Here is a 121,896-nt window from a genome sequence, read left to right on the forward strand (position 1 = left end):
ATTCAACTCAGAGTCTGTGCAGCTTCTGCGTCAACTTAACACAGAAGTCTAAACCGCCTATTACTCTTCTGGTGGGGAGTTAGGATTCAAATAGGAACATCTGGGGCTGTTACCCTTCAGAAACTCTTATGAAGGGTGTTTGATAATGACCAGATACTTGCCTTTCCTATTTTTCCAATGATGGTAACCCATTTGAAACTCTGTTGTACCATTCTTTGGAAAAGGAAGACCTCCCTCTACACCCTATTTAAACCCCAACTCCCTACTAGTCTCTTAGAACTGAAAAAGCTACTTGAATTAAGACTTATAGAGTTTCTACAAGTCTGGTTGTAGTCCTTCTTTTCAGCTGTGTTTTGTTTTGGATATACGATGACCTGGATGTCTAAGAACCTTCACAAACACGTGACACTGTTACATTACATTTTATGGCCTTGACTCTCAAGGTGCGCAGGGACAGCATATGAACCACATACTAACCAGTGTACCTCAGTGGTTGATTTTAATACGTTTTTTTTTTTTTTTTGACTCAACCATCCCAAACACTGCTGTGTAGTTGCTGGTATGACTGAAGTTCTTGATCTACTGATGGAGTTATTTCAGACCAACTGTACAATTTAAATTCAGGCTCGCATTTCACTCAGCACCTCAGCCAAGAGCTGTGATCAACAGCTGCTCCGCTGCCAGGGTAAAACATATGAAGATCAAATGCATCACAAACACACCCACACTGGAGGTGTTGCATATACAGTAGAAACATTCTTACCTAATCCTATGAGCGTTCCTGTCACCCACATAATCTCCGATACCAATGAAGCCAGTGACAGAGCGGCTGTCGGTACCTTTCCATATTTGATCTGGAAAGGATCCATCATGGTCACATATTTATTGTTCCTCATTGGCTCGGCAAAGAAGAGTCCACCTCGGTAAAGAAAGAAAGAAATCAGACGATTTATTTGGTGAATGTAATGTATGTACATCTGTCATTTGAATGTAGTGGTCGTGGTTATTTTATATGTAGGCCTACTAATTTGGACTTTCCTCATGAAACTGTTTTGCAAAAGTGGTAAGCCATCAGATGCAGCTGTCACTATAATGATACACTCATTACATACAGTATATGCTGTAAATGTAATTTTTCAAAGTAATTTGCCACACAGTTCTAAAATAGTAGGTTACTTTATAATTATTTGGATTCTGCAGTGTAAAGTATTCAGTCTTGGCTTTGAATCGTACGTATGTTAGTGTGCATTCAGTAGGTTTTAAGAGGATAAAGCTTATTTCTTTCTCATGTGATATTCATTGGTTTTGCTCTCCTAATAAGGAAAAATGTGTAATCTGTTCATGTAACAACAGAAGTCCTTCAGTCTGATCTCAGTCTTGACCTTTAAAATTAAATTAGATTTTGTTAAGATTAAGATTTTAGCAAAACAAAAAAAAAAAAAAAAAAAAAAAGGCCTGACTAGTATATTATGAATGGTAACCATCTATCTATTATATAGATATTGCTACTTATTGTCCTGAGGATAGCAGGGTACACCGTGTACAGGTTGCTAGAGCTACTCTAGCAAGCATAGTAAGCACAACATAAGATGAGGAAGTCAATCCTCTGGGTTTCTTCTTCATTTTATCCATCCGGTGTTGTGAGCTGTCAACATCATGGGCCCCAGACTGTGCTTCTACAGTATACTCTCTCAAGTTCCAGTGAAAATTAAACCTCTGACCTTGGAGTGCTCATGGGGCTCTACCTGTTTCCCCAGCACTCATCTTACCTATGATGAAGCACAAAGTTGCTGTGATTGGCATGACAGCCCAGATCAGTCCCATGGAGGGGTTGTATACCGCCTCTGCCGTGCCCACGATGAATCCTCCTCCTACCCATGTAGCTGTACACACACACACACACACACACACACACACACACACACACACACACACACAGATTGACATGCATGCACGGGAAGCTAGGTCGCTACTACCCGTCTGCAACCCGATAGCAAGAACCATCCCTTCTACTGTAACTTTAATTAGGAATTAAATTTGAATAGGCATTAACTGTAAATTTAATGAACACTTGTTTTAAAATATCCCTGACATGCACGCAACAAAACATTAATCTCCTCCGACGTTTGTACGTTTGTATCTTACTCGGCATAACCATACCGCCTTCCTGCCTTTCGAAAAGCAGTCTGTACTCTCCTCCCACCCGTTAATGTCTAGCAATTTCTAAATATACATATATTAAAATAAAACTCGGGTTTCCGCGATTTGTGGACACAGGTCACGTTTCATCTTATTTTATTTTGTATAGATCTATATATTTTCAGATTTAAGAAACGAGATATCATTTTAACGTTAAATAATCCGAAACGCAACTGAAATCCCCAATTCATCACAATCACAAGACAGAAGCAAAGGTTTTTGATTTGTTTTAGTTTTTGTTGTTGTAGTTGGTTTGTCATAATTTCCAGACGTCCTCTCGTCCTTTTGCCCGTTCCCTTGCCGCAGCTACTCGCCTGTCATGGTGAAAATGCCGACCGCCAGATTGATGCCTCGGTTGCCCAGCAGAGCCATTTCCGTCTTATCCCCCTGGCCCTTCTTGGCTTCCCTCTTAGACTTGAAGGATGCCCAGATGCCGATCCCGAGGACCAGCAAGTAGAACAGCATCATGACGGAAACTCCGGGGATGTTGAGAGCCATGGTGGAGCCGCAGGATTCCGACTGAAGGACTGAGCGTCTGTGGGGCCGCCTGCATGACACAGTAACATATCCCTCCCTGCTGCTGCATGCACACGGTCATGGATGAAATGCACTGAAACCCAGTGGAGACGCCTGGTACTGCAAACTGCAGTCAAGGTGGAAGACAGTCATGATTCAAAATGGGACAGGCTTTTTGATTTGTACTATTTGTACTATTAGATGTTCTGCTTTGTCTCGGTTGGAGGTGCAAATAGTTTTTGTTTCATACAGTTCAATATATACAGAGAAATATATCTTTGTTTTTCCACTACTGCAGTTTGATCGTTAGTTCATTCAAAATATGGTTTAGCTTTTATTCTGAAATACTTGGATGCGCAATCCTGAGACAGTAACTGTCTGTAACTGATTCCTTTTGTCCGCAGATTACTCTGACTCAACCAGAGTCCTGCTGACTTTCCCATGATACAAAGCAACAAACTGGGGGCCTCTTCACTGTAACAATAGCTTTATGTGTCTTTACAGTGTTTCTGGGCATCCTGTTGAGCATAGGTCATCTGCAGTATGACCTGAACGCATCATATTGAAGATTTCTCACAGCTCCAGTTGATCCTTTGAATTGTCATGTAGACAACCTCCTCACTACTTATCAGAACAGTATGAGTGCTGAGTATGAGAGAAATTTGATGCTTTTGGCTGATTTACTGTATTTTAATAATAACAAAAAATAATATATCAATTTTTATGGCACTTTTCTAAGTACCCAAAGAATCTTTACATGATTGTAAACATAAAAGGAGAAGTACATGGACAGAACAAGACAAATACAAAACAGAGAACACAACTGGAGTGGATGAGGGTGGACAGGGAATGGTCAGATGTTAAAGGTGATCTTGAAGAGGTGAAATTTGAGTTTGCTTTTGAATGAAGTGATTGTGTCAGAGTTGCAGATGTTGAGGGGCAGGAATTTCATAGGGTTGGGGCGGTGATAGCGAAGCTCTGTCATTTTAACTATTCACAGATATACCACATTTCTTTCATATCAACTGCAAATTGTTCACAAAAATATTCCCACATACCTCATTGTGGGTTTGGGTCTGCAAATTATTTTGACTATGTGCTTATTAGAAAATGACCATTTCGTCCCATTTACTTTTAAAACTGGAACAGTCTTTAATTTTCCCAGTGATCTTGTTGTCATCTGCACTGATTCATTGCTGGATGTATATTCCCAGGTGTATATTTAGTCTACAATGTAATGTATGCTCTGTGTAATTTTCTTACACAACATGTCAGCAAGGCAGAGAGATGGGCAGCTGTTACTTTATGATCTTTGGATGATAAAGTTTAGTTTTGATCTTTATTTAATCAGTAAAGCCTCTGACCACACTGACATGATAGCTGGCCACTGAAACTTTACTGTTCCAGTTATGATTTGTTGCTCAAGGGCACCTCAGCGGGGCCACCTGTGGATTTAGTGTCTGTGTCACCACAGGAAGCAACATTTGACGATCCAGTCATCAAACACTATTGCTGACACCTTCAGTACTTAACCAGTGGGGCACCACACTAAGCCTGCTGTCACATTCTTCAGATTAAGTCTTTGTGATTACGAATCAGCATCCCAGCAGATGCTTTTTAATGCCATTTAAGTCATTTAATCATGACTGTTGTTTGTGGCTTGTGGTTTTGCACTATTAGACATTGTAGGTTAGCATACACAAAACACTTCTCACTGAATCATGCCTTGTGCCTTTGCTGATAATTAATTTAGAAATCTTGGATTTGTCTAAAAATAATAACTAAATGTTATTGTCTTTTCTGTTACTCGTGTGTTGGCTTATTACGACCATCAAGCCTGTGTTTTTCCACTCTTGTGCACAATGCAAATGAAAAAAAGAGTCACTTGCTGAAACATTTTCTGTTGTCACATGAAAGGACAAAAAGGGACAGCCACAAGATTGCAGTCTGCCTGTATGTATTCATTTAGATGCATGTTTTTTAATGTATTATGTCAATCTGCTTTGTTATACAGTATTATAAGTCATGAAAAAAGTCCTTGCTAAAACACTTTCAGTTTCCTCATTGGTTCATTTTGATTGGAGGGTATGGGCACATAGTAAGAAGCAGTTAAGAATTCGCAAACTAGGGAATCTTAAAACTTGATTCTGATCAAGCATGATTCTAATGCATTTGTTGATGTATTTTTGATTGAATCACCAGTTTCCAAAACGACATTTCCCCTGATTTTATTATTATTCTTTTTTCCATCGCTGCATTATTATTGTCTCTGTCCTTGTGAGTAAAATCTGTTTACTGCCCCTTTAAAAAGAAGCCAATTTACTGGACAGTCACCCAAACATATAGAACTGAGATAAAGGCTGCTGCAATATATTGATGTCAGTCCTTCATGCAAATCTTCACTCCCTGCATGTTCACAAACACAGCATGGTTCATCTACGCCAACAGAGAACATTCAGCCCATTAGGGCCTCATTCAAAGCAGGCAGCTGAGCTCTATGGAGATAAGAAGCTGAGCTCTGCAGCAATAATCAGCATCCCACAAAGCACCTCTATGCATACTTTCACACACAGACCTGATGCAGTTACACACACACCTGCAATTACCCTGCAATTTTTACTGACACTCAGACACAAGACCTTTGGCTCTGAAAGAACATGTAAAGTTTTTTAGGACTTTAAAGGAATACTTTTTGGTGGATTGAAGTTGGCAGGTAAGATAATGGTGAAAATGTATTATTTGATTCTTGAACTTTATAAACCTTAAACAGAAGATACAACCAAGTTTAACTTACTTTAAATATTGACTTTCTAAAGATGTAAATCATGAGAGAAACATAAATGGAGTTGTTTGTTTGAACTGATAATTTGTCTGAAAACTGTATGGACCTGTATTTACTGCATTTTCTCAAATCATAACATACTGTAGCTTTGTTATTTTGTTAAATACATTGCATAGCTAATACACTTTGCATTGCCTGCCCAGTGCCAGCTACAAACAGACAAAACTCTCTAACAGGTAGCTGAAGAAGACAGAACATCACGCAGTTGACTGCAGGAAAGCAAACTAGAGCTAAAGTAAAATAGAGACAGCTTTTGTTTTTCTAAATGTAGATAAATGTGTATTGAGGTTTTACGATAAACAATTTATTTGTCATGTATACTATTTAAAACAACAACAAAAAACATTTTGTCTCCACACTTTAATCAATGTCTTTTGTGATGCCCTATCATTTTTGCAATACCAAAAAGCAAAATGGAAGGCATGATGGCAGAATTGAGTTGGATAGTTGAGAGGCGTCAAACCTAATGGTCATCTGTCTGCATTCAGAGCAATAATACATCAAGGTCGCAGTTAGGATATGAAAACGTGTGTGGTGCTTGTGTGGGGCTAATATTTGTTCTGGTTTTTCACCCTAGAGTAATGTGGATATTACAACCTACTTTACTCACAACATCAGCAAGGGGACAAACTTCAAAGGGGCATCAGAGTCAATCTAAACAGCTGAACACATAAATAGGCCACTGTGTTGCCTTTTTTATGGCTGACAGCTGCACAGTGACAACAACTGTCCCAGTCAACGTCACCAGCAACAGCACCACACCTGCAGCTGTCCAGGTAGCCACTGTGATCGACTGGTTGACCTTTACCATTGGGTTGCCTGCCATCGGCCTGGCTATTTACACCCTAAAGAATCTGTACAAAGGTTTGTCCTCACCTGCTGAGATCAAAAATGTATGTTTTGCAGAAAACACAATCAATGTGTCACATGATGGGGTCTCTGTACTTCCATTTGCTATTGAAAGTGTTGTTGTTTGAGAGTAAAAAGTTCAGCCAAAGGTTTTACATAGACATGTAAATGACCAAAGTGCTGCTGTGTGGCTTGAGAAACTGTACCAGTTTCTACTGTACCAGTACTAATTGTACTGGCACTAGGGTGCCAGTACAATTAGTAGTTTAGTTTTGGTAACACATACATGTGGCAATCCTGCGTTCTCTGTCCAGGTGATAGTAAAGTTCCAGTGCACGTCATGTTTCTCCTGATTTCTGACATCATCAGTTTCTTTGGTCGTCCTCGTGTGGATAAGGGCATGGAGAGGGGATCTGTCTTCTCTTCCAATCCTACCGACTTCATCTTCTATTTTGGTGTGGTCTCCAACATCACCCTCATGCTGCTCATTGCACAGGAACGCCATCTCCTGGTGGCCTACCCACAGTGTCTGGGGTGCTGCAGCATGATAAGGAGGTCTCCTGCAGTGGCCCTGGTGGTGTGGGCCACTCCATTTGGGATCCTGGCCCTCGCTGTGCTACAGTACAACATGTGGTTTGCCGTGTCTCTGCTTGCTCCTTTCCCCTTCCTCCTCTTCTTTGCTGTAGACGCCTGGAGAGCCTTGATTTGTTCCCGGTCCAATCCTCCAAACCCAGAGAGGAGGAGGACGGCGTGGGGAATTGGTGCTATCCTGGCCAACTACACTCTCCTCTATTCCCCCTTCATCCTTAGCATCCTCCTGAAGGCTCTGTGCTGTGATGTGACGGTGGGCTACCTGGGACTGGTGTCTCATCTGCTGCTGTACCTGAGCCCTCTGGTTGACCCCTTCCTCTACATATTTATGACCAAAGGGCTGAAAGAAGTGCTGCAGGCATTGCCCTGCTGTCAGAACCGAAATCTGAAAGAGAACACAAGACTTGCAGTGACTACTGTGGCAGAGACTGTGGAGACAAGACTTTAAGGAGGACAGCTGGTTTTCAAAACACATTTAGATCCAAGTTAGTCTAGTTCGGACCACTGATTATCATTATAGCTTATGGTCAGGACATTACTTTGTGTCTGCAGTTTGGCTCCATCTTATGTACTGATGGCGCAATGACATCCAGTGGTGGAGTCAGCATTACTGATTGGCTTCAAGTCTGCTGATAATCCACACACTTGTCTGATCAGCAGCTACTTAAACTCAGCTGTTGTGGTTGCAAGTCTCTTTTAATCGCTCTGAGTTGCTCTTTATGTCCAAGTTCTCAAAAAGGTAAAGTGACTTCTTCTCTGGTTTTCATGCCACACTGCACTTATGTATGGGTTTATAATCTACCTATTTTGGTGTCATTAATACATTTTTAAAAAGTCCCATCTCTAGAAAATCTCTTTTTCTGTAAAATCATGTCTAGAATCTCATATACTTAAAGCACAGCTTCACTTTAAAAACTTAAATCAAATCTAAGTGTGTAACAATTAATATTGCCATGGGAAAATTTGCCATTAAAGTTCATGTATGTGTTTTGTCATTTCACACCATGTTTAGACCCTTCACTATATCCTGACTCTCATTTGTTGCATGGGTTTATGTTCTTAGTTTCATCTGGTTGGATGAGTGAAAGCAACTGGACAAAAAGTCACAAGCCAACTGATACTGTTGTACCAGCATAGACTGTAGTTAACACTGTAAATAAACAGCTACCATTTGGAGTCACAATGGTGTGATTTGCTTCTGTTATACACTATCCCTTGTGGATATGTATCTTAAAGTACTTCACTTGGTGAGATCAAAATAACAAATGAAATGTTGGAGGTGGACCAAACATTTTAGTAAAATTATAATTTAGAATGTAGAATCAGGCTTGCTCTGGAGGTTGCAGGCTGGTTTTTGTGAAGCGTCTTGAGACGATTTGTATTGTTATTGGCGCTATATAAATAAAACTGAATTGAATTTAAAACCCAAAGAAATTACATTGTCTGCTGTATTTGTAGTGTGGGAAAAGGGAGGTTTTAATGACCCTTTTACAATGGGAATTAAAACACAAATTTATGTTTGGCAGGTATTTAGTATGGACAAATGATTTTTATTTAGTTGTCCTCCTTGCTCTGTTTGGACACAACAGGATATTTGCTATAAAGTCAGCAGCTTCTCTGCAACATCCAGTAACTTTGGTTTTATACTGCTCCTCCTTCCTCCACCTTGGTAGGATTGACTATGGCAGCAAAAGCCGCTGTTAATGGGCCTCTGCCCAATCACCCAGGACCAAATGAAGAGAACCTGCAGTCTCGTGCAAACTGTGATGTTACAAGCTCTGTACAGCATAATCCAGGCACAAGCCAGAACCCAGGATCTTCATCTCGTCACCAGCCTCCTTGTTATGACCGACCTGTCTTCAACGTTCATGCTCCACCCCCGCCCCCTTTTCTCCAATACCAGTGGCCCATGCCATTCTTCTATAACCCATTTGCTGGCTTCCCAAGCGTGGGTGAGTGAAGGGGTTTTTTTTGTGCGTGTTTTTTTTTTTTTTTTTTTTTTTTTTCTTCTTCAATTCAATAAGAATGGTAAAATGTGCTCATAATATTGTCTAGTTTGTCTTTAGTTGAAAAACATGCAATGGTCTTAATGTTTATTTAAACTTGGGTGTCAAAATTATAAGACTATTGTATTTTCTTACATTCTGCGTTTCAGGCTATGGTATGGTCATGCCCCCTTTCCCTCCACCCCCCTACATCGAAGCTCCAGCATACATTCTACCCAACCCTCACATCCTACCAGTGGATTACAGACGCATGCTCCAACCACAGGTTCACGCACCTGCAGCGCCATCCCAGAATCCAAACCAGGCCCACAGGATGCGCCTGCCTCGTTCTTTCCCTGTAACAGAAACCGTGAATTCTGGAGTCCAAACTGAACCCACACAGAGACTGGTTATAATGGGAGATAATGGCTATAATGAGGGATGCCCACTTAACTCAGATTCTGGGCAGGGAACTGCCTCAGATACTCCATCCTCAAGCTGCAGCTCCCAAAGGCGAGCCTCAACTGAGGGTGAGAAAGATCCATTACCCCACAATAATGCAAAATATGCCCAGGTTAGCTGGCCCTGTGCAAATATTAAAGTTACACATGGCTTTAAAATCCTACATCCTAAAGGGATAAATGCTGTTCAGTCAACTGTAAGTGCAACCCAAGAAAACCAAAATGAGCATAAAGACAATATAGGTCAGGAGCCACCTCTTATCCACTATTGGAGAAATGGACACTGCAATATGTCAACAGTGAGTTCTCCAGAAAGTGGGGCTCCTTTCTGCAGCTCTCCTCAAAAAGAGGATGAGGTCGTCAAAGAGAGATGCATCTCTGTTCCTGACATCCTAAAGAGTTGGGGAAGTGGCAAACCACAGAGGGCTGCACTGCTGAATTCACTCAATGCATCACATAAGCTTTCTGGAGATGAGCAAGAAAAAGGCAATGAGATGAATCTGCAAGAAGACCCAGAGATCATTCCTTATCAAATTGCTTTAAATAACTGTCAAATGAATGAGTCAGTTTGGTCTGTGGAATCACTAGCCCCCTATATACCCACTAAGGAGTGGCTGCTGAAGAATGGCATGTTTGAGCCCGAGGTATTTGACATGGCAGTGGAAATGGAAAATGTTCAGATGTCGATTGAAATCGACAACCTTGTTGAAGGTAAGGAAAGGAGGAGAGCTCGTAGGTTTTCTTCTTCTGATTCTCAAGTACTACACAGCTCACTCATTTTCAGGACCCCAGCTGAGAAGTTAAGTCCTCCAAAGAAGCCAGAAATGGAGACTGAAACCGATGTGTCTGAAAAGAAGGGACCGGAGCAGGACAAGATGATGGCTTCCACAGAAAAATCCCAAAGAAAAGACCTATTGGCTTCTCCTCTTCCCTTGAGTAAAAATTTATCTCCCCTCACTGAGGAGGATTTTGATGAAAATGGGTCTTCTGAACCCAAGGCTAATCAAGGCCCAAACCAGGAAACCATTACCATAAATGACATTTTCCAAAAAAGAACAGACACAGAGGTGGAGGAGGGAGCAGTTGACAATGAGGTGCGAAAAGAGGAACTCTATGTTCCAGTGGCTGACCAGATGATGCCTGAATTATCACCATCAAAGGGACATTTAGTTGACTGTGGTGTCCAGTGCTCAGAGTTCAAGTGTCCGTGTGGGGAGGTGAAGGATTGCATGGAACAAAACAAAAGGCATCCTTCTAAATGTCCAGGTAGGCTGCACTTGGCTTTATCAATGTTTTGTCTTATTTGTGCAAATATGAGTGCTTAAACTTGTCTTGTAGATATGAAGAAGGCAAACACGCAGAAACATTTGAAGAGGAATGGTTTCTGGAGGAATAAAGCTCAAGGTAATGCATTTATACAGAGACCTGGGATCCGTTGCACAAAACCAGGATAAGGGATTAAGCCGGGATATGTCGGTTATCCTGAATGAACTTATCCATGATCCGGTCACACGAAAGCAGGATAGGGGAAAGGAATGTTATGACATAAGTTACCATGGAGATTTATTCTGTGGACCAGGCTAAGTTCCAGGATCTATTTAATCTGGCCCCTTATCTCAGTGAGCAGTCATCACAAATGGAAACCAGTATTTATTCCACTGCCCACTACACATTCAACTAGACCGTGTGTGTAGTAAATTTCAGCTGTTCCGTAGGCAGAGTAGGCCTATAACTACGTTTTTCGGAGATGTTTAACGATTTGGATTGTGACGTTTCAGGGGAGTAGTGAGTTTATTTGTGCGATAGGCTACTTTGCCACAGTGTTTCCTTTCGTTTTAATTTGATCTTTTACCTCTTCATAGGCCTACCTATGGAGGAAAATAAGCCTGGACGCTCTTGTTTTGGATTCATTGAGCCCAGGCTTAGTCATTTATTCTGGATATCTGAAACCTACTTTTGTGCAGCGACCCCTGATCCAGTCATTGTTAGTGGATTTGTGTATTGAAAAATGACCCCAGTTATGTAGGTGTGGAACATCACGTGGCAGCACAAGAATAGGCTATGTGTACATTTTTTTTGTAACCGATTAAGACTTTGGAAGAAAATTATACGTTTGCAATAATGCAGGGCCCCATCACTCATTGTGAGGATCTCACTGAAACTTTTTTCAGGGTCTTTTTAACAATGTTTCTATCGGCAGACAAAAATGGCAGCCAGCAGGAAGTCTACTGCGGACAAGCTGGTAAACTTGTGAAATCAAAAGGTAAGTCAGATTGATGTGGATTGTCTGGATGGTGAACACTTGTCACATGGTGCAGGTTGCTGATGAAATGGTAGCTGGCTTATTTCATCCTGTGGTGTAAAGCAATTTAATTATAGAATGCATCACTTCCGTGTTGGATTTCTCAAGTCCATTCTTCTCATACCTACATGGTGGCAACTTGACATGTTTCCTTAAGTGCTCTTTTCTTCTCTTTTTTCTTTCTTTTTTCTATGTTTTTGTGTAATCCCCAGGAGGAAATGGAAAGAACCTGAGAAGCTGAACAGACTCCACTCTATCCTTGGTTTTAAATCTAATTAAAATTAAATTTCTATTTTTCAATAAATTTTCTGTATAATATCAAAAGTAATGTGACTTTTGTGTGTTCAACACTGGAGATGTTGAATGGTGACAAATTAAAGAAAAGGCCAGTCTGTGATTAGCTGCCACTTGTATATTGTTTGCATAAACTACAGTACTCAAAATGAAAGTAACCCCTTTATCAGAGCCACAGTCAAACTCCTCCAGGATGGCACGTCAATACCATTTGCCCCACAATGCCATTGCCAAGTTTGCTTATTCTGGGAGACGGACAGTTACTCTAGGAGAATCGTACAGGGCTGCAGAACGTACACAACCCTTCAGCAAGACCGGTATTTGCTCCTTTATGCAAGGAGGAAAAGCATGAGGACTGCCAGAGTCCCACAAAATTACTTCCATGCCAGGCCACTGGCATCCAGTGCTTTTCAGAAGACAGCAGGATCACCCTGAACATATGTGACTGATATGAAAGGATGTGGAGAAGACTTCCAGAATGTTCTGCTCCCTGCAACATCTTTCAGCATGACTGGTTTAATGGTGGGTCAGTGATGGTCTGGGGAGGCATAGCTATGGAGGGACAGACCCCTATCTCAACATTGTAAGGCATGCATACAAGCACATGGGGGACCGTTTGGAGTATGACTGAGCTGCTGTCAATTTGGATTGTGGGGGTGTCCATTCAATGTACATATCCAGCATGATTTAACAAGAGTGTGTGTGTGAGAGAGAAATTGTCACCTTCAAATATATGTTGTCAAAATTTTGCAAATTGTCTTTTTAAAAAGGCTATATATGTATACACAGTCAAAATGACGGAGACAACATCAGGGGACACAATGATTCAGGTTTCATAACTGTTTTGGTAATATCTGTTTAAAATCTCATCCGTTTCATAAAGCACACCTTCTGGTATTATAATAATCATTGCATTCAGAATTATGTTGAAACATTGGAGAACTCACATGTGTGAAATTAAGTTTGTTTTCTGTGTGAACTATTCCTCAGTTCTGTTTGTGTGCTATATTGTGAGTCATTCTTGTTAAAATTGAAAACAGTCAAATTGATAAAGCAGTGACTGCTTGTTTAGGTCAAATTGTGATTTGAATTAACCAGGTGGCACTTAACCCGACAATGCCTTATTCAAAACAATTTAAAATCCTCCTTAAATACAAGACCCCTAAAGGCTTGGTGCCATCCGACTTCATAGCACCACTGTCACCCCAATAGATTACTTGGCTCTGTGCATTGCAGGCTTACTTGTGGGTCCTTGAGTATGAAGAAGTAAAACGGGCGGTAGAGTCTTCAGCTAACATGCCCCTCTCCTGTGATCTAGGCTGCTAGAGGACTTCCATTGATGCACTGAATAGCTGTCTTTCTCATACCAAGCATCTATCCTCTAATTTCTTGGGTAATTTCTTAACTCTTACTACTAATCATTTATCTGCTAAACTATTGTTTAGCAACAGTATTACCGGTTATTAGCTGTGGGTCATCCTCCATATCCCTTTCATCTTCTCCATCTTCTTGTGAGTATGTCTGGCCTAGAGTTGCGTGTTTCTGTCCCATGGAGTTCTATACTACTCATCTGTGGTCCTGGTCTCAATTGAGACCACAGATCTCGATCTGTCTAATCTTCATGGCCCGCAGTTAACTACTCCTACCAGAATGCATCATTCTCCAACCTGCCCATGGTATTGCAATTATTATAACAGCTATCTCACCTGTAATATAACTGTTGTTGTATGCCATTATGCTCTTGTTTATATTCATTTTTAGCCTCCCATGCAACATATCTTGTACTCTTATTTGTATCATAATTCATTTCTACATGTACGCTTTAGTCACATGTATGTGACAGATGTATGTTTATCTTGTTGCTTCGCTGATCTGAAATTATTCAAAATCCACAGGATGCACAAGATTTACAACTAGAGACATTATAAAAATAACAAGCAAACATGTTAGATGCATCCATAAAACACTTTATATAATGCCAAAGTGTGGCAATAACCGAAGCCCACTGTCCCTCATTAAGTACGTCAAAAAAAATCTGTCATTTTAGATAAATACAATGCTGGTGCATATCTAAGTGTCCGTTTTTCTTATAATTTTAGCATAATTTAATTATTTAGCACTATAAAAACAGGAAATTACATCATAATAGACAGGTGCAAGTGACAGTTATGAAAACTGCTCTGTGAAGCTGTCCTGAATGCACCTGCACACTCTTTCGATTTGTGTTGAGAGTAGGAATGCCAAATTACTGTCTGTCTGAAACTCACAAAATGAGTAGTTCTGCTGTGAACTGTTCTAACTGACCTCAGGGATCTCAGGATCTTTGCAGTTTTTTTCAAGTAAAATTTTGGTAACACTTTATATTAAGGTACACATATTCTCCATTAATTAGGTGCTTACTAATATGCATATAAGTAGCATACTAGCCCTTTATTAGTATTTATTAAGCACGTATTAACACCTTATTCTACATAGCCTTATTCTACCTCTATTATGCCATGAATTAAGCTTTTTCCCGATATCACCTCCTAATAATTGCTTATTAACTGTAAATTAATGCATTGTTGTTTCTGAATAATGATGTGAATAACCAGTGGGTTATTGGGGCCTTGTAGCACAAGAATAGTAATTACTCCTTTATCACTCTGAATTAGTATAGTCTATTCCTGTGGAATGCAATGCAAAACTACAAGCGGTAATATTACCCTAATAACTATAAATGAATTATTTTTAACTCAAAATATGTTCCCTATTCTAAAGTGGGGTCTTGTTCATATTTAATTCACAAGTAGTTGGATCCTTATTAACCCTCATTTGTTCCCTATACTAAAGTTGCAGACTCTTCACATTTAGTTTCGTCATTATAGCAGACAACTAGCAGTTAGTAGACAGTCAGTTAGTACAAGTACATTTATTGTAAACTGTAAACAGTCACGCCATACATTCATCTTAACAAAAATAAATGCAAAGACTCAGGTCAATGCAAAACATCCTGTAAACAGCAGACAACAGTTTAAAAAGGAGAAAAAAAATTAAGTCTGCCTTTCTGCAGCCATTAAGGCTAAATGTAATCAATTGTAAACCGAGTCCTGAGTCCAAATTGAAGACCAGTCAAACAACAAAACAACTGGTAGGATTAGCTTGACATTTCCTAAATGTTTTTAAACCAAGCCTTTTCTTTAACTGTTTTTAAACAACCTCTTAATACATTATTAGCAAAGGGAGGAGTGTTCCCTTGGGATTTCATATCCTCGATCACGGTTTGTTTTTCCGAGGTGATGTTACGCGCGCATTTCCTGGCAAAGGCCAAGAGGGTCTCCACTGCAGGGTCAAATTTCAAGGATGCAAATTTTTCTGGGTCCACATATTTCAATTCTGCAATCGGTGCTGTCATCTTAATGGTGCCTCTACCCACAGCATTGATGCAGAAAGCTTCAGACATCGTTCGGACCCAGGAAAAAGTTTTCAGAACTTTTTTGTATCGCTGGATGACCTCTGCTGGCCCTTTGACTGACCCACAAGAAAAGAAAAGAAAAAACAGCATGAGGGATTAAGACAGTCCACGGCTAATGCAGATAAAGTTGCATTGATGACAACAATCTATCAAGCATACTCTATGTTTTGTTCGGAATAATACCCAAGGCATTGTATTTTCTTTTCATGGGCAGGAAGCTCAAGTAAACACAATCTCAGCTCTCATATGAGATTGCCCAGGGTGAGCCTGAGTTGCAGGTGAGGGTGTGAGTGCTCTAGTGTGATGACGCTTGGAATGTCTTAGGAGTCTTGAAGTGACATCACTGTCTGACGACTCACTAATATTTGGGGAGGATGGGGGGTGATCACCTTCCATGTCACTGGGGCTCACGTCATCTTCCGAAGTAAAGGCTTTTTGTTGTGCTTTCATAAAGAATAGGACAGAAAAGACGTTGATCAGCTTGTGTTGAGAGACATTAGGTCACAATATTCCTCATAACTCAATTGTGTAAGAAAATTGTAAATTTCTCCAAAATCCCCCCCCCAACATTGGAAGCACAGTACAGACATCACTTCAGTGTAATGTTTATTTGAATATAACCAATAAAACACCAGAAAACATGAGGCCATTACCTGATCCGAGGCTGCTACAGCTGGGTGCCTGACTTCCAATATCTTCAGAACCAGAACCAGAACAACACATATTAATTTAAGATTCACAATGTTTACATTAAGATAGCTCATCAAGTATTGTAGGTTCTACACAGAACAAACAGACCATTGCCAGACCATTGCCTACCTGGCTTATGCAGTTACTTTCTCTGGTAACTAGTTACTTTTATAGTGGAGTAATTCAGTTACTAACTCAGTTCTTTTTTGGGAGAAGTAACTAGTAATTATAACTAATTACTTTTTTAAAGTAACGTGCCCAACACTCCTATGGAGTACTTGAAATAATCACATTTCTGATTATTCGTTTAAAAAGTAATGACGTTACTACTCGAATTACTGCTGCAAACATGGATGCATTTCATCTACAGGTAAGTGGGCTTACACTTTGAAATAACGCAGCCATCAAAGAAAAATTTAACATTACAACCATACTACTATATTATCTTACAACTAATACATTGACTGGGCTTTGTTTGACCGGCCCTCTTCTGTTATTGGTTTAACTTAAAGCAAGGAGAAGTGAGGCCTGAATAGCCTATTGGTAGATTTTTCTGCATGTCTTCTACATATATGCCCATTCTTCTGAGGAGTCTGAAGATACAGTATAGTCAAATGATTTTTTGACTTTTATGTCTTACTTAACGGTTCCTGCAAGTTGCATTGAGATCAAGTTGCATTGAGATCACATTTTGTAGCCAAGGCTATTGACCTGAATGCCATATTGGCATGTGTGCAAATAAAAAAATTGCAGTTACAAATCAAGAGACTTAGGCAATTAAAGAAACGGACTTGAATATACAGTACAATGCTGAGTCAGAGACATTTCTGTGGTTGATCTATTACAGATTTGCTCAAGGTCTTCGTCTACCACAAGTGGACATGATGCAAAAGGGGATTACTCAGAGCTCTGCAACACTGACAAAACTTGCTGACAAGCTGCGGAGAGTTTGCAAAGCTGCAAAGAAGAAGAAGAAGAGGCAAACAGACTATTGGAAGAAGAGGGGAACTTGTTCTGATAGATGAGAGCAAATTTGGTCATAAAAGGAAGGAACGCTATGCAGACCACACAGACCACTCAAATATTGCTACACTGATCTGTCTAACAAGTATTGACCTGTATGATGTCATTACATACCAAAAATGATGATCGATTAGGCATGATTATTTGAATTCCAGTACAACAGAGGATGGGCAAGCAACAGGAGTTCCTGGGTTTTTTGGAATGCTGGGCATTAAGGAGGTCAGGAGAAGACCCGTGTTCAAGATAGTTCCTCACCGTTCAGCTAATCATCTCCTCCCCCTAATAAAAAAGCACGTTCGACAGGGAAGCTCCATCATTTCAGATGGATGGAGATCATATCATCGTCTTCAGGATGAAGGTTACAATCATCTGACTGTTAACCACCAAGAATGTTTTGTTGACCCTATGACAGGTGCACACACACAAAATATCGAGCAACTATGGGGCATTTGCAAATCAACTTTATGGAGATTCAGAGACTACCGTACACACAATTTATTGATAGATCCCTTAGATGTAATTGAGTGGACTTACTGGCATGGAAACCAACACAGATATGGACCACTGGGCATGCTTTTGCATGACATTTGAAAATAATATCCTGTGTGAAATGAAGTAACAAATTTGGGTCTTATTTTCATGATCCAGTGCCTGAAATGTAGTATTGTTCAGTAATGAATGTGTAATGGAAGTCCTACACATCTTACGTGTATGTGTGACACTACCTCTCTAAAATGCCTTTGTATAATTTTATTAGTTAGCTAATCAGCTGTAGAATGTACTTCTGTTGTATTTAGCATTACTCGAATTTTACAGCCTTTTATTGATACTTTTTTTTCTTTTTTTTTTTTGTAGTTGGGTTGTATAGATGAAGTAAAGACTGAGCTGTAGTAAATGCCTTTTTGAATATTGTGAACAAATACTAAACCTGTCAGTTGTTTGTTTTTTTGACTGGGCTGGGCACTGGCTTCAATTTGGACTCATGTGTTTCCTCAGTGCTGCGCTTACTGTCACTGACATAATTATGTTGTCCTTGAACACACATTTGCATTGACCTGAGTCTTTGCATTTATTTTTGTTAAGATGAATATATGGCGTGACTGTTTACAGTTTACAATAAATGTACTTGTACTAACTGACTGTCTACTAACTGTTAGTTGTCTGCTATAATGACGAAACTAAAGGTGAAGAGTCTGCAACTTTAGTATAGGGAACAAATGAGGGTTAATAAGGATCCAACTACTTGTGAATTAAATATGAACAAGACCCCACTTTAGAATAGGGAACATATTTTGAGTTAAAAATGATTCATTTATAGTTATTAGGGTAATATTACTGCTTGTAGTTTTGCATTGCATTCCACAGGAATAGACGATACTAATTCAGAGTGATAAAGGAATAATTACTATTCTTGTGCTACTGCCCCTTTACAAGGCCCCAATTACCCATTGCTTATTTACATCATTATTCAGAAACAACAATGCATTAATTTGCAGTTAATAAGCAATAATTAGGAGGTAATATCAGGAAAAAGCTTAATTCATGGCATAATAGAGGTAGAATAAGGTGTTAATACGTGCTTAATAAATATTAATAAAGGGCTAGTATGCTACTTATATGCATATTAGTAAGCACCTAGTTAATAATATGTGTACCTTAATATAAAGTGTTACCAAATTTTTGTAAATTTGTAAATGAAACAATGTAGTTAACTGGTAAGCTAAAACAGTACTCCAGTGTAAACTCTGACAGCAATCTGGAGTTAGGAAATCTGACTGCATAACAGTATATTATCTAAACATGAATCAAAATGTCCAGAATTCAGCGCATTCACATATTAAGCCAGGAATAACATTTTTTGTATGCAACTGCTATTTTAGATTACCAATAAATTAAGACATAATTGAAATTCTATCGCGAGTTTAGTGGTGTAAATATTAGTGTAGCTGCTGTAGAAACTAAATTTAGTTGTATTTAAAGGGGAACTTTGTTTTCTTTTTTTTATTGGACAATACAATACAGACAATACAGATATGAACAACAAAGATATGAACAATGTGTATGTTTGTGCGTGGATATGCGTGTGAGACCTATCACGGTGTTACCTTTGATAATTTGTATGTTTACCAGTAAATAGTTAATATGATAATAAAGGAATAATAATAATAAATACATTGTTATTTATATTATAGTAAGGATATATAAAGAATATATGAAGTAAAAGTAATTTAAAAAAGAAAGTAATAATGATAATAAATAAAACAGACAAAACAAACCCGCACCCTCCCCGCACCCTCAGGCCAACAAAATAAAACATGACCCCGATGGGAGGCGGGGGACTTCCCATCGGGGTCATGTTTTATATTGTTTTGTTTGTTTGTTTTTTTTTGTTGTTGTTTTTTTGGTAGTTACTGTTGTTGCAGGGTGTGTGTGATGCATTAAAAACAAGATGGAGGTTGCCATGTTTGCTTGATTGCAATTTCTTCTTTTTTTTTTTTTTGTTTTGTTTTGTTTTTTTTTTGTTGTTGTTGTTGTTTTTTCCCTTCCTGTTGATGTTAAATGGCAGCCCAACGCCTGCTAGGGCATTGCCATTTTGAAGTGACATCACTGAACATGTCATGGGGTTGGTAAGATTCTTCAGCTGCTGAAGAGAGTGAAGCATTTCTGATGAAAATAAACGGAAAGACACATCGAGTCCGTTTTAAATTCAATTCGTTCAAACCGTTGTGGCGCGGGAAGGGGGCCATGAGTGGAAGAAGCAGTGGAGCTGGTGGTTTGGTCTGGTCAGTCTGTGATCATAAAATATTTTTCACACTTCTCAAACAGAAGAGACAAGATGACTTGGGCACGATAACGGAATTGAGAATAATATCAGTGCATTATAATTATAGGGGCCACATCTGTTTATTTCTCTGTCTCTTAGTATCTTCAGGTCTCCACGAGTGGCAGTAGAGCGTTTTTCTATACAGGTGCAGGTAATCTGGGGACGCATGGGGTGGAGGATCATGCGTTTTTTACCGCTCACTCAATCGCTCGCTCTTTTGTTTTCCAGCATCACTTTATTAGTTAATTTTTGCATCAGTTCAGTCATGTTTTTGTATTAATCATTTTTGCTTATTAAATGGGAGCCTCACCCGAACATGGACCAGAGCCTGGTCAGTTGTTTTGTTGAGCACATCAAAATGTCTCCAACTTCCATGCAGAGGGACTACAGGAGGACAGGATAGTCGCTATGTAAGTAAAAACCGTACCTCGCCTGGAGGCTTGGAGGTGGAAACCCAATCTTACCTGGAGACTTGGAGCTTCTTGGACAGCATCTTTGCAGCAAATTCATCATCGTCACCCTGAAAGGAAGCAAAACTTGGACCTGGAGGTCCAGTTTGTACACTCACCTGTACAGATGCTTGTCGCTTGTTTGGAACAGCATTGCGCTGATACAGCAGTTGGCCACTTTGATGCTGATGATTTTCGTGCAAGACTTTATTCCTTGTGATGACTTGTGCATTCCTGGAAACTGGATGAAAGGAGATTGTGTGACTGTGATTGTGTTGTGTGGACAAAGGTGCGCAGGCTGTGCACATGCAGCCCTCCAACATAGCGTAGTACTCTGTTGAAGCGTTTTCTCTTTAAAGCGTCAATACGCTCTTGTTGAAAATGAATAAAATACCATGTGTTAATGTTGAAACTAATTCAAATGTGAGAAGTGATGTCTCAGAGAAAAGAACAAGTAAACCTACACTTAAAGGAATCATGATAGCGATTGAACGACTCCAGAAGGAAAGGAAAGACCATTTTGCAAAGGCAAGCAAATTAAAGACAAAAATCAAAGGTCTCTTGGTGTCTAAAGAAAATGTCTCTGCTGTTTAAAATAAACTAAATAGGTTCAAACAACTATGTAAAAAGGCCTCTGAGCTCCACAACACATTGCTCACTCAGTTTTCTCTCCCAGAAGAGGACCAGGAAAGGCAGGAAACATGGTTTCAGGCCAAAAGGTCTAACAATGATGTGTTTGTTGAAGAAATATCAACATGGTTGAAAAAGAATGAAATCTTGCATAATGATGATGTCGACAAAAATGATGCTGATCAAAATGATGAGGATAAGGCTGCTGAACAAAATGATGAAGGTGATGATGATAAAGATGATGTTGACAAAAATGCAAAGTCTGAGTGTCAAGATGACATTAATCCTGAAGACAGTGTGTCTAATGTGCTAAGTAAAAGGTCAAGCAAGAGTAGCCATCCTAGATCAGCCATGTCTACTACTTCATCTACACGTTTAAAGGCAAAAGCTGAAAAAGCAGCTTTAATGGAGAAAGCTGCTCTGCAAAGGAGACATGAACTTGGGACACAAGAGGAAAAACTCAGACAGGAAAGTGACAAACAGAGGAAAATGAAAGAGCAGCTGGACATTGATGCACAAATTGCTGCTGCTGGAAGGCAGTGATGTTGGAGGAAGGTCCAGTTCAAATGGAATGAGCAAGATGTGCGACCAAAGGTGAACGTGCAAACACAACCACAGGTCCAAATCCAACATGGCACCTCAAAAGGAATGGATAGGACACTGAGGTCACAGTGGCAACCAAACACTGAAACGTTCTATCCAATCACATTAAAGCACCAACCTCAAAATGTTCTCACAACCTCTGCTGCTCCATCCCTCAGGTCAGTGGCTGCACAGGAACAACATCTGCACAGGTTTCAAAACATTCACCAGGGCAAAATACAACTGAGCACGATGTCATTTGTGGAATCACACAAAGGCAAAATGAAATCACCATAATGCTTGCACAACAACAAATGTCAGCTTCTCCGCCACAAAGAGAAATAACAATTTTTGATGGTAAACTATTGCAATGTACTACATTTATGAGGACTTTTGAACATTGTGTTGAAGAGAGGACCAGCAGTTATGAAGACTGTATTTCTTAGAGCGGTACACCAGGGAGCAGCCCAGAGATCTGGTGAGAAGCTGTCTTCATATGTCACCACAACAAGGTAATCAAAGAGCAAAGGACCTGTTGAAAGAACATTTTGGCAACGAATATCAGATAGCAACAGCCTACATGGACAATATATTTGCTTGGCCTGTTGTTAAGGCAGAAGATGTTCCTGCGCTGAATGAATTTGCTCTGTTCCTTAGAGGATGTTGCAACACTATGGCTGAAATACAGTACATGGAGGAGTTGAATATCCCATCAAACATGAGGAATATCATCATGAAGTGGCCATACAAACTAAGGGAAAGATGGAGGTCTGTAGCCTGTGGCGTTCAAGAACAACAATGCTACAGAGCCACATTTCCGGATCTGGTGAACTTTCTGGAGAATCAAGTCAAGATCTTGTCTCATCCACTCTTTGGTGATATTTCAGATCCACACCCAAGTGCACAAACAAAGCCTGTCACCAGGAGCAAGCTGGTAACCAGGAAACACATCAAAGGAAGCAGCTTTGCAACAACCATTGCAGCTACCAACCACAATGCACCTCCCAAGCCCACAGTGTACAAGATGCAAAAGCAGCCCAGAACATCTAAAGAGCTGTCAGCATTTACAGTCTTTTCTGTAAAAACATAACTATTATCCAAATGCTCAAAACTGAAGAAAATTCCTCAAAGGGAGAAAGTTGAGTTCCTGAGAGGTAAAGGAATCTGTTTCGGATGTTTAAAGGTTGGTCACATGAGCAAGGAATGCAGAAGTCATTTGTCATGTGATGAATGCAATCTAAATCACCCAACTATTCTGCATCACGATAAAAACAAAGGCAGCATACCTCAAGAAACATCAGTGAGTAGTGCACTCGTCTCCCTGCAAGCAGGTGGTTATACAGGGGCCGGAGACCAAGACTGTACTCTTTCCATCATTCCTGTACAGTTGAAGTCTGTGAAAGGAGACAAGGTTCTACAGACCTATGCCTTCTTAGACCCTGGAAGCACAGGCACGGGCACAAAGACTAAATAATGGTTGTCAGAGAAGCTGCTTGACCGTATATGCCAATAGGATATCCATCATCAGACTGGAGGAGCTGTTGGTCTCTCAGTATAACCAGAATTTCAGTGAGAAAATCATGGAGGAAAGCAGGAGCTGTCAAGGGAGGATCTGAGATTCATGGACATCATGGAGAAGTCTGTTTGCATACAGGATGGTCACTATTGCATGGACTTGCCGTTTAAAGTGGATGACATCACCATGCCAAACAATAGGTGCATAGTTGAACAACCCATTCAAAATCTCAAGAGGAAGTTTGAAAGGCATAAGATCTATCACAAGGAGTACACAGTGTTTCTCACTGAGATGACAGTGGATATGCAGAGGTGGTTCCTCAAGACCAGTTGGAAGGCAGAGAGGGCAGAGTGTGGTATCTCCCTCATCATGGAGTCAAATAGTTTGTCCTCAGTGTAGTCGCCTATGCTCACCGCCCCCGTGGCATCAGTGCCATTTGAGCACACTTTCTCTTCAGAACCGTTAGCCAGAGCATCAGGACTGTTCTCTATTTCTGGGGCAGTTTATGAATTGGACTATTTAATCAAATTGTAAAATATTGTTTTTACATCCAGGAGAAAAGCAATAATGACCTCCCTTTCTCTCCTGAAGTCTGGTTGCTCCTCTGTGTCCATCTTTCAGGGTCTTTAGCTATATCTGTTGTTTCACTATATTTAAGGACCATTGTCTTTCAATATGAGACTAAAACCATCTTTCTTCCACTATCTGTTTTTTACTATACATCTTTCTCTAGCTCGCTCTCTTCTCTCTTGCACTGTTTACTGCTATGGGAGTCACCAAGCTAATCAATCCAATGACACCACGGGGTATAGAGGGTATGCATTGATGTCACTGCTGCCCGGGGCCACGCCCCTCAGCTGTAACTATGCCAAAACAACAACATCACCAGCCCTCGAAACTTAACCTAACCATTGGCTGTATTTTTCAGTTTTACTAACTATTCACTCAAAGCCATGGTCAATTTTACATCAGGGCACATTTCTCTTTCTTTTAATAGAAAATAGTGACAGTAGCAAATTAGGCCACGCATATATTATGTTGTTGCTTTGTGATGATTGGTGACGTTTTACAAAAAAATAGGGGCTGTATGCCCATCTAACCTACCTACAGAGAAATGGGTGAACAAGCCCACTGAGTGGCCGGAGATGTCATACCCTGACATTTACTCGTACCACATTGAATCGCTGGGTAATATATGACATCTGTCATCAATTCATGATAATTCAATAATGTTAAATTAATGAATCATGACAAAAATACAGCATGAAGCTTAGCTATCCCTAACCTGTTTGTTAAAAAACAAAAAACAAACAAACAAAAAAAAACACTTTACCTTACCCACTGTCATTTCAGTTCAGCATCGAAATTCACTACTTTGACTTTATAACAGGAATTTGGAGTGTTTAGGCTTAGCCTCAACTTTATTGATCCCTTTGGGATGACTCCCTCAGGGAAATTGTATTTCCAGCAGCTATATACAAAATAGAAATAAGAGCATTAAATAATGTACAATAAACGATAAAGTCTTAACAGATTAAATTACAAATAACAACTAACAAACAATAACAAATCACAAATATGGCACAGTGGGTGGGTGACTACCACTACTCCTTCCCTTCTGTCCTCTGTGGCCTATTTCCTCCTCCCCCCAAGTGAGGAGTTGTAGGACCAGGCTTGAGGAACAAAGGAGTTCCTGAGTCTATGAGCCCTGCACTTTGGAAGGAGCAGTCTCTCACTGAACAGGCTCCTCTCGTTGCTGATGACGGTGTGCAGAGGGTGGCTGGTATTGTCCATAATGTCCAGCAGGTTGTCCAGTGTCCCCATTTGTGCCACCGTCACCACAGAGTCCAGCTTTGTGCCAACTACCGAGCTGGCCCGCCTGATCAGTTTATCCAGTATGGATGAGTCTTTCTTGGATTCCACCGCGTAGAAGAAGTCACTTGCAACCACAGACTGGTAAAACATCCACAGCAGTTTGCTGCAGATGTTGAAAGACCAAGTCTCTTTAGGAAGTACAACCTACTTTATGCATTACAGGTGGTTGGTGTGTGTTGTCCAGTCCAGTTTATTGTCCAGCCACAGCCCTAGGTATTTGTATGATTTCACTGCCTCCACCTCAGCCCTCCCAAAGGTGGTAAGCTGTAGGTGGTTAGTGTGGCATCATTCAGCAAAGTCCCCCACCAGACGCCAACACTTCTCCTCACTGTCCTCCCTAATGCATCCAATGATGGCTGCATCATCGGCGTACTTCTGGTTGTGACACAGCTCAGAGTTGTAACAGTAGTCCAAGGTGTACAGGGTGAAGAGGAGAGGGGCCAGCACCTGGTTGGCCCTTATGCTGCTGACCACAGTTTCAGACGTGGTGTCCTTCAGCCTGACGTACTGTGGCCTGTCGGTGAGGTAGGTGGAGATCCGGTCCACCAGGTAGGGGTCCACTCCCATCCTGTTCAGTTTGCTGGGCTGGTTCTTCTTCAGAACTGGAATGATGCAGGGTGTATTCCAGAGGGTGGGCTATCTCCCTAGCTGCAGGCTAAGGTTGAAGATCCGTTGTAGTGGTTCCCCCATGTCTGCTTAACATTATAACTAACAACTCTGACAACTGACATTAGGTAACGTTAGCATCATCATAATAAAGTAGCTGCAAATGTACATCTATCAACTTTTTCCCATGGCTTTCCATCTTTGTCCACCCGTGTCTACAGTTTTTATCTTTCTCTCTTGAGGGGAGCAGAGAAAATATCAGAGTTTTATCTTTTAAATGGTTTGAAGAACAATACACAGCACAGCAACTACTCCTTTGTTTTCAACCATAAGGGGGAGTGGCCTTTTCAGTGACATGAGGTTACTCTGTTCCATGACCTGATTAAAAAATACAGCATAAATTAATATCATCTGATGCAAAATGTGAACCATAACCCCAAGTTTGGTTCCAGTTGTTTCTTCATAGTGCAGCGATACATTTACTTCTCTTTTCTTTGGCTTTCAGGACCCTGTAAAAATACACTCACCAGTCACTTTATTAGGTACACCATGCTTGAGTTTGCATTGATGCGTTGATGGAAAAAAAAACAATCACCTCTGACAACTTTTCTCTTGCATTTTAAAAAAAAGGCTTTATTACAAAAAAGAACAGTGTCAAAAACCCATGCAGAATCTCAGGGAGCCTCTGGTGCCAATTGTAGAATCCCCTTTCATTCAACTCCAGGACTCTACTTCCCCTTACAGTTGGTGTCTTACAGCTGACAGCTAGTAAATAACATTTAACCTTTAAACAATGAACATATTCTTGAACCCAGGAAATGAAAGAGGGACAGGAAGTGGACCATATACTACATTTTTCCCCCGTTTGAGGCTCTCAGAGTCTCAGTCAACAAAAAGACAATGACATCAATGATATAAATTCCACAAACATGTTTACTATTATAACAAAAAATAACTGTTCCTTCTACACGTGCCTACTACAATGCAACCCTCCACAACAGATTTATGGAGTGTGAGAGCAAAAACCGCATATCAGCACTCAGAAAAAGGATGATTTCTAAAACATTCCTTCAGTCCATTCTTGTCATCCATGCTCAGGTGTCTGAACCTCTTCATAACCTTTGGATCCCTGATATCCAGACTCTCACGATGATCCTCCATTAATATCCTCCAAGGAGCATCAAATGCAAACAAAAACCATCAAAAACAAATTAACACATATTTAAACACAAAATTCAACATGCACATTTCTCAGAATCATGAAACTGTAATGGTTGTGTGAGTTTGTGTCCATGAATAAATTAAATTATATGAGAAAACTTCTCTGTTCTGGTCTTTATCACAACTTCATGAGGGGTTTGTCAGGCTCCTGACATGATCATGTTTCCATTATATTTGTTATCGATATAGTTTGTAAATGTTATGTCCAAAAAGCATTTAAACACCATGACCATGACCTGGATGACTGAGACAGATGTAAATGTTGTCCGGTTCTAGTCAGGCCTCATCACAGGGGGCGGGTGTTCTACTCACTGAGCTAAACACCACCCCCGCCTCTGGAAAAATCTTTAAAGCTAATCTTGAGTCCAGGTTGTTTTGATGGAATCCTTTTTGCATTAATAGGTTATGTATCAGTGAAAACTGCATTCTGCAGCATCACGATAACTTTACAAAGCAGGTCAAAAAAATCTAACGGATTGGTTGAAAGGCCTGTTCTATGTAAGGTGGATCTTTCCTGTAGTCATATGCTGATGGCATCATGTTCAATACATGTACAATACAATATGTTTAACTAGAAAATTCCCTCTGGGAAATTTTGAAAAGGCCCCGGGTGGCTACTGCCGGGGTACAGTCTCTGTCAACATGAGAATTTGCACAGTTAACCCACATTTAGCACAGTTAGCTTACAGTTGGCACAGTTAGCCCACATGTCGCACAGTAACTGTAATCACAAAGTTAACTGTGTAGTGTGTGTTATTGTAACATAAATGTGTGAGAGACAGGGATGATACAGCTTTTAGCTGCACCCTCCTATGATAGAAGACTACAGAATAACCCATATTTAAATAAGATCTTCAAAAATGGATACTTTTACACCCATTTCCTCTTTTTTTTTCTTTTTTCTTTTTTGATATACTATATTGATCCCCGAGGGGAAATTATGTCCTGCTGTTTGACCCATCCATTTTTTCAGTAATGTGTACAGTTGGAGCAGTGGGCAGCGGCCCCTCTGGTGGGTGCACCCGGGGAGCATATTGGGGGTTAGGTGCTTGCCACAGCCCCCCCTCATCTTATCATTTCTATTCAGTAATAGCATCTGAGCCTGATTTCCAGGCATCACCACTCCAACCCATCTCACTATCACAGCCTTCGCAAAAGTCAACACTAATGTACAAAACATCAAGCACATCGGTACAAATTTTTCCTGCATCCAAGCATTTGCAGACCATCCAGCTCCCTTTGTGTATTTGTCAAATATTCAAATGCAAAAGACTGTAAAGTATATGTAGCATTATCAATATGATCTGACAAAAATGTCACACCATACCATGTAATTAATCCTAAACCACACTTTTCTGCTAAACTTATACTTCAGTGGAAAGCCTTCATAGTATGAAAGCCTGCCAGTTCTTCCTACTTCCAAAAGTAGCATTGAATTGAGTCTTGTCAGGTGCTTGTCCCTTTAATATAATATAGTAAAATATTCATATGGGAGTTTTAATCTTGCCATATAACAGTATCCTGTCCATCCATACGGTAAAAATATATATGCTTTATCAGCACACCCACCAAAGGTACATAAAGCTTCTCATAGTCACATTTCCTGATAAAGTCTGATTCTGTACAATCAAACTCCTAGTCGGTCTTTAATCTGGAGCATGAAAAGTCACTGTAAATAAATCTTCAACAGCTCTCTGGTCACATCTTTCAAAATGCATCGTATATTTATCCCAATCAGATATTCCTATGAACATCCCAGGGCCATTATATGAATTATTTGAACAAAAACAGTCCTTGGCCGTTACCGGTGTGTCGTGGAAATTTTCCTCTCTGCTGCTGGTGACTTCTGCCAGCCGACAAGGATTTTATTTCTTTAAAGAAAGGTCAGTCTACACACGAGCGGTGATTGTGAAGAAAGACCCTGGGCTTCTGGCAAGGTCCAGCTTTTATGGGGTGGATGCCAGCTCTCAGGTAACACCTCCAGGGGACTTCAAAGGGCCCTGTGATCAATTGGTGACCCCCAGATATTACACCTACACAGGAACCAGTATAGTCTCCTTCATTACATATGCAGTCAGGATCTAACACTTGAACAGGAGCTAGCATAGTCACCATTGTTACTGCCGACTTTGCATGTGAAGTAAGGTCGACGCCTGTTGTTTTCCCATGTCTGTGCATTTCCATACCTGTCCTCTGAGGTGGTAGACACCCTGGTAGGTTCAATATACAGAAACAGTGGGTGTTGGGGAAGGAGAGGAGACAAAGAAGCTAAACTTCCATTACAGGTGTCACTTCCATTGCATCAGGAGTTGCTGTTGTGTCATTTTCTCATGTGGACCAAATAAACTCATACAGGGTAAATCTACCAACCACAGACAAGTATGTCTAGGCTTAAACAGGCTCACTGATAAAATCATAATATTATCTATATTTGATTGCTGATGATATAGCAACCATGATAATGCGGAGAACTGACATTTAGGAATGAATGGCTCCAGTACCACCTCTTAAATTGAAGGCCATGTGCCAGGTGCTGGAATTCTCACCGCACATGGACCTTCTATTTTCCTTACCGATTTTACAGAATGAGCAAACTGTTGGAACCATAAATCCCTACTTGCCCACAAATCTGGAATTTGTAATGCTTTCCACTTTGCTTCCCTTTTCTGTATTGCTCGATTAGGTTCAATCACATCTTCTGACATCTCATCAAAATTTAAAAATTCATTATCCTCACGCAAAAATATTCTACTGGACTTTACCGAACTGTATAAGTTTTTCCCACAGTTTGTTCTCTACTTTAAATATTTTCATGACTACTACCAATATCAGCCTCCATCTGCATCACACTTTCTACCTGTTTCGACTTCAAGTTTCGTCACATTCTGGTTTCATTTCTACGGATTTTCTAGCTGTTAACGATTAGAATCTTTAACAGCTAGTACATAGTACATACATAATACATAGTTCAGCTGCTAAGACAGAGATAGATCTCTGTCTTAGCAGCAACAGTTGCTTTTGACACAACCTAATTTCTAGAATTCTTAGAAGTGACATGAACAGAAGCCATATTAATCACCCCCTTTGAAGTTTAAGGCAAAATATTTACTTGAGTTAGTATATTAACACTCTTAGTTGTTTCTGAGATTAGAGTAGCATGCTCTATTTGTATATCAGAATCAGAATCAGAATCAGAATTACTCTATTGATCCCAGGGGGAAATTACTTTTCGTTACAGCAGCTCCAGTGTAATAGCGTTTAGAACAAAGAGCAATCAGAATAAGTAAGAGACAATAAGAATAAGTAAGGGAATGTAAAAAATATAGGAAATATATATATAACAATATGTACAAGTATAAGTGAAGTGAACCTGTTGAAAAAATTATTGCACACGGTGAGAATATATAAGGAAATATATGCAAGTGCATGAAAATAATAAAGTTATACGTGTGTTATTGCACAATCTCAGGGTCAGTATATTTATAAACATGGATTATAGTTATAAACATTATTGCACATAGTAAGACCAGAGTCCCCTATTATACAGGGAATGTGTACTGGTATATGAGGTGAGGTGAACATGAATTATTGCACATTAATGAATTATTGCACATTAAATAAATAATATGGGTTCTACACCCTCAGAGTGAGGAGTTGTACCAGTTAATGTCCACCAGCAGGAATGATTTCCTGTGATTCTCTGTGGTGCATCGTGGTGTGATCAGTCTGGTGCTGAAAGAGCTCCTGTGTCTGGCCAGTACGTCATGGAGTGGGTTCGACTCATTGTCCAAGATGGCTTTCACCTTGTGAAGCATTCTCCTGTCTGACACCACCATCAGAGGGTCCAGCTTCACTCCCACAACGTCACTGGCCTTGCGTATCAGTCTGTTCAACCTGTTGGAGTCCGCTACCCTCAGCCTGCTGCCCTAGCACGCAACAACATAGAAGATGGCACTGGCCACCACAGACTCATAGAACATCCTGAGCATAGTCCTGCAGATGTTAAAAGACCTCAACCGCCTCAGAAAACAGAAGCGACTCTGGCCCTTCCTGTACAGGGCGTCTATGTTCTTTTCCCAGTCCAGTCTGTTATCAAGAACCCCCATATACTTATAATCCTTCACTATGTCCACATTGACCCCCGGATGGAAATGGGTCACCGGCAGCTTGGTCCTCCTAATACTCCTAATACTATACTATACTATATAAGAGTACTATATACTATATAATAGTGTACTAGTTATCCCTGTAGTGGTCACTATAATGAATAATTTCTGATCTAGTCACTGTCGAAACTTCAGTAGTCTTCAAGCCTTTTGTAACTAGTATTACTTACAAGTTACATTACCCTCGATCGAATCCTTCTGAGGTAAAACAAGTTTAAATTATGGCTCTAAATAAGTGCATGTATATTCCCCTAGATCGTCTGATGTGACATTAGGCAAGAAAAGTAAACAACCTCCCTTAACTCTCAACCACCACATGTCATTATCCAACACATACTTCCTTTTATTGGGGGGTATAACATCAACTTCAGACCCTCTGTTTACCACGTCTTCACCACAGTGTTTTTTCCATGTTAGAGAAGTGTCACTATAAGAATTCGACCTTCTACAAATACATGGAAGCTGAACTGATTCTCCTGAGGCCACTTCAACACTAGTCTTCATATCACTTTGGTTTAACCCTTCTCCGACATGGCTTTTTGTCTGACTGAACCTCCCAACTGCCCTGAAGTGGCATCACAGCCCTCTGCAATCTCTGGTGTCTTGCATTCCATTGTATTAGGCCGTTGTGACTGTCTGTGACATGTTGAAAGTTGGTGTAATTAAATCTTTTTTCTTGTTCATTGACTGGAGAGTCACCTCACCTAAACAAGATCATCAACCTCATCTATAACCTGAACAATTTCATCTGGCTCTTTTGAAGCTTCAACATCTTAATTATTCTGTTGATGCTAACACAGTGTGATAAATGATACCAAGTTGGAGACCCTTTGACCTGAACCTCAGTCCCAGTACTGCAAACATCTTCAAATGGTCCTTCACAAAGTTTATTGTATCATTTCCTTCTAAACACCTTTACAAACACCTTGTCTCCAGGTTGCACTGTACCTCTTTTTTGTCCATCAAGTCTCTAGTGCACCTCTTCTTGACACCCTGTCAGAAACATATATGGATATTTTTTTATGGCTTTCCCCTTTGTTTATTTAATTTTTGTTAAAGTGTTGAAGTGGGCTGCATCCCACCTTGAGGGAGGGTGCTGGCCCACCACAGGTGTCATATTTCAACCATGGACAACCCCCAGACTGCATTGGAGGGAGTCTGTCTGCAGTGTCTGCAGTGAAGCGACTGTCCGACCAACACCAGGGGAACAGACAGGGAACCAACCACCCCTCAATCCTCGTGACTTCCTTCGGACTAGAAGAAACAGTCTCTGGAGTGATAACAGTTACTGGCTGGGAAATCACTCCTGTACTCTCAGCTGATGAAACTAGGGTGTCTTGGGCAGGTTGTGAAGACAGATCTGCCTGGAAATGGCGGTGATTCTGCTCAACACTGGTCCTTGTGGTGTGTTGATGGTGTATGACCTTGGAGTTACACACTCTTTGGAAAAAACTGCTGGTGTCACCCAGGCCTTTTTATTCACCAAAGATTTTCAGTAAGTAAATATTCAGTCTCTTTTTTTCAGTGTCAACTGATCAGCATCAATGTCCAGGTGAAGGACCTAGTTGTGATGTTGCCAGTGTCAACCCAACAAAAGGTACTTTACCTACATTGATATGTTGATTTCATTTTTTAAGTTGACGTTTATAGTTGTTGTTATAGTTGAGTTGGGCAGAAGTGTATAGGCTGTCGTGCAGTCCTAAGCCATACCACCTACAGTATTTAGTTCACTTTGTGGCAGGGTTTCTTTATTTCTTTATTTTTTCCGTTAGTGCTTCGTCAGGAGCTCCTTCAGTTGTTGGAGGATGGAAGAGAGAATGCAGCAGTGACTTGCGCCAGTTACTGGCTGCTACTGACTGGGAGATCAGAAACACAGAGTCCTACTAAAGTGGAAAGAGGCCAGGCCTTCTCTTACTGACAATATGTTGGCTACTCTGGATCCACAGAGTCTGTGATATTACAGTTCACACACACTTTGTCCTGCACAACAGAGAGGCACTAACAGGAGTCACACTATTTTGATAGTGTGACTAATCTTTGGAATGAGCCACTTATGTACATGTCACTACATCAAATGCTTTCCAAAAAAATACATTTGATTAATAACAATAAGTGAGTCTTGATTGGAGTGTTTGCAGTCATTACTGGACCACCTATAGGAAGTCGTTTGTCATAGCATTTACATCAGGTATGTATAAAAATGGCCCTAACAACAACCAACGTGGCATCCAATGTGGCATCCATCAGGGATGAAGCCATTATCATAGTTTGTACAGATTTCTATATAATATTAAACTGTTAAACTGGAAATATTTGAAGGTTCTGTGGTACACATGAAAAATAAAAGTGATCCTCATATATTTCTGTGTGCATAACGAAAATGCCAACCTCACTACAACAGTGTGAAGTTCATTCAACAAATGGACTGCATTCATACTAGTATAACATAAAATGTATACTGTAACTATAATTTATAACCAACTATAAATGCATGGGCAGCATGCACAGGCTGTTCAGTTATAGAATCACAAGGTTTTGTCTTTATTTTGAATATATTCAGAAATTGTCATTTTTGATGCTCCAGTTTCTAGTCATCTACCATTGTTTGTATGGCTGCGTATTTTGGTTCTGTTTGATCAAATAAAATAATTGTGAACAAGGAAAGCGTGTGACCTTCATTGCCTTCATGCTGACCCTGAGCCAGTGGCTAAGAGACATTTTTTCTTTCTGCTGTGGTCTCAATCAAGACAAAATGCCACCCGATTTGACTGTTGTCATGCCATTGGAAGGGCATAATCTTGATACAGTTAGCCCTTATATTCTTGATCATCAAAGATAATCCTTTAACACAGGGGGAGGGGTTAAAGAGTTTTTTAATGGTCATATTATGTAAATGGTTAATGGTTAATATGACCTGTCAATTGGTTTTTGGGCCAAATTAGCTCTGCATCTCTTTCCTCACCACAGACGTAGTGCACTGTTGTGCTGTGTTTTCCCACATTTCTTTTCGTCCTCCCCCCATTTTCTGTCCTTTGACTTGCCTTGTTGTCGCTGTTGTGGTTTCCAGTTCATGCTTTTGTGTTTAAACTGCACCTCCTGTACTGATCCCGAAGCGTCTCCTTGCAGACTCACTTGTGCCGTGACCTCCTCTAACTGTCTGACGGTCTGTATTGTCTGCGTCAGTGTCAAGTCCGCCATCAGCTGCAGCCTGCGGGAGAGCTCTTTATCCGATATCCCGGTGACGATGCGGAACTTGCCAGTAACCTTTAACAGGTCTAGCTTTGTCACATATTTGGCGGAGCCTACGCGATCTACACAATCCATCCTAATCCATCCATCCAAGCCTCCATCCTGGGAAGTGGAAAAGAGTCGGGTTTGGTGACTGAATTTACCTTTCTGTACTCATTACAGAAACAAGGTGTGTTGTTGGGTTTCGGAACCAACACGCAGGGTGAACTCCACACAGGGGTGAGCAGCTAAGCCATGCTCAACCATAACTCACCTCCTGCTGCATTATGGACCTTTTTGTCAGATGTACTCTGTATGCATGTGGCTTGATGGGTTTGTGGCACTCTACGTTAATGTCATGATACAGGACAGACGTTTGATTAGGATGGTCAGAGAAGAGCAACAAGTTGAATCTGAATCAAATCTATAATATCCGCACAGGCTGGGTCAGACAGATGGGACAAAAAAACCCTTAAGTCACCCAATACCTCTGAATTCCTCAAGCGAGCGGCCGGCATCAAACCACTTTTCTCTGCCAAATTGTGATTGGTCATCGGTTGTTTCATTCATTCATTCGTTTCTATTTTATACCAAGAATGAGCCGTGGGTCAACAAGGGGCACAGAAAAGATGCACTGCCACTTCGCCAAAGATCCCACCAATATTTTTTATCCAGTGGCAACAACCCTTTCTAAAACTTCAGAGATAAAAGGAAGGTTGGAAATTGGCCTACAGTTGGCTAAAACGTCTGGGTCAAGAGTGGGTTTTTTAAGTGAAGGTTTAATTATGACAGTTTTAAAAGCCTAGAGCACATATCCTGTTAATAAAGATAAGTTTATCTGATTTAATATGGAGGTATTAATTAATGGCAAATCTCCTTGAGCAATTTAGTCGGGATGGGGTCTAGAAGACAAGTTGATGGTTTAGATGCTGTAATAACTGAAGTGAGCTCAGGAAGATCAATTAGGGAGAAAGAATCCAAATATTCACTAGGTCCTGCAGAGGTTTCTAATGGCACTGTACTTACATCTTTGACAGATGGAAGGGTGCTATGAATTTTATCTCTAATGCCAACAATTTTATCAGTAAAGAAGCTCATGAAGTCATTACTGCTGAGGTCTGAAGGAATAGATGGCTCAACAGAGCTGTGACTCTTTTTCAGCCTGGCTACAGTGATGAAAAGAAATCTGGAGTTGTTCTTGTTTTCTTCTATTAATGAAGAATAATATGCTGTTCTAATCTTACAGGGTGTTTTTTTTTTTATATAAATTGTTAAACTATCTGTCCAGGCTATGTGAGCTTCTTCAGAACTAGTGGAATGCCAAATTCTTCCCAGCCTTCAAACTGCCTGCTTTGAACTACGCAACTGTGAATTATACCATGGAGCTACCCTCCTCCGATTTACCACCTTCTTTTTAAGAGGAACAACTAGATTAAGGGTTGTAATAAGCGATGCTGTCTTGCTGTCAATAAAATAATCTATTTGTGATTGAGTTAGATTGTGGTTGCTGACATCCACATCACTAACATAAGGCACTGAGGTAAATACTGAAGGTATTAATTCCTTATATCTAGTTATAGCATCATCGGATAAGTGTCTATCATAACGAAATGTCTTTCCAATTTCTGTGTAATTACTTATAGTAAATTCAAATGTTACAAGAGAATGATCGGACAATAGAGGGTTGTGAGAATATACGGTTAGACCTTCAGTTTCTATGCCATAAGTTAGTACAAGATCTAAGGTGTGATTGAAACAGTGAGTTGAACCATTTACATTCTGAGAAAAGCCAATTGAGTCTAATAATGACATAAATGAAGAGCTAAGACTGTCAATGCCAACATCAACATGGATGTTAAAGTCACCTACTATAATGACTTTATCTGTTCTAAGCACTAAATCACATAGAAACTAAGAGAATTCAGCTAAAAATTCTGAGTGAGGAGCAGGTGGGTGATACAGCACAGCAACGAGAATAGGTTTTTGTGTTTTCCAGTCTGGATGAGCAAGACTAAGAGTAAGGCTTTCAAACTAAATAAAGCTTTGCTTAGGTCTAGGATTAATACATAAATCAGAGTGGAAGATTGCTGCCACTCCTCCTCCGAGGAATGTGATAGTTACTATGACTGGGTGGCGTGGACTCATTTAAACTGACATACTCATCATCTTGCAGCCACGTTTCAGTCAAACTAAATAGATCAATCTGATGATCAGTTATCAAATCGGTCACTAAAAGTGATTTAGATGAGAGAGATCTGACATCCAAAAGACCACATTTAATTTTCTAATTGCTCTGTTGTACTAGTGAATTTATGTTGATTTGGATAAGGTTCCTATGAATAACTCCTCTGTTGTTATTTTTCCATTTAAAAAATCTGGGAGCAGACAGCACATCTATGGAGTTTGGGGAGTTATGGGTGTGAGACAGTACTAGAGAAGCGACAGAGATGCGTTTTTGAACTGCCAAACATGACTATCTTTTTTTTTTTTAATATCATATCATTTTTAATATCCCTGTCATTAACTTAAAACATATCTGTAGCTTCACAGTTATTGTATTATATAGATAGTATCTTTACTAATGAATTATAGCATTACAGTGTTCCTTTCCGTTCTTTAGTTATAACTTATTTACTTATCGGTCCTCCACTGCCCCTCTCCTATAATTCCTTGCTGTTGTTATTGATAATTCCATTTCCATTATTATTATTGTTATCATTATTATTATTACTATTACTTAAACCAACTAACCCTATAGATATCAATGGAGGGGGAGGAGGAATGACAGATATATCTATGACGGTTACTATAATTGGGGCCGCACGCGGTGGACCTTCACCTGGGGTCTCCTTGCCCCTCCTGGTCTCTTGACCCTCCCCTTTGTGCCCTGGACTGCTCTCTTGTGGCACACTACACATCAGTGTTATTCTCCCTGTATTTAACATCAATAGGAAGGAGAAAAGAAACAACAACAACAAAAAAACAACAACACAAAACAGGAAATTGCAGTCACGTAAACATGGCAACCTCCATATTGTTTTTAATGCATTACACACACCCTGTTTTTAATTTATCACAATCATTCACAAAAACAAACAAACAAACATGCAGCAACAACAACTACAAAAAAAAAAAAAAAAAAGTCACACAAGGTAGGGGGCAGGGGCTGGAGGGTATGGGGAGCCTTAGGCTTGTCCCCAGTGGAGACACCACATAGAAATTAATAAAAATAGAATGAATAAATAAGTCTCATAGAGGATTTGTCTTCCCTATCCTTACTCCTCCCCCTCCACTATCCCCCACAACCCCCCAAAATCCTTCCAATATTTCTTATATGCAGAAAAAAGAAAGAAAGAAAATTGCTGCTTTAAGAACACAACAGTCAACCTTTGATTCATTTTCGTGTGATCGGGTTAGTGTTGGGTCGTTCACGAACGAATCTTTTGCGTGAACGAACTGTACCGAATAACTTTATGAACTGATTCGTTCTTTTCTCAGTTCAGTTGAACAGAGCTCAGCCGCGAGCACGGTGTGCAGGGGGGCGGTGTGTGAAAGGGGTGGGGTGGGTCCTTTGTTTGACATTTGTCGTGTTTGTTTAGTTTTGTGATTAGAAATTTATTTAGATATTTGGTTTTAAATTTTTAAGCTACTTATTTTACTTTTTTATTGCATATTTAAACCTATTTAAGTTTATGTTGTCCTCTGTAATTTATATATTTGTTTTTGCACTAAAGTGAACAAGGCCTATTTTAATTTTATTTTATTTTATTTTTTATAGATATTTTTTGATTGTTAAAATGTGTTAATATGTTAAAATCTACAAAAGTGCTTCTTTATCATTTAGCTTTGTATTTATTTTCCACTTTCATAATTTTTTGTTTTCATTTCAGTGGAATAAAGTATAGAAAGTCACAAAGGCTGTACTTTGTTCATTTAAAAGGATGTAAACACATCTCTAACCCCGAAAATACACCAGGTCTGTGCAAGTGTCGCGTATTTGGTCCGTTCTCAACACTTACCGGGCAAGACACGGGCGCGGAACGGCAGCGTAGCGCTCGCTTGTGAGCCAGCCATATTCACACGATATCACGCGATAATCCTGGACGTACACGAAACTGCGGGATTACATTCCAGCCTTTGTCCTTTCTTGTATTGTCCTTATAAAATGAATGTGTTGTATCATAAATGATTTTATGCTGCTCCACTTCAATTCGACCATGACGTAATGTTGATGTGAAGTTGTAAGGTTAGGTGAACAGCGTATTGTGTTTTATTTTGAAAGGGGGTGGAAGTGTTCTACGTTGATTCTGTGTCGGATTTCCTGTCCTGATGCAATCTGCTCTGTTGAGCTTGGCGCGGTTTAGCAATGGCTCCGTCAAAACTAGAACTGCTACGGAATGATAGCATAATGTTGATCTAGCGACAGGAAATACGACCCGGAGTCTGCTCATGGTGTTTTATTGTGAAAAACAACCGGATTCGCTCTGCAATTTCTGTCTGACTTCCTGTCCGAACGATCCGCTCTCTGTCCAGCTTAACGCGTGTGGCTCGCATCGAGCGTCAAAAATAGAACAGCGACCAAATACTCGCGTGGCCAAGCATCAAGACGCTTCTGTGACGCTTCTGAAACTGAGCACTACGGAGGCAGTGGAGGTTGATACATTGACTTTAATGGGCGCGTATTACTCTCGATGATGCAAGGCTTCCAATACGCGACACAGACGGACCCGGTGGAATTTAGGGGTTAGTGTTGGGTCGCGTTGCGTCACTGACTCGAGTCAGTTCGCGAACGGATCACTTACTGATTCGTTCTTCAAATGAACCACCAGTACATGAACCGATCACTTACTGATTCGATCTCCAAGTGAACCACCAGTACATGAACGGATCACTTACTGATTCGTTCTTCAAGTGAACCACCAGTACATGAACCGATCACTTACTGATTCGTTCTCCAAGTGAACCACCAGTACATGAACGGATCACTTACTGATTCGTTCTCCAAGTGAACCACCAGTACATGATTGGATCACTTACTGATTCGTTCTTCAAGTGAACCACCAGTACATGAACGGATCACTTACTGATTCGTTCTCCAAGTGAACCACCAGTACGTGATTGGATCACTTACTGATTCGTTCTTCAAGTGAACCACCAGTACATGAACGGATCACTTACTGATTCGTTCTCCAAGTGAACCACCAGTACATGAACGGATCACTTACTGATTCGTTCTTCAAGTGAACCACCAGTACATGAACGGATCACTTACTGATTCGTTCTTCAAGTGAACCACCAGTACATGAACGGATCACTTACTGATTCGTTCTTCAAGTGAACCACCAGTACATGATTGGATCACTTACTGATTCATTCTTCAAGTGAACCACCAGTACACGTACCGATCACTTACTGATTCGATCTCCAAGTGAACCACCAGTACATGAACGGATCACTTACTGATTCGTTCTTCAAGTGAACCACCAGTACATGAACCGATCACTTACTGATTCGTTCTCCAAGTGGACCACCAGTACATGAACGGATCACTTACTGATTCGTTCTCCAAGTGAACCACCAGTACATGATTGGATCACTTACTGATTCGTTCTTCAAGTGAACCACCAGTACATGAACGGATCACTTACTGATTCGTTCTCCAAGTGAACCACCAGTACATGATTGGATCACTTACTGATTCGTTCTTCAAGTGAACCACCAGTACATGAACTGATCACTTACTGATTCGTTCTCCAAGTGAACCACCAGTACATGAACGGATCACTTACTGATTCGTTCTCCAAGTGAACCACCAGTACACTGCAGGTCGCGACTCAGCCTCTGTGTCATCGCAGACCATTGGTGCCTACACAGAGGCTGAGATGCCGGAAGCCCCGCCGATAGAAAGAGCTTTCTGGACCAAACGACTTTAGGGACTGGAACACACATTGTTTTACGTTTATAATTTGTTTAATTTCTGCAATTAAAACACATATTGTTTAACATTTATAATTTGCATTGCCTGCGTTGTACTGTTAATCACCGTTACGGTTTTAATGGTGGGGGTGTGGGTGGGGCACACATTATTTTTATTTTATAAAACTTTTTTTTATTATTAAACACAAATTATTTAACAGTACACCCAGATGTGATGCAAATTGTAATGTTAACGCCCACATTTTTTTTTTCAGTTATATTAATTTCCACAATTGAAACCCACATTGTTTTACATTTATAATTTGTTTAATTTCCACAATTAAAACACACAAAAAATACGATTGTAATGGTGGGGTACACATTATTTTTATTTACTTAAACATTTTTTTTTTTTTTTTATTAAGCACAAATTACTTAACAGTACAGCCCAGATGATGTGATGTTAACGCCCGTGTATGTGAGCGTGGTGGCGGAGGTGGGGGTGGGGGACTGACTGACTCTGTGAACGAATCATTTGAACCAATCATTTTAATGAACTGATTTATTTTTATTTTATAAAACTTTTTTTTATTATTAAACACAAATTATTTAACAGTACACCCAGATGTGATGCAAATTGTAATGTTAACGCCCACATTTTTTTTTTCAGTTATATTAATTTCCACAATTGAAACCCACATTGTTTTACATTTATAATTTGTTTAATTTCCACAATTAAAACACACAAAAAATACGATTGTAATGGTGGGGTACACATTATTTTTATTTACTTAAACATTTTTTTTTTTTTTTTATTAAGCACAAATTACTTAACAGTACAGCCCAGATGATGTGATGTTAACGCCCGTGTATGTGAGCGTGGTGGCGGAGGTGGGGGTGGGGGACTGACTGACTCTGTGAACGAATCATTTGAACCAATCATTTTAATGAACTGATTTGACTGATTCGGTACAGTAAAAAGAACGATTGTTCCCATCACTAGATCAGGTGTGTTCCTCACTGACAAGCGTTCCTTTGTAATCTCTCAAAACACTGTCTGTCTAAGCAACACTGTATGCACTATGGGTTGAACACTTCTGTGGAGGAGTCCAATTACATTGATTGGAAACACAGATGGAGTCTAATTTGGCTAGAAGTTAATTTCTAATCCTATGGTGCATTTTTCGGTAATTTTCCTGAATAAACATATAAATACCACAACATATTTTTATTTTTTTGTTTAATTGGGTTGTCTTTGTTAGCTGTCAGACCTCGTATTAAAAACCGACCAACTAATGTTTTGAGTGATTTTTATGCAGAAATGTAACAAATTTTGAGGGATGCAATTACTATTAAGCTGCACTGTACACATTAAATGACCATCTGAAAAGAAACAGTGTGCCAGGACAGCAGCGTGATTGAATACAATTTCTTTAGGTGAGGGTGGTGAGAGGTGGGGACCAAGAGAGTAACTGGTGTGTTTGATAAGAAGAATACATGCAAGATGAGTTTTTTTTATACATTTTATTGTAAAACTAGGAAAGAGTATTGTGATTCATTCATAAGACAATATGTATTTACATGGTAAAAGATATGCCTGGATATGCCTGGTTTTGGCCTGGTAGTCATCTGCAGAGGGAATCTCTGAGTTGCTCATACATCTTCTGGTCCTGCACAGAGAACAAGCAAGAATCACTGCATGTTTGTAATTATACCAAAATATAAATTAATAAATAAAACAGCTTCAAAAGTTTTTTTTTTTTTCACATAATTGATGACCTCACTGATTTAATGACACACTGCTATTTTTCTAAACACACCCCTTTCAAATAATTGTCCAATTACACAGCCTTAAGAGTGTACATATCATGAATGCTGGGTCTTGTTGGTTTTCTGAGAACCTACCACACCTGCTGGTAAATTGTTTGCCATGTAGCAATAAAAAATATACTAAAAACCTGGATTAATCTGGTTTGTCACATTGGACTGCTATTATTTTGAACACTACTGTACCTAAAGATTTGCCATAAATAATTAAATAAATACCTAAAGACATGCCATAAATGCTATTTATGTATCCATTTATTTATTTATTAATGCATGCACTTTAGCATGCACAATGAAATGTAATCCAGATGAAGGGGCTGTCCATACTGGTTGCACTTTTCCCTATTGATTGATCGGCAAGTGCACATATCGACTGCACATGCCTTGCTTTTCACAGTCAGCCAGGTAGTTCAAACTGAAATGGCACAGCAATAGCAAGCAGAAGCCGAGACGCTTAGCACTATATACTTTTTGCATTGGAAAACCTGTCTAATAGCCTGTTGCATTTACAGCCGTGGCCAAATGTTTTGAGACTGGCACAATTACTAGTTTTCACAAAGTCGGCTGCTTCAGTGTTTTTAGATCTTTTTTTCAGATGTTTCTATGGTATTCTGAAGTATAATCACAAGTGTCAAAGGGTTTTATTGAAAATTACGATTTATGCAAGGAGTAAATATTTGAAATGTTGGCCCTTCTTTTTCAAGACCTCTGCAATTCATCCTGGCATGCTGTCAATGAATTTCTGTGCCACATCCTGACTGATAGCAGCTGATAGCATTCTTGCATAATCAATGCTTGGAGTTTGTCAGAATTTGTTGTTTTTGTTCGTCCATCTGCCTCTTGAAGATTGACCACAAGTTCTCAATAGGATTAAGGTCCTGGGTGTTTCCTGGCCAAGAACCCAAAAGTTCTATGTTTTGTTCCCCAAGCCACTTAGTTATCACCTTTTCCTTATGGCAAGGTGCTCCATCATGTTGGAAAAGGCATCGTTTTTCACCAAACTGTTCTTGGATGGCTGGGAGAAGTTGCTCTTGCAGGATGTTTTGGTACCTTTCTTTATTCATGGCTGAGTTCTTAGGCAAAATTATGACTGAGCCCGCTCCCTTGGCTAAGAAGCAACCCCACACATGAAGGGTGTCAAGATGCTTTACTGTTGACACAGGACTGATGGCAGCGCTCACCTTTTCTTCTCCAGACAAGCTATTTTCCAGATGCCCCCAACAATTGGAAAGGGGATTCATCAGAGAAAACGATTTTACCCTAGTCCTCAGCAGTTCAGTCCCTGTACCTTTTGCTGAACATCAGTCTCTCCCTGATAATTTTCCTGGAGAGAAGTGGCTACTTTGACCTTCTTGACACCAGGCCATCCTGCGAAAGTCTTCGCTTCACTGCACTCACACCTGGATTCCGTCATTCCTGAGCAATTCCTTGTACTGGTGGTGCCCTGATCCCACAGCTGAATGAACTTTAGAAGACGGTCCTTGCACCTTGGCCTTCTTCACAACAATTGAATTGCTCTCATTGAAGTTCTTCATTGTCCGATGAATGGTTGAGTTAGATGCACTCTTACTAGCAGCAATATCCTTGCCTGTGCAACCCTTTTTATGCAAAGCAATGATGACTGTGCATTTTTCTTACAAATAACCATGGTTAACAGAGGAAGAACAATCAGTGCGTTTACATGCAGAGTTTAATCGAGCTCTGCTTAAAATTCGACTTTCTGACTGCAGTCTTTGTTCCCGTTTGCAGCGCAAGAAAATCGAATAACTGTTCTCCTCTTTCACACTAGGTGGCGATACGTGTCTTTTCAGCGGGATAATACCACGTCAATACGGCCTGATTTTCATATAAAAAACAAGAGTCGTTCATGCGGCAGACTGACATTTCAAACAACAACGGATAATAGTACATTTTTAATCTTATACGTAATGTTCGCGCTACTTCTGATGCAGGTAAGATCCACGCAATGCCTCAGACGGCTCCGTTTCTCTTCTTCTGCGATCCACTTTCTTGGACGTGTTTGTTCCGGGGTGACACGCAAGCGCAGCGGTGGTGGAGCATGCGCACACGCATTATCCGATGAAAAGTCCGATTCCAATCGCATTATCTGGGTGTCTCAATCGGACAATGAGAACTCCGGTTTTAATCGGAGTAACGTGTTTACATGCACTTAAGTTCTTCTGTTATAGTCCGATTAAGGCAATAATTAGTTTCACGTGCATATAAACGCACTGAATAATTTCAAGCACCACCCTCCTCTTGAAGCTTCCAGTTTGTCATTCAAACACAACTAGCATCACAAGTGATCTCCAGCCTTGTTCTTGTCAGCAACAGTCACTGACATGATGTCAGCTGGTCCTCTTGTGGCAGGGCTGAAATGCATTGGAAATGTTTTTTTGGGATGAAGTTCATTTTCATGGCAGAAGGACTTTGCAATTAACTGCAATTCACCTGATCACTCGGCGTAACATTCTGTAGTATGCTGCCATCAAAAAAAACGAGGCAGTAGACTTTCTGAAAATTAAAATTAGTGTCATTCTCAAAATTTTGGCCACGGCTGTAATGTCTTACACCGGCACAACCGCTAACCCTCAGATATTCTTGTATTTGGAGGAAGTGGTACATTGCTTGACCATGTCTGACTGCCACACGGTTGGTCGCCCAGTGTCTGAGGTTAAATGCTTGTGTCATTGTACAACGCTAAGCTCCTCAGACCTCCTGGTTTGAAGTCGCCTCCTTTGGCTCCCATAGACATAATAAAAGAGTAGATGCCACATTGACTGCTACCAGTCCACGACCTGACGAGTCATCTTGGATCGGTCATCAGCTCCATTAACTTACCTGTTTAACAGGAATTAATGTGACCAGAACTCACAGGATTCTCAAACTATTTTCCTGCGGTTTTCTTTGCTACAAACGTCAGACGTGGATATCATACAGGATTATTATTGACATTTTCATACATACGCACACAGTAGGCTTAATAGTAATAAAATATTTTGAGTCTGTGTCCAGGTACATGATGTTTGTAGTGTATCAAATAACACACATACAAAGAAACAGCACTATTCAGCTCTTTTACTTAATTAAAAATAGAGGAAATAATGTCTGATTCTCTGAATATAATTATATGAACTTTATTTCAAACCAGCATGGTCCATATGTGTTATCATTATAACATAGATAACACAAAGATATTTGAAATACGGAAAATACATCTGTAAAATTAAGTTATTCGCACCAATATACAATATATACAATAATATATAATACATATATAGACATACAGTGTTATCTGTAACAAACTGGAAATATATTTATAATAATATGCAATATATATTATATGTATAGCCTATCTTTCTTATTTTATGTTATCTAATCGGTCTTATTTATTTAACGTAATCTAATAACCTATCTCATCTAAAGTTAGACTTTAACGGGGGAATTTTTCACAATTTTTACACGAGGGAAATTACTTGGTCACAGTAGCTTAGTTGCACATAAAATTAACACTCTCAAAAACCACAAGTAAAAACAAAGATAAAATAAAACAAGCTTTGATTAAAATGAAAAATAAATATTATCTAGTACAATAAAATAAAATGGTGTAATCAAAAAACTTCCAGAATTAGCATTAAACAAATTTACAAAAGTAGTTGGCAAAACTCATCTGTACTCACAGAGAACTTGAGATTTTTGGCAGCAGGATCAATGGACTGTGTGCGCTTTAGTGTGTCATGAGAAGTGCTTTGGAGACCTGGTTCATGGGACCACAGTGAGTCTTTGCCCAGAGTCAGACTCTACAGGCAGACACAGTCCTTTTGAATTTACATCCCACTCTCAGCTGATAAGGAAACAGCGTTGATGAAAAACAACATGACGACACAATCCACACCACTGTTGCTATACAACTGGCAAAACATCACCTTGGACACTATTTTGACAACTACTTTTTGCGTATTTTAATAATGCTAATTCTGGAGGTTTTTTGATTATGCTTATTTTTTATTTTACTTTAATTTAATTTCATTTTATTTATCTTTCTTGTGGTTTTATGAGTGTTTACTTTTATGTGCAATGAAGCTATGGTGACGAAGTAATTTCCCTTGTGGATTATTAAAGTCTGTCTGTCTGTCCAAGGTGATCCAGTTGTTTGGTCAGTTGCATAGCAACAGTCGCATGGGTCAGGTTGCATGGTGTTTCCTTGTCATCTGAAGGAGGGACGCAAACAGCAACACCCAGGAGCGTGTCTCCATCTGCCCATAGAGTCCCGAAGCTGGGCATAGATGCACTGTGGTCTGTATGAAGCCAGATCTCCAAAGCACTTCTTGATGAAAGGGGTTTAGCTAAAATCACTGAAAGAGGACAGTTTTAAATAGCATATTTCTTTTACTACCCTTCTGAAACGAAAGAGAGGTGAGTTTGGTGATGTGGTGAAGGCTTATTTTAAGGAACATGCGCACAACCAATGACAACACTGAAATGTTGTCAGAGGACAGAGGACATGTCCACTGCAGACAGGGACACAGTGTCATCCCGTACCACCATGTTGCCTGACTGACACCCAACCATCAGACAGTGGAAGATGGACTGGAACTGGTGCGCAGATGGATTCTTGCTCCACATTTGTAGGGGAAACACACAAAAGATATACAGCACATAAAAAATTATGAAATATATTTTCAGAATTGATTGTATTTAGAAAAACATGAACACTACCCAAGGCTTAAACAGAAGCTCCACGTGGTACAGGCTGAAGCTGTATCATATATATAGCATATTTGCTCTGAACCAACAAAAAACATAATATTATTGTATATGGAAGTAGGAAGAGTGGGTAAATGCCATGACAAATATTTTACTAGCTAGAGATGGATACAATCGTTCTGTCTGTGCCACCCTGTGTAAAATACTCTGGTCAGTGTTATACCAACGGTTAACGGTATTCATAATGTCAGTTGTAATCTATATCTGCATTATAGACACATGATTTATAAAGTTTCACAGCTTTAACTTTCATAGCATAACATTAACTTTTATAACTAGCAACACGCTAGTAACATGAGTTAGCCTTAATTAGCTAGCCATGACTGAACAGATTATTACAAGACAGTAACTGTTGAAACGACTACATACAACCAATATAGATGTTCAATCTTACTTGTGAGGAAAAGTAATTCCTGATGTCCCGCTTTGTACGTTCCGCTGATTTTCCAGAAGAAGCTGCACAGTGCTCCGGTCCAGTGTTTCAGTACCGTAGTAGCTGCAGCTGGAGGCTGAGTTTAGACCGGTCCAAGATGGCAGCAACGTGTCTCGCGCTGGAGCAGTCAGGGCAGTGTCTACTCTTTATTGACAGTATATCCATGAATGCGACGTCTACTCTTTATTACCTGTCTATATTAGCTCCTGCCTGGCTGGCTGAGAAAAGCAAGGCACGTTCAGTCAATCCGTGTCCTTGCAGATCAGCCAATAAGCGAAAGGTTCAGCTACCTCATCTGCATTACATTTGGTTGTGCAGTGTGAAGTGTGCGCATCAATAAATAAATAAATAAATAACTAGCATTTCTGGCATATATTTAGTTTTTTTTATTATTATTATTATTGTGACAGAATTAAGCCTTCATAGAGGGAAAGTAAAGTCTGTTAGTGTTACAATTTTATCGATCTAATACAAGCTGGTCATTAAACTTACCTTCAAAACTATTAGGATATAAATGTTAACACAGTAATAGCTATACTGTTTACACTGTCTTACCTTTTTGGACACAGAAGGACGAACTTTCTTGAAGGCATCCTCAAAATTGGCTTTGCTCACTCTGATGTCAACAGCAGTGCCAGAGACAAATGTGTAACCTGTGTGCAACAATGAACAGCTTTAAGCTAAATATCACAATGTGAGCTGAGAAATACCATTTAGTTTACTTCACTGTACAAGTGCGAATTATGTTTTCTTCTTTTGCACCGTGTACACTACGTATCCCTCTAGCAAGCGCAAATAAGGAAATAGAGTTGCTAAGATCACTTAAGTTGGTGGTGAGGGCCTGAATTATGGATGAGTAAATGCATAGACAAACATAAACAGGACCCTAACTTACTCCAACATCCATTTAGTAATTCAAAAGGCATTGAAAAAAGGCAACTGGACTTGTAGAATTCCTTGAAGACATTTTTGCCACTTATCAGAATAACTTCTTGAGAAGTGATGAGAGGCAAAACGTCTTCAAGAAATTCTACAAGTCCAGTTGATTTTTTTCAACGCCTTTTGGATCTCTCTGTCTTAACCTGCAGTGTAGTCTATTACACTCATTTGTCTTTAGGCAAGGTTCCTGACGCTGGTCTGCTGTGAGTTAGACCCAGAGACCTAGGATACTTGAGTATCACAGTCACTGTTTTGCACATTCATTATTAAAACAGCTTTATATGTCAATGGTCTTGACAAAAACACATTATATAAAAATATAATTATTCTATATCATTAATGGTACAATCAATCAAAGAATGAGAATTAATTCAATATAGGAACTGATTTTCATTGTTTTTTTGGAAAAAAAAATACCATAAAAATTCGCACAGCAAGCAGCCTGTTCAAATGACATACAGTTTTACAGTCACATCTTTAAATGGTAATACTGAACAGGTATGCTGAGGTAGGGGTGAAGTTACCACAAGAAGCAGCTGAAGCATGCTGGGATTTCAGGTAGGCTCTGAAGGCATTAACAGAGGCTTCCCTCACTAATGCAGTCAGGTCTGCTCCACTGTATCAAAGACATAACGCACAATTAGACTGGATCAACTTTCAGTCATGCAATGGACATGTTGAATATACAGCAAAAAAAAAAAAAAAAAAAAAAAAGATCCTTTTTCTCCAGCTGGGACTTACGTGAAGCAATCACAGCGCTCATCAAAAGCTATCTCTTCAAGGCTGACATCCTGCTCCAGCTGAGGTTTTGCGCCCCCCTTTCAACAAATGAACGTTGATTCAGGTAAGAAGACTCTACAGCAATTTCATTTCTATGCATTCAAAGTTGATCTGACACGTGGTGAGGCATTCCAAACTTTGTTGTGAGCTTAGCAAGATAAAGGGGCCTTGGACGTCCACAGAAGACAACAGTGGTGGATGTTTTCAGAATCCTTTCCATAGTTAAGAAAAACAACTCCACAACATCCATATTTACATCATACCTTTAAACTACGTGGACAGATATATGGAGAAGGCTTGAAGAGAAGATCTTATCATCTATAGAAGACTACTTCTACTCATATTGACATAGTATAATATTGTGTGATTGTTTACTGGAAAGCATGTGAATAGTGCGTGTTGCTTTAATTTATCTATCCATGCAGGTTATTGTTTTTATAAATAAAAATTTAAAAATACCATTGTGACTAGATTTAGCCACCCACTTTGAGGTAATTCCTGGTATTTGATTATTCCATACCTTTGTAATGGTAAGCAGGATGGCGTGACGGTCTGCTGGAGGTGGCAAACCCACATATAAGGTTTTATCTAGACGACCTGGCCTCAGTATTGCAGGGTCAATTATATCTGGAAACAAGAGAGTAACAGTGATTTAGTGTTTTGATTAACAGCAAATAATGACTTTGGTTAAAAATACTTTTCCAAAAGCCATGCATTAAAACAGTGCTCAATGTAATAAAAGTAATAAAATTAAATAAAATTTCTTCACAGATTCACAGATCAAATTTCTTCTGATCTGTGATTAACATTTACCTTTTTTATTATTTACATGTCTGACAATGTGTTCTCAAATTATTAAACAGGATATAAGGCTGGGTGATTTGGGAACTTATTCTGAGGAAGCTCTAACCCATGACCCATGATATAATGTCCCAGACCTCTGGGACATTATATTCCAGTCCATCTGATGCTGCCAGGTTGCACCTCTGACTGTCTAGGAGCTCAGTGATGCCCTGGTCCAGATATGGGAGGAAATACCCCAAGACGCGTCTTTGAATTCATCCCTCTGTAGTTTGATCATTTTCATTTCCATTATATGAAGTGGAATACTTTTGTTCCTAACACGTAACCCAGTCCATATGAGTTTACATCGATCATTATTAGAAACACTGAGAAATAACATTGCATTACATTATATTGACCATCTTGTGACAATGCAATATTCGGCTGAGAAAGTTTTGGATGTTACTAAGACATGTACTCCCTACCTAGATTCCAAAAAAAAAACAGCATAAGATGTTGACCTGGCCTACGAATTCCCTGGATAACAAACTGATCCACGTGGGACCCAAAGGCTCCCACTAACAACATTCTGGCACCATCAGAGGGCCTATAGTGTATCAGAGACACAATATACAATTGTATAATAGTACACAATATTAGGCCCTAACGTTATGCCTGATAAAGTGTAGATAGCGAGTATAATTGTTGTCCCTGCCTTTTGTCCCTTTTTGTTTCAAAGTGTTCTTTTAATTTTATTTTTTGAGCAGTCTAGTTGAGTCCATCTCCACCATGATTGTTGCTGCAGGTTAAACAATTATGGAAGTGTCCATGAACATTTCAGCAAAGATGGCAGACAGCCTCTAAGTCAGACCTGGGCATTTTACGGCCCTTTGGGCATTCCCGTCTGGCCCGCGGTATGTCAGTCATAAGCACAAATGAACAAGTATTTATACTGTGCATGCAATACGACTGTGTTGCTTTTATTTTGAGCCATGATGTATTATTTACGTCATGACACTGTTAGTTCGTTAATTCTTCAAAAAGTAAGATTGAAACAGCTTCTTGCCATCTATTAACCCTCAAAAGCCTGAACGGATTGCTGGCATCCGTCAAAGCGGACGATTTTGAATTACCGTAAGTCACAGTGGTTTGCGCTATTGACAATATTCATTGTGACTGAACACTGGTTAGTTGTGCTTTTGCCTGGAAGACCTTCGTGACATCTCAAGGGTATAACTAACTTTGTTTTTACCAACCAATTCCTCCAAACAACTCTCTCTTACTGGGGCTCCGCGATCGTTACTCTCCAACCTGCAGCCGACAGCGGCAGTGCGTCATCATTACCATAATGGCAGCGTTTTTTCTAGAAAGCGCAACTTGAATATTGTCCATCGGGTAGTTACGGTAATTTAAATACAGCAAGCTTCTCTTTGTGGGCAGACTAACATTCAGGTCTTAAAGGGTTAAACATTTATTGAGCTTTATTGAGATACAGAAAATAATTCATGTAGCTACATGGTCCCTCCTTGGTCCACTGACATTTTCCAAAGAGGACAAAGTTTCCAAAACTACAGATTGATTGTGTTTCATTTTCATCTTCAACCTACGGCAAAACTCATAAATTTAAATAAATATTTACAGAATATTCTTATGTTTCTGATTACCAGTAGCAGCTTATCAACATATATAATTTACTGCTTTTTACAATGGGAGAAAATTAATATTGAGCAGAATTACGTTCAAGTTATCATTTGGTTTGGCCCTCCAACACAGTTCAGATTTTTCATGTGGCCCCCTGTAGAAATGATTTGCCCAGCCCTGCTCTAAGTGAACAACATTGTGATTGTCAGGTCTGGGTAACAAAGCAACAACTACAAACTAGGGTAGTGACACAATGAACAAGAGATCATCAAAACCTTTACACTGTTGTCTGTAGAGGTTCTCAGTCATCCAGGTCATCGTAATCCAAAAAAGCGTTGAATAAGGTCAGCTGGACTTGTAGAATTTCTTGAAGATGTTTCGCCACTCATCCGAGTAGCTTCTTCAGTTTTGATAAACTAGTGGGAAATTGAGGTTTAAATAGGAATAAACTCTGTGGGTAACACCCACCAAGAACTTGCTTGACCAGAAACTGGGGTCACTAATTACCACAATGGCTGGTACTTACCTGTCCTTGAATGGGGGGAACTGTGTACCTAGGCTAACTTATCCTATGAATAGAGTTCTAACGAGGCTATTGTCCATGGGAGCCTGGAGGCTCAATGTGTGAATGTTGTTGAAACTTCTTGGGGACAGAAGTCAAAACTGATTTATAAATAGTTGGTAAATTAAATCTCAGTCCACCTCCTCTGTTCAGAGAAGGTTTCTCCACTTTGACATAGATGGCTTCCTTAACTCCTCTCTAAAAACAACTGTCCTCTCTGGCCAGGACTTTGACGTTGGTATCCTCAAAGCAGTGTCCTTTGTCCTTCAGGCGGAGGTGGACTGCTGAGTCGTTTCCTGATGAGCTGGCTCTCCTGTGTTGGGCCATGCACTTGTGGATGGGTTGTTTTGTTTCCCCAATGTACAAGTCTGTACATTCCTCGCTACACTGAACAGCGTACACTACATTACTCTGTTTCTGTCTAGGTGTTTTGTCTTTGGGGTGGACCAGTTTCTGTCTTAGTGTGTTTCCAGGTTTGAAATAAACTGGGATACGGTGTTTACCAAAAATTCTCCTCAGTTTCTCTGATACACCAGCTATGTAGGGGATGGTGATGTTCTTCCTTTTGTTGTGCTCCTCTTCCCTGTCCTTCCTGGGATATCTCTTTGAGCCTTTGACAAAGGCCCAGTTGGGATATCCACATGTCTTGAGGGTTTGTTTAATGTGTTTTCCCTCCTTGTCCTTGCCCTCCTGTCTAGTGGGGACAGTCTGTGCTCCGTGCTGGAGGGTTCTGATGACTCCTAGTTTGTGTTCCAGAGGGTGGTGTGAGTCAAATAACAAGTGTTGATCGGTGTGTGTGGGTTTCCTATGTACTTCTATGTAGAGGCTTCGATCTTCTTCAACACGCACCAAACAGTCCAAAAAGGCCAGACAGTCCCCGCTGATGTCCTCCCTGGTGAACTTGATGTTGCTATCCACTGCACTGCATTGATGTGTTGTGTGAAGGATTCCACCTCCTCTGTCCTGATTTTAACCCAGGTGTCGTCCACATATCTGTACCAGTGGGTGGGAGTGGAACTTGCAAAGGTGTCTAGAGCTCTGGTCTCTACTTCCTCCATGTAGAGATTGGCCACGATCGGTGACACTGGGGACCCCATCGCACAGCCGTGTTTTTGCCTGTAGAAACCTCCATTGAACTGAGAGTAGGTGGTGGTCAGGCACAGGTTGAGTAACACACAGACTTGTTGTTGCTTGAGGTTGGTTCTTGAGGCCAAGGTGTCATCCTTTTGTAGTCTTTTCCTTACTACATCCGTGGCTTCTCTCGTGGGGATACAAGTGAACAGTGAGGTGACATCATAGGACACGATGGTTTCTTCTGGGTCCAGTGTGACGTCCTTGACTTTGTTCACAAAGTCCCTGAAGTTTTCGATGTGGTGTGGGGTGTTGCCTACTAACGGAAACAGGATGGATGCCAAATACTTGGCTTGCTTCTGTCCCCAAGAAGTTTCAACAACATTCACACATTGAGCCTCCAGGCTCCCATGGACAATAGCCTTGTTAGAACTCTATTCATAGGAGAAGTTAGCCTAGGTACACAGTTCCCCCCATTCAAGGACAGGTAAGTACCAGCCATTATGGTAATTAGTGACCCCAGTTTCTGGTCAAGCAAGTTTCTGGTGGGTGTTACCCACAGAGTTTATTCCTATTTAAACCTCAATTTCCCACTAGTTAATCAGAACTGAAGAAGCTACTCGGATGAGTGGCAAAACGTCTTCAAGAAATTTTACAAGTCCAGCTGACCTTATTCAACGCTTTTTTGGATTGCTTTACACTGTTGGCTTCTTATTACCCAGCATTATTCAATTTATGTGCTTTCTTCTGTCTCAAATAATTATGCAAGATTATTTCAGATTACTTAGATGCAACTAGCAGAAGAGACAGTTGCTTATTTATATTCTAATATTTTGTTTTGATGTGGAATAACTAGAAGGTATCATAAGATGGAAAAATGTGTCCCTTTCTGACAACCAAAGAACCTGCAAAATCTCAGCTCTATATATGTACCTGGTCTATTTGTTGCAGCCATGATGAAGACCTGTCGTCGCGCCTCTAAGCCATCCATCTCTGTAAGCAGCTGGTTGACGACACGAACACTGGCTCCTGACTGAATGCAAACAAACTCTGTTTATACAAACATATACTGAATGCCACCAGGTCACTACAACACAAGCTGTATGAAACCCTTGACTGCTTCTAGTGTCTTTATTATGAATTTCATTATGTCATCCTAAAGGCCGTCATGAACTAAGCATGATGGTCTGATGTGCCAAAATAATGATTATTCGTATCAGAGTCATGAGGCCCATCCCTCTCACCTCGTGGCCAGAGCGGCGTGGACACAGAGCATCAATCTCATCAAAAAAGATGACACAAGGAGCTGAATTGCGTCCTCTCTGGAAGACCTGTCTGACAGCACGCTCACTTTCCCCCACATACTGTACAAACAAACATAGAATTATCATTTAAACTTATAGACATATTACACATTACAGAGTTTTTGATGTCTTTTGATACCTGCTCTGTATCCGAGGAGAAGATTCAGCTCCAGATATCGGGCTCTGTGCAGGACACAGTGATTTATTCGAATATCATCAGCCTTTTGAAAGAGCAGGGGTTTTTAAAAAATAAACAGGCACACAGCTCTCACAGCAGGAGGTCAGACCCGGGACTGCTGGCAGTGTGAAAGCACAATAAGGCGGGTCGACCCACATCTGACCTTCCGCTGTGAGAGCTGTGTGCCTGTTTTTTTCCTCCCTTTCATACGTCATCACGTCGACATCATCATCACACATTTAAGTGCCACCCCTGCTCATCCGGACGTTTGTCAGGGGGTATTCTTTGAACACTTTCAGTTTGTTGATGACCCGAAGAATGGATCGGTCAAACCCCCGCTCTTTCAAAAGGCTGCTGATATTCAAATAAATCACTGTGTTCCACACAGTGCTCAAAATCTGCCGCTGAATCTCCTCTTCTCCTTGGCTACAGAGCAGGTTGTGGATCTCACAGTCTTGCATGTGTTGGCAGTGTGCTGCCAAGATCAATAAAAAAACTGTGCCATATCGCTATACAAGCTATATATAAACACAGTTCACATCAGGATTCCCTGATCGATGTCATTTCCCGAACATGGCGTAGGGATAATTCCCCTATGTGCTTCCATGAACGATCGTGTAACAACACATTTGATTTGCTTGATTGAAAAAATGTACAAAAATGTATGCAAAAATGTGACAGGCAGTTACATCAACATCATTGTGTAAATTAAGCCGTCCCAGGTCGATTGCCGGGTCATTTGACCCGGGATGAAATGCCGGCTTAACCCTGGTCTACACTGTTTTTTCCCACAGCACGAAAGGGGCTCTTCCCAGTTCCCAAATACTGAGGGGATGAGGAAATGGTCTTCTTGGGGTGCACAAGATTTGGCTTTGGCCTTGTTTTTATATAGTCCTTTTCTACCTATTGGTACCTCACACATATTCATACACCAAAAGTCATGCATTCAGAGCAACTGGGGGTTTAGTGTCTTGCTCACTTCGATATGTGGCACATTTAGGGATTGAACCGCCAACCCTCTAGTTTGTGGACAAACGCTCTACCAACTGAATGTCAGGTGTTTTGTGCTTGACTGGATTTCTCCTTTTTTTCCTAGAGGGGTGAGCCCAACTTAAGCGCAATTAGCTGATTCTACCACCAGCCCTCTTTTGCTCATGGTGAATCTCTCAGAGCCTGTCAGAGATATAGCAGATTTTTACTATGGTTCTCCATGACTATCAAAATGCCCCTGCAGCCTCACTTACCATGTTGAGAAGTTCTGGACCCTTGACAGAAATGAAGTTGAGGCCTGACTCACTGGCCACTGCCTGTAAAGAGAGGGCACAGTAACATACCATAAGACATGGTGAGATAATCAATCATAGAGAGTCAGGGAAAATATAATTCTTTAGACTAAGTTAAGCCCAGGGTTGCCCTGAGCCCACTTCCCAGGGCTGTCCACAAGTGCTGGCTGCCGGCCATATAGCCCACTACACAATTACGTCCATTTAGCTACTTTAATGACTATTATTTTTATAGCCCACAGGCTCTAAATATTATTTTCGATTTTACGATAATGTGAAACTGAACCGCACTCATTTAAGTTGTGATTTGCACAGCTTGTACCGATAATAACCACAAATTACTCTGATCCCCACCGACTTCATTGATCAAGGGAGAAAAACTCATCTGCAGTCCAGACATGTGGTGTGCGTGTGTGTGTCTGTGTGTGTGCACTCAGCGGAGTCGGTAGTGTGCTGGGGCCATCGGAGGGGACAAAAGCAGAGATAATGCTTCTTTTGTCTCTGGTAATCCAGTCTTCTCTTCAAGTGTTATTATTTATATAATAAATTAAAAATAAGTAAAAAATAATATAAAAAATAAATTAAAAATAAGTAAAAAAATGACAAGATGAACCTTGACTAGATGTAAACAGGAAGTGGCTTATGAAGTGCTGATAGCATTCTGGACTTTTGTTTAATGATATTTAACTTTTATTTCAGAGTATTTTTATTTGTACATACCAAGTTTTAATGAAAAATAAATATGAATATGGTGAATTCATATTATTATTACATTTATGACCAGTGTATATGATCATAGCTACTACCTGTTTCTTGAAAATCTTAAACCCTAAGCTCACAGAAGTGTTTTTTAAATCCCAATCAAATCTATAATTGCACTAGTGTGATGAGGAACCTTGGCCAGCAGTGTTTTTCCGCATCCTGGAGGTCCAGCCAGCAGAATTCCAGATGGAGCACTGAGCCCCAGAGCATGGAACTGCTCCGGAGAGCGCACTGGAGCCTGCAGGGGACACACATATAAACAACTGATTTTCTATATGTCAACACCCAATAGAAAAAGTCTAGTGACAATGAACTAGGTCAAACATGGGCCAGGCTTATCAGGGGCAATAACCCACTGCACTCCAAAACAATCCAGTGAGTTAATCATGTACTGTGGATAATATCACACAAATACACGTTAAAGACTCGGATGGAACAATAGATCAAGATGACCATAACAAAAATTAAATCAAGATAAGGGAGAACAAAAAAAAAAAATAAATATTTCTGCAGGGATTACATAGTTTTTCCAAGTTCTATGGTCAATAAAGGAAACAAGAGCATGACAACAGACAAAAAAATAAATAAATAAATCCTGAAAATGTGAAGAAGTCTACTGTTTACCAGTATAGCCATGGTAAGCTCCTCTCTGATGTCCTGTAGGGCTCCAACATCCTCCCAGGTGACATCAGGCACAGTGGCAAAGCCCTCCCTCTTAGCAGAAGGTTGGACACTGGCCAGAGAGTCCTGGAAATCTGTCATGGCAATGGACAGGCCAGCCAACTCTTCCTCTGACAGCATTTTTGTGTTTTTCAGCAGGTGTAAGAGGTTCCATAGCTCTCCCTGCCAGATGTAGCACATCATTTATCAGGATACAAGAGAAGCAGTAAAAAAGGTTATTGACGCTATATAATAAAATAAAACTGAATATGAAATTTTATGTTATCAAAAAAACAGACCTAAATTAACATGAATAATACCCATGTCTGGAGAGGACTTATTACTTTTTATTAGAGTGGTTTATATAGTGCACTGGTAATATATGTACCAATGCACTTCCAGTTTAGTCACTCTGCCTTTGTTAAGAGCTCTGTTTTTTCCAGGGATATTTGTGCTTTAAGAATATGCCTCATTTTGAGCGGTGTTAAAAGGCGTTATGAGAAACAAAGAAGTTTTATGTTAAAGTCCGTCACTTGCTTCTAATTGTAGGTTGTCGTGGAGCAAATTGAGAAACTTGAGTAACATGGGATAGGAACTGAAAAACAAACATGCAAAGTTGCAAAAGTAGCCTGAGTTGTTAAAAGCATCTGTGAAACCACACGTGGTGCCCGAAAAAGTTGAAGAAATGGAATCCTGCAGCTTTAGAGTAAGCTGAGTTTTTAGCTGTGTTTACATTACAGTTTTTCACAAAAGCAATATTTCTAAAATTTCAATTAAGTACAATTGATGGTATAACAACACTCGCCACTTAAAGTCCTTTCTGAGGTGAATAGATAGCAGAAGCAGAACCATAACTTCCAAATTATTTGGGAATTATTATCTCATTTTTAAATAATTAACTGCCTGCACAATAAATACTATGACTGAGTGTGAGCCTTCTGTTGTCAAAGGTACAGTATCATGCTGAGTTGCCCGTTGTGGTGGAGTTCCTCATACCTGCAGGTGATTCTGTCCGGACCCTTCCTTAGGTACTGGGATTACGTCTGCTGCATGTTGTTGACGGTCCTCTTCAGCTGTCAGTCCATCAGTCTGAAATCTGTTTTCAGACATGTCTTTAGTAGTGCTCTGGATTTGTCTCTGTGGAAATGCCATATTTTCCAATAGAACCCTGTTGACAGCATTCATGGCAGCTTCACGGCAGAGAGCCATTAGGTCAGCACCCACATAACCTGGGGTGAGCTGTGCCAGATGTTGGTAGTCAAAATCTTCTGGTAGCTTAAGCTTTCGACACAAAGTCTTCAAGATTCTGTCAAAACACAAAATATTCTGTTGACAGGGATATAAAAAATTCTACACACAGCAGGTATTTCTGATGTAAGACAAAAAAAATAATTCAAAATGATATAGCCTACCCGACTGGGGATTACCAGCAGCAGGGTACACTTCTGCTCTTTTAGGCTTTAAAACCTTTCCCGGTACAATATCCAATATCACAAGTAATATCAAGATTAAATTTGTCATTGGACTTGGCCTTTACAATTTCTTTTTCTTTTCTTTTTATTGATATGAGCAAAAAAACAAAATTCTGAAAAACATAGAATATCCAAAAAACCTTAAAGAAAGGCACCAGTCCCTTAGAACTGAAGATGTTACTCAGATGAGTGGTGAAACATATTAAAAAAAACAAAAAAAAACAAATTCAAGTCCAGTTTCCTTCCTTTAATATGTTTTAGATATACCTTGACCTGGATGACTGAGAACCTTCACAGACAAAACCAGGGCAATTATTATGTATCTCCCCATTAGATATTCTCTTGCACAATCACCCTTGACATCACAGAGCATGGGGAGATATTCACAAAGTAGGGATAGGAGGAAAGACACTATACACAGTTTGCTCTATCTGCTGAGCCACAGCTGCCCACGTCATGTTCAAAGTCCAATACAGTCATGGTCTGCACGGAGGTTTGCATCAAGAGCAAATGAGAAAACGTTTGTGCAAACATTTGCTTTGCAAGGGTGTATCCAAAGGACGCTATTCACAAGGTAGTCAATACCTATGTGATTATGGATGACCAGAGCAAGTGGTTACTGGCCAAACCAGAATTCTTCAGTGCCTTATCAACTTAAAACCTGTTCTGTCTTGATACAGAAATCTGGAAGACAAGCTTGGATTCCAAGCTTGGATTCCAAGTCAATTCTCTCGATTGTAAAGTGCTCATTGGCCCCCAACCTTTCAATGAGAACAGCAAGATCTGAATAATTGGTCAGAGGTTCCAACACCAAGTGCCATGCTATACTAACCTCATCTCAAGCATAACTCTTGCAAGATAGAGTGTGACAGTTCACAAGATCAGACAGCAGGTGCTGCTAATTTAGGGGGGTTGGAGATTGGAGAAGTGTGCCTATGAAATGGTCATACGTCAACGGTCAGAAGCTTCTAAACAAATGTGATGGCAGGTTGTCTTTCAACCCTGCACAAGCTACATCAGTGTCAAGGTAGTAATACAGGCCAAACTGCGATAGAGGAGATACTGGGAAAAACAGAAAGGAACATGATACTTGACCTCCTTCATTAGTTGAGGATAGGGTCTCCCAAGAGAGGACTTATACTATTTGGTACACGAATGACAAAAATAGATGGACCAAGATATAAAGACATTTCTCAGACCAACAGCACTTCTTCCAAAAGGCAACTCAAAACTTGCTGTAAACTTTGTATACCTGGTGGGTGACTTCACTGTCGTGTAATGGCTGAGAATACTTCTGTAACAATTTGTTGTCCTTATTATTGTGCATTGTCTCTATAAATGCGAAACAAGTTTTAGGGACCACATGACTTGTCATTTCACATGAGGAAATTATAGTTGGAGAGAGAATGATGCATGTCACAGTTGCTGTTAATCCGTTCACATCCACAGAGAATGGAGAGAGACTGATGGTTTAATGTCTTATCATTCCAAGTCACAGGGAAAGAGTTGACAAAAATAGGTCAACTACTACGAATGGCTTGTCTCTTTGTTTTAAGTTAAGTTTAGCTTAGTGTTTATTTTGGAATTCGCCTCACTTTTTGGCTATTTTGAAGGTTAACTTAGTTTTAGGGTGTAAGTGGCCAGCGGGATGATTTGTTGTATTGTCCTTGATTGCCGCACCCTGTAAAATTTAAAGGGAAGAGGGTGGATAGTGACGTCACACGCCAGTTTGTCGACATGGGTCAAGCAGGCGATCGTCGGGAGAGCAGACAACTAATGTAACAAATTGGTCCAGGTTGGGTACATGTTGCCATTTGATAAGGCTGTTTCAATCAAAGCTGCACTCTTGGTAGGCGAAGAGAGGTATGTTCATATTAAGATATTAGGGACGTGCTATTGCTTTTGAAAAAGGGCTATGGGGTGCAGGGTATTGATTGTTAGTGGGAGTGTGTGTGTGTTTTAAGGAAATGTGATAATGTATTAAATTGCCTACTGTAGCAGTTGTTGTGAATTATAAATGTCATGTTGTGTGTTGAGATGCATCAAATGTTAATATTTTAATATTTTTGCATGTTAACAGACTTTTTTTTTTGTTTGCATTTGTTTTCGTTTCACGGTACGGGGTACTGAACGGAAGAATAAAGTCGTACCAGCCGAACTCAACGCTGTGTTTATTGATGCCAAGGGCTGTAACAGTGAAACTCTACGCTGCACTGGATTCATCTTCTAACGAGCGCCATCATCCACCAGTCGACTCAGCATGCTACAATTGCACTTACAGACTTTGGTAGCTGAGGGGTAAAGTCTCTCGCAAAGACACGGTTTTAAGCAAATATATGCTTCTTCAATTACACAGGACAGCAGATAATGAAATACTTGGAGTATAGTCATAATTTCTAAAAATGTGTGTCTGCATAAATGTTTGAATTTAAAAGCTGGTTAAATGTTAAAAGTGCATCTCAGGCCAACATAGTATTTTTATTTTTCTAAATTTTTAAATAAATGGTATTTGATGATGGAATTTCCCAGAGTGTGAATTTTACAAGGGTCTAGTTGTGATATGGTTTGGTACATTGAATCTAAAAGTGTAAATGTCTGATATGATATGGTTGGTGGTTTAAAGCATTGCACTCCCCTCTGATATTCCACCAATCGGAGAAACAGGCAATCAGCGTGATGTTAGCCCACCATGGTGGAAAGAGGTTCAGGAGGTGCAAGAGCCTCTTCAGCCCCGGGACCTAATGGAGTCCTGTATCAGCTGTATAAAAGTGCACCAGATGTATTGAGATTTCTTTGGAAATTGATGAAGGTAGTTTGAAAGAAACAGGCCAGGGGATTTTCATTCCAAAAGAGAAGGGCTCAGTAGAGATAAGTCAATTTAGACTGATCAGTTTGCTTAATGTTGAGGGGAAGGTCTTCTTCAGTGTTGTGGCACAGAGGCTGTCCAGGTACTTGGAGGAAAATGGCTTGATTGATACATCGGTGCAAAAGGCTGGAATCCCTGGCTTTTCTAGCACACCAGTATGATTTGGCATCAAATTCAGTTAGCAAAGCGAGAAAAGAGAGACCTGCATGCTGTATTTCTAGATCTGGCTAATGCGTTTGGTTCCGTTCCTCACAGTTTGTTATGGGAAGCTTTTGATTTTTTTAGAGTTCCAGGCAGTATCAAAAGCCTAGTCAAAGCATATTTTGCAGATATACAACTCTGCTTTACCACAGCAGAGTATATTACAGCATGGCAGCAGCTGGAAGTAGGCATCACGGCAGGTTGTACAATCTCTCCACTAGCCTTTACAATGGCAATGGAGGTGATTAGTATGGCCTCAAAATGGGTGGTAGGTGAAGGAAAGTTGCATGGATGGCTTTGTCTCCCCCCAATTAGGGACAACATGGATGACATGACGACTGTGATGTCAACTGCTCCATGTACTAGCAGACTGCTGGATAAGTTAAACAGCAACTTGCAGTGGGCCAGGATGAAGGTGAAGCCGAGTAAGTCTAGGAGTATCTCAGTTGTTAAAGGAAAGATAGTAGATAAGAAATTTGTCATAAAAGAGGAAGAAGCAGAAAAGAGGAAGATGGTAGTGGAGGAAATTCATAGGCAAGAGGAAGCAATGAGATGCACTAAGGCAGTGTCACAGGCTAAGCAAGGACAGTGAGTGAACTGGGAGAGTGTAGAGAAAAGGAAGGTGTCGTGGAGAGAGCTGTGGAGCATGGAGGCTAGTAGGATTAGATTTATGATAGGATTTATGATATATTTATGATGTGCTGCCATCTCCCCAAAACCTAAACCAGTGGATAGGGGAGGATGCTGCCTGCCCACTTTGTTCTTGTGTATGTACGCTTAGCCACGTTTTGACAGGTTGCAGGGTTAGCCAAGGGAGATACACCTGGCATCACAACCAGGTTCTGAAATGCTTAGCAGCGGCAATTGAGGAAAAACGGATTGAAGCAAATTCCTCATCTGCTAGAAAGGAGAATAAGCATATTATGTTTGTTCAGGAGGGAGATACGGCCAGACCAGCGAGATTCAGGCATAGCGCGGGGAAGTCAAGTGTGGGTGGAGCCTGGGAGCTGAGGACCGATTTACATGGCGGTTTGAATGTTCCACAACAGATAGTCGTGACCCTCAAAAGACTGGACGTGCTGTTGTGGTCTGAGAAAGAAAGGATAGTGTATTTTGTGGAATTAACTGTCGTGTGGGAAAACAGAGTTGAAGAGGCGAATGAGCGCAAGAGAGATAGATATGCGGAGTTGGCATCGGAAGTGGAGCAGCGAGACTGGAGTGCCTGGGTGCGCCCAGTGGAGGTCAGCTGCAATGGATTTGTTGCAAAATCCACCATTGCTCTCCTGTTAGATCATGGCACAAGGGATTGTAACATCTCATCCTATGTATTAATGAATTTGAGAATAAATTAAACTCCCTGGAAAACTCAAAGCCAAAGTCACCTTGCTTATTCTGTAGAAATGAAGCACTTGGTGTTGCCAAGTGCCCAGCCTTTGCAACAAAAACCATGGATGAGAAAAGAGCCTTTATTTATGGGTGCTTAAGAAAGGGACACTTGGCCAAAGACTGTAAAAGCCGACATACCTGTAACACCTGCGGAGGACATCATCCGACCTACCTGCATCGCGAAAATATAGTAAGGCCTGCAGAAATGATAAGTAATGTTGCCACATGGGACCATATGAACAATGCAGTCCACAAAGTTACGTCCCATGCTTTGACTCAACATGCTTCTGCCACTTCTAGCATTGTGTCTGTCCTTGTATCTTCAACAACAGACCCCCAGAGAGAAGTGCTGAGTGAATTAAAGGTTCTTCAAAGGAAGCCACAAGGAGCCAATCTTCCAAAGTCAAGTCCTCTTTTTTGTCTCGATCTCATCTTGGAGAAAGGGCTTCGTGTTAGTGGAAGACTTAAAGGTTCAACCAATACTGAAAAGCAAACCCCATTTATCTTCCTAAAGACACTAACATCACCAAAACGATCTTGTCCTACTTTCAAAGCCAAGTCTGCCATCAAGGTAGAAACACTGATGGAACTCAGAGTCAATGGGTTTTGGGTAATTGGTTGGAGCAAAACGGTTGCCAAGCTGATCCACAAATGCATGCAGTTTTGTAAGCAAAGAAGACCAGTAGAAGAACAAAAAATGTCCAGTCTCCCTGAAGAATGCTGTGAAATCTAAGCTCAATTCGCATTCTGTGGAGTGGATTGTTTTGGTCCTGTTGCTGTTAAATGGTCGTAAGGAGATCAAGAGATACGGGGTAATTATCACAAGTTTGTCTTCTCGAGCTGTGCATATTGAGAGGCTTGATGACTAGTCCACTGCTGGCTTTATTAATGCTCTAAGATGCTTTATTAGTCTGAGAAGAGCAGTTTCTCAAATGTGCTGTGATCAATGCACAAACTTTGTTGGCACCAGCAATGAGTTCAAAGATGCTCTCAAACAATGCGACATCAGAGCACTTGAGGCCTTCCTAGCAGACAAACAGCGTGAGTTTAGGTTTAATGCTCCTTCAGCCAGTCATGCAGGTGGCATCTGGTAACAGCAAATACGTACCATCCAGTGTCCAGGAAGACTGGATGATACATCACTCAGAACTAGCGCTGAACGTTATGGACAAAATTTCATATCTCAATATTCATGCCAGATTTGTCGATATCGATACAATAGAATATGACTACGGATTTGGTGACAACCAAGCATTTTTCCGAAAATAAAAACATAATACAAAATAATGTGGAAAGTGCATTTTATTTTTAAGAACTCACTGCCAAAAAAACTGAATCCAAAATACCTCCAAATAATGGAGGATGATTTATGTTTTGGCACCAAGTCAGATTCTGCACGGCCACCGGCCGCATTATCTTCTGAACTCATTTTCTTTCTCTTTTTAAATTTCCCCACTGTGCCTGTCGTGTGTGTCTCCATCTCCCTCACTCATGCCCCCATATGTTTGTCATTGGTTGGCTTCAGCTGTCGATCCACAGCAAGCATGAAATAAGGTTTGTGGTTGGCAAGCCTTAGTGGTGCATTCAAGGGCAATTGTAAAAATTATGTTTGTTGTGACTGCCAGAGCTGTACATGCAGGGCGAGCGCGAGAAGGGGAAATCCATATCGTCTATATCGTTGCTTTTTCGATATTAATATCTTAAATGTTCATATCTCGATATAGATATGACAGCGATTCAGTTGTGTGTCGGGGCCGTTGGAAAGGACAGAAGTAAAGATAATGCTTATTTTGTCTCCGATAATCCAGTCTTCTCTTCAAGCGTTCAATTACGTGCTGGCAACAAAAGTTACCGTTGGTTGTAAATGAAACCAAATGGAGTCATTTACAACTTTACAACTTCATTAGTTACAAAGTTGAGAAATGTTCGCTGAGTGTTTAATTGTGTAGCCACAACTGCAGACCGTTGGCGTTGTTAATTCATAACATGCTCAGATGAGTGAATGTGTCTGTGACAAAGCGGTTGTGCATGCTTACCATACTCACCACTTGTCCCTTACCAATTCACCATAGTTTACCTCATTATGTTCATTTTGTTGTAATTTACCATTGCTTTCGTAACATATCACCACTTACTATCCCGGGTTTGTTTTTGTTAGTGTTATGTTACAGTTGACATCAAAGCATGAGTAAATTAAAAGAAACACAGAGTCATTAGTTGAGTTAAGTGCATGGTGTTTAGTGCCTGTACATTGCTGCTGCAGCCGTGAAATTTCCCAGTTTGGGATTAATAAAGTATACATCTATTCATATTTGTGACGTGTGTCCAGGAGACTGATAATCAAAAATATCATGAATACAACAGTTAGTCTAACAGCATGGCTCATCATTTCACTATAATCATGTAAGCCTGACCTCAAACGAGCTACTTCATTGGGGATGCCCAGGCAGATCTCTCTGTCGAAGCGCCCAGCTCGCCGAAGGGCTGGGTCTAGGGAGTCTGGCCTGTTGGTGGCACCAATGACGAGGACTTGAGCTCTCACCAGACCATTCAAATCTGCCGGGAAGCAAGCAACAAGAAAAAACTTAAAGAAGAAAAGACTTAAAGAATTACATGTCACTTTATCCTTTGCGTAATATAGCACCCACATCAGCTCCTGACTTGATCTTTTTCAGTAATGTCAGAATTGGGCTGTGTAACAGTGTAAAACTAAATCGTTTACACAATGTTTAGTCCCTTGTTAGGTAGTAGGGGTGGACTAACATTTTGGTCATCATCTTTTCTGCTGTTTATTTAGTTATGGAGGTAAGTGTTCTGTCATTTGTTTGATTTTCTTAGGTTATTGAGTTAATTTTAAGGTAGGGTTGTTTGGTTTGTTATTTTGGCCTTGGTCCACCGTGAAGCCATCATTTTGCGCACTTTCATTTGTTTTTCTGTTGTAAATAAATAACCTTCTTTACATTATAAACTTTTGTGTCTTGGTGGCTGCGTGGGACCAGGGGAAGATGGGAGCCTAATTATGTTGTGTCCTAGATCCCCTAGATGGGGCTTAAGATATCCCATGGGAGACATAAGGCATTTCAGTGATAGGGAACAACAGCGCAAAACACAAAAAAATAGAATGAGGTAAGACAAGAAAAACCACAAAAATATTTACATATTGCATCAGGTTTAAGTAGCTGAAAAAGCTTGAAAAAAAAACAACAACAACTAGTATTGACAGCACTGACAATAAACCGGCCACAGAATTTCTGGAACTGTTAAAATGTCTCAAGTTCAACATATCACTTTCCCAACACACAGCCATGGTCACATTCTGGACTTGGTCTGCTCTACCAGTTTCAACATCCAACAGTTAACCAGCCACAACCTGCATATCTCTGACCACCACCATGAACATAGACATCCCTATCCCCACCACAAAACAAAACCGGACCATAACCTTCAGAAATCTTCAAACCATCTCTCCCTCAGCCTCACTCACCCATTGTCTGTCTGCTTCACCCTCACACCTCCTCATCATTCACCACTGTAAAGTGCCAATCTTTCCTAACATTCTTCCAAACAAAGGGGGAGGGGGGGGGGGGGGGGGGGGGGGGGTAGGATAGTGGATAGTGAAGCACAAAGGAGTAAATGACTTCTGAACACAAGAGATGAAGCTGAGTTTAGAGCAGTGTATTGAAGATATCAAACTAATGCTGAAAAGGAAAGGCGTGGACAGTGAAGCAAAAATCCTTCAGGACAACACCTTTGTCTAGAAAAAGTTGGTATGTATTTTCTGTATCAGCAATAAAAAAACAAAACCAAAAATAAAAAAAAATCCAGAACTTTGCGCCTACATCTTTCCTCCCTCTGTGCTAAGCCTTGGATCTCCCATAATAATAATAATACATTTTATTTGTATAGCGTTTTTAAGAACCCAAAAACACTTTACAGGCATAAAAACACACTCAAAAAAGAAAACTTTGTAAACATTAAATAAACAATGAATGAAATAAGAGAACAATTGAACTGAACATAGTGTAGAGGCTACACGTTAAAAGCAATCTTAAAGAGATGAGTTTTTAAAAGTGATATGAATGTGTTGGGGTCGGAGCAGTTTCTGATGGGGAATGGCAGGGAGTTCCAGAGGGTGGGAGCAGCAGTAGAGAAGGGTCTGTCACCCCAGGTTCGTACTTGTTTTCGGACCAGGAGGTGGGCAGAGGTAAAAGAGGTATGATTTAATCCAGGTGAGTGCAGAGTCAGTGATGTGAAGTGATTTTTCAATGTGAGAGAGGAGGATGGAGTGGTGGATGGTGTCAAAAGCAGCAGTGAAGTCCAGGAGGATGAGGATACTGATTTGGCCAGAGTCTGAGGAGAGGAGGATGTCATTTAGTATTTTGAGGAGGGCTGTTTCAGTGCTATGTTTTTGGCGGAAACCAGATTGAAAGACGTCATATAGGTTGTTGCGGGTGAGATGGGAGTGGAGCTGGGAGGCTATGGCGCACACAGGATTTTGGAGAGGAAGGGAAGGTTAGAGATGGGTCGAAAGTTGTGCAGTTGGGGTCGAGTCTAGGTTTTTTGAGAATGGGGAGATGACGGCTACTTTAAGGCTGTCAGGAACGTAACCAGAGCAGAGAGAGGAGTTGATGATGGCAGTGATGAGCGGAGAGAGGACAGGAAGGCTGGTCTTGATAAGTTTTGATGGTATGGGGTCCAGAGTGCAGGTGGTTGTTTTCATGCCAGTCATGAGTTCATGGAGGGACACAGGAGAGGGGTGGGACGTGGAGGAATGGAGGCTTCTGTGGATGGAGTCTATTTTGGACTGAAAAAAATTAAAGGAAGGCAGACAGTTTTCAGATGTGAAGGATGAGGCAGTGTTGTCATGGGGCTTCGGAAAGGAGTTTATATGGTGAACTGTGTCTCAGGGTTGCCGGAGCCAGACTGGATGATGTGGGAGTGGTATGTTGACCGGGCCGAGTTGAGGGCATCTCTGTACTTGTGAATGTGGTCTGTGTAAAGCTGGAGATGAATTGTGAGTCCGATTATTCTGTGGAGGCGTTCCAGTTTGCATTTCTGTGCCTTCATTTGATGGAATGCAGGGGTGTACCAAGGGCCAGAGTGTGTAAAAGAAGCACTTTTGGTTTTGTGTGGTGCAAGACGGTCCACACAGGGGGAGGGAGTGTTGTTGTAGTGTGTTTTGGAAGTTTATGGTGCATTTGGTTTTGGAGGGAGGGATGGGGATGATTATGTCCATTTTGAGTAACAGGTGATTGGAGATGTGGAGGCTTTGGCCAGACGGCGGTGATATCTGAAGACAGGAAGAGCAGACTAGGTCGAGGATGTGGCCACGGTTGTGTGTGGGGAAGCGGATGTGCTGTGTGAAGTTAAAGCAGTCCAGAATGTCCAGAAATTCAGTGGTGTGTGTGCAGCTGCGGTTGTCAATGTGGGTGTTGAAATCGCCAAGGAGGAGGAGGACGGATGAAGAAATGGCTGAGCTGGTTTAAGAGGTCAGAGAGGTCGGTGAGAAAATCAGGGTTCGGGTGGGCGATAAATGACAGCTGTAGTCAGATGGAAGGGGCCAGGGAGCTTGAATGCAATATGTTCAAAAGAGGATGCTGCTGGGATGAGGAGTTTGGTGATTTTGATGTCCGTTCTGTGGATAACTGCAATACCGCCACCGCGTCCTTCTTGGCGAGGTTGGTCTATGAATGTGTATCCGGAGGGTGTTGCTTGGTTAAGTGAGAAGTAATCAATTGGTTTGTGCCAGGTTTAAGTTAGACAGAGGAAGTCCAGGTTGTATTCCAGAATGTGTTCATGGAGGATAAGGCTTTTGTTGGTTAAAGAGCGGGTGTTAAACAGAGCAGGGAGCAGCTGACAAGGTGCTGAGGGTTCAGACCAGGGGAGGGAGCAGAGGTTTTTCAGGTTCGCTGGTTGCTTTCTGTTAGGATGGCGTAGGTGAGAGGTACGGTGAGACCATATAGTTGGAATGGGCTGCAAGGATGAAGACCTATAGACAAGCCTAGGTCTCTGAAAAAGGGGCGAGGACTGAGCAGAACTGGACGTGAGGGCATGTGTGGGAGCGCTGGAGGTCAGAGGTGTGAGGGAGGAGAGTGCCAGAGGCTGACAGTAGGGGTCGATACCTTCAGGAGATGGTCCAGTGGGGGGTAGGGGAGAGACATTAGAATCAGTCAGAGAGGTGGGCCTGACTAGTCGGTCGCGTGGAGCAGAGTGGACGGCATGCTGGATGTTAGCCGCTAGGGTGGAACTGCCCAGTCTGTTTAGGTGAACACCATCTCCTAATTTCCCTTCGGGGATGAATCTCGCTCTCTCTCGATCGAGAAGAGTAGAGGTCTATTCCAAAAAAGGTTAAAATTGTCAATAAAATTGATCCCGCAAGCGCCATAGAACGACTACAGCCAGGAACTGAGGCTGAGAAGAAATCTGAAGCGGTCGACATTCTGAGAAAGCAATTCAATTCAATATTATTTATATAGCGCCAATAACAATACAAATTGTCTCAAGACACTCAAAGCACTGGTAATGGACCACTGATGAAGACTGACTTTCCACTGTGCCTTAGAAAGTTAAAAAGAACTTTGAGGCTAATTAGCAGGTGTTTTTATTTCTGTGGTTAGGCTAATTGTATCTTGTTTCTGACATAGGCAGAAGGATGAGATGTCCTGGTCTGTGTGTAGTTGCATTCCCATCATCTCTATTACCGACTGGTGTCTAGGCTAATTAGCTGGTGTAGCCAAGGCTTTCTTAAGCCTTTGACTGCACCCTACGGAGCTACAGATTCGCATTGATAGCTACTTTTTAAGAAACGTATCAAGTCAGTCGGTTGAAGTCCAGCGACAGGAAGTAACCCACAGCTCGCAGGATATCAGCATCCCTAATGTTGAGGCAGGTACTAGCAAGGAGGCAGAACAAGAGCGTAGCCAGAGGGAGAAGATCAGTGGTCAGAAACCAAGGGTGAAGTGGCCAGGCGCAGCTGAAAATAGGAAGTGGGAGGACATCAATAATGATTTGGCCAGTGCGTTAGGTGAACTAAAAGGGATGGTAGAGAATAAGTTAGAGAGGATGGGAGATATAATCTATGATTATGGTAAGGAAAGATTTGGCATTAGTGAGAAGCAGAAGAAACCAGAAGAAGAAGTAGTGAGGTCTAGGCGCCAGCACGAAATTGATAGACTTATACAGGAGAGGAGGTTGCTTAAGAGGCAGTGGAAGAAGGCCACAAAGGAGGAGAAGAAAGGCATTAATTGCTTACAGGCTGGTGTAAAGGAACTACTGGCAGCACTAAGAAGAGTGGAGAGCATTAGGAAAAATGGAAGAAAGAAAGAGCGGGCACGAGTAGCATTCTATAGGGACCCATTTAGATTTGTGAAGTTGCTATTTAGTAAAGAGAAGAATAGCAGCCTGATGGTGCCAAAGCAGGAACTTGAGGAGTAATTAGTGGAGGTACAAAAAGATAAGGAAAGGCTTAGGAAGATGGTACTCCCCTTTGATATTCCACCAATCGGAGAAAAAGGTAAGCAGTGTGATGTTAGCCCACCAAGGTGGAAAGAGATTCAGGAGGTGGTGAGGCACGCAAGAGCCTCTTCAGCCCCGGGACCTAATGGAGTCCTGTATCGGCTGTATAAAAGTGCACCAAATGTATTGAGATTTCTTTGGAAATTGATGCAGGTAGTTTGGAAGAAACAGGTCATCCCCAAGGTATGGCATAGAGCAGGGGGGATTCCCAAAGAGAAGGGCTCAGTAGAGATAAGTCAGTTTAGACCGATCAGTTTGCTTAGCGTTGAGGGGAAGGTCTTCTTCAGTGTTGTGGCACAGAGGCTGTCTAAGTACTTGGAGGCAAATGGCTTGATTGATACATCGGTGCAAAAGGCTGGAATCCCCGGCTTTTCTGGGTGCTTAGAGCACACCAGTATGATTTAGCACCAAATCCAGTTAGCAAAGCGAGAAAAGAGAGACCTGCATGCGGTATTTCTAGACCTGGCTAATGCGTTTGGTTCAGTTCCTCACAGTTTGTTATGGGAAGCTTTTGATTTTTTTAGAGTTCCAGGCAGTATTAAAGGCATAGTTAAAGCATACTTTGCAGATATACAGCTCTGCTTTACTACAGCATGGTAGCAGCATGGCAGGCATCATGGCAGGGTGTACAATCTCTCCACTAGCCTTTACAATGGCAATGGAAGTGATTAGTAGGGCTTTGAAATGGGTGGTAGGTGGAGAAAAGCTGTATGGAGGGCTTCGCCTCTCCCCAATGAGGGCCTATATGGATGACATGATGACTGTGACGTCTACTGCTCCATGTACTAGCAGACTGCTGGATAAGTTAAACAACAACTTGCAGTGGGCTAGGATGAAGGTGAAGCCGAGTAAGTCTAGGAGTATCTCAGTTGTTGAAGGAAAGGTAGTAGATAAGAAATTTATTATAAATGAGGAGCGGGTTCCCACAGTGATAGAGAAGCCAAGTGAAGAGTCTGGGAAGGTGGTATGATGCAAGTCTTAGCGATGTAGCACAGTTTGAGGGATTGAGACAAGATATGATCCAAGGCATTTCAAGCATAGACCGGTCAGGGCTCCCAGGAAAGCTGAGATGATGGTGGATGCAATTTAGGTTATTGCCACGACTAATGTGGCCACTGACAGTGTATGAGGTCCCTCTAACAAAGGTTGAGAAGCTTGAAAGGATGATTAATTCATCAATTAGGAGATAGCTTGGTGTCCCACACTGCTTAAGTGGTGCAGCCTTTTATGGGAAAGGCATACTGGAGCTCCCAGTAACTAGTCTAACAGAGGAGTTTAAGTGTGCTAAGTCTAGACTGGAGATGACTGTTACTCAGTCAAAAGATCCAGTAGTCAGGTGGACAGCCCCCATGGTCAAAACAGGGAGGAAGTGGAACCTAAGAGATGCGGTTCAGGAGGCACAGGCTGCCCTCAGGCTCAGGGATATCATGGGGCATGTGCAGCAAGGGCGTGGTGGCCTGGGACTATGTGCAGGGAAACCTCTGTGGAGCAAGGCGTCCGCGATGGAAAAGAGGAAGATGGTAGTGGAGGAAATTCATAGGCAAGAGGAAGCAATGAGATGCACTAAGGCAGTGTCACAGGCTAAGCAAGGACAGTGAGTGAACTGGGAGAGTGTAGAGAAAAGGAAGGTGTCGTGGAGAGAGCTGTGGAGCATGGAGGCTAGTAGGATTAGATTTATGATAGGATTTATGATATATTTATGATGTGCTGCCATCTCCCCAAAACCTAAACCAGTGAATAGGGGAGGATGCTGCCTGCCCACTTTGTTCTTGGGCATGTACGCTCAGCCCCATTTTGTCAGGTTGTAGGGTCTCCTAGGGTAGATACACCTGGCGCCACAACCAGGTTCTGAAATGCTTAGCAGCTGCAAATGAGGAAATACGTATTGAAGCAAATTCCTCAGCTGCTAGAAAGGAGAATAAGCATATTATGTTTGTTCAGGAGGGAGATAAGGCCAGATCAGTGAGGCGCAGGCATAATGTAGGGCAGCTAAGTGTGGGCAGAGCCTGGGAGCTGAGGACCGACCTAAATAGCGCCCTGAACTTTTCACAACAGATAGTCGTGACCCTCAAAAGACCGGACGTGCTGGTCTGAGAAAGAACGGATAGTGTATTTTTAACTGTCCCGTGGGAAGACAGAGTTGAAGAGGTGAATGAGCGCAAGAGAGATAGATTTGCGGAGTTGGCATTGGAAGCAGAGCAGCGTGGCTGGAGCACCCGCGTGTGCCCAGTCGAGGTTGGCTGCCGTGGATTTGTGGCGAAATGCGCCATTGCTCTCCTGTGTGAGTTGGGCATTCGCGGAAAAAAACAGAGGGTTGCCCTAAAGAATATGTCCCTGGCAGCGGAGCGAGTGAGCCAGTGGTTGTGGCTACAGAGGAAGCACGCTAGCTGGGAAGCATGCTAATGGTAAGGCTAACTATGTGCTAATATTAGGTAGCGGTTGTAGTTAGTTTAATCTTATCCGTCAGTTGAAAGGCACATGGTGGCGCGGTGGCTGCATTGAGGGGGGTGACAGGACGCTGGAGCTCACTGTTAAGCCTTCTTAAGGTGTCGTGGGCCTAACTAAAAGAAACATTGGTGAAGTTGCCCACTTGAAAACCCCAATGATGTGCCGCACACTGCACACTGCCTACTGTTGCTAGTTAGGCTTGTTTGCTGGTGTTTTCTTGTGTGTAACTTATGATCTTGGCAGAGGGGAGGAATGTTGTTTGAAGCATAGTTGCATGTCTCATCATTTCTTACTTAGTATTGGCGGTTAGGCTAATTAGCTGGTGCTTTCTCGTGTTTTGTTTCTATGGCTAGGCTAATTATATCTTGTTTCTGACATAGGCAAAAGGATGAGATATCCTGGTCTGAGTGTATTTGCATTCCCATCATCTCTATTACCTACTGCTGGTGTCTAGGCTAATTAGCTGGTGTTTTTATTTCTGTGGTTAGGCTAATTTTATCTCGTTTCTGACGTAGGCGGAAAGATGAGATGTCCTGGTCTGAGTGTATTTGCATTCCCATCATCTCTATTACCTACTGCTGGTGTCTAGGCTAATTAGCAGGTGTTTTTATTTCTGTGGTTAGGCTAATTTTATCTCGTTTCTGACGTAGGCGGAAGGATGAGATGTCCTGGTCTGAGTGTATTTGCATTCCCATCATCTCTATTACCTACTGCTGGTGTCTAGGCTAATTAGCAGGTGTTTTTATTTCTGTGGTTAGGCTAATTTTATCTCGTTTCTGACGTAGGCGGAAGGATGAGATATCCTGGTCTGAGTGTTTTTGCATTCCCATCATCTCTATTACCTACTGCTGGTGTCTAGGCTAATTAGCTGGCGTTTTTATTTCTGTGGTTAGGCTAATTGTATCTTGTTTCTGACATAGGAAGAAGGATGAGATGTCCTGGTCTGTTAGTAGCTGACCACTGGTCTGCTGGTTGGTTGTCCAGGTGGACCTGGCTGCTAAGGGAGTTTTGCCTTAGATCATGGCACAAGGGATTGTAACATCTCGTCCTGTGTATTAATGAATATGAAGTCACTTTTCGTGGATTCAGATAGGCGACGAGCTGTGTCATTGTGACCTGCTTCCATCCACCACGACGGTGGATGGAAGAAGGAAGACACTGCAGGAGAACCCCATTTTTTTCCACGATGTCAGTGACAGTAGCTCTGGGGAGACAATGAGTGACTGCTTTGAAGAAGCAGATACCTCTGGTGATGCTGTCGCCAATTATCAGGGTAGTTTATTTATTTTTTGCATGTTTGTCACACTTAAATGTTTCAGATCAAACTAATATTAGTCAAAGATAACACAAGGAAACACAAAATGCAGTTTTTACATGAATGCTGTTATCATTAGGAGAAAACAAAATCCAGACCTACATGGCCCTGTCTGAAAAAACCTAATAAATGGCTAGGCCAGCTGTAGCAGCAACAACTGCAATCACACTCTTGCGATAACTTGCAATGAGTCTTTTACAGTGCTGTGGAGGAATTTTGGCCCACTCATCCTTGTAGAATTGTTGTAATTAGCTCTTTACAAACTGTTGTGCAATAGCCCCCGTAACTATTCCCTCGTCCATCTGCACTCCACAGATAAATTCACAGTTCATACGACTAAATTTGCACTATAATGGACAATTGTTTTTTTCTCATTCTGTAACACAGTTGTTTTACATTTTCAATGTCATTGTAAATGTTTTATAATGCTGCTATGCCAAACCAGTTAACTGTTCTATATCAGTGTCTCTCTCATTTACTACTGTACTCATTCATTTGTGTGCTACGGTGTGCTTTTACTCATATACAGTGGGGGAAATAAGTATTTGATCCCCTGCTGAATTTGTAAGTTTGCCCACTTCCATAGAAATGATCAGACTCTGGTTTTTATGGTTGTTTACTGGTTATGGGTATAGACAGAATATCAGTCGAAAATGCATAAAAAACACACAATCTAAAAGTTATAAATTGTTATGTATTTTATTAAGGGAAATAAGTATTTGATCCCCAAGCACAACACAAGTCAGTACTTTGTAGAGAAACCTTTGTTGGCAAGCACAGCGATGAGACGTTTCTTGTAGTTGGTCACCAGGTTTGCACACAGCGCAGGAGGGATTTTGGCCCATTCATCTTTACAGACAGTCTCTAAATCCTTCAAGTTTCTTGGCTGCCTCTTGGAAACTCGGAGCTTCAGCTCCCTCCACAGGTTTTCGATCGGGTTAAGGTCTGGAGACTGACTAGGCCACTCCATGACCTTAATATGCTTCTTCTTGAGCCACTCCTTTGTTGTCCTGGCAGTATGTTTTGGGTCATTGTCATGTTGGAAAACCCACCCACGAGGCATCTTCAGTGTTCTTGCTGAGGAAAGAAGGTTTTTGTCCAAGATGTTACAGTACATGGCTGCATTCATTGGCCCCATAATGCGGTGAAGTTGCCCTGTACCCTTTGCTGAAAAACAGCCCCAAAACATGATGTTTCCACCTCCATGCTTAACCGTGGGTATGGTGTTCTTTGGGTCATACTCACGTTTTTTCATCCTCCAAACACGGCGGGTCGAGTTAATGCCAAATAGCTCAACTTTGGTTTCGTCAGACCACAGCACTTTCTCCCAAGCCTTCTCTGAGTCATTTAGATGTTCACTGGCAAACTTAAGGCGGGCCTGTACATGTGCCTTCTTGAGCAGGGGACCTTGCGGGCACTGCAAGAGTTCAATCCATAACGGCGCAGTGTGTTGCCAACTGTTTTCTTGGTGACGGAGGTCCCAACTGCTTCCAGATCATTAACAAGCTCCTGCCGTGTTGTTTTAGGCTGCTCCCTCACCTTTCTCATCATCATCCTCACTCCATGAGGCGAGATTTTGCGGGGAGCTCCAGACCGAGGACAGTTGATGGTCCTTTTATGGGTCTTCCACTTGCGAATAAGTAGTTGTCACCTTCTCACCAAGCCTTTTGCTGATGGTTTTGTAACCTATACCAGCCTTGTGCAGGTCTACAATCTTGTCCCTGACATCTTTTGACAGCTCTTTGGTCTTGCCCATGGTGCTGTAGAAGTTGGAATGTAAGAAACTGATTCTTAGAGCAGGTGTGCTTTATATACATGACGAGTTAAGATCAGGAGTATTGGTAAATAGTTGACTGAGCACAGCAGTGTGCCACATGCGCACCAGCCAATCTGTAGGAGCCTGAATTCTAAGTGAATTGTTGGGGATCAAATACTTATTTCCCTTAATAAAATACATAACAATTTATAACTTTTAGATTGTGTGTTTTTTATGCATTTTCGATTGATATTCTGTCTATACCCATAACCAGTAAACAACCATAAAAACCAGAGTCTGATCATTTCTATGGAAGTGGGCAAACTTACAAATTCAGCAGGGGATCAAATACTTATTTCCCCCACTGTATATTGCAGATTTTTTTTTAATCACTTTTTTATTAATAAATTGTGAAACGGACACAAATTCGAACTAACCTAAACAAAACAAAAACAAATGCTGCTTGGGGATTATATTATAATATTTCATACAGATTAGTGCATCATGTAGGATTTTATTCCAAACCAAAGAGCTGCTAAACTATACCAGAAAATGACAATATTATATGATTATTATTCTTAATCTGTGTTGCAGTTATTTTATTGAAAGTTACTGTTATTTATATACTAAAACTTCGATATATCTTGCTCAGTTCCAGTCACGGTTGAAGTTCTATGAAGTACAAAGTGAAACTCAACACAGACAAAACGGGTTAAAGAGACTAATCTCTGTATGTTTGCAATCCTTCCCCATGGCAATTTGTTTGTAGTGACAACACACATTCGTTTGCAGTGAGTACACATGTCACAAACTGGTACCACTACCCTTATATTTGCGAGCTGCCCACTATTTTACTATTATATTATGTTACTATATTTTAACTTGTAATCCTAGAGGCACGCTTATTTTTGCTCCTTACAGATATGTAATATCTGTAAATATTCCTGATTAAACAAATACACAAGTGCAATAATTCTCATTTGTTTGAATGAGTCTACTTTCAAGAATGCATCCGCTGATGCTTTGAGTCATTTTATACAGAAATGTAAAACATGAATTTTCTTAGAGACATTTTTTGTTATTCTGAAATTAGTAGTCAGTGTTTCCTACCATCCATGCAGGTTAGTAGCTGGGCTACAATCCTTCTCTCCATGTCTTTAGAGGCCACCTCTCTTTTAGGTGTAATGGCATCAATTTCATCAATGAACAGGATACATGGGGAAGAGCTCTATAATGAAGAAAAACACTGAAGTTCAGAGAAGTCAACACCAGTCATTGCTCCCTTCACCATCTAATAATAATAATAATAATAATGGATTGGTTTTATATAGCGCTTTATCATAGACCTTTAAAGTCGCTTTACATTGAATGCATTATTCATTCACTCATACAGTCACACCCTGGTGGTAAACTACCTCAGTAGTCACAGCTGCCCTGGGGCAGGCTGACGGAAACGTGGCTGCCAATGTGCGCCTACGGCCTCTCAGACCACCACCAACATCACTCACTCGCAATCATACACCAGGGAGCACACACCTGGGGGCAAGGTGGGTTAAGTGTCTTGCCCATGGACACAATGGGACCTTTCGGTGACTGGACGACTGCTCTACCTCCTGAGCTACTGCCGCCCTGTCTGTTTAACATTTGGTGTCATGTAGGGTTGGGCATCGTTTGGATTTTAACGATTCCAATTCTTAATTTCGATTCCTGTTCTAAACGATTGTCGTTTCCAATTCTTTGAGGTATAGGTCAAGAGGTCACAAATACTTCACAAGAGAACTTTTTCATTTGAAAAAGCCTTTACAAAGGCCATAATCACATTACCAGTTAACTTGATAGACTAGAGTTTAATTTGGTTGGTTTACTGTAACTAAGATATTTAATTACACGGGAGGCTGAAATAACACTACAAGTTGGCAGCGGTCTAAAAAAACAAAGAGCTGCAGCCCAGGTGGGTATATATAGCCCCTTTCACATCGAGCAAAAAACCCAAGTTTTTCACTCCATCGGGTCAAACGACCAGGGTCAATAACTCGGCAATCGACCCGGGATTTTATTGAATTTTAATAGTTTTTTTGCTCTGACGCTGACGTACCTGCCTGTTACATTCTGACTTGACGGCCTGACAGACTTTATCATTGTAGAAGCCTCTGGTCAAAAACAAGTTTTGGTCTACTCCCATACAGACTGATCTCTTCAATCAAATAAACAAATCAAATGTGTTGTTACACGATCATTAATGGAGGCACTCTCACAGCAGGTCGACCCACTTGCCTTTGGTGTGCTTTCACATCGGCAAAAGTCCGGGGTCGGACCTCCTGCTGTGAGAGCAGCGTGTCTGTTTTTTCCTCCCTCGTACGTCACCGCTTACATTGCAGATAACATTGCAGTTTGTTTATAACCTGAAGAATGTTAATTATTATACCATGCAGGTGAAGGTGTTTTATCATGTTTGTTGTGCATTCTCCTTTGGCAGTATATAACTTTTTCGCAGGTGCTGCACTGTGCCAATCTGTCCTTTTTCAAATTAAAATTAAGTCTTTCGAGCTTCGTTTTGTGCAGTCCATGTTCAGAGGAGTGATGTTCTTCTTACGAGCGGAGCACCCCCGGTGGAGTAATACAAACCCCAGAAACAAACGGAGCACGTTGGACAGAGTAATACAAACCCCGAAATTCAAACATCTTCGTAATAGTTCCGTAGCAGGACGTTTGGAACCGGTTCTCGGTGTCCAATCCTAGTGTCATGTATCTTTTACTAGGAATGCCTTGAGATGTTATCTGGTATATTTTTATCATTGAACTGAATTGACCTTTTAACATTCTAGACACTTATAGAGTAATATAAAAGAGGAAAACCAATACTAACCACAGCCAAGTCAAACAGTTCTCTAAGCTTGAGTTCAGATTCCCCAGACACTCCTGACACCAGCTCTGGGGCAGACACCTTCAACATGGGCAACTGCAACTCCTACAAATATAAAACACAGCCTGACATTTACTATGACATAAAATACCCACAGGCTTTTTTGAGTGGCCTAACTGATGTTTGACACCTTGTAAAAATTAGGTGGCTTTGGCCAAAAGCAAAACTCTTAATACAAACACAATCACATCTTCCCACTGAACCTCATCAAATGATCATCAAATGATCTGAATGGTGTAGTTAACATAACCGTATAGTTAATGTCATCCAGTAGGTTCACTTCCAACTATGTAATAAAACGAATAATAACTAACCAAAAACAAGTTTTAAAAATCTGTTTTGCAATGTCCATTTGTCCAAGTAAATTATCCATTTATGGTACTACTATATATCAGTACTCACTCCAGCCACAGCTTGGGCCAGTAAGGTCTTTCCACAGCCTGGAGGACCATGGAGGAGAAAACCCCTTGGAGGAACCATTCCTAGCTGCTGGTACACCTCTGGGTGACGCATGTGGATCAGCAGCTTGCAAACCTCCTGTAGAAATGTCAAATAATTGCGAGTTAAAACAAAAATACACATTACGGGACATATGCTCATCATATGGTAAACAAGAGATGTCTTGCAGTGGGATCACACCGGTCCCACACTTGACATGCTGGCAGTCTGCCATAGTATCAGACAAAGAGAAAGAGAAACTAACCATTAATGTGTCTTCATTACCCCCTACATCTTCAAACTTCAGAGTAGAGTACTGCAGCTCTGGAGACTTAGTTTTTGCTTAAAAAAATCATACAGAAAATTAGTCACAGCAGTTTGCTGTTAGTTACAGCAATTTGTTACAGATATAAGTCTGTTCAGTATTTGACAAAGCAATAAATTATGTATTATAAATAAACAAACATAATACAATTTCAAATAGATCAGTAAAGATTACTGTTAATTGCAGCCACGTAGGCTCTGAAAGGATGGTGAACAAAAATATTTTTAAAAAAATCTATACTTTCCTAATCACACTGTACCTTTCTTGGTCAGGGTGCCAGACTCAGTACTTTCAGCTGAGCTCTTTGTCCCCTTTTTTGAGATTTCAGGAAACTTGTCAAGCTTGATGGATAAATTTGCCCGCTGGTGACAAAAATACATTGCAGTTGGTGGCAGCTAGTGAGTAGAACAATGTCATACGTCAGCATTTATAGTACCAATAAACATTTTGGACTACTCAATACCTACTCACTCAAGGGCTTTTCATATAACTTTCTCTTTTGATATATCATGCAAAATTATAGCAAAACCCCAAAATAAAATAAAACAAAAATACAAATACAAATACTTATTTAGGAAACAAATAAGCATAATGCAAAATATATTAAGAGTTATGACAAACCTATGATAAACTTTTTGCATTAATTGCATGAATTCTTAGTCTTCCTTTCCTGGGGTGGTCCTCATGAAAACTCACTTTCATAGTAGTGCTTCTTTTTTGTGAATACACCTGAAAAAACTTTATGTGAGGCAATATAATATACAAGTTTGGCTATGCTCATCTGTGAACTGAAAACATTGCACTCGACAACCTCATATAGGCTGTTACGATGTTGGCAACACTGTGCAAAGCTGTCACCTAGACAGTGCCTACTTGAGTGATCTAAAATACATTTACTTTTTATTTTACTTTTTACGTACTGATACTCATGTCCCCTAAATGTATCATTGTGTGGATATAAAAGAAAGACTTGGTTATATTCTGATTTCAGGATGGTTATTCTCCTTTATCTGGGTACACAAACATAAAAACCATAGTAAGTAACAATACATACATTTGTTGGCTTCTCTTCACACAGGTCAATAATGCCCTTCTCTGGGCCTCGATTTCTGTCAATGAACCAACCCCCTGTCGAGGTCAGCTTTCCTGGTTCAGAGGATGTGCTGCCAGGACTGCCACCAGCAGGATTTATCTTCCGGTACAGAGATGTAAGAGAGTTGTTCATGAGGTTGGCGGGCTGTGGATGCCAAAAGTCAATAAGAAATTATCAGATCTTACTGTTAAAGTATAGGAAAAATAACTGTCAAACATTCGGGAAATCAGACTATTTTCTGCCTATTCCAGAATCAGATTACACAGTGGATAACAATATCCGTTCAAGATGTTTTTGCCTACAGCTATTTTTTATTTTTCAGATTTTTGTTTTAACTTTACCTGTAGATTAAATCAACAACCTCAAGTTTAACTGAAAAACCTGATAACTTGATAACCTGATAACTGCTCATTCAGTATTTTTTCTTTATTTCGTAGATTAATAATACTGAAGACATCAAAACAATGAAGGAACACGTGTTGTATTATGAAGTAAAATATTTCCACTTTTTTGATGAACAGGTTTGTGCTTTTTTGTATAGAGTCTAATTTTCAACATAAACCCATACATGGGGATGAATGTAAACTTTGCCACAGACACTCCCATACTAATTTCTACACAAGTCAACATATTTACCTAATCCATTAAGACATAGCCCTACTTTGAAGCAGTATTTGGGGTAGCCCATTATTTCTAATTGTCTCTGTCTGATAATTGAAATGCAAACATTTTTGACACAGAAAGTTAGTCTGAGGTCACTACAATGGGAACTGATTACGCTTTGGCAAGGATCTGCCTGGCCAGTCAAATTGTTTGGGTGGGTTTTATGGAGTGATGGACAGAAGATACAGCAACATTGTCACCTGAGAAATGTGGCGCTGAGTTTATTTACAGTAAAATTGCTCTGACTGGTTGTAGGACAATCTAATTGCGTGCAGGGGTACTTTTTCTCTGTATAATTTTTAAGTACACCACTAATAAAATCCAAATGATGTGTTATCAAACTCATATTGTGATAACAATTGAATCTCGCTATGCCAGGCTAACACAGACTTGAAAGGAATTAATTGTCTTGTTATGTCTTATAGAGGCAGAAGAACTGCCTCTCTAATGGACAAAATGGGTCAAAGGCCCTCATGTGTTCTACAATTACAGCAGCTCCAATTTCACCAGCAGCAGAGCATGTTTAATTGTTATAGACTTCAACTATAACACACAATGCTCTAAGATTTAAGTTTCAAACTTAATTTCTTACAGGATTGTCCAGAATGTGGTCATCACTATCTGAGGACTCCTCTGAGTTGCTGCTGCTACCATCACTGCAAACACATAAGATTGTATGATTGTACATATACATTTAAAAAGAGAGTATATGTACAGAAGAAAAGGGATGATTAGAGAAATGCATAATAGTGCAGATTTAACCAGACAGGAAATAGAAAGTGTCCTTACCCAGTCAGATTATGGCTGTACTTGGCTTTCTTATGCAAGTGTTTGCACTCCAGGTCATTTAGCCCAGATTCCTTCATGATCTCTTCATACACTAACAGAGTCAGAGGGAGAAGTCAAATCTACATTACTCATAGAACATACAGTGCCACCACACAAGTAGGGTTGGGCATCGTTTGGATTCTGATTCCGATTCTCTTTTGATTCCTGTTCTAAACAATTCTTGATTCCAATTCTTTGAGGTGTAGGTCAACGGGTCACAAATATTTCACAAGAGAATTTTTTTCACTTGAAAAAGTCTTTACAGGGGCCATTTTTATTTATTCACGTTGCTAGTTAACTTAAAATAAAATACAGTTTAATTTGGTTGCTGTACTGTAACTAGGGTGTTCAATTACAAGGGGGGGTCCCTAACTGTAACTGTAAAACTGAAACTTGCTGTAATAACACTACACTAGTTAGCAGTCTAAAAACCAAAGAGCTGCAGCCCAGGTGGGTGTATACAGCCCCTTTCACATTGACCCGTGACGACCGGGTTTTTCGTTCCATCAGGTCAAACGACCCAGGATTTTATCGTATTTTTATCATTTTTTCTCTCTGATGTTGACGTATCTGTTCTGACTCGACGGCCTGACAGACTGTATCATTGTAGAAGCTTCAGCTCAAAAACAAGTTCTGGTCTACTCCCATAAAGACTCTGAAGGGCAGAGATTTTTGTTTCTTTTTTTTCAATCAAACAAATCAAATGTGTTGTTACAGGATCGTTAATGGAAGCACATAGGTGAACGGTGACTGTGATTATATACAACTTCTATAGTGATCTCCCACACTTTTTTAACGATTATGACAGCGCTCTGCATTCGAGGAAAACACAACACTTGGCGGCAGATATCAGGCTCTGTGCAGGGCAGTAATTTATTCTAATACTACCAGCCTTTAGAAGGAGCGTTACGCATACATGGCAGATGAAGTTGCAGTCTTTTGGTGACTTGAAGAATGAGCCGGATGATTATTATACCATGCAGACGAAGGTGTTTTGTAATAAGTGTTGCATCCTCCTTTGGCAGTATTACATTTTTCAGAGATGTTGTACTGTGCCAATCCGTAAATTAAAATGAAGCCAGAGGAGTGATGCTCTTCTTACTAGCGGAGTATGCCGGGAGGAGTAATGTAAACCCCCAGAAAGAAACGGAACACGCTTGGCTGAGTAATACAAACCCCATAAACAAACGGAGCTCGCCAGGCGGAGTAATACAAACCCTGGAAAAAAAATAGCACGGGCATTTAGGAACTGAAAAAAAAGAATCGAAATTCAAACGTCTTCATAACAGTTCCGGAACCGGATGTTAAGAACCGGTTCCTATTTGGAACCGGTTTTCGGTGCCCAACCCTACACACAAGTCTTAAAAGTAGACAAAAAGAAGCCAAGCAAAAAGAAAAGAAACAAATATTTTACTTTTATCTTTATTAGTGCTGTCAAACAATTATTTTTCTTTAATCAGATTAATCATAGGGGTGCAATTAATCACTATAAAATATTCATTTTTAACCCATATTAATCATGTTTCTTTTTGCATGAGCAAACAGACTCAAGAAAGTATGTAATATTTATCAGCACTTAAGATATTGATTAAACACCTTCAACAGTTTCAACATAACAACTTGAAACACTGTAACAACTTTTGATCTCTCTTTTTTAAACATTATCCACACTAATGTGGCCTTGTTACTCCTCCTTCAGCAGCTACAAAGAAAAACTAACTTGACATTATCAAAATTTTTGACATTCTGCTTCTTGATAAAGCTTTGTACAATGTGTATTGAGGGTTGGGTTATTAAAGCCTGTGTCCTCTACTATATTAATGGGTCTGCAGTTTGTTGTAAACTTTCTGAGGACTCGATGTTTGATGAGGGAGGTTTGTCGCAAGTTGGGTGACGTGTGAGCCGAAGCATAATCCCAGACTAATGTATGCATTGTTCTATTTATGTATTGATTTATTGATCAACCCCATTATCTGGTATCGTAGTTACAAGCTAGTCTTCCTTGGATCCAAGGAAAGAGGCGTTAATGTGCTATTTTAAGCTGCTTTAAGTGCTTTGGTGGAAAGAAAACTCCTTCCTGTGTGTGCATAACACTTTGTCAATTGACTGTTCCATCCTGTCTTTTTTTAACTCAAATTTCCCATCGACAGGGCCAGCGTGCTGTTCAGGGTTTTCCCTCTTTATCGGTTGGTTCTGCTGCCTGTCAAATCCAAGATGGCACGGGGAGATGGCAGCCTGTTGCAGCAGCTCTGACTCTCGCTCTCTTTTTTGTTTTTTACCTTCCTTGCTTTTTCTCTCCATTCGAACTTTAATTTGTGTGTTAACTACTCTATCCTGCAGCGTTCTAGTTGTAGTAATATTTGGAGTACCTTTCTCTCTTCTCTTTTCCGTCATTCTTTTGTTGTGAACAACATACACCCGAAAGTAACTACTCCGTCTCAAGCATGGAGCGGACTTCCCGCTGTGCAGATTCCTGAAGAGATATGGATGAACACACGCCGTGGGAATCGAGCTGGCACAAAAGTGAGAAAGAGATCTGAGATGGTCAAGAGATTCAACTTTCTTGCCTTCGGTCATCATGGGGAACGTGAGGTCTCTTGCCAACAAAACGGATGGGCTGGCAGCCCTCGTTAACATCCAGAGTGTATACAGAGTGTCTAGCATGCTCTGTTTCACGGAGGCATGGTTGCATGTTAACATACCAGACAGTGTTATCCTCCTATCCTCCCCCTATATGCCAACGTGAAGAATGCATACGACTCTTCTCTCCCTCCCCTGTGCGATCTCGGACCATAGCCTAGTGTTACGGGCCAGTGTGTGTGTGGCTTTGTCTTTTTGTTCTTTCGTTTCAGGTACCGCCTTCCCCCCCTCCACCTCAATCAGCTGATTAGCTGATTGCCAGCTGTAGCCCATAAAGATCCGACCTGTGTGCGTCATTAGAGGGGTGATCCTGCAGCCAGCGTATGCAGCGTGTTTGTTTCTGGTCGGCATTGTGGTGTCTGAACAGGCTTCTTCTTGGTTTATTGTATATTGTAAATAAATCCCTGCGATTGCAGACGGTCCTTGGTTGGCTTCTTTGGTTCGTTTTCTCCTTTTACCTCAATTGTTACCTCCTTGTTTTCCCCTAGACATTTTCTGCCCTGTCGGGTCGTAACAATTTTGGGGGCTCGTCCGGGATCGTTCTCGCAGCCGTACCGGAGAGTTTTTTTCGTTGTTCATTCTCAATTTGTCCTGCGTATTGGTGTCTGTGTGCCTGCAGTCGGTGGCGACGTCAGTGGCAGCTTCTCCAGATTACACAGGTGAGTGCCCAGTTTGGTTGAGTTGAACTCATCCTTTCCATCGGGTGCTCTTTTGTTATTTTGCCTTTTTTATTTTCGGGGTTAACTCCGGGTGGAGGCTTTGGTCTCCGGTGGGGGCTGGCGTTTCAGGGTTTCGGCCGCTGATGTGTTGCCAATAAGACGCCTCGAGCCCGGCACGCCCCAGAAGATAGGTAGGTGAAGTTCATGTTAGGTAGGATCTGGGGAAGTTTGTCTTTCGTGGCGGCTGTTTGTGTGTGGACATCATACGTGGTGCGTGTGTTCCTGGTGGTTCCCAGTTGATTATTTTGTTTGTGGTCTGCTGTTATTTACTCACGGAGTGTTTTGTAATGGCAGCGTTTGACGCTAGCGCATTTGTGTCGGATCCCTCATTCATTGTGTTTGATAAATGTACAAAAAGTGATCTACGTGTGATTGCCGAGTATTATGGTGTTCCGGTTTCTATGTCCATTGTCAAAGCTGAGCTAAAGGCGGTGCTTTTAAATGAGTTGGTCAGTAGAGGAGTTCTTAGTTTGCCTGGGGACGCTCCGGCTGTGGCAGCAGCCTCTCCTGGTGAGGGCGGCCCGGTGGAAGTGGCCGATCAGGGTACTCCTGCTGTAAAAGAGGTGGGGACGGCGGCGAGGCCGGTCACACTACCTCAGTTTGTCCCATTCTCTGTTGAGTCCACTCCTGGCTCAAAAGTGGAAGCCAGGCTGAAAGTCCGTTTAGCTCGTTTTCAGTTAGAAAAAGAGGAGCGCGAGCGTGAGTTTCAGTTTCGCAGGGAGTTGGAATTAAAAAAGTTAGAGGCGGACACAGCTGTTAGGCTGCGCCAAGTTGAGCTTCAGGCTCGTACTACTCCTGCTGGCGAGGCTCCACCTGTGTCACTTCCATCCATCACTTTCGATGTGACTAAACACATTTCCTTGGTCCCTGTATTTCGTGAGGCAGAGGTAGAAACTTATTTCGGCGCCTTTGAGCGTATTGCCGCTGCGTTACGCTGGCCAGAGGATGTGTGGGCTATTTTGCTACAATGCCGGTTGACGGGTAGAGCTCAGGAGGCCTGCTCCTCCTTGTCCGTGGAGGATGGTCTCAATTATGACAAAGTTAAAGGTGCTATTCTGCGGGCATATGAGCTGGTACCTGAGGCGTACAGACAGCGATTTCGAAGTCTTCGTAAGACATCCAACCAGACCCATATTGACTTTGCCAGAGAGAAGGGCATTCTCTTCGACCGGTGGTGTGCGGCCTGTAAGGCTGACAATTTTGCCTCGGTGCGCGAACTTATGTTGCTGGAGGAATTTAAAAGTTGTGTTTCGGAGCGTACTGCTGTATATCTGAACGAACAGAAAGTGTCCACCTTGCAGCAGGCTGCTACCTTGGCAGATGAGTTTGCGCTCACACACAAAAGTGTATTGGCTAAACGTGAGTCTTCTCGGGAGGTTTTGCTGAAGTCTGGTTCGCAGGTGTCAGGAGCTGCTGTTCCTTCTGTTTCCAAAGCTGATCGGAAATGTTTTTATTGTCATAAGTCGGGTCATTTGATCGCGGATTGTGTTGCCTGGAAGCGTAAGCAGCCTGTTGTGAGGCCACCAAAAGGCGTGGGGCTTATTAAAACGTCCATCAGTAGCGAGACCATAGTGTCAGAGGTTCCTGAAGACTGTTTTAGGCCTTTCATATTCAAGTGTTGGGTGTCTCTTGCGGGACAGGCCAGGGACCAGCGCCTAGTGACTGCGCTGCGTGACACTGCCTGCTCGCAGTCCCTCATTTTGTCCAGTGTGTTGCCATCTGGTGCTGAGTCTGACGCCAGTGCTGTGGTTAGGGAGATTGAGATGGGTTTCATTCCCGCCCCTCTGCACCGAATCCATGTGCAGTCGGATCTGGCAACTGGTTATTTTCATGTGGGGGTTCGCCCGTGTTTTCCTATTAGTGGTGTCGATTTCATCATGGGTAATGATATTGCTGGCGGAAAGGTTTATCCTGTTCCTAAGGTCGTTGCTGAGCCCATTCCAGAGACTTATCCTGATGAGTTGGCTGAAAAACATCCTGATGTGTTTACGGTTAGTGTGCTAACGAGAGCTAAGGCCCGTGGGCAGGCTCAGGACCAGGAGGTTGATTTGGCCGATTCTCTGTTTCTATCTATTCTCTCCCGGGATGAGCTGCCGCCTGGTGGTGGTTCAGAGGACGGCGGGTTCAGAAAACCTGACCAGGGTGGGGAGTCTGTTGCTCCTGTTGCTCTTGCGGCTCCCTTACCACTTAATCGTGAGGCTCTCATTGCTGCCCAGCAAACAGATCAATCCTTGGCTAAATGTATGGCTGCTGCTGTGAAGAAATCCAGTGAGTGTACATCTAAGCAACCATATTTTCTTGACGATGGTGTCCTGATGCGCAGGTGGGCTTCACAATCAGACAGAGCGGCAGTTGAGCTTGGTGAGGATTGGGGGGTGGTCCATCAGATAGTCCTTCCTGTTAATTGTCGCCAGCATGTGCTGAAGTTGGCCCATGAACATTTGTGGTCTGGTCACCTGGGGGTAACTAAGACCTATCATCGAGTCCTCCGGCATTTCTTTTGGCCCGGTTTAAAGGATGATGTGACGAATTTTTGTAAGTGTTGCAATACTTGTCAGATTGTAGGGAAACCGAATCAGCCTGTTCCCCCTGCTCCTCTTCGTCCTGTTCCAGCCGTTGGTGAGCCTTTCGAGCATGTGATTGTTGATTGTGTGGGTCCATTGCCTAGAACTAAGGCTGGCAACCAGTTCATGTTAACAATGATGTGTGTCTCCACTCGGTTTCCTGAGGCTGTCCCTTTACGAAAAATTACAGCACCAGCGGTCACGAAGGCACTGCTGAAGTTTTTCACTCTGTTTGGTTTGCCGAGGGTGGTGCAAACTGACCAGGGAACTAATTTTCTTTCCAAGGTCTTTAATGAGACCCTGCAGTCTCTGGGTATTGGTCATTCTGTGTCGAGTGCTTACCATCCCGAGTCTCAAGGTGCGCTTGAACGGTGGCATCAAACTTTAAAATCTATGTTGAGTAAATTTTGTCATGACAGTGGTAAAGACTGGGATGAGGGGGTACCATTTGTATTGTTTGCCATTAGAGATGCAAAGCAGGAGTCCCTGGGGTTCAGCCCAGCAGAGCTAGTATTTGGGTACAATGTGCGAGGTCCGTTAGCAGTCTTGAAGGAGTAGTTGGTGGGCAGCTCCCCAAGACAAACTAACATTGTGGATTTTGTCTCCAAATGCAGAGAGCGTCTGCATCTTGCCTCTAAACTGGCAAAAGAGGCCCTCTCCTCTGCTCAGGTCAGTATGAAACAACGATTTGACCAGAAGGCTGTTGAGCGGCAGTTCCAGCCTGGTGATGAGGTGTTGGTGTTGCTACCCACACCTGGGTCCGCGCTTACAGCTCGATTCACGGGTCCCTATGTAGTGGAGAGTAGAATCTCTGACACAGATTATGTCATCCGGACGCCCGAGCGTCGCAAGAAGACTCGTTTGTGCCATATTAACATGCTTAAAGCTTTCCACTCACCAGAGGATAAACAGGTTGCATGTTCAAAGCACTCTGTGACCGTCGCTCCTTTGCTTGTTTGTGTAGCCGATGTAACTGATGACTTGATTCCACCCTCTGATGCGCAGCAGTCTGGCCGGTTGTCCAACTCTGAGTTCATGTCGAATGCCAAGCAACATCTGTCCTATCTTCCCCAAGCTCAGCGTCAGGAGGTGCTTGACCTTCTCGTTACCTACCCCACTTTGCATGGGGATGTGCCATCCCGTACCAACGTGTTAGAACATGATATTGATGTGAGTGATCATACACCCATTAAGCAGCATGCATACCGTTGTCCTGTTGAGAAAAGAGAATTAATGAAACAAGAGGTTGCGTACCTGGTTGAACACGGTTTTGCCCGACCTAGTTGTAGTCCTTGGAGCTCGCCCTGTTTGTTGACTCCTAAGTCAGACGGAACCCCTCGATTCTGCACCGATTTCCGTAAGGTGAATGCAGTGACTATGCCGGATTCCTTTCCTTTACCTCGTATTGATGACTGTATTGACAGTGTGGGTCCTGCAGAATTTATTACGAAACTAGATCTGCTAAAAGGGTACTGGCAGGTCCCTTTAACGCAAAGTGCATCTGATATTTCTGCATTTGTAACCCCTGATGCTTTCTTGCAGTACACCGTAATGGCCTTTGGCATGAGAAATGCCCCAGCCACTTTCCAGCGCCTCATGCAGCATGTATTGGGAAATGTGCCTGACTGTAGCGTGTACTTACAGTGGAGGAAATAAGTATTTGATCCCCTGCTGAATTTGTAAGTTTGCCCACTTCCATAGAAATGATCAGACTCTGGTTTTTATGGTTGTTTACTGGTTATGGGTATAGACAGAATATCAGTCGAAAATGCATAAAAAACACACAATCTAAAAGTTATAAATTGTTATGTATTTTATTAAGGGAAATAAGTATTTGATCCCCAAGCACAACACAAGTCAGTACTTTGTAGAGAAACCTTTGTTGGCAAGCACAGCGATGAGACGTTTCTTGTAGTTGGTCACCAGGTTTGCACACAGCGCAGGAGGGATTTTGGCCCATTCATCTTTACAGACAGTCTCTAAATCCTTCAAGTTTCTTGGCTGCCTCTTGGAAACTCGGAGCTTCAGCTCCCTCCACAGGTTTTCGATCGGGTTAAGGTCTGGAGACTGACTAGGCCACTCCATGACCTTAATATGCTTCTTCTTGAGCTACTCCTTTGTTGTCCTGGCAGTATGTTTTGGGTCATTGTCATGTTGGAAAACCCACCCACGAGGCATCTTCAGTGTTCTTGCTGAGGAAAGAAGGTTTTTGTCCAAGATGTTACAGTACATGGCTGCATTCATTGGCCCCATAATGCGGTGAAGTTGCCCTGTACCCTTTGCTGAAAAACAGCCCCAAAACATGATGTTTCCACCTCCATGCTTAACCGTGGGTATGGTGTTCTTTGGGTCATACTCACGTTTTTTCATCCTCCAAACACGGTGGGTCGAGTTAATGCCAAATAGCTCAACTTTGGTTTCGTCAGACCACAGCACTTTCTCCCAAGCCTTCTCTGAGTCATTTAGATGTTCACTGGCAAACTTAAGGCAGGCCTGTACATGTGCCTTCTTGAGCAGGGGGACCTTGCGGGCACTGCAAGAGTTCAATCCATAACGGCGCAGTGTGTTGCCAACTGTTTTCTTGGTGACGGAGGTCCCAACTGCTTCCAGATCATTAACAAGCTCCTGCCGTGTTGTTTTAGGCTGCTCCCTCACCTTTCTCATCATCATCCTCACTCCATGAGGCGAGATTTTGCGGGGAGTTCCAGACCGAGGACAGTTGATGGTCCTTTTATGGGTCTTCCACTTGCGAATAATGGCACCAATAGTTGTCACCTTCTCACCAAGCCTTTTGCTGATGGTTTTGTAACCTATACCAGCCTTGTGCAGGTCTACAATCTTGTCCCTGACATCTTTTGACAGCTCTTTGGTCTTGCCCATGGTGCTGTAGAAGTTGGAATGTAAGAAACTGATTCTTAGAGCAGGTGTGCTTTATATACATGACGAGTTAAGATCAGGAGTATTGGTAATTAGTTGACTGAGCACAGCTCCGTGCCACATGCGCACCAGCCAATCTGTAGGAGCCTGAATTCTAAGTGAATTGTTGGGGATCAAATACTTATTTCCCTTAATAAAATACATAACAATTTATAACTTTTAGATTGTGTGTTTTTTATGCATTTTCGATTGATATTCTGTCTATACCCATAACCAGTAAACAACCATAAAAACCAGAGTCTGATCATTTCTATGGAAGTGGGCAAACTTACAAATTCAGCAGGGGATCAAATACTTATTTCCCCCACTGTAGATGATGTGGTGGTCTATTCCAGAGACTGGGTGAGTCACATCTCCAGCTTGAAGGATGTGTTCCGGCGCCTGGCAGATGCCTCACTAACGTTAAATCTGGCCAAGTGCGAATTTGGCAAGGCTATGGTCACCTACTTGGGGAAGCAGGTTGGCCATGGGCAGGTTCTACCCGTGACCACCAAGGTTGAGGCTGTGCTGGCTCTCCCGACACCTACGACTCGACGTGAACTGAGACGTTTCCTGGGTATGGCCGGTTACTATCGGTGTTTTTGTAAAAACTTTTCTGTAGTGTTTGCCCCATTGACCAAGCTGTGTAGCCCATCCATTCCTTTTGTTTGGGATGATGACTGTGCCCATGCCTTTACTGCTGTCAAGTCCCTCCTCTGTAGTGCCCCAGTGTTGGCTGCACCCAACTTCTCCAGGCCTTTCAAGCTAGAAGTCGATGCTAGTGCCATAGGAGCTGGAGCAGTGTTATTGCAAGACGGTGTTGATAATGTGTGCCACCCTGTCTGCTACTTCTCAGTGAAGTTTAAAAAGCATCAGCTGAATTACTCAACGATTGAGAAAGAAACCCTGGCCATGCTCCTTGCTTTGCAGCACTTCGAAGTTTATGTGGGCTCCACGTCTGTACCGGTTACAGTGTACACAGATCACAACCCCCTTGTTTTCCTGATGCAGATGTACAACAGTAACCAGCGGTTGATGCGCTGGGCACTCCGAGCACAGCGCTATAACATCGAGGTGAAGCACAAGAAAGGGGCTGATAATCTGGTGGCTGACATGCTGTCACGTGGGTAACGTCATTGCTTGCAAAGTCAATTGTCAACATCTGTGTTATATTAGTGTATGATCTGTGATTTATATATAGTGTAATGCTTATTTTCTGCCTGTAGGTGGGGTTTATTCTTATCGGTGGGGGTGTTACGGGCCAGTGTGTGTGTGGCCTTGTCTTTTTGTTCTTTCGTTTCAGGTACCGCCTTCCCCCCCTCCACCTCAATCAGCTGATTAGCTGATTGCCAGCTGTAGCCCATAAAGATCCGACCTGTGTGCGTCATTAGAGGGGTGATCCTGCAGCCAGCGTGTGCAGCGTGTTTGTTTCTGGTCGGCATTGTGGTGTCTGAACAGGCTTCTTCTTGGTTTATTGTATATTGTAAATAAATCCCTGCGATTGCAGACGGTCCTTGGTTGGCTTCTTTGGTTCGTTTTCTCCTTTTACCTCAATTGTTACCTCCTTGTGTTCCCCTAGACATTTTCTGCCCTGTCGGGTCGTAACACCTAGTACAGGGCTGGGCAATTAATTTCTACAGGGGGCCACATGAAAAATCTGAACTGTGTTGGAGGGCCAAACCAAATGATAACTTGAACGTAATTCTGCTCAATATTAATTTTCTCCCATTGTAAAAAGCAGTAAATTATATATGTTGATAAGCTGCTACTGGTAATCAGAAACATAAGAATATTCTGTAAATATTTATTTAAATTTATGAGTTTTGCTGTAGGTTGAAGATGAAAATGAAACACAATCGATCTGTAGTTTTGGAAACTTTGTCCTCTTTGGAAAACGTCAGTGGACCAAGGAGGGACCATGTAGCTACATGAATTATTTTCTGTATCTCAATAAAGCTCAATAAATGTTTAACCCTTTAAGACCTGAATGTCCATCTGCCCACAAAGAGAAGCTTGCTGTATTTAAATTACCGTAACTACCCGATGGACAATATTCAAGTTGTGCTTTCTAGAAAAAACGCTGCCATTATGGTAATGATGACGCACCGCTGCTGTCGGCTGCAGGTTGGAGAGTAACGATCGCGGAGCCCCAGAAGGAGAGACTTGTTTGGAGGAATTTGTTGGTAAAAACAAAGTTAGTTATACCCTTGAGATGTCACAAAGGTCTTCCAGGCAAAAGCACAACTAACCAGTCACAATGAATACTGTCAATAGCGCAAACCACTGTGCCTTACGGTAAATTCAAAATCGGCCGCTTTGACGGATGCCAGCGATCCGTTCAGGCTTTTGAGGGTTAATAGATGGCAAGAAGCTGTTTCAATCTTACTTTTTGAAGAATTAACAAACTAACAGTGCCATGACGTAAATAATACATCATGGCTCAAAATAAAAGCAACACAGTCATATCGCATGCACAGTATAAATACTTGTTCATTTGTGCTTATAACTGACATACCGTAAAATGCCCAGGTCTGGCCTAGTACACCTCGACACCACCTACAGACAGATGGTGGAACAACAGTCGCTCACTACCAAGATTGTAAAGGGTATGGTCTAGAGCAGGGGTTCTCAACCTTTTGCAAGCTGAGCCCCCCAAAGGTGGTCGTTTCCTTTGCCTCGTGGTCAGTGTTTCATCTATTCGCACTGTGTGAAGAAAAAAAAAAGCTTTCAGCGCCGTTTCTAGTCGGCCGACTCAGTTGTTTACTCCTGGTCTTCTTCCACCGCGACGTTGACCGCTTCACGGTGAGTTAGTCACGGCCTATCTAGACCTGTGTTCTGGACTGGGTACCAAGTCCAGAGATGCTCCCCCTGTCGGCTTCTATCAGGACACTGAAAGCTAAAGCCAGATAAAACTTTTTTCTTTTTTTTGGTCACGCAGTGCAAATGGATGAAACGTGCTGTACGCGAGGAATGGAATGTAAAGGGGAATACTATTGGTGGAATATTAAACTGTTGGAGCTGGATGACTGATAATGCTGACTGTTTTGGACACCAGAGTGAAGGTAAGAATTTTTTCCTGAAGGTTTGATCAGTTCTGTCACTGCTCAGATGTGTGATGGACTGAGATCTGGGCGTTTTATATTTTTTGAGGTCACATTCCCTCCGTTATTTTATGTCAGATCTCCGTTAAACAGTGGTATGGTGTAGGATGTCTGTGTGTAGGATGTCTGTGTGGATGAGAGGAGACAGGTGTGTTAATGAGGCACACTCTGGTTATGACGTTTTTTACAGTTAATACTGATGTTTACATCAGATCACTGCTCTGACTGATCATCACTGGTCGGTCAAAGCAGGACGCTTGTCCTGCTTGCTTGGTCGTTTTAGTGGCAGGGACAAAACAGTAGGCTACTTTGTTGACACTTGCCACGCTGCGCGCGCAGCTTCTTGTTGCGGTAAGCTGTAAGTTACCCCCCCGCTCCAGTTGAGAACCACTAGTCTAGAGAATCAGAGGAGGCACTACAGGAGTGTTTTGATGTCACATACTGGAGTCTTTTTGAGAAGGACTTTGGAGATCACATTGAGGGTCTCTCTTGCTGCATAACAGCTACATTAAATTCTGCTACTGGGACAAAACACAGCCACGGTCTTTTTGGGCCCAATACAGTCTCAAATGACACCCCTCCCCATACTCTTCTCTATAGACTGTGCGCACACACACATGCACAGGTCGTGCTCATACTGTGTTGTCTGGAGCTTTCCTTGCTGCTTTTGGCGCCGTCCAGCGACACAGTATCTGATGACAGCGACAGGTCCACCCGGGTTTTTTTGCTCGATATGAAAGGATCAACCTGGGTCCGGACCTCCTGCAGCGCTTTGCATCTGAGAAAAGGGGGGATCTGGCGGCAGATATCAGGCTCTGTGCAGGACACAGTGATTTATTCTAGTATTAGCATCCTTTTGAAGGATCAGGGGTTTGACCGGTCCATTCTTCAGGTCGACAAACTGCAACTTTTTCTGCAATGTACCCGGGACATTTGCCGATGTGAAAACAGCATATGTCTACCAGTTGGGGTCTGAGGTACAATAAGTATTAAAAGTTCTGCCTAAGTACGTGTCTATGTAATTCTACTCCGTGCTCTGCGCTAGTTACTTTCCCTGGTAACTAGTTACTTTTATAGTGGAGAAATTCAGTTACTAATTCAGTTACTTTTTGGGAGAAGTAACTACGAATTATAACTAATTACTTTTAAAAAGTAACGTGCCCAACACTGCTCCCTCAATAAATGGACCAAGCCCTGAAGAGTTCAACTTTGGGAGAGCTCTGGAACCTTTTTCTTACCAAGCCTAGAAAAATTAGGTGTCCAAAGGCAGGGTGCAGTGTGTGTCAATAGTATGTCAGTGTCAAGCTGCCTGAGCCTAAAGCTGGATTTCGGTACACGGCCTAACTCCACACCGCTCCGCACTGTCCACTTTAAATCGCTATTTCCATTGCTAGAAGGTGGGCTGAACGAGGCCATAGGGATAATTTTCTGGGTACTTTTTAGTACCTCCTCTGTAATTGGTCCGAAGTAGGTGAATTGGGGAAAATGTGACGTAGAATGCTGCTTACTACCGATTGGTCAGAAATTAATCTTGGTCTCAACAGTCTATAAGATTGTGTTCCAGAAGTTTTGTGGCTCATCTCTATACTTCTTTGCAAATTTCAATCTGGCCTTCCTATTCTTACTACTGATGAGTGGTTTGCATCTTTTGGTGTGGCCTCTATATTTCTGCTCTTGCAGTCTTCTTTGAACAGTGGATTGTGATACCTTCACCCCTGCACTGTGGAGGTCATTGGTGATGTCACTTACTGACATTTTGGGGTATGTCCTCACAGCTCTTGCAATATTTCTGTCATCAACTACTGTTGTTTTCCTTGGCCGACCTGTTCGACATCTGTTGCTCAGTACACCAGTAGTTTCTTTCTTATTCAGGACATTCCAAATTGTTGTGCTTGCTATGCCCAATGTTTGTCTACCGGCTCTGATTGACTCAATGACAGCTCTCTGGTCTACATGTTGGTTTATGCTCTTTAACAAGAAATGCATACTTTATAGGTTTCAACCCAGGCCAAAAAGTAGACTCGTCATGCAGAGGTATTTAATGTTTGAACAATCAACCTTAAAGGCACTACTAGGAAATAAAAGCTGACATTCTGAACTCCTGTCTCATACTCATCTTTTGATCTTAAACCCAAATGTCTTCAGTGAACAACAAAAACAAGGAAATTTGCCTCAACTATTGCCAGCGTTACATAAAGAGAACTTAATTTTTCTTCTTACCTTTCTCTACTTGAATCCTGAACGCTGTCTTGTTTCTTCTGCCATAGTCCTTTCTAAAACAATATATCACTTGATCAGTACATGTTCGGTGACCTATATACAGATAAATACGCCAAACTTTGGGAGATATTTCTATGAAGGCCTGAGTTTGCATGCCAGGGCACTCCATGAACACACTAAACCCACGACCATCCCACTCTTATTGTTCCTTTGTTGTACATACACTGTAGATATATATATATATATAATATATATATAATATATATATATATATATATATATATATATATATATATATATATAATATATATTTATTATTTATTTTTTTTCTGTATATCTGATTGTGTATATGTTTACGTCTGTGAAGTTTCTCAGTCATCCAGGTCATGGTAATCATGGTAAAACTCATCCAAGTAGCTTCTTCAGTTCTGATAAACTAGTGGGAAATTGAGGTTTAAATAGGAATAAACTCTGTGGGTAACAACCCGAAACTTGCTTGACCAGAAACTGGGGTCACTAATTACCATAATGGCTGGTACTTACCTGTCCTTGAATGGGGGGAACTGTGTATCTAGGCAAACTTATCCTATGAATAGAGCTCTAACGAGGCTTTTGTCCATGGGAGCCTGGAGGCACGCTTTGAGCCTCCAGGCTAGTTTATCAGAACTGAAGAAGCTACTCGGATGAGTGGCAAAAAGTCTTCAAGAAATTCTACAAGTCCAGCTGACCTTATTCAACGCTTTTTTGGATTGTATATGTTTACGATTTTATTTTTTTTTATCTTATTTTTTTCCATGCAACAAAACACCAAGGTAAATTCCTTGTATATACAAACATCGCAATAAAGCCTATTCTGATTTATTTTTTGATAAACATGTTTCAAACATGCTGATTCATCTTCACACTGAATATGGGGACAATAAAGTAGCTAGCAGTTCAAAATGTGTGGCACTGAGCATCATGCAAAATTAGAAACTTAATGTTTGAGATCTTGAAATCGAATAAACAATGTATATTAATGACTACAACAGGTAATGTAGGAGAAACTTCAGCAGAGTCATCAACTTTACTTGAACGAGAATAAAAATCACTTGCCTGTATTGTTTTTGCAGATCGAGAGCCACGGCTGAAATGTCCACATATTCACTGCTGCTTGAACCCAGATACTGGGAGAAAGAACAGAATTCACAATACAGCATAATCAACATGTTTGGACATTGATATGTCCATCATGATGTTATTGATATGAATGACCTATGAGTTAAACTGATATAACATATCAGATATAACATATCAGTCAAGGGTTGGGCACCGTTCCTAACGCCCAGTTTCGGAACCGTTACGAAGATGTTTGAATTTCAATTCTTTTTTTCGGTTCCTTAATGCTCGCACTAGCTTGTTTCTAGGGTTTGTATTAATCCACCCGGGGTGCTCCGCTAGTAAGAAGAACATCACTCCTCTGAACATGGACTGCAAAGAACAAAGCCCGAAAGTCTGGCTTCAATTTAATTTGAAAAAGGAGGGATTGGCACAGTGCAACCCCTGTGAAAAACTTATATACTGCCAAAGGAGGATGCACAACAAACATGACAAAACACCTTCGCCTGCATGGTATAATAATCAACTGGTCCATTCTTCAGGTCACCAACAAACTGCAACTTTATCTGCAATGTACGCGATGATGTAGGGGGGAGGAAAAAACAGCTCTCACAGCTGGAGGTTCGACCCTGGACTTTTGCCGATGTGAATACGCACCAAAGGCGAGTTGACCTAGGTTGAAAACGCCAGATCGACCCGCTGTGAGAGCGCTTCCATTAACAAATTTGATTAGTTTGAAAAAAATGAACAAAAATCTCTGCCTTTACGGGAGTAGACCAAAACTTGTTTTTGAGCTGAAGCTTCTGCAATGATATAGTCTGTCAGACCTTTGAGTCAGAATGTAACAGGAAGGTACGTCAGTGCCAGAGCGAAAAAGCGATAAAAATCCGATAAAAAACAGGGTCGATTGCTGAGTCATTGACCCGATGGAGCGAAAAACGTGGGTCGTCGCGGGTTCGACCCGGGTTTTTCGCTTGATGTGAAACGGGCTATATACACCCACCTGGGCTGCAGCTCTTTGTTTTTTTAGACTGCTGCCAACTTGTAGTGTTATTTCAGCATGTTTCAGGTTTACAGTTACAGTTAGGGACCCTCCCGTGTAATTGAATACCCTAGTTACAGTACAGCAACCAAATTAAACTGTAGTCTATCAAGTTAACTGGCAATGTGAATAAATAACAATGGCCTGTGTAAAGGATTTTTCAAATGAAGAAATTCCCTTGTGAAATATTTGTGACCTGTTGACCTACACCTCAAAGAATTGGAATCGAGAATCATTTAGAACAGGAATCGAAATTGAGAACCGGAAAAACGATGCCCAACCCTACATGTGACCTCAGAAGAATGCAGGGAAACTTGTACCTGCTCCACTCTATGTCTGAGCCGACTGTCCAGGGAGCCACCGCTTCGATTATTCATCCTTGTGCTTTCTGAGCCTGCAGCAGGACAGTAACAAACAAAAAGTTTTGTTCTATGTAACCAAATGCAACTGCACAAAATGGTGCAGAGGAAAAAAACAACACCTCTGCTCTTATCACATAATTCTATATAGCATGAGAAAAGAGAACATAAGTTCATTAATGCCATTTTGAGATCAATAAAATAGGCAATAAAATGCAACCAGTCATAACCACAGACTTGGTGGCCATTCAGCATTCACCTTTAACTAATACCCAGCATATGTAATCCAATTGCAAGTGGCTAGATCAAGCAGATGCATCGAAGATGCACTTGAGTGACTAGATCTTAAATCATATTTAAAAGGGACCTAGGTCTGACACAATGTGCTTGTCAGAACTGATGCTTAAAGAATGGAAAACATACAAATTTTGTTCAAAAAGTTTGTCTTTTTATTTTTATGTCTTTTTGTGACAGAATATTAATTTAAATGATATATAAATAAATCTAACACACACAATCTAACAAATAAATTGACCAATATAAAATAAAATTCACAACTAATGGTCATAATTATAATAAAAAAAAATAGCAGTGTATCAATTACCCTCCTCTCTGCCAATGCTGTGCATCGTCAGATGTTACCTCCCTTGCACAATATCACATTCGAGCACTTGTTGCAGGTTGCCAAATCTGCATTTCTTGAGGTGATTTTCACCAATGATTACTCCAAGAAATTAGATTTCTGCTACTTTTTCACTATCCACCCCATCAATTTGAATCTTTATTTGTGTATCTTTTTCCTACCATTCCCAAATAACATTATTTTTGTTTTGATCAGACTTAATGATAGTCTACTATCTATATTAAACCGTGATTTAAATGTACTAATTTCTGAGTAAACCAATAAAAGTAACTCATTCAAATCATGACCCAAACCGAATATAGTTGTGTCATCTGCAAACAAAACAGGTTTTAAAACATCTGAAGCATTGCATGTCATTAATGTAGAGAGTTTTGGGCCCAACAATGACCCCTAGGGGACATCACTGACAATGTCCAAACATGGTGAACCGCTATCCATATGGTTTTTCTATTATACAAATAGCTAACCCAGTCCACAACTACCCCTCTGATCCCATATACTTCAAGTTTTTTAATTAATTTATCGGTGGTAACAGTGGAATCAATGCATTCTTTACTCCAAACAAAAAAGAAAAAAAAAGGAAAAAAAAAGCCAAGACCAAAAATGATCTTACTCTGGCAATTGTGGCTTAATTAAAAAGAATTTGCTAAAGTGCGGTGAACTTACACACATCCGAAATATGAGCAATGGCCCTGGATGTGTGGCAAGGAGCTTTATCTTGTTGAAACATCCGCAGCACTCATGCATCCCCAAACCATGATACTGCCTCTACCATTTTTGACAGTATATGCTAAAGATAATGCTTCACCTGGCCTTCTGTGTACCCTCACATTAGCAGGAGCAAGCTAAAGCTCTCATCAATCGGGGGCTTCTTGACAGCCAACAGCAAAATGTGCCTTTTAATAAAAAGCACAGCTTTCATTAGTTGATCACTGGTAACAAAATGACCCAATACTCAAAAATTCGTATGTATTTTTATGGAAACACTTAAATTTTAAGTTTTTAATGACTGTTTAGTATTTTGACTGTGGCTGTACTAAAAGAAATTACACTTGAAGACCTAAGAGTGATTCTTAATGCAGTATTTCACAAATGTGTGGGGTGTCCAAAAATGATTTTCCATGACTGTACAAACAATGGTAATATGCCAACAGGAAGGGGGACTGTAATGACCCACTGAAAAGACATATATCACCATCTAGTGTGGAGGAGGAGGACATGTAAACTTGGACAAGGGTTTCTATACCAAAGGAAAAAGTAAAGTGGTTTATAATACATAAATAAATACATCACATGACCAAAGAAACCACACACTGGCACGGAGGTTCAAGCAACTGATTCATGAGAATATTAATAGATCTCTAATTTCTAAAAACAGATAAGATGAATGAAAATTAAATTAAGGCGTTTTGTTTTTTGAAATAAGAGAAAATAAAAATAAAATGTTAAGAATGTGAATGATCAAATTAAGTACTTGCTTCAGAAATATAAAATAAGGCAAAACTTTTGCAAAAAAAATTTTTACAGCTAACATATTTCAACTCATCATAACAATTGGCCAATTGTTCTCTGACATGTGTCACTCTTGGCTTGGCCTCTTGCCCTGACTGGCTAAGTCAGTGCGTTTACATGCAGAGCTTAATCGAGCTACTGTGTGCTCAAAATTCGACTTTCTCACTACAGTCCTTGTCTCAGTTCACATGCATCGCAAGACAATCGAATAACTGTTCTCCTCTTCCAAACTAAGTGTCAATACGTGTCTTTTCAGCGGGTTAATACCATGTTAATACGGTCCGATTTCCAGGTGACCTATTACGTGATATAATAAACAGGAGTCGTCCATGCGGTAGACCGATATTTCAAACAACAACCAGACGGATAATAGTACATTTTTTAATCTTATACGTAATGTTCGCGCTACTTCTGATAAAGGTAAGATCCGCGCTATCCCTCAGACGGCTCCGTTTCGCTTCTTCTTCTTCTACGCCCGGCTTTCTTGGACGTTTTTGTTCCGGGGTCACACACCAGCGCATCGGTGGTGGAGCATGCGTACACGCATTATCCGATGAAAACTCACGATTCCAATCAGAGTAACGTGTTTACATACACTTAAGTTCTCCTGTTATAGTCCGATTAAGGCAATAATTCGTTGTTTTTTTTTCACGTGCATGTAAACGCACTGAGTGTTATCACGTGGGTTAACTTGCTTGCAACTGATAGCGACTTTCCTCATCTGACTGCAGAAAGCTGCGCAGGTTGAAACAGAAGCGCCTTCTTTTAAATCGTAACCTTCTGTTTTGGCTGTTTGTCCGGTCCATATGGGACCCCTTCCAGGTAAAGAGTAGACCCGGTCCTGCATTCCGCCTGTCAATGACATGATCTAAACCAGCTGGTCAATGCAACATCGACTTAGACAAATATTTCAAAATAATTAATAAGTCCAGAAGTAGGCTAATGCGTACATAATTGTAGCTGCCTTCAAATTATGTCGTGTTTGTCTTGTTTTCAGTAACGTCCGGATTTAAGATTCGTGTCCAAGGCCCCTCATGTAGGTACCCTCGAGTTTAAGGTATCAGCTTACGGTTCGGTATTACAGACCATGGCACTAAAAACAAACACACATCCTTAACTCTATGTGACGTAGCTCCATATGCTACATGGTGACCTACCTCGACAAAGCCGTAAAAATGACCAGAAACTGTAAACAGACTATCCGGTGCAGGCATGCGGACTGTACCCGGTGTAGGTACCAGATCTGTTCGCCCCGAATATCCGGCGCTTCCTGATGATGTCACTGTACATATCTATGATGTTCGGCTCCATTCGGCTTCCATGTTCATATCATTGACTGTATATATATCTATGTTCGGCTTCTAGATGACGGCAACTATATGTTCGGCATGTATGTTCTGCCTGTTTGTTCGGGTCCATTCGGCTGCTAGATCGGTTCGTGGTTAGACAGCACGAGTTTAATTTATTTTTCACAATATGTCTGGAAGAGATAAAGCTCGATAAAGTTTTAATTTATAATTTTTAATTTTGCACAAAACCTAAAAAATACGATGACAACAAGTTTTATCCTGAAAAATCAAATCATATCAAATCAACTTTATCTATATTGCACCTTTCATACAAACAAATTGCAACCCAAGGTGCCTCACATATAGAACAAACAAAGCCCGCAGAACCCTCCCCCTTCCCACACACACACACACCCTCAAATGCGCACAGACGCACACAAACGCACAAACACATGCACACACCCAAAGGAGTGTGCACTAGGAGTCGTTCACAGCCCCCAACCGTTGACAGAGTGTTACAATAGTCAATACGACTGGAAATAAAAGCACGCATCAGTGTCTCTGTGGTTGTTCGAGAGAGAAACAGGACTCTGGCAACGTTCTTCAAGGGGGTGAAATGCAGTTTTCACTGCGTTTTTAATGTGAGGGATAAAACCAAGCTCAGAGTCAACAATAACGCCCAAGTTTTTTATGCAGAAACATAGACATTGTCTGTAATTTTGGTAAAAGTTTTTCTCTTTGAGCCTCAGGACTGATGCACTCAAATCCAGTAGGACCAGGACAGAGAGTTTCCCCTTGTCCATGTTCATCTGAATATCATTTAAAACCTTGATCAAATTGAAAAGTTTCGTACAAACTGGGAGTTTTCATAAAATCATTCAACTGGTTAAAAACCACTTTCTCTAAACTTTTACTTAAAAATGGCAGATTGGATACTGAGCTGTAATTGTTCAGCATTGCGGTGTCTAAATTATTCCTCTTCAGAAGAGACCACACCAAGGCTATCTTAAATGCTCTTGGGAAAACTCCTGTCTGAAGTGAATAATTTAAAATATTCAAAACATCCTCAGCTAAAAAAATTACAAACGGATTTAAAAAAAAAAAAAAAAAAAAAATGCTGCAGGAATTGGATCTAAAAGGCAGGTTGCTGGTTTTAACTGAGAGATAACTTTTTTTCTCTCTATCTTCTCTGTTTCTACCTGGCTGGCCTTCGGCAGATGGGTCCCCTCCATATGAGCTAGGTTCTGCTCAAGGTTTCTTCCTGTTAAAACAGAGTTTTTCCTGCCACCATCGCCCTCAGGCTTGCTCTGGAGGTTGCAGGCTGGTTTTTGTGAAGTGTCTTGAGACAATTTGTATTCTTATTGGCGCTATATAAATAAAACTGAATTGAATTGAATAAAAACATAGATTCAGCTATAATAAAACGAGATTGAGATTGACTAAAAGCTGGCCTAATAGATTTTATTTTACTGCTGAAGTGAGCTGCAAACTCCTCACATTTGGAGACTGTTGACATCCTGGAAGACATGATAAAAAAACAGGTTGATTAGTCTGTCGATGACAGAAAAAAGTGTTCTGGGGTTATAATGGTTTTCACTGATGATGTTTGAAAAGTGTTCCTGTCTTGCGTCCTTTTTTTGCCTTATTTTATTTATTTTTTGCTCAGATTTTAAAATGTGGAGGTTTATTTGTAATCTGTTCTTTCTCCATTTCCACTCTCCATTTGACACTTTATTTTTAATTGTTTTATTTTCTTCATTTATCCATGGAGGTGTTGGTTTGCAGGTGAGTTTTTGTTTTGTTTTGTTTTGTTTTGTTTTGTTTTGTTTTGAATGGAGCTACTTTGTTGAGTGCTGTTTTTAATTTCTTATTAAAACTGTCTACAATAAAATCACAAGACGGTGGTAAAATGTCTGCAGAAATGTCACTTAAAATATCAATAAAATTAGCAGTCACCTAGTAGTAAGATGGCAACTCCTCACAGTTCCCTCTGGAATATCATCATCATGTTTAAAACTATCAACACTAAAAAAGACACAAAAATGATCAGAAATAGCTAAATCTAAAATAGGAGATGTATGCTGACAGGCTGGAGATGATAACGAGGTCCACTGTATTACCTTTGATATGGGGGGGTTGAGTAATATGTTGAGTAAAATTCATACAGTTAAGAACATTTAAACAATCAGCTGCAAGGGAGTCTGATTCATTGTCAACATGCAAATTAAAAACACCTAAAATAATAATCTGATAGAATTTGATGTGGATAATGGAAAGAATTTCTGAGAAATCTGAGATAAAAGAAGGGCAATGTTTGGGAGGCCTGTAAACACACATGCAGAAAATAGGTGGACTGTTGAAAACAATGCAGTGGTGCTCAAAAGAGGGATATTTATCACAGCCAATGGTCTTGCTCTTATATAGCACTTTTCTACCTACTCAAAGGTACTCAAAGCGCTTTTACAGTTAGAGACACATCCACCTGTTCGCTCACACAAGCACACACACATTCACACACCAGTGCCAGTTGCACTGGGAGTAACTGGGGGTTCAGTGTATTGCTCAAGGACACTTCAGCATATAGCACACTCAGAAGATTGGACCGCTAACCCTTCAGTTCGTGGACGACGGTCTTGCCTTAAGCTGCAGTCCTATCGGCCCGAAACAGAGAGCGCCCCATTAGCTCCACCCCTGCATCAGGAATGTTGTTATCCAGACAGGTCTCGTTAATATGGCCACACAGCTGTTCCGACTTCCATGAGACGATCTTCAGACGAATCTCATCCAGTTTGTTAGTGAGTGACCTGGCGTTGGTGAGGAGGAGACTGGGCAGAGCCAGCCGGTGTGGGTTAGCATGCAGCCTGGCCTGCACCCTGCTCCGCTTGCCCCGCTTTTGTTTATGTTGTCTCCTCCGTCTCCTAGTCCACAGTGGGGGGATCATGAGAGCCTCTGTCCACTGCAGTTTGGGTGGAATAAAGTCCAGCTTTGGGAGTGCATAGTGTCCATGGTTCTTCCCCAATTCCCACAGTTCAGCCCTACTGTACTGGATTAAGGCTTCAAGTAAGAATGTGGGTAAAAATACAAACAAAAATAAACACTAAAAACCTTGAGCCTCAAGCCACTGCATGCACGCACACTGCAATCTTGACATTCATCTGAAAGAAGGGGCACCCAGATTGGGCTATACATTGGGCTATACATCTGGCTGCCTTTAGTAGCCAGCAATTACTCTAACTGAGTGGAGTCATTTTTACATTCAGAGGAGCTCTCCCGGTATTTTGACAGTGAGGACAAGCAAGTCTCAGCAATGCAGGATAACGGTGGAGTGGCCCCACATTCACTCTCCTGATCAACACTAGTTGAAGCTAATGGCCAAGGACCAAACACCTGCTTCAACATCGGAGATCATGCGCGTCCCTGGCCCAGACAATGTCTGCCTTCAAAATTACTAAAAATAATAGCCATACAATACAATGCCTACTTTGTCTGCCAAAAACTTTACAGACATCGAGCTTCAAAAACAGAGCACAAAATCTGAGACAGTATGTAATGGTGAGAAAGACAACAACTGTTAGTGAAGCTAATGTCAGCTAAAAACAAATGACTGTATATATGTTGAAAGCTCTGTTGTAACTAGTAAACTGCGGAAACACAATTATGTTGGTGCATTTTTTTTTTTCTTTGTAACACTGCCATAAACGTCATCCTCACCAGGAACAATTTCTACACTATTTTTACCTGCTTTAAGATACAATTTTATTATTGCTCTTAGCGGAGTTCGTTCGCGGATGGCCGCCACTGACTAGCCGAAGTGGCTACATGTATAACTACCTTACTGCCCCACCACCTGCCCCCAGATATCTTGCATAGGAAAGCTAACAAGAAAATTGCTGACCTCAAAGAAGACATCCACAGACTCTCAGTGAGAAAGTCTCGCTGTTATCCAGCTTCATGGAAGTCACGGTTAAGCAGTCTTCAAAGCTAGCCGAGCACAATACAAGTCTCCAGGACCCAGTGCAGTGGGACCCTACTACTGGCCCCCAGAACACCCCGGTCCGCAGGAGTCCTGGACCAAGGTGGTAGTCCGTGGATGCAGGAAGAACATGGGCAGTGATCCCCCTCCTCGGTTTCTGGACACCTCCAACCGCTTTGAGGCACTGGTGGCGGTGTTATGTCAAATAGGAGACCTTTGTCAAAGAAAGCCCTGGCAGTTGTTCAATCAGCCTGGTAGAGTCTTCTCTTTGGTGTCTCAAAGAAATCGCCAGGAGTCTGCATTCAGAGCTTCAGAGTGGTCTTTATTGCCACCTGCCGAGGCTTCGTGGCTTTGGAGGCCTAGTGCTCATTCTTCTGCAACATCGGGATTTTTCCAACTACCTTTTATTTTTTTTAAAGTTCATCCTAACTTACATTACACCAATAGCTTCAGAATTCCCCCAGGTTCCCAATTTTGTAAAGTCATTCTTGCCCATCTTATACCCTTATTTTCTAATCCACTAAATTAGAAAATAAAAAATTATTAAAAAAAAAAAACAAAGTTTATTACAAACACACTGCGAATTTTACCAAGTGCAATAAGTGCAGCTATCTTCTACATATTGTGTGCCCTTACACACGTGCCCTTTGTGAGGTGTACAGTAGGCTTTAAAATTATACTACAGTGGCTGACCCCAGCATGTTTGACGGACGACCCCACGTCAGGACACACCCCTAGCTGGTCCCGGAACACAGCACCCGTCAACCCTGCTGATTTTCCACCTCCGGTCCCTGACAGCGCCGGGATGGACATCTCCACTGCACTCGTCTCTCGTCCTCTGGATCGGCCATCAGGAGCTAGCAGTCGGAGGTCCTCAAACAAGTCTTCATCGAACTGATTGACCACCTGCTGGATACGGGGAAGCAGCTGATTATCTCCGGCCTGCTTCCCCAACCTCGTTACGGTGACGTCACCACCAGGAAAATTTTCCTGTGTTTTTAAACAGGCCCAGCCTTTTTAAGCAGGATGGCTTCTACCCAAACCAGGAGGGTTCAAGGTTCTATTCACATAGACCTGACCATCCACTCCATCTTTAAGCCCATCTTAAAGAGTTATAACCAGCAGCAGTTTTTGAGAAACTGTTAACAATGCTACCAACTAATTAGATTAAATCCAGAGACTATCCTTACTTAAATTCTCCTTTGAAAATTGTTCTTGCAGATGTGTTGGACCTGTAAGTGCTTATTTAAGAGGACATTTGTTAAAACACTATCGCCTAAAACATGGAAGTTTCACTCGGCAACGACCAATACCATGTCTTCATATGGATAGCTTGTGCACTTTCAAATCTTTCAATGCACAAGTGTATTTATCTGCATTTATCTGGCATTCTCAGTCAGGCACTGGGCAAGTAAACCTACAGTTGCATACACAAAAACTCAGAAAAAAAGAGTTCTATATCCATACGAAGAGTGCAATTTTCCCAAAAATTTTAAGCCGTTATAGCTGGAAAGGGTGATCCGACGTCATATTAAACCCTATGGATTAAGAATTCGATGTCACTTAAGTTCATATGTGTTTAAAGGCAGGTGAAGAAAATACTTTTGACAGTATGATGTATATATTTTACTGATGACACGTGAAAAAATAAAGAAAAACACCATCTGTCACTTTTTAATCGAATGAATTTGATGGATCAAAGTGGGCGTGACCGATCAAGTGGGCGTGACTGAGGAAGTGGGCGTGACTGAGGAAGTGTGCGTCACCAACTTTCAAGGTGGGCGTGACTGAGGAAGTAGGCGTCAGCAACTTTCAAGGTGGGCGTAACCAACGTTGATTGGATGTTGTGGCATTTCACTTTCCTTGGGGGTAGGAAGTCGAGGTCTGTGTGAGAATCTTTTTTAAGATGAGTCAGCGGGGTCACGACCCCCGAGGTAGGAAGTCGGGGGGTATGTGAAAGTATTTTTATTACCTGAAACAGCGGTGCCACGACCCCCGAGGTAGGAAGTCGGGGATTATGCGAGAATCTTTTTATTAGGTGAAAAAGCGGTGTCACGACCCCCGAGGTAGGAAGTCGGGGATTATGTGCAAGTATTTTGATCAGGTAAAAACAGCGGTGTCAAGACCCCCGAGGTAGAAAGTTGGGTGGTATGTGAAAGTATTTTTATTACCTGAAACAGCGGTTTCAAGACCCCCCGAGGTAGAAAGTCGGGGGGTATGTGAAAGTATTTTTGTTAGGTGAAACAGCGGTGTCGCGTATAATACCGCTGGTCAGTCGATGTCATACGCGCATTTCATCACGGCCTGCCGCTGAAGACATCACATCAGTCCTGCCTGAGAGTCTCCAAAGAAGCTAATTATCTTTTTTCTGGGGAGGGTAAGTAATCTCTGTACCTTTATTAGCGGGTGATTCCTTTTACTACACCTAACATAGTTTTTCCGAACCTGTTTTTCAGAATAAAGATATCTTTTCGTGAAAGCATCAAAAATGGATTCTTGTATGTAACATTTTAAGACTTACATGATTTTATACATGTTTCATTGTTACGGTATAAGGATAACACAGGGCCTTTCTTCCAGACACTGAGAAAGCGGCCTTCTTTTGCCGTGCATATGATGAGGACAGCCAGGGCATCTTATGTAAGGCAGTTATTTCATTCAAATGAGGCTATACATTTTACAGAAATTTACAAGAATTACTCTTGTATTTTTTTTGTAGGCACCCCTGAAGTAGTCCCATCCACCGCATCTGTATCAGTTCAGAATGGTTAGTTACTTTCCTTTAACAAAAAAACAAAAAAAAAAAAAACAAAAACAAAACTGCATGTGTGAATATATTTATATGTGTGTGTGTGTGTGTTTCACTAAAGTATTATAATAATAAATTGTTTTCTGGTTATAGTATATCCTTCTCAGACCGTAATCTGGCCAGGGAGCGGACTGTTTGAAGGTAGAAGCACTAACACTCTTCCGCTATCCTTTGACTGTGTATCCCAGAATGTATGTGATAGATTCTATTGACTTGTATTATACTTTAGCAGGTGACGAAGCAATACTAGACAGCGTTTTGGATTACGAGAACGAGAGTGGACTTCTATCTCTATCTGAAATTCATGCAACAGACAGGCCCGAGACACCTCCGACTAACGGTAAGAAGAAGAAGTATAAATTTTAAATAAATAAGTAAAATAAATCTAAACCCGTCTCTCTCCATTTTGTAGAGTGCAGACCAGAACCCGCTCACAAGGTGGACAAGGCTACTTGTACCAGCGAAGACGGTGTCTACCCGCTACTCGTCATACCCGACACGCCAGAAAAGCAAGTCAGACAACCGGCTAACAGTAAGAATTATTATTTATTTATTTTTTTAAGAAACTAAATGATTATAAGTAAGCCATGTCACTCATTGTGATATTTTAACATGATTCTGATAGCTAAAGAAGCTGACACTGACGGAGGACCATCTGGATCCGAAATTAGCATACCAGAAGCACCAGAGAAAGCCGTGACTGACGGTAAAAAATAAAATACAAATTTTATACAAACTTAAAATAAATAATAGCTAATCAGCTAAATAAAATAAATACTTCTTTATCTATTCTGTAGACTCCAGGCCATACCCCAGACTGAAGCATTCCACTAGAAGAAGCGGCAGGAGGAATACGAGGAGATCAGCTTCAGGACGTCGGGGTCTATCGAGAGGGAAGGTTGTGAAAACTTTTTGGAAAATACTGACTTCTGTTTGTGAATTGACCTCAGCGTTGACTAGTAGAGTCTGTGTGTTGTAATGATGAATGATCGAGGGAAAATTCGGTCTCGCAGTCAGCTCTGTTATCTTTACAGTCTTCGGTCTCGCAGTCAGCTCTGTTATCTTTACAGTCTATGGTTGAAGTGTTAAGCGATATCCCTCACCCGCAAACTTTACCTCCACTGGTTGAAATACAACAACAATTAGAGATTTCAAACGAGCCTCAGGCTCGCCACGAACCTTCGGATTTACAGAATTTGGAAAGTATCGATGTAGCCCTTCAGCGTTTAAGAGAAGCTCCGTCCAGTCCTCCATCCCCCGAGCTTTTACCTCCGCCGCTTGAATTACAGCCTTTAGAGATTTCAAACGAGCCTCAGGCTCGCAACGAACCTTCTGATTTTCAAAATTTGGAAAGTATCGATGTAGCCCTTCAACGTTTAAGAGAAGCTTTGTCCAGTCCTCCACTCCCGGAGCTCTTACCTCCTCCCTCCCAACCCCGCGTCGTTTGTCCGTCTAATGTACCATTACCTCGGCCGACGCAGGTTCCCTCTGTTCGTCCAACCGAAGATTCCGTGCCTGGTCCGTCTAACCTTTTACCCGTAAACGATCCGTTACCCGGTCCGTCCTCGTACTTCCCACCTACAACACCAGCCGCTCAGAGGGGTGCGGGTCAAAATCCTGAATCCCCCGGGAGGGTCTCCAGAGATAGGTTTAATAACATTGAAATAAGACAGATGCTAAATTTCAACTTTCCCAATCCTGTGAGTAATTACGCAGAGTTTTATCTAATGTGATGGAGACTCTCCAAGCAGCGGTTGAACGGGCTGTATCCTATGCCAGACAGGGGGATGTGCTGCAACTAGAATTAAGGGGGGAAAGATCAAACAGCGCCTCTGTCATAGTCACACACAACGGCAGTCTACCTCTAAACCATGTTCAAGAGGCTCTCGACCGCCTTGTGCAATCAAACATGGCCATTATGCCGGAAGATGAGATGGAGTTACTTGTGCAGGTGGTACGTAGTCCTAGAGGGGGTGTTAAAAGAAAACTGCAAACCATTTTTGACGATGAAATCTGCAGGAAAAAAGCCCATTGCCTGAACATTGTCATCAATCCTGGCAACCAGCTCTGCTTTGCCATTAACCTCGCTCAGCTTTTAAACCGTGAATTAACCACGCGTCAGGCCACTGAGCACGCTAAAGTGCTACAGAATCATGCGGGGTTAGCGGACGACACGCCTGTGACTTTTAATGATATTATCAAATTTGAACAGGCTTTAGATTGCAAAATCGTCGTCTTCTTCAGAGCAGACGGTGAGCGGGCCCTGTCTAAATTCCAAACATCTGAAGGAATGCATCCTAAAACCCTCTATCTCTTCCTCCATCAGAACCATTACTATGGTATCACCAACCTGAAAACATTTCTAGGTGCACGGTACGTCTGCGGTTACTGCCACACAGGTTTTACTAACTTATGGCAGCATCAGTGCCCGGGCCGTTGTTCTGTATGCTTCACCTCAGACTGCACAAAAACCGAGACTAAACTGATTAATTGCCCCGATTGTAATATGACGTGTCGATCCGACACGTGTTATTTAAAACATAAAATACCTCGTCACCGCCCCACCGCCGGTACAGCCGCCAGCAACTGCGGTACAATTAAAAAGTGCAATACCTGCAAAGTGGTGTATTACTCAGCCATCAGCGGCAGCACCCAGCACAAATGTCGAGCTAAGACATGTCCGGTCTGTTCCGTAAAGGACCCGGGCGAGGATCATCTGTGTTACATGACTCCTTTGAAGGTCGAGACTGATTATTCGAACCGCATAGTGTTTTATGATTTTGAAACATTTGTAGATGGAACAGGCAGACACATCCCATTTTACATCAGTACACAGTCTATGCTTGGAAAGAAGTGGGGTTCCTGGGGCATGAGTTGCACAGCTAGCTTCTTTAAACACTTCAGAAAACAGAAATACAGAGGCTGCATCTTCATAGCTCACAACGCTAAGGGTTTCGACAGTTACCTGCTTCTCAATCATATAATTCAGCAAGGTATGGCACCCCGTATAATCATGCAGGGCAGCAAGGTGTTGCAGATGGTGGATGAGGCGTTCCGTCAAACATACATCGACTCGCTTTCCTTTTTAACCATGCGCCTAGCAGATATGCCCGCAGCCATGGGCCTCGATGCTGTGAATGCTCCACGCGACCAGGAACTAAGCAAAGGTTTCTTCCCCCACCTTTTCAGTTCAGAGGCTCACTTAAATTATGTAGGCCCTTACCCTCCCCCAGACACTTACGGCGTAGACAGGATGCCTTCGGACACGCTGAAAAAGTTCAATGCCTGGTACGCCACCAAAGCTGGCTGTACATTTGATTTCAAAAAAGAGGCGGTGCTTTACTGCAATCTCGATACTGAAATCCTGGCAGCATCATGCTTAAAGTTTCGCGAAGAATTCATTCGAGAGACACGCGTTGACCCCTTTACGTGCATTACAATCGCTTCCGCCTGCATGAAAGTCTTTAAGACAAATTTCCTCCCTCCAAACACTCTGGCCCGCCGATAACTACAACCGGCAATTCAAAAACTACTCTGACTCTGGCATCCAGTGGTTAGAGTGGGTCTCGCAGAACGAAAACGTCGCTATTCGACACGCTCTGAACGGAGGAGAGAAAAAACTGGAGAAATACTTTGTGGACGGCTATGCAGAGACTGACGGTGTTAAAAAAGCATGGGAGTTTCTCGGGTGTTTTTTTCACGGCTGTCCAAAGTGTTACTCGCCTACTGAAGTGAATCGTTTGTTGCAGACTCCCTTTGAGCAGCTCCACTCAGCCTGGCAGGCCAAGCTGCTGACCCTGCGATCGGAGCTACACGTCTCGGTACAGTTCATATGGGAGCATGACTGGATCCGAATGAAAAAATCTCATGACGGAGTGAAACAGTTCCTCCTTCAGTATAGTGCACCGCAGCCCTTAAAACCTCGCGATGCGCTGTTTGGAGGTAGAACTTGTCCCATCCGTCTGAGGTACACGACAAGTGACACAGAGCAGGTTCGTTACGTCGATGTTACATCCTTGTATCCGTACGTTAACGCGCACTTTCACTACCCCCTTGGCCACCCCGAAATTATCCGTCAGGGTTTTAAAGATCCGCGTGAGTACTTCGGCCTGATTAAAGCTGTCGTGTATCCCCCTCGGAAGCTATTTCTACCTGTTCTACACCGCATAAAACTGAGCGAGGTAAACTGGTGTTTACTCTCTGCCGCGTGTGCGCTGAGATCAACCATCAAGCCGGTTCGTGCATGCATAGTGACGGAGAAAGAGCTCTATCCGGTACCTGGACGACGCCTGAATTCACGAAAGCCCTAGACAGTGGATACCGTGTAGCCCAGATAACAGAAGTCTGGCATTTCAAGCAAAAGAGTGACTCCATTTTTAGGGGCTACATCAACACCTTTCTGAAGGGTAAACAGGAGGCTTCTGGTTTCCCCCCTGAAGCATCGGATGAGGCTAGCAGAGAAAATTACATCAGAGACTACGCAGCCAACCAAGGTATTGAATTAGACCCCAGTAAAATCGCACCTAATCCTGCAAAAAGACAGATTGCCAAACTTTGTCTCAACAGCTTTTGGGGAAAGTTTGCCCAGAGAACCAACTTAGGTCAGACCACCCTCGTCAGAAAACCTGAAGAGTTTTTCAAGTTTCTGTTTTCAGAGCAGTACGATGTAAAGTATTTTGGCTTTCTGAACGATGAGGTGGCTATGGTGCAGTGGCAGTACGGTAACGGGTACATCCTCCCTCCCGGGAAAAGCAATAACATCTTTATCGCAGCGTTTACCACATCCTATGCTCGACTGACTCTTTACAGGTATATGGAGATGGTACATGATCCCGAAAGGATTCTGTACTATGACACTGACAGCTTGATTTATGTCGTCAGAGAGGGGGAGATGCCTCTTCCCACAGGTAACTACCTGGGGCAGCTGACGGACGAGCTGGGCGGGGACTACATTCAAGAGTTTGCAGCAGCAGGTCCTAAAAGTTATGCATATCAGACCAGAGGGGGTAAAGTGTCACTGCGCGTGAAGGGTATCACACTGAACCGTCAGAGTGGTGAAGAAATTAACTTCAACAGTATTAAACAGTTGGTAGAGGGTTACATTGAGAATCCTCTCAGCGACGCCGTCATTACAGTGTCTCAGCAGAACATCGTGCGAGATAAAAAAGGCTTCACCCTGAAAAATTCTTCATTCCAAAAGAGGTTCAGGGTGGTGTATGACAAAAGGCGTCTTTTAGCTGGCGGGCGAACCGAACCCTTTGGTTATTAATCAGAAAATGTCACACTCTCTAGGAGAAGAGATTGAGTTTGACCCCAGATTGCAGCTTCCTTTTTCGTGTCTGGTGGTGGGTCCGAGTGGATGTGGAAAAACTGTTTTTGTAAAAAATGTTCTGGAAAACTGTGAACATGTCATGAATGATGTACCTAATAATATTGTATGGATTTATACTTCTTTTCAACCTTTGTATACTGAACTGCAAAAGAAAAATAAAAAGATAAGATTTATTAAAGGATTACCGGATTCTTTTGAAGATGAGTCTCTTTTTCCAGCCGACCAAACACACTTGGTTATTTTGGATGATGTCATCTTTCAAGCATCTGATCACCCAGAGGTGGTAAGGATTTTTACCCAATACCGGCATCACCGAAATATGAGCGTCATAATGCTCACTCAGAATGTGTTTCATCAAGGGAAATTCAGTCGAACCATCGGTCTAAACACCAATTATCTGGTGCTGTTCAAAAATCCCAGAGAAAAACTGCAGATGAATATACTAGCTCAACAGATGTTTCCCTCCAGAAAAAAATATTTTTTAGAAAGCCTCGAAGATGCCACTAGTCAACCGCACTCCTATTTATTACTGGATTTAACTCACCGTTGTCCAGACAGGTTCAGACTGAGAACGGGGCTACTACCCTATGAGTGGCCTGTTGTGTACATTCAGAAAGAATCATGACCAGCGCTCGTCTGAAAAGAAACGCACCCTTGCTTAAAGTTCTGGCCAAGGCCACACCAAAGAGACGGAAGGATATATTAAGGGGGTGCTCCCCAGATCTTCTCCAGACGTTGTGTGAGATCGCGCTGAATCTTTTGAAGGGGAATATACCCCTTTCACCGCAACAATATCAGAAGTTAAAAAGATATAAGAAAAATATCAGACTCATTGCCGATAAGAAAGCCAGCGTGAAGAGTAAACGCAGGGTGTTACAAACAGGAGGCTTCCTTTTCCCTCTGCTTACAGCGGCCATTCCTATTATCGGGGAATTAATAGGACTCGCTAGACGATAATCCTCCCTCCTACTCCCATGGCTCTGAAGACGACGCAGAAAATGTTTTTGGTGTCCCCGCATCAGTTAAACCGCCTGAGTCAACCCACGGCTGCTACAGGTAGCACCATCAGGCAAACAGCCCAGCAAGATTTGGATGTAAAGATGCGTGAGATATTAGAGGAGAGAGGTTTAAATCCTTATGAAAAAATTAAAAAGTACAACGCTTTGCTCCAACGCTATCTCAGCCTCAGCAGACAAGGGGAGAATGAACTTCAACCCATAACTCTGAGTCTACCGCAAGAAGAGGTACATCAGGCAGAGAACGCAGAGGTGAAAGGTCAGGAAGTTTGGGGAGGAGGAAGATGTTTTAAAAAGTCTTCCGACACGCAGTCGAAAAAACGCAGAGTATGTGATGAAAAAACTATCCAAGAGCCCCAGTAGCTGGACGCCGAGAGGTGAATTTATCTACAGGGGTAAAGCCGTGAGAGGCTCTCATATGCTTGATCTGGTAAAACATCTGACCTCTTCCTATAAGAAAGTGAATGATCAGCCACCGGAAGGATGGATAGAATTTCTAAGTACTCTGTCAGAGCTCAATATTCCCGAGAGCTCTGTGACTAACCCCCAGGCCCGTGAGCAGTTCAGGAGACTCAAAAACTCTGGCCCCCTGCAGACGCACGCTGCTGCTGCTGCTGCTGCTGCTGTTGCAGAGTCCCCCTCTGTTCATCGAATGAGGGGGAGAAAAAAGAAAAAACGTCCGACTATGGAGTGGACGGATTTCTCTCCTTAAGATCACCAAAAAATAAATAAATGATTGCGATAATTGTACGACAATAAAGACTCTGTAAATCAGTCATTGAATAATAATAAAGCTTTATTGAATCCGTTCAACGTTGCAGACTTTTTCCTTTCACAAACGGTAACAATCTTTAAACATTTGCAGAGAACAGGCTAGCTGGTTAGAATTCCCGCCGAGGGGTATGCTAGACATTTTTGATATTTTTTAACAAATTCAGATACCATGGCATCGTTGCGGACAGGATCGTCTTTATAGTGAGATAGCACGTCGGCGTACGATAGGCCGCTTCCTCTCAGACACAAATAATATGCACAGTGCTGACCACAGACATCCGATAATTCATGCTGGAGCTGACGATTGTGATGCAGGATCTGTTTTATTCCACGTTGACGTTCCAGGAAACGCAGGATGCTTGTAGGATAATATTCAAATTCAGGGCTGAGTCCGAAAGAGTCAAAGAATGTGGCCTTTCCATGTTTTTCCACAGTGAGCGCTAGCCAGTGCTCTCCTGGCAGATGACGAGGGTGGGTGTTCACGATATAGTATGCGGGCAGCGAGGGTTGTAGGGAGGGTAATTCATCCGAAGCCCAGACACCACGGAATACGTTACCCAGTAGTCCGCTCAGGAGTGTTTCCAGCTCAGTAGAATTCATTGTTTCAATAATAATCCACCAGCACCTGGCGTTTTGAATTGATCTCCAGAATGGAGTCGTAGCAGGCGTAGACAACCAGGGTCAGAGTGTGAGGTAAGGGGACTCGAAATCTCATTTCCAGCCTCAAACTCCCGCTGGATACTGGGGAAAGAGCCGCCACATCTTCGTCGGGGCTCAGGTTGAAAACAAATAAAGTATATCCTCTTTCGAAATCTTCGCGGTCGATGGTCAGAGGTAAATATTTCAAATGTCTCCCAGTGGCAGTAAACATGTTATAATATTCTCTCACGGAAATGCCGTTGTTAAATTGGGGCTGGAAAGCTTTGGCCGGTACTTGTCGACCGTTATGACACAGAGCCAAGTACTCCACGTCATTGTGAGTAAAGTTGAAAGGCGAGAGATCTCTTCTTCCCGTGAAAGGGTGATGGTTCACCATCCCCAGAACAACGTATTTAGGCATGACACCCAGAAACAGGTTCTCCTGATTGCATAGTCTGGAGTTTTGAGGAATGGAATAGGTTTTCACATTAATTCTCGACATGGGGTAGAGGGCGTTGCCTTTCATCAGAGCCGCTGAATGACCTAATCGCACTGCGGGGGACACGGTTACTTTTTTCATAAACAGAGAAGCTCCCAGTATTTTGAGGCGGAAGTTGGCGTTGGCCTGACTCATCAGACAGAAAGCGTCACTCGCCCGAGTTAGTTTAATCCGCAAGTCGACGCTGTTCAAAAGAAGTCTCTCGCTAAAGAAGATGTCCCCGTGCAGGGGGCCCATCACGTGAAACTCGCTCGAGGCAGCACTAAACTGAGCTCTTTTAACCAGACCCCGATTCGGACTGTCAGCCGCCACCACGGTTGAATCCATAAATCCGGCTGTGTCTTTATAAAACAGACCGGCTGAACACTGACTAGCAAGTGTTTCATGACTGTAGTTCAATAAAAGCTCTATCAAAGCTCTGTAGGGGTGTGTAGCGCTGGACTGAGAGATTAATCTATCTCCCAGGGTCACGTCGACCTGTGAGAAAATGGTGTTGAGGGGATAGTTGATCAGGCCCACACGAGCGTCCTGTGCCAAGTTTGTCCCATCCTCGTTAGTAATTTGTAGACGCAGGAATAGCAGAGTGTTGGCTAGATCCAGATATTTCTCTCCATCTCCCGGGATGAAAAATTCTATGGGACCGGTGTCCGTGAGAGCCGATAAAGGGGAAATCTCTGTATACTGACTCTGCTCGATAGACATCTGCGTCACCGGAGCAGCAAATAAGTCCAGTTCCGTCATGCTGCATTCTGGTGATTTGTGATGTAATAGAGCCATTTTCAGGAGAAAATATCTTCGGCCTTCCTTCCTCTGGACCTTCTTCTCTGCACTGAATTACTATTAGCGGTTGACTTGCGCTTTTTATGAGCTGCTACGCGACGCCCGGGGGGTCTCTTCCCGGCTCGTCGAGCGAGAAGCATAAGTCCTGATCCTTCTTGGTTCTCTTCCTCTGAACCTCTCACGCGCCGAACAACCCTGCTGACCACGTCAGATGCTATGTTCTTAGCGGCGTTTTGAAGATGAGGTTTTGCAATGGTAAAACCTTTTTTAACCATCGGCGTCACAAACCTAAATAGTTTTGAAAATATGGATCCCAGCCCCCTACCGTACATCATGGGGGCTCCATGAAATCCTGGCAGGCCACTTCCCACTTGATCTTCATAATAACTTACAAATCGATAAAGATCAGGGTGAGGCTCCACCACCATCATTTTCAGCTCACTGTTTTACACGGTTTAAAATGTAACGTCGCAACCACTTTCCCGAACTTGAAATCTACCGGCCGGTTCTGATCGGTCTTGAGCTCGACGCTGATGTTTTCAATATGTCTTTTTGCTACCGGTAAGTAATAGGCGGGGCTGAAGGTGTGTGAAATAACATCTCCAAATTTACCCTCAATTTGAACCGTTCTTAAGAGCGGGGCATAAGCGTCGCCCACCGCCTGATGCTGAACCACGTCGCTATAACAGAACATATGATAAAACCCCGCTTTTATATCAGCGGTCTGAGGAGACTGTCTGAGTAACCCGCTCGTAAACCACTCACCGGGTTTTAATCCTAACATATAGGCCATGGGAGGGAAAAAACGTAGTCTATAACGGCCGCTACCTAGCCACTGAAACTTATGTTTACACTCGTGATATAGTAGAGTAACATCGCTGCTAATTTCCCTCATACAGGCGTTTATCTGTTTCATGATCTGCTCTTTGTCATCATAATATCCGCTTTCAAAACGTTTGACGTGCAGGGTAAATCTTTTCTCGTCCAATTCGATAACGGGTTCAGTCGCCTCCGGGGCGCCATGTTCCCACGCGTCAATCCAATGAAAGAAAGAGTTGTCTTTAGGAGTATTATACCACGTGTGTGGATAGGAAATTTCCGTCAGTGCCACCTGCCATGGGCCCTCCAGGTGGAGATGTTGTGCTAAATCCACTCGGTAGCTGGCTATAGTGTTTTCAGTAAACACATTGAGACTGGCGTTAGAGGGTAAAGTCACGTAAAAACCCTCTTCTGTTCTCGCGTCCATGACTGTTTGTGATACGGAGACTGTCGCGAGCAATGACTTTATACATCAATCAGCTGACCTGCGGCTACCCAGCTATTAAATTTCTCAGGCCAGTTTTTCCAACGCACCAGAACCTGTTTTCTACCACGACTAGTGCGCTCATCCAGAACGGCTTCCACTTGGTACGGTTTATCCTCGGTGACGGTTACTTTTTGTAGTTCGGCCTCATAAAAGGTTCCGTCGATAGGTTCCCCATCATAATCTTTTATTTTGTACACCGGTGGAAGGCGGGGAATACATTCTGATACGGTGAAAAGCTCGTCCGTGTAACTCTGCTCATACTTTTTGTCAAACACACCCCTCAGCTTGGAAATCCTCACTACATCACCCTCTTTTAAATTAATTTTCCACGTGTTTTTGTGACGAAGAGGAAATTTACCGTACAAGTTTTGAAATACCGCAGGAGAGTTCTCAGCTGTGACGTCGTTCGGTTTCATTTTTATACTCGTATGATAGCTCTCGTTATAACTTTTAAGCAGATCCTGCAAAACATCTACATATCGACGCGTGTTTCTGGCCGTAAAGTATCGCCACATTCTAGTCTTTAGCGTACGGTTGAACCGCTCGACGACGCAAGCTTTGAGGTCGCTAGCGGTGGAGAAGTGAGTAATACCGTGCTTCTTCATCAGAGCATTAAAAGTCTTGTTATAGAATTCTTTACCCGCATCCGTCTGTAACTTTTCAGGCACTTTGCTCTCCTTTAACACCGAGGCAAAAGCCCTGCTCACTTCACTTCCCGTTTTTGTCTTCAGTGCTCTAGCGTATGCCTTCTTTGAAAAAATATCGATGACCGTTAATAAATACTTATACCCATCATTGAACTCTGCTAAAGCTTGCATATCACATAGATCCGCTTGAAACTGGTTCAGGGGCCTTGATACAAATACTCTGTTTCTAGCAAAATGTATCCTGGCCGGTTTGTGTAAAGTGTAGGCATCCTGCTTCGATAAAAAATCTTTTACTCGATCAATTTTTACTTTAGCCCCGCCTTCGTCCTGTACAGCTCTCTGAAGCCGTTCTACCCCTCCAAAACTTCCCGGATGTGAAGGTGTATAATATAGCTTTTTCATCAGGCGTTCTTCCTTTTTCTCCATCTTTCACCCTCGTACGTTAAAGAATGACGAGACCTCTTTACTGTTTTCGACTTTATAGTTTATTAACAAAAGGCATAAAAGAAATCATTATTATTATTATTTCAACATTTTCCAGGTTTGGATGAGAACAGCGGCTGTGAATTTCCGATGTATAATAACATGCAATGTTTGCAGCATTTGTAAGATATCATCGCTCGGCCGATCTTGAACGTAATGGGACAATGCATCGACGATCAGAGCGTAAAGTGCCAACAGGTGAAACACATTCATTTCAACAGTTTCATCATCATTGATTATACCACAGAATGTATCCATCACAGAGCTTTCAAAGAATGATGTTACAGCCTTTTGCACAAACACTTCCCATTCAACATTTGTAGCCCGAGCACGTACTAAATCCAAAAACATTTCTAATTTTTTAACTTCGTCAGGTTTCGGGCTACCGCTGATTTTAAATTTTTTATCATCGTTCACTTTGTTGGCAACAGCTTGCTCTAGTATAGCAGATAGCTCCCACACGATGTACCTCAGCCTCACAGCCCTGAACACTATTCTCAAACAATTCCCCATGGTAAAGAACAAAAAAAAAACAACAACGACAAAGATGTAGATAAATGCACATACAAACTCAAAAAAGTAATCTAAAGATAAATGTGTTCTAAATAAGAAATTTATTCTGGCGGTTTTCAGGCTCCTCTCCAGGTATCGGCGACCATACGAAGTAGAGCTATTTTCATGATGTCCTCTCCAACCAGCGAATCGTACAGCTCACCGATTGTCTCAAAGATATTCTCACAGGACCTCAGGTCATGTAGCATGGCTTCAGCCGCACCTTGAATTCTGGATTTATCAACGGAGATACGAAGGCTAGTCAGCAGCTGCTGCAGGGCCGGTATAAACTTCGGTGTCCAGAGTCTCCTCATCAGCCGGTGAAAGTGACTCCTGTAGAAGAAGCTGGGGACCTCAAAGAGGCACTCATGGTTCGTCTGGCTAGGGTGGTCTACCTGACAACCGAAGCAGATCTCACGACGAAACTCCTGCAGGACAATGTTCAGCAGATGGATGATCCCGGCTTTAATATTTTCTTGGAGGGTGGAAGACAGCAGCCCAGCATCCAGCTGGTCTTCAGTAGTAGGCTTGGGGAGGCACACCGC

The 121,896-nt window shown here is 41.7% G+C and overlaps 4 protein-coding genes and 1 long non-coding RNA gene across 9 annotated transcripts in view; 2 read left to right on the forward strand and 3 right to left on the reverse strand.

The window, feature by feature from the left end:
* The window catches only part of LOC125018679 (high-affinity choline transporter 1-like), a 13,922-nt gene extending 11,125 nt beyond the window's left edge, over positions 1-2,797 (reverse strand). Inside the window, exons 1-3 of the mRNA XM_047602748.1 lie at positions 2,514-2,797; positions 1,770-1,883; positions 764-919 (exon numbers count right to left, since the gene is read on the reverse strand). Of these exons, the coding sequence (XP_047458704.1) occupies positions 764-919; positions 1,770-1,883; positions 2,514-2,697 (454 nt within the window). The 5' untranslated portion in view covers positions 2,698-2,797. The remainder of the gene's footprint in view (positions 1-763; positions 920-1,769; positions 1,884-2,513) is intronic.
* Positions 2,798-7,636: 4,839 nt separating this feature from the next.
* Positions 7,637-12,069, forward strand: LOC125019272. Its single transcript, XM_047603945.1, has 6 exons — positions 7,637-7,736; positions 8,671-8,949; positions 9,153-10,709; positions 10,782-10,847; positions 11,644-11,706; positions 11,958-12,069. The coding sequence occupies exons 2-6, from the start codon at positions 8,679-8,681 to the stop codon at positions 11,984-11,986; spliced, it is 1,986 nt and encodes a 661-aa protein (XP_047459901.1). The 5' UTR covers positions 7,637-7,736; positions 8,671-8,678; the 3' UTR covers positions 11,987-12,069.
* Positions 12,070-14,934: 2,865 nt separating this feature from the next.
* On the reverse strand, positions 14,935-39,228 carry LOC125019273 (coiled-coil domain-containing protein 106-like). 2 transcript variants are annotated; one of them, XM_047603946.1, is made up of 4 exons: positions 38,323-39,228; positions 16,147-16,188; positions 15,733-15,936; positions 14,935-15,549 (listed from the first exon to the last, which is right to left on the reverse strand). In XM_047603946.1, the coding sequence occupies exons 1-4, from the start codon at positions 38,375-38,377 to the stop codon at positions 15,191-15,193; spliced, it is 660 nt and encodes a 219-aa protein (XP_047459902.1). In that variant the 5' UTR covers positions 38,378-39,228; the 3' UTR covers positions 14,935-15,190. The 2 variants fall into 2 exon arrangements, 1 of the variants encoding a protein (XP_047459902.1); XR_007114049.1 differs by lacking the exon at positions 14,935-15,549 and adding an exon at positions 20,599-20,720 and having other exon boundaries at positions 15,739-15,936.
* Positions 39,229-40,129: 901 nt separating this feature from the next.
* nvl (nuclear VCP like) lies at positions 40,130-102,517 on the reverse strand. Of its 4 annotated transcripts, none has more exons than XM_047603262.1 (24): positions 102,410-102,517; positions 99,059-99,132; positions 97,694-97,764; positions 96,599-96,651; positions 82,400-82,490; positions 82,203-82,266; positions 80,909-81,091; positions 80,114-80,249; positions 79,795-79,871; positions 79,494-79,628; positions 79,035-79,136; positions 77,279-77,396; positions 65,549-65,690; positions 58,206-58,515; positions 57,174-57,392; positions 56,683-56,787; positions 55,749-55,811; positions 54,267-54,386; positions 53,956-54,055; positions 49,486-49,592; positions 48,927-49,003; positions 48,710-48,801; positions 47,802-47,899; positions 40,130-41,889 (listed from the first exon to the last, which is right to left on the reverse strand). In XM_047603262.1, exons 2-24 carry the CDS (start codon positions 99,113-99,115, stop codon positions 41,845-41,847), a joined length of 2,565 nt encoding a protein of 854 aa, XP_047459218.1. In that variant the 5' UTR covers positions 99,116-99,132; positions 102,410-102,517; the 3' UTR covers positions 40,130-41,844. The 4 variants fall into 4 exon arrangements, with proteins under 4 accessions (XP_047459218.1, XP_047459215.1, XP_047459216.1 ...); XM_047603259.1 differs by lacking the exon at positions 40,130-41,889 and adding an exon at positions 44,138-47,390; XM_047603260.1 differs by lacking the exons at positions 40,130-41,889; positions 96,599-96,651; positions 97,694-97,764; positions 99,059-99,132; positions 102,410-102,517 and adding exons at positions 44,138-47,390; positions 89,260-89,563.
* Positions 102,518-109,094: 6,577 nt separating this feature from the next.
* Positions 109,095-110,029, forward strand: LOC125019186. The gene is made up of 6 exons (XR_007114041.1): positions 109,095-109,154; positions 109,234-109,281; positions 109,417-109,464; positions 109,553-109,663; positions 109,736-109,855; positions 109,949-110,029. It is a non-coding gene; the product is annotated as an uncharacterized LOC125019186 (long non-coding RNA).
* Positions 110,030-121,896: the final 11,867 nt, after the last annotated feature.

This window comes from Mugil cephalus, chromosome 13 (genome assembly GCF_022458985.1).
Source record: "Mugil cephalus isolate CIBA_MC_2020 chromosome 13, CIBA_Mcephalus_1.1, whole genome shotgun sequence".
NCBI classification, from domain to species: domain Eukaryota; kingdom Metazoa; phylum Chordata; class Actinopteri; order Mugiliformes; family Mugilidae; genus Mugil; species Mugil cephalus.

What these genes read in the sequence shown, in the direction of transcription:
- LOC125019272 (XM_047603945.1), top strand. Translation starts at nt 8,679, where the DNA reads ATGGCAGCAAAAGCCGCTGTTAATGGGCCTCTGCCCAATCACCCAGGA. An exon ending in CTGGAGGAATAAAGCTCAAG is followed by an intron (nt 10,848 to 11,643) that starts GTAATGCATTTA and finishes TTCTATCGGCAG; the next exon opens with ACAAAAATGGCAGCCAGCAG. An exon ending in TAAACTTGTGAAATCAAAAG is followed by an intron (nt 11,707 to 11,957) that starts GTAAGTCAGATT and finishes TGTAATCCCCAG; the next exon opens with GAGGAAATGGAAAGAACCTG.
- LOC125019273 (XM_047603946.1), bottom strand. Translation starts at nt 38,377, where the DNA reads ATGGCTGGCTCACAAGCGAGCGCTACGCTGCCGTTCCGCGCCCGTGTC. An exon ending in CTGTAGCAGCCTCGGATCAG is followed by an intron (nt 15,937 to 16,146) that starts GTAATGGCCTCA and finishes TCTTTATGAAAG; the next exon opens with CACAACAAAAAGCCTTTACT. An exon ending in TGGGCAATCTCATATGAGAG is followed by an intron (nt 15,550 to 15,732) that starts CTGAGATTGTGT and finishes CTTGTGGGTCAG; the next exon opens with TCAAAGGGCCAGCAGAGGTC.
- nvl (XM_047603259.1), bottom strand. Translation starts at nt 99,115, where the DNA reads ATGAATAATCGAAGCGGTGGCTCCCTGGACAGTCGGCTCAGACATAGA. An exon ending in TACAGCCATAATCTGACTGG is followed by an intron (nt 82,267 to 82,399) that starts GTAAGGACACTT and finishes ATGTGTTTGCAG; the next exon opens with TGATGGTAGCAGCAGCAACT. An exon ending in GTGAAGAGAAGCCAACAAAT is followed by an intron (nt 80,250 to 80,908) that starts GTATGTATTGTT and finishes TCTACTCACTAG; the next exon opens with CTGCCACCAACTGCAATGTA.